The following is a 144179-nucleotide window of genomic DNA, read 5'->3' as shown; positions in this document are numbered from 1 at the left end:
CCACCCTCTGTCTTCGATCTTCAAGCCAGTTTTGTATCCAAATGGCTAGTTCTCCCTGCATTCCATGAGATCTAACCTTGCTAACCAGTCTCCATTGAGGCACCTTGTCGAACACCTTGCTGAAGTCCATACCACTCTGCCATCATCAATTCTCTTTTTGTTATTTCTTCAAACAACTCAATCAAGTCGGTGAGGCATGATTTCCCACGCACAAAGCCATGTTGACTATCCGTAATCAGTCCTTGTCTTTCCAAATCCAAGTACGTCCTGTCCCTCAGGATTCCCTCCAACAACTTGCCCACCACCGATGTCTATTCTCTGGCTTGTCCTTACCACCTTTCTTGAATACTGGCACCAGGTTTGCCAATCTCCAGTCTTCTGGCAACTCACCTGTGACTATTGATGATACAAATATCTCAGCAAGAGGTCCAGCAATCACTTCCCAAGCTTCCCACAGAGTTCTAGGATACACCTGACTAGGTCCTGGGGATTTATCCACTTTTAACCGTTTCAAGACATCCAGCACTTCCTCCTATGTAATATGGACATTTTTCAAGCTGTCACCATCTATTTCCCTACATTCTATATTTTTTATGTCCTTTTCCACAGTAAATACTGACGTAAAATACTTGTTTAGTACCTCCCTCATTTCCTGCTGCTCTACACAAAGGCTACCTTGCTGATCTTTGAGGGGACCTATTCTCTCCCTAGTTATGCTTTTCTCCTTAATTTACCTTTGGATTCTCCTTTTCTCTATCTGCCAAAGCAATCTTATGTCCCCTTTTTGCCTCCTGATTTCCCTCTTAAGTATACTCCTACTGCCTTTATACTCTTCTAAGGATTCACTTGATCTGTCTGTTTATACCTGACATATGTTTCCTTCTTCTTTTTGTACCAGCCTGCAACACTTCCTCTGACAGCTCACTCCACATACACACCACCCTCTGTGTGAAAAAGCTGCCCCCCAGGTTCCCTCTAAATCTTTACAGACTCACCATAAACCTGTAGTTCTGGACTACCCCACACCAGGGAAACGATTTTGACTATCTAGCCTATCTGCGTCCCTCACCTGATTTCACAAACCTCCACAAGGTCAGCCCTCAGCTTCCGACGCTCCAGGGAAAGTACTTGCAACTTATTCAGCCTCTCCAAGTTGGTCAAAACCTCCAACCCTGGCAACATCCCTACAAATCTTCTCTGAACCCTTTCAAAATTTCACTACTTCCTTCCTGGAGACACAATTTGCAGGTGTACAGGCCTGACCAGGCCCAACCCTCTCTGTTGAGACAATTTTAAATATTAAACTATGTATTATCTTTGAAAAATACTCATGTAAAGAAAGATAAACTTATATTTACATTGTATTTTTCAGGATCTCTGGGCATCCCAAAATTGTTTTCCAGCTAATTAGGTATGTTTTGAAATGCAGTCAAGTTTATAATGCAGGAACACCATGAGCAAATCTACAGTCAACAAGACGCTGAAGGAACACTGTGAAGGTGCTCAGATTAGCTGTTTTAGTGATGTTGGGCAAAGGATAACTAGTGACTAGGACAAAGGAAGGTCTCCCTAATTCTTTGAGCAGTGCTGTTAGTCTTCTGTTGCTTCAGTTTAGCCTCACATGCTAAATAGCACACTTCTGCCACTGAATTACTCCTGCAGTAAAGTATTACTTTGGATGAGGTGCTCAGTCTCTGAATGGGACTTATAACAATGAACTTTTGGCTCAGTCGTGAGTATTGGTGCAGCTAAAACTTAGAGTCCAATGCAAGTCCCTTTCCTACATCATGTCATTGGTAACTCACTGACAGGGTGCCTCTTACAATTCTAAAAAAAATAGCGATTTGATTAGATGACTTACAGTGTGGAAACAGGCCCTTCAGCCCAACAAGTCCACACCGACCCTCCAAAGAGCAACTCACCCAGACCCATTCCCCTACATTTAGCCCTTCACCTAACACTACAGGCAATTTAGCATGGCCAATTCACCTAACCTGCATGTTTTTTGGTCAGTGGGAGGAAACCAGAACACCCAGAGGAAACCCACACAGACAGTTACCTGAGGGGGGGAAATTGAACCTGGGTCCCCGGCACTGTGAGGCAGCAGTGCTAACCACTGAGCCACCATGCTGCCCATTTGTACCTAAAATATAATTTCAAGGATGAATTCGACATTCCCTGATCACTTTTTTAAAGCTGCTGACTGTGAACTTCTGATACAGAAAGTAAGACCCAAGACAGTTCTAAAAGTCCCCTAATGTGCTTACAGAATACCAATAATAAACAAGCCTTAATTTATCATCAATCTATTGGAAAGCCAATATGCAATAATGGATGAATGTAATCAACCATCTTACCCAGTCTCCCCTTCTCCAGACTTCAATTTATTTTTTTAAAAAGAGAAACAAGTGGAAAAACTAAGGACTGGGGAACAGTCCATTTCACCTGACATCCAACATGCACCTCTCCACAAAAAATAATTGTTTCCATTACGGGGATAATGTGAGAAAATGTGACATTGACCACTTTGTGGTCAAAATCATGCTATTTAAATGCCAAGAGGTTGCAGAGATCAGAGAAGTAGAGCAAGATGGTGTCCTTGTATATGAATAGACTAGAATATCGTTTATTGTGCATTCAATATAAAATACAGTGAAAAGTGTGCACCATCACTCATACATAAGCACCATTCACAGAATAAAATAAAACAAAAATAACTTTAAGAGAGTCCAAATTATCCTTCTCTTTTGCTATAGCATTCCACCATGAAAGTCCTGTTCCAGGCTTCCCAGACCATGCCATGCTGCAGAGAGTGTCCCACTCTGGGCTTCCCAGTCTCACCATGCAGCAGAGAGAGTCAGATCCAGGTTTCCCAGTCTCACCGTGCTGCAGACACTATCCTGCTCTGGGCTTCACGACATCACCATGCTGCAGAGACTGTCAGACTCTGGGCTACCCAGCCTCACCATGCTGCAGAGAGTGTACCACTTTGGGCTTCCAAGTCTCACCATGCTACAGAGTGTCAGACTCTGGGTTTCCCAGCCTCGCCATACTGCAGAGAGTGAAAATCTCTGGGCTTATCAGCCTCACCATGCTGTGGTGAGTGTCAGACTCTGGGCTTCCTCACCTCATCATGCTTCTGAGAGTGCCCCACTCTGGGTTTCCCGGCCTCACCATGCTGCAGAGAGTGTCAGTCTCTGGGCTTTCCAGCCTCACCATGCTGCAGAGAGTATCAGTCTCTGGGCTTTCCAGTCTCGTCATGCTGCAGAGAATGTCCACCTTTGGGTTTCCCGGCCGCGCTGTGCTGCAGAGAGTGTCCCCCTCTGGGCTTCTTAATCTCATCATGCTGCAGAGAGTATCAGACTCTGGGCTTACCGGCCTCGCCATGCTGCAGAGTGTTAGACTCTGGGGTTCCCAGTCTCACCATGCAGCAGAGTGTGTCCCTCTCGGGGCTTCCCGGCCTCGTCATGCTTCTGAGAGTGTCCTACTCTGGGTTTCCCAGTGTCACCATGCCACAGAGAAGTCCCACTCTGGGTTTCCCAGTGTCACCATGGTGCAGAGATTGTCAGACTCTGTGCTTACCAGCCTCACTATGCTACAAAGAGTGTCCCACTCTGGGCTTCCTGGCCTTACCATGCTGCAGAGAGTGTCCCCTACTGGGTTTCCAGGCCTCGCAAAGAGTGTCGCAGAGAGAGAGAGAGAGAGAGAGAGGGAATCGTTGGACATCGGAGTGCATCTGGGAAAATTAACAAACAGAAAAATTTACAACTATTCTTGGAGGAACTGTTGGGCAAAGTTCCCAGCACATAATCAGATAAGTTAATTGTTGTTTTAAGTCTGTCCAAGAGAGAGGCTGCAGTAGTGAGAATAGCGGATTCTTTCTTGATTATATGTTTTTGGAGATAAGTCTCTTGATTAAGCTTAAAATATAAGCCATACCTATTAATTTAACCTGGGGCAATGTTTGTAGAGGAATAAGACGGTGATATTTTCTGGGTCTGTAGATTGTGAAGGAGCAAAAATGGCCTTTGCAGTGATATGTACTTCTTGTCAGATGTGGGAGTTTAAAGAGACTTTAAGGGTTACTGCGGATTATATCTGCCATAAATGCTGTTGGATGCAAATCTTATCAGATTGAGTGGATCGGTTGGAGAGACAGATAGAAGCGATGAAGAATTTGCAACAGCAACAGTATATGATGGATGGCAGTTATAGGAAGGGGGAAAAGTCTCAGATACAGTCACATTTTTTGGGTTAACTCCAGGAAGGGTAAGAGAGGTAGGCAGCTAGTGCAGGAGTCTTTTGTGGATATACCCATTTCAAACAGTTATGCTGTTTTGGAAGATGTATGGGGTGATGGATTCTCAGGGGAACCTAACACGAAAAGCCAAGTTTCTGGTATTGAGACTGGCTCTAATGCAATGAAGGATATGCCGGCTTCCAAGAGATCAATTGTGTTAGGAGATTCTGTAGTCAGAGTACAGACAGATGTTTCTGTGGCCAGCAGAGAAAAAGCAGAATGGTGTGTTGTTTCTCTGGTGCCAGGATCAAGGATGTCTCAGAGAGGGTGCAGAATGTTCTCAAGGGGGAGAGGGGCCAGTAGGAGGTCATTGTCGACATTGAAACCAATGATATAGGAAGGGAAAAGGTTGAGATTCTGAAGGGAAATTACAGAGAGTTAGGCAGAAATTTAAAAAGGAGGTCCTCAATAATAATATCTGGATTACTCCCAGTGCTACAAGCTAGTGAGGGCAGGAATAGGAGGATAGAGCAGATGAATGCATGGCTGAGGAGCTGGTGTATGGGAGAAGGATTCACATTTTTGGACCATTGAAATCTCTTTTGGGGTAGAAGTGACCTGTACAAGAAGGACGGATTGCACCTAAATTGGAAGGGGACTAATATACTGGCAGGGAAATTTGCTAGAAATGCTTGGGAAGAAAGTGGGGGCGGGGCGGGGACCCAGGGAAATAGTGAGGAAAGAGATCTGAGACGGGTACAGCTGAGAACAGAAGTGAGTCAAACAGTCAGGGCAGGCAGGGACAAGGTAGGACTAAAAAATTAAAACTGCATTTATTTCAATGCAAGGGGCCTAACAGGGAAGGCAGATGAACTCAGGGTATAGTTAGGAACATGGGACTGGGATATCATAACAATTACAAAAACATGGGTCAGGGATGGGCAGGACTGGCAGCTTAATATTCCAGGATACAAATGCTACAGGAAGAATAGAAAGGGAGGCAATAGAGGAGGGGGAGTGGTATTTCTGATAAGGGATAGCATTACAGCTGTGCTGAGGGAGGATATTCCTGGAAATACATCCAGGGAAGTTATTTGGGTGGAACTGAGAAATAAGAAAGTGATGATCACCTTATTGGGATTGTATTATAGACCCCCTAATAGTCAGAGGGAAATTGAGAAACAAACATGTAAGGAGATCTCAGCTATCTGTAAGAATAATAGGGTAGTTATGGTAGGGGATTTTAACTTTCTAAACATCAACCGGGACTGCCATAGTATTAAAGGTTTAGATGGAGAGGAATTTCTTAAGTATGTACAAGACAAGTTTCTGATTGTACCGACTAGAGAAGGTGCAAAACTTGACCTACTCTTGGGAAATAAGGCAGGGCAGGTGACTGAGGTGTCAGTGGGGGAGCACTTTGCGGCCAGCGACCATAATTCTATTCGTTTTAAAATAGTGATGGAAAAGGATAGACCAGATCTAAAAGTTGAAGTTCTAAATTGGAGAAAGGCCAATTTTGACGGTATTAGGCAAGAACTTTCGAAAGCTGATTGGAGGCAGATGTTCACAGGTAAAGGGATGGCTGACAAATGGGAATCCTTCTGAAATGAGATAACAAGAATCCAGAGAAAGTATATTCCTGTCAGGGTGAAAGGGAAGGCTGGTACGTAAATGGAATCTGGATGAATAAAGAAATTGAGGAAGTGAGGACTGCAGATGCTGGAGATCAGAGCTGAAAAATGTGTTGCTGGAAAAGCGCAGCAGGTCAGGCAGCATCCAAGGAGCAGGCGAATTGACGTTTCGGGCATAAGCCCTTCTTCAGGAATGAGGAAGGTATGCCAAGCAGGCTAAGATAAAAGGTAGGGAGGAGGGACTTGGGGGAGGGGCATTGGGAATGCGATAGGTGGAAGAAGGTTAAGGTGAGGGTGATAGACTGAAGAGGGGATGGGGGGGTCGGAGAGGTCAGGAAGAAGATTTCAGGTCAAGAAGGCGGTGCTGAGTCCTAGGGTTGGGACTGAGATAAGGTGGGGGGAGGGGAAATGAGGAAGCTGGAGAAATCTGCATTCATCCCTTGTGGTTGGAGGGTTCCTAGGCGGAAAATGAGGCGCTCTTCCTCCAGGCATCGTGTTGCCATGGTTTGGCGATGGAGGAGGCCAAGGACCTGCATGTCCTTGGCAGAGTGGGAGGGAGAGTTAAAGTGTTTCACCACAGAGTGGTTGGGTTGGTTGGTTGGTGCGGGGTGTCCCAGAGGTATTCTCTGAAACGTTCTGCAAGTAGGTAGCCTGTCTCCTCTACATTGGAACTTGAAAGAGTTCAGAAAAGATTTACAAGGATATTGCCAGGGTTGGAGGATCTGAGCTACAGGGAGAGGCTGAACAGGCTGGGGTTGTTTTCCCTGGAGCATCAGAGGCTGAGGGGTGACATTATAGAGGTTTACAAAATTATTAGGGACATGGATAGGATAAATAGACAAAGTCCTTTCCCTGGGGTCGGGAAGTCCAGAACTAGAGGCCATAAGTTTAGGGTGAGAGGGGAAAGATATCAAGGAGACCTAAGGGGCAACTTTTTCAGATAGAGGGTGGTACGTGTATGGAATGAGCTGCCAGAGAATATGGCGGAGGCTGGTACAATTGCAACATTTAAGAGGCATTTGGATGGGTATATGAATAGGAAGGTTTTGGCGAGATATAGGCTAGGTGCTGGCAGGTGGAACTAGATTGGGTTGGGATATCTGGTCGGCATGGACGGGTTGGACTGAAAGGTCTGTTTCCATGCTGTATATCTCTATGATTCTATGACACTATGACCTACTTGCTCAGGGTTTTTGGTAGATTTTCTACCTCTCATGCAAATCATCAATTTCTTCCGCGATGTCGGTATCATCTCAATCAACCATAATTTTAGCAACTTAATGAACTCAACTAAAGAGCTTTGCTGGAACAAGAACATTTTATGTTTATCCAGTTTCTTTAATAAAATAAACTATCCAAGGTACTTCAAATGAGCCTAACCAGACAGTGATTGTTAGTGAGCCACATAAAGGGACATCAGGTTAAGTGATCAAAAGTTTGGTTAAACAGATCTTAAATGAGAGAAAGTCTCTTATTACTTCAGTATCTTTACTGATGCCAGGGGATCCTTAAAAACAAAAGTCAATAAAGTACTTTATGCTCATCAGTAGTGCAGGAAAGATTCTCACATAGAGATTTGCCAACCACCCATAAAGAGCTAAGAATCACAAAATTTGTGTTTTTTTGTGGTGTTGATAAAGATAAAAATACTGGCTAGGACACTGTAAATAATACTGAAGGCAAGAAAATAAGAAAGAGAAGCAGTAGAAGGTCATTTGGCTCTTCAAGCTTGCTTCGCCGTTCACTAAGATGATGGCAAATCTGATTGTGTCCATAACTTCATTTTCCTGACTGCTTCACGTAACCTTTAACTGTCTTGTAGATCAAAAAAGGGTTGTCAACCTCACTGCTGAATATATTCAATAACCCAAACACTACTGCTTGCTCGAGTAAAAGACTCAGACATTAGTGATCTCTGAGAGAATAAATTTCTCCCAATCTCCCTTTTAAATGGGAAATCTCTTATTCTGAAACTGTGCCTCCTAATTGTAGGTTCCCTGGAAAAATAATATTTTCAACACATTTTCTGTCAAGCCTCTATTTCAATAAGACTGAATCTCATCATTCCAAATGTGCATTGGTGTAATCTGCTCAATTTTTCCTCATCAGCCAGCCTCTTCATCCCAGAAATGAACTTGGTAAACCTTCTCTGACCTGCTTCCAATACAAGAATATCCCTCCTTAAACAATGAAACCAATATTATATGCGTTACTTAAAATGTGGTCTCATAACTACGTGTACAGTCCCACAAAGACTCCTACTTTTAAATTACGTTCTCCTTGAAATTCAGGTAACAATTCCACTTGCCTATCTCATTAAATGCTGTACTGATACTAATCATTTATGGCTCAGTACAAGAATGCTGTATTTCTGTATTCTTCAATCTCTTTCCAATTAAACAATGTTTTTCTCTTTTATTTGTCCTGCCAAAGTGGATTATCTCACATTTTGGCACATGATGCTCCATCTGTCAAACGTTTGACCACTCACTTTATCTATTTGTGTCCTTTTACTATCTCTGCATCCTGCCCACAACTTGTTTTCATAGAATCATAGAATACCTAAAGTGTGGGAACAGGCCATTTGGCCCAACAGGTCCACACTGACCATCCGAAGAGCATCCCACACAGGCCCACTCCCCTACCCTATTACTTTACATTTCCCCTGACTAATGCAACTAATTCACACATTCCTGAACACAATAGGCAATTTAGCATGGCCAATTCACTTAACCTGCACATCTTTGGATTATAGGAGGAGACCGGAGCACCCAGAGAAAACTCACACAGACATGGGGAGAATGTACAAATTCCACACAGACAGTCACTCAAAGTTGGAATTGAGCCTGGGGTCCCTGATACTATGAGGCTGCAATGCTAAACACTGAGCCACCATGCCTCCCAAAATTCTGGACTATTGTTTTCATATTATCTTTGTAATATCTCAAATTTAGCTGTAGTACTGTTGGCCTCCTAATCCAAGTAATTAATATCGATTGTGAATTGTTGAGGCCCCAGCATGAATTTTGCCAATTTCTCCCAGCTCTCAGTTTTCTGCTAGTTAGTCAACCCACTATCCACTTTCATGTGCGACACCCAACATCATGAGCTCTGACATTCTGCGGTAGAAACTTTTTACAGTGCATGGTTTTTATTGAAGGTTTTTTTGGAATTCTAAATAAATTACAATCATTGGCTCCCCTTTTTATCTCCTTGTGTGTCACATCCTCTAAGAACACTCATAAGTATGGCAACATAATTTCCTGTCCATAAAATAGTGTTGATTCTGTCAGAAATAATTATGATTTTTAAATGTTCTGGTGCTATTTACTCAATTATGAATTTTAACATTTTCCAAATGACTGACGATAGGCCAACTGGCTTTCTTGAGTAGAGGTCTTGCAATCCTATGCAACCTGCTGTGTCTTTTTTGGAATCTAAAGAACTTTGGAAGATTACTCCCAAAGGATCCATTATTTCTGCAGCCACTTCTTTTAAGACCCTAGGATGGAGGTCATCAGGTCCAGGGAACCTTTTCAGCTTTTGTCCCATTAGGTCCCTAAGTACTTCTCTGCTTTTAAATAGCCCATTATGATCTAATGTATGCAAACAGAGAGGGGAGAATGTGCAAATTCCAACATTTCATTAAAAAGATGGCACTTTTTAGCACTTCTTCAAGAATGCAAGGGGAGAATCAGCATGATTTTATTGCTCATCTCCTGGAGTAGGACTTGGACCAAACTTCATTGTTCAGAGGAGAAAGAACAAAGCACTGAGCCTTGGCTGTTTAAAGACCACAGAGTAGAAGAGAGGCACAGAGGCTTAACATAAATTGAACATGAATATTTAATTGATTCAAGTTTTAAAGGCAGATTTTTGTTATAATATTTAAGTTTATATTCTTCAGAAGTTCTTTCGCCATGCATAGATCAATTATTTCATAGAGGTGGATATTAGTCAAGTGGGATTATATTGTTTCTCGCAACGGTGATTTTTATCTTGGTAAGTAAATTTGGCTTTACTGCAAAGATAAATAGGTTTGTTTCCTGAAGCCACACTCAATTGTTTTTTTGTCTTGCTTCAGCGTATAACTAAAGTTAAACGTTTGAAGTTCATCACTTCTATTCCTTTCTATTGAAGAGATTCTGAAGGTCCTTGATTGACAATAAATTTAAAACGTGAACAAAGAGATGTATTGAAATTATTGAAAAATGAGAAGCATTTTCTAGAGCAGGATACATTGAGTGTGGATAATGGAAGAATCAAGGTCAGAAGAAGAACTTGAATCTCTGTAGCACTTTCTAATATAAAAGCAAGGAAGCTACTGTGAGTCTTTATAAAACATTAGATAGAATATTGAATTCAATTTATATTGAATTCAGTTCTGGTTGCCATACTTTAAAAATACTGTGAAGACCTTTGAGAGGGTACAGAAAAGCCTTATGAATATATTTCCAAAGATAAAAGATTTCAGTTATATGAATAGATTGACAAAGTTTGGTTGTTCTTTAAAGAACATAAAGTTGAGACGGGATTTGAGAAAGGTATTCAAGATCAGGTTGAATAGGCTAGGGTTATTTTCCTTGGACCATTGGAGGCTAAGAGGTGACCTTATAGAGGTTTATAAAATCATAAGGGGCATGGGATAGGATAAATAGACAACGTCTTTTCCCTGGGGTGGGGGAGTCCAGACATAGAGGGCATAGGTTTAGGGTGAGAGGGGAAAGATATAAAAGAGACCTCAGAGGCAACTTTTTCCTCAGAGGGTGGTACGTGTATGGAATGAGCTGCCAGAAGAAGTGGTGGAGGCTGGTACAATTGCAACATTTAAAAGGCACCTGAATGGGTATATGAATAGGAAAGATTTGGAGTGATATGGGCCAGGTGCTGGTACATGGGACTAGATTGGGTTGGGATATCTGGTCGGCATGGACAAGTTGAATCAGAGGATCTGTTTCCATGCTGTACATCTCTATGACTCTATGAGTCTATTAGGGCTCTGGACAGATTAGAGAGAAACTGTTCATATTGGTTGAAGAGTTGAGAACCAGAAAACATTGATTCAAGGTGATTGACAAAGAAGGAGTAGATATATGAGCCCAAATTTTATAATGCAGTATTTACTCTATAGCCCACTGCCTGAGAATCTGGGAGAGATAACGATCCAACAGTGGCCTTCAAGGGATTTGGATAATTATTCAAAATGATTTGCAGGGCTACATGGAAAGGTGATGACAAAGGAACTAACATACTGACCCTGAGAGAGAGCAGATGTGAGCTGAATTGCCTCCTTCTGTGACACTGCCACTTGACAATTCCATGATATTTTTCATGTCAGGACATCCTGAAGCAACTCACAGATAGTGTACTGTACTCACTTTTGTGAAGTAGATAAATGGGGCAACTATTCTATGAACAAGATGATCCAATAAACAACAAAGGGGTTATACTAGTAGGAAATCTGCTTCAGACAGTTTGATAAGGAGACAAATTACAGAATCACACAAATTCTTACAGAGGCTATTTGGCCCATTGTGCGTGCATGAACAATGATTATAGTACCATCTTCCCATCTTCTTCCTGACACCTTGCATAGTCTTATTTTTAAGATAACCGTCTAATTCCCTTTTGAATGGTTCAGTTAAGATTAGATTAGATTACTTACAGTGTGGAAACAGGCCCTTCGGCCCAACAAGTCCACACCGACCCGCCAAAACACAACCCACCCATACCCCTTACCTAACACTATGGGCAATTTAGCATGGCCAATTCACCTGACCCACACATCTTTGGGAGTGTGGGAGGAAACCGGAGCAAACCCACGCAGACATGGGGAGAAAGTGCAAACTCCACACAGTATGTCGCCTGAGTCGGGAATTGAACCCGGGTCTCAGGCGCTGTGAGGCAGCAGTGCTAACCACTGTGCCACCGTGCCACCCACTGCTTCCAAAACAATTTGCAAGGAGATGGTGGATTATGGTAACAGTAACTAGTCATCCACAACCCAAGGCAAATGTTCTGAAGCCATGGGCTGAAATCCAATCATGATAGGTGAAGAAATTTGAATTCAATAAAAAAAATCTGTAATAAAAGGACGTCTAATGGTAATTATGAAGTCACCGCTGATTGTTGTATAACTCCAACTGGTGAACTAAAATTGATTGGTGAAGGAAATCTGCCATCTTGACCTAGTCTGCCCTCCTTGTAACTCCAGAACCAGCTCAATGTGACTCACAGTTAAGTTCCCTCTGGTTAAGTAATGATGGGCAATAAGTTCTGGCCTAACTAGTGACACGTGGATCCCATGAATAAATATAAAACAAAACTCTCAGGAATACATTCTAGATCTTAATCATTTACTGTGTAAAAATAATGTTTTTTGCTCTCCTACCACATTTGATTCTTTTGCCAAATATTTAAAGTCTGTGTCCTGTTCTCATTCCTTTCTCAACTGGGAACAGTTTTGATCTATCTATTCTGTCCAAGCATTCAGACACCTCGTGATTTTAATACATGTGTCAAATCTCATCCTAGCCTCCTTTACTCTAAGGAAAACAACCTTAAATTGTCCAATCTATCTTCATAACTGAAACTGCTCATTCTTGAAGCTAATCTCATGAATGATTATTTTTATTTTCGCCAATGTCTTCACATCCTTTTTAAAACATGATGCCTAGAACTGGACAAAATACTCCATTTGAGTCTGAAGTAGTGTCTTATACAAATTCAAGATAACCCGCTTGCTGTTGTACTCTGCATTTTATATTAACTGCAATTAATACTGTGTGCTTTATTAACCATTCTACTAACCTGTTCCTCCACCAGCAGTAACTTATTCACATGTGCACCCACATCCCTCTGCTCCTGCACCCTCTTTTTATATTACCCACTTTATATATTTTATCTCTCCTTGTTCTTCATTCAAAAATTAATTACCCAGATCACATAAAATCTCCCTACATTTATGTTTGAACAGAACAGAGAAGGTACAAATGGAAATTTTTAAAAAAGAGCAAGACAAAACATAACAAATATGATTTGAGAACTTGACAGCCGCAACCATAAGTCACTGGGATGTTGTGTCTGAAACTTGCATTTAATTTTCATTTGCGGGTAATATTTGTTGAAGGACTTCCACAAAGTGCCAATTGGGTTATTTAGTTCTGACATGAAAAACCTTGATGATGGAAAAAGATATTAATTATTCCCAAAGGAGAGCATTACTACCTCTGAGTCACAAAGGTACTGGGTTCAAACACTTTCTTGGGCTTGAGCATGAAGATCTATAATGACACTCCAGTTCAGTACTGGGGGAGTGCTGCATCTTTCGGAATGCTGTCTTTTGGATGAAAGGTCAAAATCAGGCCCTATCTGCCTGCTCGGATTAATGCAAACAAAAAAATTCCATAGTATCATTCCAAAGAAGAGCATGAGTGTTATTTTTTGCATCCTGGTTGATATTTATCCCCTAATCAACTTAATAAAAAAATCTTTTAATTATCACATTATTGTCTGTAGGAGCTTGTTGTGCACAATTTGACTGCTGTGCTTCTCACATCACAATAGTGACTACAGTCCAATTACACTTTCAAACATTTGGTGGTCATTTCTTGCAATTGCTGATGGACAGGATAAATTCATCGACTTCTAAGTTCACTGTGGGCAACATGGTGGCACTACTGCCTCACTGTGTCAGGTACCTGGGTTCAAATCCACCCTCTGGCGACTGTCCATGTGGAGTTTATATGCTCTCCCCATGTCTGCGTGGGTTTCCTCCCACAGTCCAGTGCAGGTTAGGTGGATTTGCCCTGCTAAATTGTTCATACTGTTCAGGGATGTGCAGGTAGGTGGATTAAGCTTGGGAAATGCAGTCTTCCAGGGATAGAGTAGGGGGTGGGTTTGGGTGGGATGCTCTTCGGAGCATTGATGTCATCTTGATGTGCTGAATGGCCTGCTTCCACATTGTTGGAATTCTATAATTCTGAAGAGGTAATTGGACAAGAATGTGTTCAAGAGTTATGAGGTTATTTGTGAAATGGAAAAGAATAGGTGTTAAAATTGGCAGAGAAAACTAAAATTTAAATAGGATACAGCTTTAAACTAACTACAAAAAAGGATGAAAATGAAGATATTTTTCACAGTAAATTATTATAAAACATAGCGTCTTATCTGAAAGAAGTAATGATGACTTTTTTTTGATAAAATTCTTGAAAAGAAATATGAGAAAGACTGAAAGTGGAGGGGTTTGGCAGGATAAATTGGATAGCTCTTTCAAGAAGCAAGTACAGGCACAATAGGCCAAATGGTCTTTTTCAGTGTTGTAGCATTCTATAAACATTGTATTTATACGCAGTAAGAAAGTCAAAATAACTAGTGACTGATGAGGGATGTTTTTAACACTTGGTGAATGGTTATAGATTGTGCATAAACACATATTAACGTTGAAAATCATCAGAAAAGAAAATGCCAGATCGTTGCTCTGATGGGGATGTTTGAGGTTTGGAGCCGAGGTGCAGGTAACGGATTATATACTCAAGGAAAATTACCAGAAAAATTCCAGAAATTACCCTTCAGTCTCTTTAGAGAATTGAAACTTCCAAAGCAAAGATCAGAAGATGAAAACTCTGTATTGTAAAACTACATTATGAAAGCAATGAAAATCATGGGAATAGCAATGTGATTGGTGAGATGTGAAATTTACTGTCAAAAAGTTGTTAAGATGAACAACATAAACACATTTAAGTTAGAACTGACAAATATTCCAGGTTTTATTAGCAGTGAGGGAAAAGTCATATGTAGTGCAAAAGAAAACAAAATAACTGGTTGGTTGAATGGCCTAATTTTTGACTGTTAATTCCATACATAAGGATAAAGTTATCTTGATTTTGGGTTCCGAAGAATAACTTGTTTTACCTGAAGGTAGCATAAAGTAACTGTGAGGACCAATGAATCAGATCTGGAGAAGCTGATGGAATCACAAGGTAGTTGAAACATTAGCCCTGGGGGAGGAAGTGACCCTGTCATAGCAAACAGTCAATAACGGGTATGAAATAACTGAGATCAATTCTTGTGCGAAAAATTCACAGCAACTGACTAGTAACAATAGAGCTATCAATCTGACTACAAATCTGATTCTCAACAGCCAGAACTTCTCCTGATTAACCCATTTGGCTGTTGGCTGACTTGAAATACTGTAAACATTTTTAGGAGAGAATTATGCATGAATTTGCATAAATACTTGCAGACTCAGAGTATACACTAATAATTCAACATTTACAGAGAGGGAGTGAGGGGTGGCCAGTTCCTTCTTTTTAATTTAAATTCTACTCTGATTTTCCTCATGAACAGTTCTGTGAATATACTTATACCAATGGATTGAAGAGATCTGGAAAAATATCTCACAACCATTTTCTCAAGAGCAGTTTCAGATGGGCAATAAACGTTGGCCTTTTTGTAATGCTTAAATCCTATGAATGTATATAAAAGTCAGTTGAATCAAACATAACAAGAATTCAGACCTTAGAACATCTCGCCTATGATGTTTGGCTTATCCTTAACTGTTATTAAATTGAGCACTCCCCCATGCCATTTAAGTAATTGGGTGGATCTAGGCAATGTACAACACTTACCATATCTCACTAGTCTCTCCTCTAAAGGACTACCATTAAGGCTGAAAAGTCCAGCACTACTGTTCCAACACTGCCTTCTTCAAGTGCAAGAACTACATTGGTTCAAGAAGGTAGATCACCATTGCTTTCCAAGGGTAACTATGGATGAAGATATGCTGGCCCAGAAAACAACACCCATGTCCCACAAGTGGATAAAAATAAACTATGACAATGTGTCTTTGACAAAATGGACTTCTGCAAGTCAATAGAGATCCTAATCTATGAGGCTTTTGAGCTGTCACCATTTTCCACTACAGCAAAATTGCACTTTCTGCTGATTTCATGCTAAGATGCTTGAGAGCTTCCATCAACGGGTGCCTATATTGAATCTTGCTGGTTAAATGGGAGGTTTGCCAGATAAATACGAGCATTCTCCATGAAGCTATCAGCCTGCTCCTGAAGAATCAGCTATGATAGATGGCCATTGTTTCCAGATGCCCGAAAACTGCCTCAAGCTGCACATTCTCTTCTGTTAACTCTCCTTTGGCCGACACCCAAATGATAGCCATAGGGATAACTATAAAAGATATGGTTGCCTGAAAACAGAAAGGCATTGACACCATTGACTGAGAAGAGAAAGCTGCTGACCATTCAAAAGGTCATGTGTTGGTCTATCGAGGCATGATACAGATGAGGTTCACTGATTTGACTGCATGGTGGAATGGTAGTGGTTGGGAAAGAAGAGAGCCACTACAAGCTTGCAAATGCCATTTCACCACTCAAAAATATCCCTGACTGCAGAAAACTGTGTGGATCCAAGACTGGCTTCCCCAGTCAGCTATATGGCTCATGCAGTCTGACAGATGTCACCCTCTGTTCTGAGGGAGTACTGCTGTCAATGACAATGGAAGACAAAGAAGGAACTGGGAGTAACTTGGAGGTCCAAAACAGAAGGAAAAACAATTCACAGAAATGCTGACTGGGATGACAAAAGTGGAACAGTGATGACATTCTGGTATCATTGGGCCATGGAAGGAGTAGGGATAAGATCACTTCTGTAAGAATTACGTTTCAAAATGTTCCCAAAGCTGGACTTTGGCTCATCATGCCTATAGCAACAATGATCCACGAGTCAAGGAGAGGTTGACCCAACTCTACCAAAATTGTAGAGGCTTTGTGATGCTACATCTGCAATGGAGTTGTCCAGGTCAGAAATGCATGAAGTGGGTTAACTTCCTGCATTCATTGCCCCTGGTCAGTAAAAATTTATGGTACTGCAAATGGAAGTGAAATTGTCTGAATTGGGTTGCACCATCATTTTATATAGCTCTAGAATTTGCCTGATGCCACAAAAATCTGTCCTGAAGCCACACACTATTCTGACTTAAAAATAAATAGTACATTCTTTGATAGTTGCAGCATTGGGCTATTGGATTATTCTCCCTTAAAGCACTGTGAGTTTACTTACCCCATACAGACTGCAAAAGTTCAAGAAGGAGTCAGTGTAACTGCAGTGTTAAAGTCAATTAAAGATGTAGAAAAAGAAAAGGAAGTCTTTCTTCATTAAAAGTTTAATCAAGTATTAATTACTTGATCATTTAAGGTCAGTAGACAGGACTATGTAATTTTTAAATATCTAATTTGGTAACAAATCTATAATAAATGAATGTCATTTAATGCTGACACTTGCAATCAATGTTTTCAATTAACTTGCATGAACGAAAACAGAGGGCAATGGATTTTTTTTTTATCAAGATAGACTTAATGCATAGTGTGACACCTGCCATTAGAGAGGGATGTAGGACTGAGCATACTCAAGGCTTAAACTTTCATTGATTAATGTGTTCATCTTTGCTCTTTAATTCTCCCTGATTATGACTAAACACCGATAGCACTCATCCTGACTATGACCCGTGTATGAAGCAGCCAATTCTCTCAACTTGATTTTGGAAAAGTGATTAATATATACCAGATTCTTGGATCAATGGCTTCTCTTCATCTTCCCACACTGTTACCTCTGCTGGATCTAACTTGAGCTCCCTCCCCTCCGTTTTCTTATTTATAATCTGCCGTTTGTCAATTCACCTGAAACCTATTGGCTTCTACATGTGCACTGATGACCTCTAGCTCTACCTCACCATTATCCGTCTCAACCTCCACCAAAAGTTGCCTCCAATTTATCAGACCATAGATTTGACAGAAAAAGCAGAAATGTCTTCCAACAGAGTATTGACAATATTGAAGCCGTGGTCTTTGCCCTAATGACAAACCCAATCCCTCTCCTTGTGAACTGTCTGAGGCTGCAGCAGGCCATTCACAATCTCCGTATCATTTTTAATGAACATTCAAACAATGACCGGCTGATGAAGGGTAATTGGTCTCCACTCTTTAATCCCCTTGCAGTGGTTACAATAAATACTTTTATTTATTTTTACCAAGAAACTTTACACTTAATTAAAACATAGTACGAATCAAAGTTAAGAAGTCAATTACAAGGTTTTCTGATCAAGGTTTGTGCGAAGATTTGTAGCTCGGGTGCTCGTTGTTGTGGTTCTGTTCGCCGAGCTGGAAGTTTTTGTTGCAAACGTTTCGTCCCCTGGCTGGGCGACATTATCAGTGCTTTGGAGCCTCCTGCGAAGCGCTTCTTTGATGTTTCTTCCGGTATTTATAGTGGTCTGTCCTTGCCGCTTCCGGTTGTCAGTTTCAGCTGTCCGCTGTAGTGGTTGGTATATTGGGTCCAGGTCGATGTGTTTGTTGATGGAGTTTGTGGATGAATGCCATGCCTCTAGGAATTCCCTGGCTGTTCTCTGTCTGGCTTGCCCTATGATAGTAGTGTTGTCCCAGTCAAATTCATGTTGCTTGTTGTCTGTGTGTGTGGCTACTAGGGATAGCTGGTCGTGTCGTTTCGTGGCTAGTTGATGTTCATGTATGCGGATTGTTAGCTGTCTTCCTGTTTGTCCTATATAGTGTTTTGTCCAGTCCTTGCATGGTATTTTGTACACTACATTAGTTTTGCTCATGTTGGGTATCGGGTCCTTCATTCTAGTGAGTTGTTGTCTGAGCGTGGCTGTTGGTTTGTGTGCCGTTATGAGTCCTAAGGGACGCAGTAGTCTGGCTGTCAGTTCAGAAACGCTCCTGATGTATGGTAGTGTGGCTAGTCCTTTGGGATGTGGCATGTCCTCGTTCCGTGCTCTCTCTCTTAGGCATCTGTTGATGAAGTTGCGTGGGTATCCGTTTTTGGTGAATACCTTGTATAGGTGTTCCTCTTCTTCTTTTTGCAGTTCTGGTGTGCTGCAGTGTGTTGTGGCCCTTTTGAATAGTGTCCTGATGCAGCTTCGTTTGTGTGTGTTGGGGTGGTTACTTTCATAGTTTAGGACTTGGTCTGTGTGTGTTGCTTTCCTGTATACCCTTGTGGTGAATTCTCCATTCGGTGTTCTCTGTACTATCACATCTAGGAATGGGAGTTGGCTATCCTTTTCTTCTTCTCTCGTGAATCGGATTCCTGTGAGTGTGGCGTTGATGATCCGGTGTGTTTTTTCTATTTCCGTGTTGTTAATGATTACAAACGTGTCATCGACATATCTGACCCAGAGTTTGGGTTGAATTTGTGGTAGGACTGTTTGTTCTAACCTTTGCATAACTGCCTCTGCTATGAGTCCCGAGATTGGTGATCCCATGGGTGTTCCGTTGATTTGTTCGTATATCTGGTTGTTGAATGTAAAGTCTGTAGTGAGGCACAAGTCCAGTAGTTTAAGTATGCCATCTTTGTTGATAGGTTCCGCGTCCTGTTTTCTGTTTTGTATGTACAATAGGTTGGCTATTGTTTCTCTGGCTAGGGTTTTGTCAATCGAAGAAGTGAACAGTGCCGTCACGTTGAATGAGATCATGGTTTCTTCTTTGTCTATGTGTATATTCCTGATGATGTCCAAGAATTCCTGTGTTGATTGTATGGAGTGTTTGGATCCGCTGACCAGGTGTTTCAGTTTCTGTTGTAGTTCTTTGGCCAGTTTGTATGATGGTGTCCCTGGTAGTGATACTATGGGTCTGAGTGGGATGTCTGGTTTATGTACTTTAGGTAGTCCATAGAATCTGGGGGTGTTGTTGCTTTCCGGTTTCATTCTTTGTAGGTCAGCTTTGGTTATCTGTCCGTTTTTTTGTAGATTCCTTAGTGTGTTATTTATTCTATTGGCGAGTTGTGGTGTGGGGTCAAATTCCTTCATTTGGTAGGTGTTGGTATCTGCGAGTAGTTGTTGTGCTTTTTGGATATAATCTGATTTATCTAGGATGACCGTCATTCTGCCTTTATCTGCTGGTAGTATGATTATGTTCTTATCGTTTCTTAGTGCTTTCAGTGCTTCCCTCTCCTTGGTGTTGAGGTTATGTGTTTGTCTTTTCCTTATCATCATAGGTACGACAGTTTGTCTCACTGTTTGTTGTGTCTCTTCTGTCAGTCCATTGTGTCTGAGTGTGCATTCCAGTGCTGCTAGGAAGTCTGCTGTCTTGGCATCCCTGTGGTTGTAGTGATGGAGGAATCTGACCCCACACCACAACTCACCAATAGAATAAATAACACACTAAGGAATCTACAAAAAAACGGACAGATAACCAAAGCTGACCTACAAAGAATGAAACCGGAAAGCCACAACACCCCCAGATTCTACGGACTACCTAAAGTACACAAACCAGACATCCCACTCAGACCCATAGTATCACTACCAGGGACACCATCATACAAACTGGCCAAAGAACTACAACAGAAACTGAAACACCTGGTCAGCGGATCCAAACACACCATACAATCAACACAGGAATTCTTGGACATCATCAGAAATATACACATAGACAAAGAAGAAACCATGATCTCATTCGACGTGACGGCACTGTTCACTTCTTCGATTGACAAAACCCTAGCCAGAGAAACAATAGCCAACCTACTGGACATACATAACAAAAAACAGGACGCGGAACCTATCAACAAAGACGGCATACTTAAACTACTGGACTTGTGCCTCACTACACACTTTACATTCAACAACCAGATATACGAACAAATCAACGGAACACCCATGGGATCACCAATCTCGGGACTCATAGCAGAGGCAGTTATGCAAAGGTTAGAACAAACAGTCCTACCACAAATTCAACCCAAACTCTGGGTCAGATATGTTGATGACACGTTTGTAATCATTAACAACACGGAAATAGAAAAAACACACCGGATCATCAACGCCACACTCACAGGAATCCGATTCACGAGAGAAGAAGAAAAGGATAGCCAACTTCCATTCCTAGATGTGATAGTACAGAGAACACCAAACAGAGAATTCACCACAAGGGTATACAGGAAAGCAACACACACAGACCAAGTCCTAAACTATGAAAGTAACCACCCCAACACACACAAACGAAGCTGCATCAGGACACTATTCAAAAGGGCCACAACACACTGCAGTGCACCAGAACTGCAAAAAGAAGAAGAGGAACACCTATACAAGGTATTCGCCAAAAATGGATACGTGCGCAACTTCGTCAACAGATGCCTAAGAGAAAGACCACGGAACGAGGACATGCCACAACCAAAAGGATAGCCACACTACCATACATCAGGAGCATTTCAGAACTGACAGCCCGACTACTGCGACCTTTAGGACTCATAACGGCACACAAACCAACAGCCACGCTCAGACGACAACTCACTAGAACGAAGGACCCGATACCCAACATGAGCAAAACTAATGTAGTGTACAAAATACCATGCAAGGACTGGACAAAACACTATATAGGACAAACAGGAAGACAGCTAACAATCCGCATACATGAACATCAACTAGCCACGAAACGACACGACCAGCTATCCCTAGTAGCCACACACACAGACAACAAGCAACATGAATTTGACTGGGACAACACTACTATCATAGGGCAAGCCAGACAGAGAACAGCCAGGGAATTCCTAGAGGCATGGCATTCATCCACAAACTCCATCAACAAACACATCGACCTGGAACCAATATCCCAACCACTACAGCGCACTGCTGAAACTGACAACCGGAAGCGGCAAGGACAGACCACTATAAATACCGGAAGAAACATCAAAGAAGCGCTTCGCAGGAGGCTCCAAAGCACTGATGATGTCGCCCAGCCAGGGGATGAAACGTTTGCAACAAAAACTTCCAGCTCGGCGAACAGAACCACAACATCTTTCCGATAGCCGCAGAGTGTGTCAGATTCTGGGCTTCCCGGCCTCGCCATGCTGCAGAGACTGCCCTGCTCAGGGTTTCCCGGTCTCACCATGCAGCAGAGAGTGTCCCGCTCTGGGCTTTGCAGTCTCACCATGCTACAGAGTGTCAGACTCTGGATTTCCCGGCCTCGCCATGCTGCAATGAGTGTCCCCCATTGGGGTTCCCGACCGCACCATGCAGCAGAGAGTGTCAGTCTCTGGGCTTCCCAGCCTCACCATGCAGCAGAGACTGTCAGACTCTGGGTTTCCCAACCTCACCATGCTGCAGAGAGTGTCAGACTCTGGGCTTCCCAGTCTTGCCATGCTGCAGAGAGTGTCCATCTCTGGGCGTCCCGACCTCGCCATGCCGCAGAGACTGTCCTGCTCAGGGTTTCCCTGTCTCACCATGCGGCAGTGAGTGTCAGACACTGGCCGTCCCGGCCTCACCATGCAGCAGAGAGTGGTCCACTCTGGGGTTCCCAGTCTCGCCATGCTCCAGAGAATGTCCTATTCTGGGCTTCCCAGCCTCACCATGCTGCAAAGAGTGTCAGACTCTGGGCTTCCCAGTCTTGCCATGCTGCAGAGAGTGTCCCTCTCTGGGCGTCCCGGCCTCGCCCTGCCACAGAGACTGTCCTGCTCAGGATTTCCCTGTCTCACCATGCAGCAGAGAGTGTCAGACTCTGTGTTTCCTGGCCTCGCCATGCTGCAGAGAATGTCCTACACTGGATTTCCCAGTATCACCATGGTGAAGAGATTATCAAACTCTGGGCTTCCCGGCCTCGCCATGCCGCAGAGAATGTCCCTCTCTTGGTTTCCCGGCCTCGCCATGCTGCAGAGAGTGCCCCACCCTGAGTTTCCGGCCTCACCATGCCGTTGAGAGTGTCAGACTCTGGGCTTCCTGGCCTCACCAACCTGCAGCGAGTGTCCCCCTCTGGGGTTTCGGCCTCACAATGCTGCTGCGAGTGTTAGACTCTGGGCTTCCCAGTCTCACCATGCTGCAAAAGCGTCCCTTTCTGGGCTTCCTAGTCTTGCCATGCTTCAGAGAGTGTCCCCCTCTGGGCTTCCTGGCCTCACCATGCTGCAGTGAATGTCCGCCTCTGGGCTTCCTGGCCTCGCCATGCTGCAGAGAGTGTCCCTCTCTGGGCTTCCCGGACTCGCCATGCTGCAGGGAATGTCCTACTCTGGATTTCCCAGTGTCACCATGGTGCAGAGATTATCAGACTCTGGGCTTCCTAGCCTCACCATGCTGCAGAGACTGCCCTGCTCAGGGTTTCCCGGTCTCACCATGCAGCAGTGAGTGTCAGACACTGGCCTTCCCGGCCTCACCATGCCGCAGAGAGTGTCAGGCTCAGGGCTTTGTGGCCTCGCCATGCTGCAGCCCTTCCTGAAGAAGGGCTTATGTCTGAAACGTCAAATTTCCTGTTCCTTGGATGCTGCCTGACCTGCTGCGTTTTTCCAGCAACACATTTTCAGCTCAATGCTGCAGAGAGTGTCAGACTGTGTTCCCAGTCTCACCAAGCTGCAGAGAATGTCCTACTCTGGATTTCCCAGTGTCACCTTGGTGCAGAGGTTATCAGACTCTGGGCCTCCCGGCCTCACCATGCTGCAGAGTGTCCCCCCACCCCAGGGCTTCCCGGCCTCGCCATGCTGCAGAGAGTGTCCGCCTCTGGGCTTCCCAGTCTCAACAAACTGCAGAGAGTGCCCCACTCTGGGCTTCCCGGCCTCACCATGCAGCAGAGAGTATCCCACTATGGGATTCCCAGTCTCACCATGCTGCAGAGAATGTCAGTCTCTGGGCTTCCCGGCCTCACCATTCTGCAGAGAGTATCCCCCTTTGGGCTTCCCAGCTTCGCCATGCTGCAGAGTGTGTCCCATTCTGGACATCCCAGCCTTGCCATGCTGCAGAGAATGTCCCACTCTAGTCTTCCCTGTCTCACCATGCTTTAGAGAGTGTCCTACTCTGGATTTCCCAGTGTCACCATGCTGCAGAATGTGTCAGACTCAGGGCTTCCCGGCCTCGCCAAGCTACAGAGTGTCAGACTCTGGGTTTCTCGGCCTCACCATGCTGCAGAGAGTGCCCCACTCTGGGTTTCCCATTCTCACCATGCTGCAGAGAGTGTCAGTCTCTGGGCTTCACAGTCTCACCATGCTGCTGAGGGTGTCAGATTCTGAGCTTCCTGGCCTCACCATGCTGCAGAGAATGTCCCACTCTAGTCTTCCCTGTCTCACCATGCCACAGAGAGTGTCCTACTCTGGATTTCCCAGTGTCACCATGCTGCAGAGCATGTCAGATTCTGGACTTCCCGGCTTCGCCATGATGCAAGAGTATCCCGCTTTGTGCTTCCTGGCCTCGCCATGCTGCAGGGAATGTCCTACTCTGGATTTCCCAGTGTCACCATAGTGCAGAGATTGTCAGACTCTGGGCTTCCCGGCCTCGCCATGCAGCAGAGAGTATCCCGCTATGGGATTCCCAGTCTCACCATGCTGCAGAGAATGTCAGTCTCTGGGCTTCCCAGTCTCACCATGCTGAAGAGACTGTCCTGCTCGGGGTTTCCCAGTCTCACCATGCAGCAGAGAGTGTCCTGCTCTGGGCTTTCCAGTCGCACCATGCTACATACAGAGTGTCCCCCTCTGGACTTCCCGGCCTTGCCACGCAGCAGAGACTGTTACACTCTGGGCTTCCTGCCCTTGTCATGCTTCTGAGAGTGCCCCATTCTGGGTTTCCCAGTCTCACCATGCTGCAAGAGTGTCCCTCTCAGGGCTTCCCAGTCTCATCAAGCAGCAGAGAGTGTCCCCCTCTGGGTTTCCAAGTGTCACCGTGCCGCAGAGATTGTCAGACTCTGTGCTTCCTAGCCTCACCATGCTACAAAGAGTGTCCCACTCTTGGCTTCCAGCCTCACCATGCTGCAGAGTGTGCCCCACTCTGGGTTTCCCATCTCACCATGCTGCAGAGAGTGTCACACACTGGGTTTCCCTGTCTCACCATGCTGCAGAGAGTGTCCTACTCTGGGCTTCCCAGTCTCAGCTTGCTGCAGAGATGTCCCCTTCTGGGCTTCCCGGCCTCAACATGCTGCAGAGACTGTCCTACTCTGGGCTTCCCAGTCACACCTTGCTGCAGAGAGTGTCCTACTCTGGGCTTCCCGGCCTCACCATGCTGCAGAGACTGTCCCCCTCTGGGCTTCCCAGCCCCACCATGCTGCAGAGAGTGTCAGGCTCTGGGCTTCATGGCCTCGCCATGCCGCAGAGTGTGTCCCCCTTGGGGCTTCCCGGCCTCGTCATGCTTCTGAGAGTGTCCTACTCTGGGTTTCCCAGTGTCACCACGCTGCAGAGAATGTCCCACTCTGGGCTTCCAAGTCTCACCATGCCACAGAGATGTCCCACTCTGGGTTTCCCAGTGTCACCATGGTGCAGAGATTGTCAGATTCTGTGCTTACCAGCCTCACCATGCTACAAAGAATGTCCCACTCTGGGTTTCCCAGCCTCACCATGCAGCAGAGAGGGCCAGACTCAGGTTTCCCAGTCTCACCGTGCTGCAGACACTGTCCTGCTCTGGGCTTCACGACGTCACCATGCTGCAGAAACTGTCAGACTCTGGGCTATCCAGCCTCACCATGCAGCAGAGAGTGTCCCACTCTGGGCTTCCCGGCCGCATCATGCTTCTGAGAGTGTCCTACTCTCGGTTTCCCAGTGTCACCATGCTGCAGACAGTTTCACGCTCTGGGCTTCCCAGCCTCATCATGCTGCAGACAGTGTCCCCCTCTCGGCTTCCCAGCCTCACCATGCTGCAGTTAGTGTCAGACTCTGGGTTTCCCAGTCTCAATATGCTGCAGAGAGTGTCCCACACTGGATTTCCCAATCTCACCATGCTGCAGAGAATGTCCCACTCTGGGCTTCCCAGTCTCACCATGCTGCAAAGAGTGTCAGACTCTGGGCTTCCCAGTCTCACCATGCTACAGAGTGTCCCGCTCAGGGCTTTCCAGTCTCACCAAGCAGCAGAGAGTGTTCCCCTCTGGGATTCCCAGCCCCACCATGCCACAGAGAGTGTCAGACTCTGGGCTTCCCAGTCTCACCATGCTGCAGAGAATGTCCCCCTCTGGGCTTTCCAGCCTCACCATGCCACAGAGAGTGTCAGACTCTGGGTTTCCCAGTCTCACCATGCTGCAGAGAGTGTCCCCCTCTGGGTTTCCCAGTCTCGCCATGCTGCAGAGAGTTTCAGTCTCTGGGCTTCCAGGCCTCACCATGCTGTAGAGACCATCCCACTCTGGGCTTCCCGGCCTCACCATGCAGCAGAGAGGGTCCCACTCCAGGCATTCCAGCTCATGCCATCCCACCATGAAAGTGTCCCACTCCAGGCTAAACCAGCCCATGCCATACCGCTGAGAGAATATCCCACTGAGATGTAGCTTTGGATCACAAAAGATTAGTATTCAGGTACAGGAAAAACTAAATTAATGTTATTATTTGTCATGAGGATAATTGAATAGGGAGGTTATTCAGGGCACTGGTGAAACCACATCTGGAGTAGATAAGTTATGGTATTTAAGAAATTAATTGGAGACAGTTCAGAGAAGGTTTTCTAGACTGACACCTGGCAAAGGAGGGTTATCTCATGAGGAAACGCTGGTTAGTTTTGTGTCTGCTGGAGTTTAGAATTATAAGTAATTTGCTTGAAACGTATAAGATGATAAGGAGTCTTGGCAGGGTCGATGTAATGTTTTGCATTGTGGGAGAATCTAGAAATATGGGTCACTGTTTAAAAAGCAGTAATCTCCCATTTAAAACAGAGATTAGGTGGTTTGGTTTGTCTCTGAGTCTTCAAAAATATCTTCCTGAAAAGGTGATTGAAGCAGAATACTTGAATATTTTTAAGGCAGAAGTAGTTGGATTGCTGTGAAGCAAGGAGTCCAAGGGATATTCAGAAATGAAGATTCCAAAAAAAATTGAGCCAAGATCTTATTCCTGTTACCGTATATGAACAGCACACACATAAGAATATTTTGAATCCATTCAGTCATTCAGTTTCATCAAGTCTAATTGCTCACAAATCCCAAAAATCTATCAATTAGCGTCGAGGTTGGTTGCGGGGAAGTTCCTGGTCAATAATCCTCTCGTGGTATGCGGTGTAGACCCGAATAAACGCATTATTTGATCTTGCCTGGTCCAAAGTGATCAGGAGTGTTCCTTTCCTCTCTGTCCTCCCTTTGTTTAATTCCATGCCTTACTGATTGTCATCCCGCTAGGGACGGTCCAGCATTAACATGGAACATACCTCGCCAAACTTCAGTTGTTATTTCCAAGCCAGCAGTTATCTCAATGAAACTGAACACGGCGAGTATTCTCACAGTGTTGTCTAATGAACGTGTCCAACTGCCTAATAATTCCGCTTCATGAAATAGATTGAAACCAAACTGCAATCTATTGTATTGTTACTGCCAATAACTTAACGGGACCGTTCGGGGAGTTCATTATGTCCTTCTGTGGCTTAGATTTTTTTAATTAAAACATCCATCACTAGTTTTCTGTCCAAATGTTAGTGACATGATGTGTGCAGAGTCCCATTTAGTTGTTATTATAGGAGTCGCCTGTTGCTTTAGCCAAGGTAGATTCTAAATTATTCATACATGGCCGTGCGTTAAAAGATTAGTTGAGAGATGACAACAAAAAGAGAGGTTCGCCTCATTTCAAAGTTCAGAGGAGGTTGAGATCTGAAGCAGTGTACACTTGACCGTAATGAGCTCTTTATTGGCCGAACTCGTTTTCTCTACTTTTTTTTAGAGCGTTTGTTTTGAGGCCCTGTTTATTTTGAAACTGTGCTAAATGGGGGAGGGGGGGGGGAACTGTGCCCGTTTGTGGGAGCTTTGTGATGGGGCACTGATTCTGACACGATGCTTTCAACTTCAAGCGTCAGGGGGGCGAACAAGCGGACTGCCAGTTTTATAAGAAAATAAATTTAAAGTTGCATTTCTTGAAAGCGAGCTACCCTGACCGAATAGGAGGAGAAAAGCGGGGGGGAAATTTCGAAATGTTGCGAGAAGCGACCTGCCTTTTAGCCGGCACAACGTTACCAGCCCGATCGATGGAACAAAGCTCTTCTGGTAAGCTGGCTCACTAACTTTTACAGTTTACTTGATTCGTAACATATTGGCCAACTTTCCACACATTTTGATGCTCACGCCGAAGTTGTGCTTTCAGCTGGATTGACAGGTATCTCAAGTTGAGGTCGTTTAGGGAGACAGCCCATTTCATCTTTGAACAAGGGAACGGAGCTAAGTGCTCAAGTTGCAGCACATATGCCCCCGTGTCCCTCTGAAATGGAGTTCCAGTCTTCTCTTCCAGTCCTTCCTAGCAGTTTCACTTTTTTTTTAAGGTCGTTCCAAGTAAACTAGCAGCATCATTGCTTGGTTCACGACTGCGTGCTTTTTAAACGTCTGTCTCAATTAGAAAATAATAGGGTCATTACGTCAAATATGACTGTTGCTGGGCAAACATTTCTCTTCGCGAGAAGGTCAGGTTCAGTCAGTAGAAGAGGTTTTATACTGGCTGCAATTTCTCGACGACTGTGTGCATCCGCATTTTTTAAAGAAAATGTAATTGATAACAATGTAAAATTCCGTCTCCTTGCTGACTGGAGAGAGCCACCTCGCTCCGTAAAACTTAGTGACCGGCTGCAGGTCGCTGTCCAGAGAGATAGTGCTGAACCACGTCGCGCCTGACCCAAAAGCAAAGATACTGCAGGTGTTCGGAATTCGAAACACAGACAGGAGAGGGTGAGAATCCTCGGCATTTCAGGCAGGATGTGTGGAGAAAATGAGTTGTGCTAACGGTTTCGATTTCAGTCAGAAACAATTCTGAAGTGCTCATTCTGAGACTAGCGCTGAGACGAACAGGAGACGGAGACGCGGCGCATCTCCATTTTTCTCATCACTAACCACACCTTGCAGTGAACCTTCGGAGAGTCATGTACTCTTCAGAAAAAATACCCTTCGGCCCCTCGTGCCCGCGGCGGTCAGAAACAACCACATGACTATTCTAATATATTCTAATCTTCAATATGCTTTAAATACATTTTGTGTTCCAGCATTTGGCAACAGGTACATTATCCTTGCGAATTGTATTCCTTTCTCAATTTTACTGACTCCTATTACCCCGTGATACATTTATCGACCCTTCCGAGAGGGTTACCCCTTACAGTAATTGACTTTTGTGAGACCCTGAATTTCCACTGGATCGCTTTGCTTATCTATGAGTGACCAACTTGCGCCTATTAAATTGTATCAAATAAAACCCTTGTTAGACATTGCAGTCCCACTTAAACCTGGATCCTTGACATCACATGACGACTGAGGAGGATGGGATAGGAACGGGACCATTCTTTTTTTAGTTGAAGAGACGCTTGAACAGGAGAAAAGTCCATTGAAATAACTATTGAGAGTATGGTGGACTGGATAAGGAATATAAGCCGCGGCCCCACCCTTTTCTCGCCACTTCCTTGGCGTCTGAGTAAACTTTATTTCGAAGGGCCAAACATTCCTCTGGGATCTGCGGAGGAGGGAACTGCAGATAAACCGCGCCGAGTAATTAGCACGGCGTTTTAAGGCGGAAGCTTTGCAAATCCCCAGTGATCACATCTGCTAAGTGATAGCTCGCAGCCGAGCGGTGGAAGCCATTTATCTCCAATGTACGTGAGCAGCTCCCACCCGGCGCTGATGGACAGGGGCCACTGAGTAGGATTCAGACCTGGGCCGGGTTGGACCTCCCTTGCCGCACTGATCGTATCAACACAATCACTGCCTCCGGCGGCCCGGGGAGACGTTTGGTTGGTGGGGTGGGGGACCAGGTTTGAAAGAAGCACACACACACACACACACAGATACACACACATATTTCCCAGCTTGGCAGGAGTGCGGTTGGAAGCGCTCAGCTTGCCGAGGAGAGAGGGGAGCTGAATCCATGCCGCTGTCCACGGTGCTGAAGCTTTGGCGCTGGGTGTACAGTCGAGAATGAGAAGGAGCTCCTCTTCCTACGTCCTGTGGAGCGGCCGTTGAGCCCCATTCAGAAGGATGTTGATGGGAAATGACTGGAGACAGAGAGGACGAGCTTTGTCAGAAAGCGCTCAATATAGTGACCGAACTCTGCTTTAAAGGGCTGGTGGAACACGAAAGCTGTCTGGATTTTTCTTACTATCTCCGGGATCGAGGCCGACCACGCCACTCAGACTCAGGTACAATGTTGTTTCCTATTTGCCTTAGGCTGGAAGTGAAAGTGGGGCAAATTCTTGTCTTTCTTGCTGCACGTGTGAATGAATGCGTGAACCCTTGATTTTTCTAATATATTCAACTCTTTGGAGTTCCCACTTACACCGCCACCCCCACCCCATGAATTCCCTCAGAGATAAGAAGAGCGAATGACAGGCGATTGTCATTTAGATGATGATTTAGTTCACTGAATCTTGACATTTAGAACCGCAGTCTCCCAAGACTGAAACTGCAGTTCCCATCTCTAGTTAAGCAGCAGACTTAACCGAGTGACTACCAAGTGTTGCTTCATAAACTTCATACGGCAGTGAACGAGAGGACTATTATCGGAGGCTGATAGTTTAGATGAAATTTGGCATAATTATCTGAAGTTGCTTTTCATCGAGGAATGAAATAAACAAAATTAAACAATAAAACAAAACTAGTGTCCTAATTCATTGGGAAAAAGTAACACTTGAAACTCTGCAGGAATGGTGCAAAAATATAGGTCATTCACTGACTCACCACTCCAATCACTAATCGTTTTAAATTTGCCCCATCCTGTCCAGGCTGGGAATGAGAAGGAAGAATTTGTGTATTTTAAATTGGTTATGCTTTCGGATGGAATGGCATGATAATGATACACTGCTGCCAACATTAACCCTGTTTAACTGCGACCAGATTAAACGGGCTTAGCCATACCTGCTGTTGCTTTTTTTTAATCAAACATCCTACGCCAGACTTACAGGCCGCTGTCGAGTCTTCAGACGTAATCGATAGCCGAGCGGTTTAAATAAAATTCCACTAGGCATGTTGCGCTTGTTTTACAAACTAGAAGAGTGGCTGGATCTTTGCCCAGACAAAAGGGACGGTCAACTGCGGGAAATGTAATAAATTTCAGTTTCAAAGTTGGAGCCAAAACTATTCAATGTGTGCATTCATTAGCGTTTTACAGCTGCAGTCAATGATAAACCAGTCTTGACTTATTCGGTACTGTTGAACACGAGACTTAGTATTAATTTAGTTATAGCTTTATATGTGGTCACCACGCCCTGTTATAATTTGATTCTACTAACGTGCATATCACAGAAAAAAATGTTTTTGATATGAATGACAAATCAAGATCATTATTGTGGCTTTATATGATCAACCAATTTATGCATTAAATAGAACTTTCTTTGGAAAGAGGGGTTGGTGCAGTGGGATCTGAGGCTTGTAATTCTTTATGCTGTATATAGAATTGTATTGACAAGGAGTATGCAAAATACGTTCTGCAAGTATAATCAACTGTCCCTTGAAATTAAATTCTTTGTTTTTTTGAGTATAGTTGTCATCTTTTTTAAAAAATCATTTTCTTTTTGGTAAATTGTACGCAGTAAATGCATCATTATAGTGGCAGTAAATTCATCAGCTTTGGGTTGAGAAATTAGATAGTGAGAGTTTTTTTGTCATACTTTCACTCCTGGCATCCAGCTTTCAATCTAGCTCAGAATCTTACATGAAATTAATCTGTGTCATTGGTAATCCAGATCCTGGTTGGTGCTGGTGAAAATCACTTAATTACTTGAGTCAGGATCCACTGGCACTAATTTGTCAGGAATATACCAGGAGGTAATAAGGATAGCTGCCTCATGAAATAAAATAAAACAATCATTGATACAGTAGGGGCTTTTAATGCTTATAATGTATAAGGCATTCAGTGATACTTTGGTGATCTTGAACACTTTGCCTGCAAAAGCATTTGAAGCAGATTCTATGGCTACTTTAAAAAGTAAATGCAAGCTACAATAACAATTTATATTTACATAGCACCTTAGTGTCACAAAATGTTCCACAATGTAATTACAGGAGCAATACACACAATTAATGACACTGAATCACATAAGGAGCTATGAAGTCAGATGATAAAAAGCTATGCCAAAGTGTTAGGTTTTAAATAATGTATTAAAGAAGGATAGTGAGATTAAAAACTAGTAGTCTGTAAAAACTATTTCTTTAGTAATGGTCTCCTATCTGATAATAATGGTATACACCTCTGTAAATCAGGTTTAAAATTAATGAAATCTCCACTAACATAAACTTCTTACAAAAATGCTTGCTTTGAATTCCCTATTTCTGTTAGGAATATCTTTTAGCTCCCTCCTAATGTAGCTGGTCTACGTCATGAACTACTTTGTGTGAGTAGCTATTTGATTTTTTGCTACTATATAATTGTGCCCTACTTTTATACACCTTCACTAAGTGATCTGCAGTTTTATAAATTACGTATTTTCTTTTTAAAGCTGGGCACTGATCATGTATGTGAAGTTTCCTTGCTCAGCAGCATTGACACTGGTTCTTTTTTCCTGCTGTCTGGCTTACTCTTTGTGCTAGCTTCTCACATGTGTCTTTGAGATTTTGTGCCGTAAGAACTGAAAGGATTTTGCTGATCTCTTCTGATCAAGTTAATTTTCTCCTCATTGGACTTCATCAGTGTCACTTTTGGACTTTTGTTCCTTTTAACATCTGCATGGTTTTCTATCAAGTCAAATCATCTTTTGGCAGTAATAAATCAAATTCATCAGCAATTCCAATAACTGTCTCTGTTGAGTTCTGAATTCAAAGCTCCAAAGTCATTTTTCTCCTCTAGATCTGGAGACCTCAGGAAATATATTATGGCATCCCCTAAACTCTTCTGCTATATCCTGCTTCTTCAAGAATTGTATTTCTTCTAAGATTGAAGTAATTGTCAAAAACTTACAGAACTTCATCAAACATTCCATTGTTTATTTTGTGCTTGGTGAAGTATAAAGTAATTAACTATAGTTCCAGTTGAATACTAAAGGATATTTACTTGTTATGTTTCTGTTTGGTATCTGGTTTGAAAGCAATTTTGTACCTTAAGTACTGTTTTCCCCAAGATGTCCAATTCTGTGTTTTACTTGGCCCATCTCTGAAATGAAACTTGACTAACAATATGATTCGTGCTGCCATGTCTTCCAAATTGATCATTTATTCTCCTTATTTGAAGGCTTCTAATTCTAATTATTTTGATGCTGCTATATCTGCTTACTTTAATGGATTCCAATTGTGCAATACAGCAATACTGGCAATGAATGCTGCTGTTATAGGAGATTTTTCCACATTGATGCAGTCAAAATAATGGCTTTGCAGCAGTCCCAATGATGTGACCTTTTTGAAAATTATATTTATAGCCACTGATTTATTTTACCATAATGCTTTGTGGTGCATGGTAGTGTGCATTCTGAGCTGTGCATATTTCACTTACTTCCCAACATTCACACCCTGTATCTGTGCTGTTTTATTTAAGTTTCTCCCTTTGACCACCATGGATTAAAATGTTACTCACAAAGCCTTCAATGTCTGTACTGAAATCTGAATCAGTATAACTACAATCTAGCAGCATGCATTGCAATCTGTAACTGCCAAGTGTGACAAGTCTTCCAGCTCCATGTAGCTTCTAGCTCACACTTGTGTCTGTGTGTCTGTTACCAGGCTTGAAATGCTCATTGCCAATTGCCTGTAGATACTTTCTTGCTGAATTTTACCATCAGTCATTCTTCTTCAGGTTTTTGAATGCTCAGGCTACCCAGCTGTTGACATTCAGCTCAAGGAGCCTTCTTAAAGCTACATCTGAAGATTTCTCTGGGGAGCATTGGAAATAATGTCTAAGCTCACTGTGTCACATGATGGCTGGTTGCCACCATTCTTTTGTGAAAGATATGTCCAGCCAACTTTCTACCACTAGCTGCCTTTAAGATTGGCATACAAAGGATGGCCTTGCTGTAATGTGGTAGAAGAAAACTACTTGACAGTCTACCATGAAGGTGCTGTTGTTTATTGCATGAAAGCAAGCAGATACGTGTTACATTTCTAAAATAGATATTGCTAGTAAGGTAATGAAGGAGACCTATATTAGCTTGCAAGTGCAATAATTAAGAAGGCAAATGGAATTTTGGCCTTTATTGCCAGGGGATTGTAGTTTAAAAATAGGGGAGATTTGTTGCAACTATGCAGGGTGTTGATGAGGCCACACCTGGAGTACCATATACAGTCCTGTATCCAGTATTTTAAAAAATTATATTCCGATATTGGAGGTAGTTCAGTCAAGATTTGCTAGGTGGATTCCTGGGATAAAGGATTATCTTATCAAGAAAAGCTAAACTTTTTAAATTCTACTTAATATTCTGTATGCTCCCTGAAAATCCCACCCATACCATACTGAAAATGAATTCAGGAGCTGTTCTGCATTATCAGAGGTGATTAACTTACATTGTAAGCAGGGCCCACAAAAACACTTAATAGCATGATGAGGTGATTCCATGTTATCATGCACTGATTTGACAATATCACTCAGAACGCTTTTTATTTTATTGATTGCTGTCTTACAATGACTGGATGTGGTCAGCACTGAGTCAAGTTTTACTGTTCCAGTTAGGTGAGTTCCTGACATTAAGCTGTTCATTTTGCTTACATTGATTGGGAAGTGACCAAAAATTACAATATGTAAAGATGGACAAAAAGACATAATGGAGCCAAATCTTTGGCAGAACTAACATTACCTGTTCTTAAATGTGATCTTCAACAGAAATTTGGGCCAATCCTTTTCAACTTCAGTTTTAAAGTTGCATGACAGTGATAGTTAACATTCACTCATAGGAAATGAGATAAACAAAAACCAGGTCAGTGTTGCTGGGAATTTAGGTCAAAATGGGAATTTGGTACAGAGAGGGATAGAGGTGTTTTAGGTAAGGAGGATAACATCACAGACCATACTTGTGATGTAAGTGCAGGGTAAGCTGCTGTTAGTAAATATGATTGATGAACTTTTCTAGTCCTTAATGTAAAATTAAGGTTATAGGTTTATATTTAGGTTTCTAACCTTTTTCTTCCCTCTTTTTTTTACAAGTGTCTTATTAAGAGTAAGATTGATAACATCTCCAGATTAAAAAATGAGAATAAATTGTAAAGATCAGGGAGACTGAAGTAATGAATTTTTAAGTTAAATCCAACATGATAGCCATGGCTTGAAAGGTGATGTGGTGCTGCTGCAATATGTGGAAGCTGATTGACACTCAGATTATTCAGAGAAAAGCCATCCACATTAAGGATTTGCAGCTCAAAGAACTATGGACTTGAGTTGAGGAGCTGGAATCTGACCTGCAGATGTGAGCCATATCGGGGAGGGTGACAGTTACCTAGACACTTTGCTACAAGAGACAAACACACAGACCAATTGAAATTTGGTCTGTGATCAGGAACAGGATAATGGGTTGCGGATGAGACAGATAAGAGGACTCAAGCTGATGTGTTCACAGAGTCTTGAACCCTGCAATTATCCAACCGTCACAAGGTTCTCACAAGCAGTTTGGGTGAAAGTGGGGACGGTGGAGATGAACTGACCATGATAGAGGGAACCATTCGAATTGAGGGAGGAAATAGGAACATAGTCATGGTAGGAAACAGCATAATTAGGGGGATAGATTCTATTCTCTGTAGTCATGAGTGTAAGTCCTAAGGTTATGATTATACCCAGTACCTGAGTTAAGGACATCTCCTCAGGGCTGAAGAGGAACTTGGAATACAATAGCAATAATTTATGTTTGATGGAATATGTAGAATGCATATGGGTGGCATTAAGAAATAAAAAGGGGAAGAAGACACTGGTGGAAGAAGTCTATAAGCCCCAACAGTAGCTATACTGATTTGACAAAAGAAATTAGGAAAAAATGAAGACATGCAAAAAAGGTTACATTAATCATGGGTGATTTTACATTCATGTAGACTGGGAAAATGAGGTTGGCAGGGATAATCACAAGAAAATATTTATTGTCTATTCAGGACCAGTTTCTTAGAATGATGCTTTGCAGATCCAACCAGGGATCAGGCAGTTTTGAAACTGGTAATGTGTAATGAGGTAGATTAAATAAAACTGAACCTTGAAAACAGTGAACATAACAATATTAATTCAATTTGAGATTGAAAAAATTGGGTCAGAAACATCTCTGCTAACCTTAAATAAGGGAATGGGGGAAGAGTTACTTGAGTGGACAAGGAAAGGAGTTGAGCAGCAAAGGCAGTTGAGATAGAGATTTAAGAAAATAGTACATGGCTCACAAAGAAGGAAAATATGGCAAACATTAGTGGTCATCCAGAAGATTGGGAAGTTTACAAATGAACAGAAAATGATCAAAAAAAAGGGCAAGTATAATTTTTGAGGGTAAGCTTGCCAGTAACACCAAGATGGATAGCAAGAGAGTTTTAACTATACAAAATGAAAGGAAGAGGCCAAAGTGAACATGTGTCCCTTAGGGGATAAAACTCAGGAAATACTAATAGGGAAGCAGAAAAGCAGACAGGCTGAATGAATATTTTGCATCAGATAAATACAGTGTCTTTTTATTTTTGTGCTTTTGAAAATCATGGATGGAAATGCAGAACAACTGTTTTAAAAATAACATTTTAAAGGATTTTGTCATGTTTTGAAAAGCAAGTAACCTAGCAAGCATTGTTCTACACACCTGTTCGACCAATCAGTAATTGAGAAGTCTGCAGCTGAATTGGAGCTGAAAAGTTCAGGTGCATCTAGACAGCAATAAGAAGCTCATTGGTCTATGGGTTAATGACCAACTTTCAAGGACAAAAGCCTTTTGCCTGCCAGCAACTGTGAGATTGGTTTTCAGCTAACTGAACAGCTGGGATTGGGAACAGTTTAGTGACAATGGATTGTTTGCCATCAGTGCAGAAGCAGTCTCCCTGTTCTCTGCAGTCAAAACCATTTTAAATCCGAACAAACCAAATTCATTTTTTTCCTTCAGCAGTTATTGTAAGCTGTGACTATTCACTGATAAGTTAGAACTCCTCTATAAACAAATGAACCATTTTATGTTCCTTGCAAACTAGTGAAATCATCCAAAGACAACTGAGAAGCAAATTTCTGAGCAGCAGAGCTATTATAAGGACCATCTCAGCCAATCATGAATAGGGATCCTCTGAATTCCCTTCCAATATTCCTCTACCGATATCTTATCTTTCTCAGTGTCTGTTTGTCTGACTGTTTGTGCATGTAAGGAATTTTTAAGGGATGAGAGTTTAATTAGTGGTGCTATATGTCAATGGTTTATAACTGTTTATCTGTAACTAGAATCCATGTAATTGTAATGAATTGTAATTCTTGGTATGTACAGAAATGTGGCCCATGCTTTCTATCATCCTGGGTCTGTAACTTCAGTAAATTGGGAAGTTTGATTTTTGTGATGACTCCGGAAAGAGCGACATCTGATTTCCACTGCCTGCGGAAATCCAGTGAGTCTTCGCAATCAGTCTTTATGATAGAAGAGCCTAATAGCATTCCAAACATCATAAATAACCAAAGGAAAAATTGGGGGAGAAAAGTAGATGCAATGACTATCACTTCAAAAACAGTATTAGGGAAATTGATGGGGCTAAAAGACAATATGTAGCCTGGACCTGATGGGATGCAAACTAGGTTATTAAAGGAAGTAGCTACAGAGATACTGTCTTCACCGGTAGTAATCTTCAAATAATTCCTTATGCTCTGAAAAAGTCCCAGATGATTAGAAAATTGTCATTGAAGCACCCTTCTTCAAGTACAGTAGGAGATAAAACATGCATGTAGAGAGCAGTTAGCTGAATATCTGTTACTTAAAGTGAGAGAATTGGGATAAGGAGTATATTTTCAGAATAGCAACCTGTAACTAGTGGAATACTACAGGGATGAGTGCTAGACCGCAAATATTTATAATGTACATTGATACTTGGATGAAGGGAGTGAGTGTACTATAGCCTAATCTACTATTGCAGATGACACAAAAACAGGAAGGAAGTTCAGTGGTGGTGATAATGCAGAGTCTGAAAGAAATCTGCAGCACAGTGTTTAGGGTGGTGCCTTTGCATAAGTTACTAAATAATAGAATGAAGTTCAACTGGTAATAGGGAATGCAAATAAGGATTTTGCTGTCTAGATACATCTGTACACTTCAGCTCCAATTCAACTGTAGACTTCTCAATTACTGATTGGTCAAACAGTTGTTCAGAACAAATCTTGCCAAAAATGCTAGGTTATTCTCTAAGTTATTCTCTAAGGCTTTGGAGATAGTCCAGCAATAGTCCAGTGAAGATTCAATAGGTTGACCTCAGTTATGGAGAGATTTTCTGGAGGGGAATTTGAGTAGTTTGAATTTTGCAAATTGAAGGTTAAAAAAAGAGGAAACCTTACTTTATATATATTTATTTATGAATCCCTACAGTGTGGAAACAGGCCATTAGGTCCAACAAGTCCACACCAACCCTCCAAAGAGTATCCCACACAGACCCATTTCCCTACCCTATTACTTTACATTTCCCATGACTAATGCACCTATCCTCCACTTCCCTGAACACAATGGGCAATTTAGCATGGCCAATTCCCCTGACCTGCACATCTTTGGACTGTTCGAGGAAACCAGAGCACCCAGAGGAAACCCACGAAGACACAGGGAGAATGTGCAAACTCCACACAGTCACCCAAGGTTGAAATCAAACCTGGGTCCCTGGCACTGTGAGGCAGCAGTACCAACCACTGTGTCACTGTGCCCGAGAGGGGTGCATATAGTAGACAGAGAGCATTCCCCTTGTGAAAGTGTATAAGACTAGATAATGTGATCAAACATATTAGACAGAGAGGAAGATGTTAAGTGTATATAAGGCTAATATAGACGGGTTTTCAATCAGTAAAGTTATCAAGGGTTCTGGTGAACAGGCAGGTAAGTGGAATTGAAGATTATCAGATCAGCCATGATTTCATTGAGTGGTAGAGCAGACTAGATGGGCTGACTGGCTTACTTCTGCTGCTACATCTTCTTGTCTTGTGGTCCCTATGGTGTCAAACTACCTTCTTGAACAGCTGCAATCCACATGACGTGGGTACACCTAGAATACTGTTCAGGAACGTGCTCTAGGATTCTAATTCAATGATGGTGAAAAAACAATAAATACAGGCCCCTATTAGGATGATGTTAGACTCGGAGGGGAACATCCGGCAGTGCTGTTCCCATCCATCAGTTGGTTTTGATCATCCACCTAATAAATGTTGCAGGTTTAGAAAGTTGTGCTGAAGAACCTTTGGTGAGTTATTGAATTCCATCTTTGGAAATAAATACTTAAGCTGATAGATGGGATGCCAGTCAAACAAACTGCTCAGTCCTAGGTGATGTCAAGTATCTTGACTGTTGTCAATGCTGCAATCATCCAAGAAAATGCAGCATATTCCATCACACTCTTGACTTTCACTTTATACTTGGTGGAAAAAATTTGGATCGAGTGAAGGAGGAATATCAAGGTAATTAGCACCCTTGTAAGTGGGTGAGTCACCAGATATGGATGAAATTTATCACAGCCAGCGAAAGGAAGAAATGGTGGAAGCACTGACCATGATTTTCCATTCCACTCTGACTACAGCGATGGTCACAAAGGATCAGAAGTTTGTTAACACTGCACTGTTTTTTAAAAAGGCAGGAGAGGCTCTTGTCATGCAATAATAATATACCTATATCTGGACCAGGAGGCCTGCATTCTCGTTACACCTGCTCCAGAGGTGTGTAATAACATCTCTAAACAGGTTAATTAGACAATATCTAAAAAGAGGAAAGGACGCGGTCTGAGTGTTTTCAAACCTATCTGCTTAACCTCAGTTACTTGGAGAAGTTCTGACAGAATATATTATCATTTAGAAAGGCAAAGATTCATCATGGATAATCAGTATCAATTATTTTGAAGGTAGTTTGTGTTTTATTGCTTTTTGATGAGCTAACAAGGAAGGTGAGGCATGTTTGCTATAGTCAACATGAATGTTGGCAAAACTTTTTTTAGAGTGGATTGACATGACCTATTTCCCTCAGCAGAAAAGTCTACAATAGGAGCACAAATCTAAAATAGTTCTGCAGGGATTAGAAATTGTTGTGGTAATTTTTTTTTCCTCATCTGGCGAGCGATGGCAGTCTGCAACTCACTGCTTGGAATGGTGCCAAATTTCATCACAATCTGGATATGTATTTAAATGGCTAGTGCAGTGGAGCCAGAGCTGGAAGTTGGGATTTGGCTGGATAGCTCTTCTTGAGCAGGCAGATATATTGGAACTAATGGTCACATGCTGTGCAGTAAATCTTTCTAAGTTTCAGGGAGTTAGGAGATGAATTGCTCACTGCAGATGATCAGTTTTATATAGCTTGCTATATATTTCGCCAGTGGTGACTCCAGGATCTTGTTCATTGTGAAATTCAGTGATGGTAATGCCACTTAGATTGTTAACACCTTGTTCAGCACTCCACCCTTCACCATAATTAAGGCATTGACAGCTAGTTCAGCATATGTCACGATAAAAGCTGTCTAGATTTGGATGTCTGCTCCTAGATTCCTCAACCTCCACACTATAAGCTCATCCTTGGAGATGCTACCTAAAATCTACCTACATACCAATTAGAAGCCAGAGTAGGCCATTCAACCTCTCTAGTTTTCTCTGCTATTCAACACAAAAATCTCTCATTCTTCTGAACTCCACTGGACACAAGTCCAGACTATGTAACACTTCCCCATAAGATAACCCTGTGTTCAGCCCAAACCACAATGCAGGTATCAGATAAGTGAACTTTCTTTGAATTGCTTCTCTTGCATTTATATCCTTTCTTAAATAAGGAAACAAAACCTAAGCAACTCTACAAATGTGGTCTCACCAATGCCCTGTATAACATGAGCAAAATATCCCAATTTTTATATTTGATTCCCCTTGCAATAAATGACAACATTCCATTTGTCTTTCGAACCACTTGCTGTACCTGTAACCTTTCATGTAACAGGACACCAAGAGTTCTCTGTACCTCAATTTCTCTTCATTTAAATAAAGTGCTGCTTTTCTATTCATCTTACCATATGTCTTTGAATATGTATGAAGTATTTAGGTATGTTTTATTCTTTACAGGGTTTCCAAGTTAATGTAAGAATTAGAAGAGATCCTTTGATCATCTAACCAGGGTAACCACAGATGTCAGTTTTGTCATGAGCCTTAGGTGTATCACAAGCCTTTCATATTTGTGGACACCTTTTATATGTTTCAGCTAGTTGACCTGCACCAGTGCACGTCTAATTATGGTACTTAACAAATTATTTCTTTTCAGAAAAGATGGTTTGGATATTGGTTGTTGAACACGTCCTCATGATTCAAATAACTCATTCTCCATGGATTGTTTATAAGGTTCACTGTAACCAGAATTCCCCATGGACTACATTCCCAACCAATTGTCAGTTGTTACATTTTTTTGCAGAAAGAAGGATTATCAAGAAGAAAGAAATTGAATATGTAAAGGATTGTCTCCAATTTTTTCATGACCAATGGATTACTTTTGAAGTGCAGCCATTCTCTTATGCAAACAATGTATTTGTGTATAGCAAGTTCTAACAAAATTATGTCCCATGGGCTACAGCTATTCAAAAATATTGAATAGGCTGAAGTGCTGTACTGAGAAAATAAAACTGAGAGATAAGCTAACTCTTTACAATTATGAAGGGTAGATGTAGAGTAGAGAAGATGCAGGCAAGACTAGAACTAGGCTCTATGATTATTATCACTCATCAACTCAATAGAGAATTCATGAGAAACATATTTGTGTATAGAATGTGAAACCCACTGTTGCAAAATGTACTTATGGTAGTAGGAAGCTCACATGGCATATAAAACTTGGAATAGACATGTATGAATGGCATGTTTCTGTATGGTAAATGTACCCAATGAATCTGTTTTTTAGTATGGCTTGTTGCAGAGAGTATACTGATTCTGGGGGTGCAGGAGTGGAAGGGATTAAGTTGATTTCAGTCAACTAAAGAAACTGAGGTTGCCCTCAAGACAAACTTAAAGAAAGATTTATAAGACCGGTTGCAAATTGAGAGGGCTCAATAGACTTAATTAAGAAAATTTGTAATAATAAGAGGGTCAGTAATTACAGGATACTGATTTAAAATAATTGGCAAAAGTACCAAAGATGAGAGAATTGGCTTTACATAACAAGCTCATTTTATCTGGAATGCATTCCCTGTCAGAATGGCGTAAGCAAATCCACTCATAACATTCAATGAAAGTTGAGTAAATACTTGAGAAGATAATGGGTGGAATCAGGCCCTGAACAACTTAGGCTATGGTGAATAATCTAGGAGAATCACATGAGAAATTGAGTGAGGCCTTTCCCAATACTTGTAAATTACAATTATAGGGAGCAGGTTTCCAAATTTCACCAGATTTCCAAACGTTGAGATGCATTTCTTGCCAGAGAATGGTAAAAGGCCTATTAACAAAGATTATCATTCATTATCACTCTCATAAACACCATTAATATGCAGCTTCCTTTGTACATAAAGTCTGAAGGCAGTCAATTATTTCTTCCACCAATTGCTGTAAGCTATTACCCTTAACCAGTAAGTAAGAAAATTTGCAGTTAATGTATTAATCACCCCATACCTTCATTGAAAAAGTGAAGGAGTCTAGAGAAAAGCAATCAGAGAACAAAATGTCCTGCTGAAATGATCCCTGTAGAGTCAGCTATTGGACTGTTCCTCAGTAATTTTTCTCTCAACTTATAAAACCATTTTTTTTTGTTTGTTTTTGCCTTAGGGTTTTAAAAGGGGATGAAAGTTTTAATTGGTAGGGCAACATGTTGATAGTCGCAAGCTGTTTACTTCTTTCCAATAAAGAGTAGTTCTTGTTCAGTACAGGAGTCTGGTCGACGTTTTCTGTTAGCTTGACTCAAACAGACATGCCACTCCCTTCGTGACTCCCTCGTCAGGTCCACACCCCCCACCAACCCAACCTCTACTCCCGGCACCTTCCCCTGCAACCGCAGGAAATGCAAAACTTGCGCCCACACCTCCTCCCTTACTTCTCTCCAAGGCCCCAAGGGATCCTTCCATATCCGCCACAAATTCACCTGCACCTCCACACACATCATCTATTGCATCCGCTGCACCCGATGTGGCCTCCTCTATATTGGGGAGACGGGCCGCCTACTTGCGGAACGCTTCAGGGAACACCTCTGGGACGCCCAGACCAACCAACCCAACCACCCCGTGGCTCAACACTTTAACTCTCCCTCCCACTCCACCGAAGACATGCAAGTCCTTGGACGCCTCCATCGCCAGAACATAACAACATGACGGTTGGAGGAAGAGCGCCTCATCTTCCGCCTGGGAACCCTCCAACCACAAGGGATGAACTCCGATTTCTCCAGTTTCCTCATTTCCCCTCCCCCCACCTTGTCTCAGTCGATTCCCTTGAACTCAGCACCGCCCTCCTAACCTGCAATCCTCTTCCTGACCTCTCCGCCCCTACCCCACTCCGGCCTATCACCCTCACCTTGACCTCCTTCCACCTATCACATCTCCATCGCCCCTCCCCCAAGTCCCTCCTCCCTAACTTTAATCTTAGCCTGCCTGGCACCCTCTCCTCATTCCTGATGAAGGGCTCTGGCCCTAAACGTCGAATTTCCTGTTCCTTGGATGCTGCCTGACCTGCTGTGCTTTAACCAGCAACACATTTTCAGCTCTGATCTCCAGCATCTGCAGACCTCACTTTTTACTCAAATCATAGACTTTGTCTGCTTTGAATTGATCATTTATGTTTGTGGCAATCCCATGAGTAGCTGGGCATGAGAATCAAACTACTTTATTAAATGGGCCGTAATGCGGGATTTGTACATACTTCAAGTCATGTCACTGCTGGACCATTGGTACCTGAGGGTAGAAGATTTCAGGAAGCCTAGATGAGCTTGCATATTGGCACTGAAGTGTGACCCTGCCAATTAATTGAATTTGTGATCTGTTTAGATTAGATTACTTACAGTGTGGAAACAGGCCCTTCGGCCCAACAAGTCCACACCGACCCGCCGAAGCGAAACCCACCCATACCCCTACCTTTACCCCTTACCTAACACTACGGGCAATTTAGCATGGCCAATTCACCTGACCCGCACATCTTTGGACTGTGGGAGGAAACCGGAGCACCCGGAGGAAACCCACACAGACACGGGGAGAACGTGCAAACTCCACACAGTCAGTCGCCTGAGACAGGAATTGAACCCGGGTCTCAGGTGCTGTGAGACAGCAGTGCTAACCACTGTGCCACCGTGCCGCCCATCATATACACTGTGAAATGTCTCTCGTAGGTTATACCATCAAATGTCACTTGCTGAGGTATATGCATTTCTGGATGGATAGTAGGAAAATGTTGGCACTAGCAAAAACCAAAAGAACTGAAGATGTTGGAAACAAAAACAGGAATTCCAAAATTCAGAAAATCAGAAACAAAAACAAAAAAAAACTTCACTAGTCTGGCAGCATCTATGGAGACATATCAGAGTTAAAGGTTTGGATCCAGTGTGCCTTCTTCAGAGCTGTTCTGAATGACCAGATGAAATTTTCCAGCAATTTCTGTTTTTGTTTATTGTTGCATGTTAGTACCAACCTTTGACTTTAGTTTTCAGATTATGTCACCCTGCCTTTTCAGGATATATTGGTTAATGGTTCTGAAAAACTTTTGACATGGTGTGTGAAGTTAACAAGGTGTAAAAGCCTCAAGTAGTGCATCATTCTTTCTTGTCCAGAAGATTTTTCATAACTTCTCAGCCAATGAAACATGTTATCACGAACTAAATTAGCCTCTTTGAATTCCTCCTTAGAATACTCATGATTAGATTAGATTCCCTACAGTGTGGAAACAGGCCCTTCAGCCCAACCAGTCCACACTGACACTCCAGAGAGTAACACACTCATTTCCCTCTGACTAATCCACCTAACACTATCGGCAATTTAGCATGACCAATTCAACTGACCTGCACATCTTTGGATTGTGGGAGGAAACTGGACATGGGGAGAATATGCAAACTCCACACAGACAGTCGCCCGAGGCTGGAATTGAACCTGGATCTCTGTTGCTGTGCGGCAGCAGTGCTTACCACAGAGCAACCATGCTGCCTAATGCAAGTCATACTTGCATTATGCACTGCAGCACTTTCCAAAAACAAATTGCTGTCCAACAATTTTTGGGGCTTGCAGGCTGTATGACATCAGTTAGAGTACATTTTGTTAATCCTTTAGTTGGACTGGGATGAGTGTGCAGCAAGTCAACATCACTGTGTAGCAGCTTGGAAGAGGAGACCTGAGTGGGACTCAGGACATGAATAAGGATAAGATTTTTCTTGTCTATCATCTACATTGACTTAAAGAGAAAATCTAGGGGTTAATAATGGTGGTAGGACTTCCCAATAAAAATCTGAGGGGCAATCCCAATGTCAAAGTTCAGTTGGAGCAGCAGCTAAACTCCATAGGAACCCCACTGGAATTCAACACCTGTTGAAAGTGACATGCATGCAAGGCAGTGAGCTGATCAGTAGAAAGTAGGTGAATTGTTTTTGTCCCATTTAAAACCACATTAAGGCAAGTTAAGGGCTCTCACTTTCTTTTTGAAAGAAAACTTAATTTATTTTCTACTTGGCGTAAATTACAATGAGAGATTTTTAAACTAAAGATATGGCAGGCAGCTTAAACCCATGTGTTACACAACCTGCAACATGTGAAAAATCCTAGGTACTCTTGGCAGTCCAGATGGCCACATCTGCAGAAAATAACACAATTTCCATCAGTTTGAGAGCTAGGTTCTGAAGTTTGGGAACCTCCTGGATGCATCTCACTCAATAATTCTTTTGTGTTGGAATATGTTGAGAGTGATGGTTTCTCTGGGAAGTTATCCTTCCAATCTTAGCACTCTCCCTCAAAGACCAAGGATACCATATAAGAGTTAACATAACACACTGAAGAACCAGCTGATACATATTCCCAAGTGTTACTTTCTTATCTGAATGCCATTCTAAATAATCTCCGAGCTTGATGTGAATCCAGTATAAATCAATGTTGTTAATATCACCAAAGGAAGACATTAAAATGACATTCCTTTTCTACTGTTTGAGTGGGCATATTAATCCATTTGCAAACCATTTGTGACCAGCAATAAAACAGCTGATAGGCAAGTATTATGTGAACATGTTAAACTTTGCCCATCAATATCAGAGGCAATAAGGTTCCAGCATCTGTTTGCGATAATCTGATCATTGAGAAAATGGACTGACTTGTAAATCATTGAAATCTACTGCATATTTAATTGTTTACTAAATTCCATTCTTCCAACATTTAAAAATTGCATTTCATTGCGAAACATCCTTGTGTTGGATGAGTGGTTTGACAGGATCATATTAATGCAATGCCTCTTCTGGATGAAGATAGATTAACATCTTCATCTGTCAGTAAGCAAGAAACTGACTCTGAATCAGCTGAAATGCACAAGCAAAATGTCAAAGTAGATGAATGAGAGTTTCTGCGGCTTGGTTTACTCCAATCAGATGAAGGTCAAAGATAACACCCAGATGAATGCATGTTATGAAGCAAGAACGTATATGCAATTAAAAACATGTAACTGAACTTTCAATAAAGAAACAAATTAATCTTTGCAGACTACTTAACACATTGTTAAACAAGTTCTGATTTTTATTAATCAATAAGGACTCACGATTAATGGTTTAACCTTGGGAAAACCATTTCTCCTGATGAGAGGAGAATCAACAAAGAGGGGAAATGACCTTCAAATCCGAATAAGATGTCTAGGAGGAAGAAGACACCATCCAAATGGTTTTAAACATCTGAACGTCTTGCCCCAAAAACTGGTCATACAGGTTGTAAGATTAGAGCTTTCAAGATATCAATAGATTTTTCATCACTGAATGGCACGATTCTAATTTTGCAATTCTATCCCCTTGTTCTGGATTGCTCCACTAATGACGATATTTCTTTCTTTCTCCATCCTACTACTCATCTCAAGAGCATTTAATTATTATGTTCTGATCCCAGCTGATGATACTGCTAGTTTCAAATGCCAGAATGAAACTCATCTTGATAGATCATGTGTTTTTTCCCTTTTGTTTAGTTATTTAATATGGTGGTTAGTCATTGTAACATATTCACAAGATTCTCTGTAGCAACAGAGCAGCAATTTGTTGCCTAAAATTAAAAGAAAATACAGAAAACCGGTAGAATGTTTTTAAAATATGCAGCCAAATAATTTTAACCTGTTTCCTGACACTATTGTAAAGAGACTTGGGTCCAAATAAATCACATTTGTATCTCAATTCTTTAGAGTTCTAATTAACTGAATCCATTACAGCCAATGTGGAGAATGGAGACAATTCAATGAATCATTTTGAAGACTGCAGACATGAACATTTCCCAAATCTAAAATCTAAATTTTCTGTTTTGATAACTGCAGATTCCTAATCAAACTCTCTTGGTTTGGAAGATACATTATTAAACCCAATTGCTGAGGTGACTGGTTTCCTGAACTCCATCAATGACAGAAATTAACCTTGTCTCTGAATTCTACCCTAGTATCTTCTGAATTTAATTAGAAATGTTAGCCAGTTCTAGATTCTTCTGAACTAAAAACAAACTTATTGTCCTCAAAGTTGGCTCTACCTATCACAAACTCAACAATATAAACATGGGAGTTTGCAAGAGGGTGTTGTCATCTGTTTTTGGACCTATACTGTATTTAATTCACAGTTCTGGAAGTACTGTCTGACCTTTTGTTAAGTAAGTATTTTCACAGAAGCAATCAACACCCATCAGCCTCTATTTTGAAATTCTAGTTCCCAAATTGAGAATAAAATCGAAAAGTTTATAGACTTTTCCTAGCAATTGGCAAGAATTACTGGTCTTGCTGATGTTGCTCAGATCTCAAGGTTAAAAACAAAATTCTTTAATCATTTAATATACATCAGAGGATGTTCGTCTTGAGTAATATTTCTGTTGCCACAATAGAAGGGCAGTGGCCATCTCCACACTTGCAAAGCTAGATCTTGAGAAGTAATACAAGGGTTTTATTGGGGAACAGTACATATCCATCACAAGTTTAAAACATATTGATTAGTTGAAGCATCGACAAGTTTAGGATTGGGAATATATCAATGGGAATTTTGAGGCAAAAAGACTGACGGTGCATTGAATTCACTGTCTACTTTTCTAGTATTCAGCTGATGTAACTTGAAAGAAAGTGTCAGTAACCAGTCTATGTTGCAAGGTTAGATCAGCACAGATGTTTAGTAATGAGGAGAAAGTGAGGACTGCAGATGCTGGAGGGTCAGAGTCAAAAAGGTGTGGTGCTGGAAAAGCACAATAAGTCAGGCAGCATCTGAGGAGCAGGAGAGTTGACATTTGGGACATAAGGCCTTCATCAGCACTTTCCAATCCCATATGTTTTGACTCGTCTTGACTCAAATGATTAGTAAACACATCATTCTATTGGTGCAGCAATGCCCTGTCCATTGGCTGTAAAGTTTAGGATGACAATGTCTCAACTATTTTTCAAACTTATTGTCATGCAGCTAATGAGCTGCCTTATGGGCTCAGATCCCACCTTAGGTGCTGCCAGATGGATGGCAGCTTTTCAGTTCCAGCAGTGCCATTAGTTATGGTGCTCACTGCTGGGACTGTACCCAGCCCAAAGAAGCAGCAGTGATTTGCCATAAAACCGAAATAAGTGTTTGGAGTTTGTCAGAAACTGTCAAGCAAACTTCAGCAGGAACCTGTTGCCGCAGGGTCAGCCACTGTTGGCAGAGTGCCCAACCACTTGGGCCTCCTCATTGAACCTACAAGATAGCTGCCAGGGTTTACCAGGAACTGTCCTCATGTGGCAGATGAATGCCTTCCACTTTATAAAATGCCAACAGCAGTAGGAAGAAACCATTAATTGGCCTCTAACTCTCTGGATGGGATAGTCATCTATCATCATTTCTACTGTCAGCAAAACTCCTTGGAAAGGCAATGGGCATGTGATCAACTTCCTCTTCATCAGCCTCCCTCCTAATTTATCAGCTCCCCCTGTCCTGTCCCTGTTGATTCCTTCAGATCCCATAACATCCCATCCCTTGGCTCAGAGTCGGAAATCCATGGGTTCAAGTTTCACTCCAGACACTTGCTCATATAATCTGTTCTGACATTCCCGATCTCACACTGTTGGACATGTCATCCTTCAGATGAGACATTAAACAAAGGCCTCATCTGACTTCTCAGGTGCACATTAAAGATCTCAGCTTTATTTTGAGTAAGAGCAGAAGAGTTTCCCTGTTACCCTGGCCCACTCTGACTGAAATACATTATCTGACCATTATCACACAGTTGGTTGTGGGAGTTTGCTCTGCATAATTGCCAGTCACACCTCTTATATGAGGACAGTGACTACACTTCAAAAGTAGTTAATTTACTGTGAAATATGTTGACACATCCAGAGGTCACAATCGAGACTTTGATTCCTTCCTTTTGCTCTTTCATGATTTTTTCTGTCTTTTGTACAGCATGATGTAATATTCGTTTGAGCCACTTCAAAATCTGAACACGTCTCAAGGGGTTTTCATTTTAATACTGCATCACAATAAATGATTAATGTTACATGGATTGAAATTGAAGAGTAACTCAACCTAAATGTGGATGAGAAACACAATCCCTTACAATTTTGAGAAGATGTCTTTTGGATGAAACCATGGCTGTATCTGCCCTTTCAGATGGTTGCAAAAAATCCTGTTGTACAGTTCTATTCAGCCAAATTAGTATTAAGCATTTACGCACTTAATGTTGTCTCAACACTTAGGATTTTGTCTATTTCACCCTATTGTACAATATGCATCTATGCATTGTCAGACTGTGAGTGAGATTCAGTGTGATAAATTATTTAATTATTAATGGTTAGTTTTTAAAATAGAGCCAAAGAGTTGGGGTCTTGTTGTGAACACTAGTGTCTCTATCTCTGGACCAGAAGGTCCAGATTCAAATGTTAGTATTATTTCATCACAGATCAATTAAAACTTTGTTAAAAATGCTTCATATCAGTCCTGCACTTGTTTTAACAAAAGTTTGGTTTTAGCTCAAGGTCATAAGATAAATATTAATAAAGAAAATATTTGTTCCATCTTTGTTCGTCCATCCTTGCATTCTTCTTATATGATTCCAAGATTTCTCCTTCTAATGCTCTTATGAAAGTAGTCAACATTAGAAGGGAATTTTACCAGTCTGAAATTTGATTTTCTTTTTCCTATGTTTCTAATATGATTTGAAGCAACTTAAGATTTGGCATTTCTATAAATCAAGCCATCCTGCATAGCTCTACGGAAACAGTTTCAAAGTCTCTTTTCAATACTGAAAATGAACGTATTTCTTCAATAGTCTCAGAGCTCATCTTTTAATGCTATAAATTAGTCTTACAAGTCTTACGTATCATGATCCAGACTGATTATTTCATGCAATCTTAAGGGGCATTATGAAGGGGCCTGTCCTTCAGATTGCAATTGAAGGGCTGTTCTGGTCAGCTACCTGGCAGAAATCAAACTATTTACAGCAAAGGTAATTCTTGTTTCGTATCAAGGTAATTCCTCTCATCTAACCTGACTAAAGGAAAAATAGTTGGCTGCTAATTCATCTGATCAGTTGGATCTTGCTGAATATAAAATGGCTCTTGTATCGTGTACACAATGATGACTGCACTTCTTAAAAAATGATTCAGTTCTTCTTCCTCAAGGAGGTGACAAGACTGTTGAAATGGAAATCTGTCATCCTATTAAAAGTGTCAAAATTTCATGAAAAAATCAACTGGATGCTAATGTTCTTTTGGGGAGTGAAATTCATCTCTCTAATGTAACTCTAGTCACAGAGTCTGTGGCATTGATACATTCTGAAGTGACCTAGCAAGGGGCTCAATTTTAAAAATACCCCCCATAAGATCTGGAGGTATGTGATAATGTTCCAAAGCAAATTTTGAAAGATTTTAAAAACTAGACATTTGACCTACCTGAGCTTTATTCTTTAATTTACAATTGATTATAAAATCCATAATTTCACACTGGCCTATTCACTGTGTATTATGAGCACTTAGCACTGGCAATGGAATTAGCAAGGGCCCATGCCCATGCAGGTATAATGGAATCATCTTTCTTTAATGGTTCCTACTGCTTAAATACAGCCTTTGGTGTCCAAGGTGCAAAGAGGACCAGATGAACTTGTTTAGGCCTGGCTTTGGTGGGAGAATGCTAAACTCACCAGTCCTAAAGAAGGGGTTACACCCAAAACGTTGACTTATCTGCCTCCTGATTCTGAATATGTTCTTCCAGCCTCCTACTTATCTACCTTGGATTCCAGCATCTTCAGGTTTTTTTTTGTCTCGAGTTCACGCAGTAGGCTACAGCATTTTTTTAAATGCAGATTTGCAAAGGTTGTGAGGAAGAACACTTCCAATGCTGGGATGTGTTAAGCATCAAAGCCACAAACAGCTGGCACATCCCAACGGTAGAAATTCTGTACAGTCATGGAGTCAAGCACATGATAACATTTTTTTAAAAAGCAGTTGACCAAAAATATCTGGTTGTTTTTGTTAGAGGTAGATCTTGAACTCATCCATGCCTTTTGTTACTTCCAGACTTTGCTATTCCAACATTTCCGTTGGCAGCTTTCATTCTCTGTCTTCCTGCTTCTGCATAATTGAGTTCATCCAAAACTCTGCTCCACTCATCCTAACTTTCGATTCCTGATCATCCACAACCCATGTGCTACCTGATATATACTGGCTCCAAGCCAGCAATGCCTCAAATTCAAAATTCTCATCCAGGTATTTAAAACTCTCCAAAGAAGAAGACATAGGAACAGGTGGCCAAACATTTAGTGGTAGAACTAAGTATACGTGTTGTGGTTGCCTTAGAGCAAAGCTCCATTACTGCTAATGATATAGTATAAGTATTTACTATAAGTTTTGCCACAAAAATTAAACTGTGCAATATTGGTTACTTCTTGAGACAGATGTCTTGACACTTATTAACAACACAAACTACATGTACCAATAAGATACCCAGACTCAATTGATCTGGATTTATTCATTACTATTGCATTATACACAAAACTGACTACACTAAATTTAACTGTAAGGCACTGGACTGTTTAACTGATTGCAGCTGCTCAACTAACAAAGTAAGATGGAGACCTTATACACTAGTCCATCACATGTCATGATGTCATCTAGCTGTCTTAAAGGTGTAGTGTCTTTCTGAGATGTGCAATAATATCACGAGCTGTGCCTTAAAAGCCACCAGTTGAAATTGTTTTCAAGTTTTCAAACCCTCCACGCTCTAGACCCTCCCTCTCTCTGTGATTTCCTCCAGCTCCATGATCCTTTTAGATCTCTAAGCACCTGAAATTATGGTCCCTTGAGCATCCCTGACTTTAATTGCTCCATCATTGATGGCCATGCCTTTAGTTGCCTGGACTTTACACTCTGACATTCTCTTTCTAAACCTATCCAGCTCCCTACCTGGCTTCTTCTCTAAGATGCTCCTAACATTCTGGTCATATGCCCTAACATCTGTTTATGTACACCAGTGTCAATTTGTTTTAGTCATTCAGAGGATGTGGGCATTGCTAACTGAGCCATCATTTACCGTCCCTTCCAAGGTTGTCTGATAACACTCCTTTGAGGCAACTTTGGATATTTTAATACCTTAAAGATACTATATTAATGCACATTGGTCTTAACGAAGAGGCTCTAACTTGGTTACACACCAAGCTCTTTGCTTAACTAAGAGAAATATTGCCGAGAAGCATACATCTAAAAAGCAACATTGAGAGGCCACAAAAAGCAAATGTTGCAAAGTATGCTCCAGCAACAATGAGCTGAATTTACTGTACTTTTGCATATGTTTGATAAAGATCAGTGTTAGTTGTCCAAAGGCAAAGAAAAAAAATACATAATATGCAACAAATATTTACAGAAAGCAGTCAGCAGGTCAGTCATTGACAAAATGTTTAAAAGTGAAAATGAAGACTTTTCTCAGATTCTGAAGTGTTTCATGTCTTTACAAACACTTTTAAGGAAATCATTAGCAATTCCAGCCTCCTGAATTGTTTTCCAATCCTTGCATCAACCTTAATGTTTGGACTAGGAAGCCTTGCTCAGTAAACTATAATAGATTTCACTGGTCAATAAAAATATGTTTCCTGTTGGCAGTGGTTGAATTTTTCCTTCATTCTGTACATTAAGCTTCAGCTGCAGCTCACTGCAGTGATGTGTAGACAAATGATTGAGTGTGGATGTCCATAACATGTAGAGTACCTAATTGCTTCAAAATTGCAGACGTAGTTAACAATTGCAGAGTGGTAACCAACATGCTGAGCTTCAGTCTCCTCAGGTATTGTGTCACTATGTCTAAGTAGCTGATATATCACTTTAGCCCAATTATTTTCCTGGCAATTTTGGGTTGTAATTCAGGAGCCTTTGTTACTCCATCGCCTCCATCCCTCTGTACCTTCAATAAGTTCAATAATGGCTACTTTATTTGTGGTATATGGGCCTTGTTGTCAAAGCCAACATGTGTTGCCCATTCTTAACTGCCCTTGAGAAGAACCACAACCAAACCAGTGTTGATGAGAGTTTGCTTGTTCGAACCTCTTTCATCCATACCCTAGCTCCAGCAACAACAACACATTGCTTTTCTATAGCGCCTTTACCTTAGTCAAATGTGCCAAAACACTTCATTCAGTGTGACTCATCTTGCCCCATTGTTGATCTACATTGATTCCTGATCCATCAAATTTATAGTTGTCATTGCGAAGTTTAAATCTTTTTGTAACTTTGTTCTCCATATTGATGCAATCTCCTTTTACTCTACAGTGTTCTTTTCCCTATCTATGTGTTACAACATTGTTTCTGGGTGATCACTATGTAAAAATCGGCCGCTGCTCTTATATTACAATAGTGACTACAATTCAAAAGTACTTCACTGGCTGTCAAGCATTTTGGGAGATATGAACATGCAAATATATGAATTAAGTTTCCTTAATTCTCTCTCGGCGGAGCAGGTAACGGCTGTCTGGTGGTGTTTTTTTTAAGTCGCGGGTATAGTCCAGTTTTTGTTTTTTAACGGCTAAAATTTAAAGTTTTTTTAAGCGCCTAGTGGACCCGGAAGCTGGTGTCGCGCTAGCTTACCTGGGAAGGTTTTTTTCTTATAAAAGCGCGCAGCTCCAAGCCTTCGGCCTCACTCTCTCGGCAGAGCAGTTAACGGCTGTCTGGTGGTGTTTTTTTTAAGTCGCGGGTATAGTCCAGTTTTTGTTTTTTAACGGCTAAAATTTAAAGTTTTAAATAATCTTTAAACCTAACCTAATAATAAGACCTGTTGTGGTAAGCAGGTAAGTGCTGCATTTTGCTTATTTGTTTCTTTAGATCTAGTTTTTAAAGTTTACCTTTTAGAGGGATGGCAGCGAAGGCAGTGCAATGTTCCTCTTGCAACATGTATGAGGTGAGGGAAGCCATTAGCGTCCCTGCTGATTACATTTGCAAGAAGTGCACCCATCTCCAGCACCTCCAAGACCATGTTAGGGAACTGGAGCTGGAGTTGGATGAACTGCGGATCATTCGGGAGGCAGAGGTGGTCATAGATCAGAGCTTTAGGGAAGTAGTTACTCTGAAAGTTATAGAGAGATGGGTGACAGTGAGGGGGAGTGGGAGGAAGCAGCCAGTGCAGGGACTCCCTGCGGTCATTCCCCTCAAGAACAAGTATACCGTTTTGGATACTTGTGGGGGGGATGACTTACCAGGGGGTAAGCAACGAGGTTCAGGCCTCTGGCACGGAGCCTGTCCCCGTTGCTCAGAAGGGAAGGGTGGAGAAAGGTAGAGCGATAGTTATTGGGGACTCAATAGTGAGGGGCAAAGATAGGCGGTTTTGCGGGGGCGACAGAGACTCACGATTGGTATGTTGCCTCCCAGGTGCAAGGGTACGTGATGTCTCTGATCGTGTTTTCCGGGTCCTTAAGGGGGAGGGGGAGCAGCCCCAGATCGTGGTCCACGTTGGCACCAACGACATAGGTAGGAAGAGGGGTGAGGATGTTAGGCAGGTTTTCAGGGAGCTAGGTTGGAAGCTCAGAGCTAGAACGAACAGAGTTGTTGTCTCTGGTTTGTTACCCGTGCCATGTGATAGAGAGTCGAGGAATAGGGAGAGACAACAGTTAAATGCGTGGCTACAGGGATGGTGCAGGAGGGAGGGATTCCGGTTTCTGGACAACTGGGGTTCTTTCTGGGGAAGGTGGGACCTCTATAAACAGGATGGTCTACACCTGAACCTGAGGGGCACCAGTATCCTTGGGGGGAGGTTTGCTAGTGCTCTTTGGGAGGGTTTAAACTAACTCTGCAGGGGAATGGGAACCTGGACTGTAGCTTTAGGGTACAGGACCTTGAGTGTAGGGAGGTTAGGAACATGGCATCGATCTCGAAGGAGGATGCCTGTAAACAGGAAGGTGTCTTGAAATGTGTATACTTCAATGCCAGAAGTATAAGAAATAAGGTAGGTGAACTTGCATCGTGGGTTGGTACCTGGGACTTCGATGTTGTGGCCATTACAGAGACGTGGGTAGAACAGGGACAGGAATGGCTGTTGCAGGTTCCAGGGTTTAAATGTTTTAGTTGGGTCAGAGGTGGGGGTAAAAGAGGGGGAGGTGTGGCATTGCTTGTCAAGGATAGTATTACAGCGGTGGAAAGGACGATGGAGGAAGACTTGCCATCTGAGGTAGTTTGGGCTGAGGTTAGAAATAGGAAAGGTGAGATCACCCTGTTAGGAGCTTTCTACAGGCCTCCTAATAGTCCGAGAGAAGTAGAGGAAAGTATCGCGAGGATGATTCAGGAGAAGAGTGAAAGTAGCAGGGTGGTTATTATGGGGGACTTTAACTTCCCAGATATTGACTGGGAAAGCTATAGCTCGAGTTCGTTAGATGGGTCGGTGTTAGTCCAATGTGTGCAGGAGGGTTTCCTGACACAATATGTAGGGACAGGCCAACAAGAGGTGAGGCTATACTGGATTTGGTTCTAGGTAATGAACCAGGCCAGGTGTTAGACTTGGAGGTAGGTGAGCACTTCGGGGACAGTGACCACAACTCGGTGACTTTTACTCTAGTGATGGAGAGGGATAAGTGTGCACTGCAGGGCAAGAGTTATAGCTGGGGGCAGGGAAATTATGATGCAGTGAGACATGACTTAGGATGCGTGGATTGGAAATATAGGCTTCAAGGGAAGAACACAAATAATATGTGGAGATTGTTCAAGGAACAGCTATTGGGTGTCCTTGATAAGTATGTACCAGTCAGGCAGGGAGGAAAGGGTCTTGTGAGGGAGCCGTGGTTTAATAAGGAATTGGAATCCCTTGTGAAAGGGAAAAGGGCAGCCTATGTAAAGATGAGGCGTGAAGGTTCAGTTGGGGCGATTGAGAGTTATAAGGTAGCCAGGAAGGATCTAAAGAGAGAGCTAAGAACAGCGAGGAGGAGACATGAAAAGTCCTTAGCTGGTAGGATTAGGGAAAACCCAAAGACTTTCTATAGGTATGTCAGGAATAAAAGGATGACTAGGGTAGGTATCGGTCCAGTCAAGGATAGTAGTGGGAAGTTGTGCGTGGAGGCGGAGGAGATTGGAGAGACACTAAATCAATACTTTTCGTCAGTATTCACTCAGGAACAGGACACTGTTGCTGATGTGAATATTGAGTCACAAGTGATTAGAATGGATGGCCTTGAGGTATGTAGGGAAGAGGTCTAGGGAATACTGGAAAGGATGAAAATAGATAAGTCCCCTGGGCCGGATGGCATTTATCCTAGGATCCTCTGAGAAGCTAGGGAGGAGATAGCGGAGCCATTGGCCTTGATTTTTATGTCGTCATTGTCTACGGGAATAGTGGCAAAAGACTGGAGGATAGCGAACGTGGTCCCCTTGTTCAAGAAGGGGAGTAGGGATAGCCCGCGTAACTATAGGCCAGTGAGTCTCACTTCTGTTGTGGGCAAAGTCTTCGAGACAATTGTAAGGGATAGGATTTATGAACATCTGGATAGGAATAATGTGATCAAGGATAGTCAGCATGGTTTTGTGAAGGGCAGGTCGTGCCTCACAAACCTTATTGAGTTCTTTGAGAAGGTGACCAAGGAAGTGGACGAGGGTAAAGCAGTAGATGCGGTGTATATGGATTTTAGCAAGGCGTTCGATAAGGTACCCCTTGGTAGGCTAATGCAAAAACTACAGAGGTATGGCATTGAGGGTGCATTAGAGGTTTGGATTAGGAATTGGCTGGCTGGAAGGAGACAGAGGGTAGTAGTTGATGGTATAGGTTCATCTTGGAGTGCAGTTACTAGCGGTGTTCCACAAGGATCTGTTTTGGGACCATTGCTGTTTGTCATTTTTATAAATGACCTAGAGGAGGGGCTTGAAAGCTGGGTGAGCAAGTTTGCGGATGACACGAAAGTCGGTGGAGTTGTGGACAGCGAAGAAGGATGTGGCAGGTTAAAGCGGGATATAGATAAGTTGCAGAGCTGGGCAGAAAGGTGACAAATGGAGTTCAATGTAGCTAAGTGTGAAGTCATTCACTTTGGTAGGAGTAAAAAGAAGATGGATTACTGGGCTAATGGTAGGCTACTTGGTAGTGTGGATGAGCAGAGGGATCTTGGTGTCCATGTACACAGATCTCTGAAAGTTGCCACCCAGATAAATAGTGCTGTGAAGAAGGCATATGGTATACTGGGCTTTATTGGTAGAGGAATTGAGTTCCGGAGTCCTGAGGTCATGTTGCAGTTGTATAAGACTCTGGTGTGGCCTCATCTGGAGTATTGTGTGCAGTTTTGGTCACCATACTATAGGAAGGATGTGGAGGCATTGGAACGAGTGCAGAGGAGGTTTACCAGGATGTTGCCTGGCATGGTAGGAAGATCGTATGAGGAAAGGCTGAGGCACTTGGGGCTGTTCTCATTGGAGAAAAGAAGGTTTAGGGGAGATTTGATAGAGGTGTACAAGATGATTAGGGGTTTAGATAGGGTTGACAGTGAGAACCTTTTTCCGCTAATGGAGTCAGCTGTTACTAGGGGACACAGCTTTAAATTAAGGGGTGGTAGGTATAGGACAGATGCTAGGGGTAGATTCTTTACTCAGCGGGTTGTGAGTTCATGGAATGCCCTGCCAGTAGCAGTGGTGGACTCTCCCTCTTTATGGTCATTTAAGCGGGCATTGGATAAGCATATGGAGGTTATTGGGCTAGTGTAGGTTAGGTAGGCTTTGGTCGGCGCAACATCAAGAGCCAAAGGGCCTGTACTGCGCTGTATTTTTCTATGTTCTATGTTCTATGTTCTAAGAGCAGGAGTATGTCTCTCAGGTTCTCAAGCCTACTTTGCCATTCACTAAGCTCACAGTTGATCTGATCATTCCTCAGTCCTGCCAATAGCCTTCCACTCTGTTATTTATCAAAACTCTACCAGCCTCTGTCTCAAAGAATTTTGCTTCCAGCATCTATTTGAGGAAGTTCCAAAGATGCATTACTCTATGTGAAGAGAAAAAAAAATGCTCCTTACTTCTGTCATAAATGGGTGACTCATTCAGAGAGATACTGAAGTGGTGAAAGGCACTACTTGGACAACAATAACACCAAACACCAAGGGACATTTATGCAATTTACAAGTTGAAACCTTGTACTGTTCATATGCAACAACATGAGAGAAAGTGAGGACTGATAAAGGGTTTATGCCCAAAACGTTAACTCTCCTGCTCCTTGGATGCTGCCTGACCTGCTGTGCATTCTAAATGAAGGCAGTGGGACAATAAAGTACACCACTGAATACGAAAGACATATAATACATAATATTTTAAAAATTATAATTGTATATACAGTTTAATTTTGATAATCCTATGAAAGTGAATACATTTAAATGGAGATTGTAAAATTACCAATCAAACCACATACTCTTCTGTTTGATGTAAAGATAACAATCTCTCCTTCAACATCAGCAAAACTAAAGAGCTGAGCATCAACTTCAGGAAGCAAGGAGGAAGGCACACCAATGGTGATGAGGCAGAGATGTTTGAGAATGTCAGGTTCCAAGGAGTGATTAGATTAGATTAGATTACTTACAGTGTGGAAACAGGCCCTTCGGCCCAACAAGTCCACACCGACCCGCTGAAGCGAAACCCACCCATACCCCTACATTTACCCCTTACCTGACTCTACGGGCAATTTAGCATGGCCAATTCACCTGACCCGCACATCTTTGGACTGTGGGAGGAAACCGGAGCACCCGGAGGAAACCCACGCAGACACGGGGAGAACGTGCAAACTCCACACAGTCAGTCGCCTGAGTCGGGAATTGAACCCAGGTCTCAGGCGCTGTGAGGCAGCAGTGCTAACCACTGTGCCACCGTACCGCCCACAATCTGTCACCAAAAATCTGTCCTGGACCACCCATGCTGATGTGACGGTCAAGATAGGCACAACAATACCCCTTCTTCCCCAGGAGGCTAGGGAAATTCAGCATGGTTATAAGAACTCTCATCATTTTTATAGAAGCACCATAGACAACATTCTACCTGGATGTATCGCACCTTGAGATGGCAACTACTCTGCAGAACTGTAAGAAACTACAGACAGCTGTGAGCACAGCCCATATAAGCCAACTCCCATCCATTGATTCCAACTACACTTCTCACAACCTCGGAAAGGCAGCCAACACCATCAAAGACCCCTCCCACCCCAGTTATAATCTCTTCCAACCTCTTCTGTCGGGCAGAAGATACAAACACATGTACCAACAGGTTCAAGAACAGCTTCTTCCCCGCTGTTATTAGACTCTTGAATAAACTTCTCAAATTTCAAATCGAATGTTGATCCTGCTTTTTGTGCACCTTCTTTGCAACTGTAACTTTATATCCCTCAGTCTGTTAAATCATTATATGAACTTTGTATCATGTGATGTCCCTGTACTGCATGCAAAATAAAACCTTTCAGTGTACCTAGGTGCATGTGACAATAATAAATCAAATCAAATCAAATTATTTTGAAAGAATATAAAGTTAATCATGCATGAGGTGCTCAGCATTGATAGGAAAAAGTGTCAGGATTAAAAATACTGAAACCAAGACCAATGGAAAGCCTTAAGGGGCTTCACAGGAGAGTTATGAAACAAGATGTAAGTAAACAAGAGGAAAAATGAGCAAATCTTTGGTCAAAAAGGCAGGTTCAAGCACCTTTTTAAAAGAAGTTAGAGGTAGAGATGTGCAGAGGTCTAAGGCAGGAATTCCCAAAGCTTCAGGGCACAGCAGTTGGAGATATAGCCACCAAAGGTGATGTGACTAAAATCGCAAGCTCTCAGAGGTCAGATTTGGATAAGCACATGAGGGGAATAAAGGGATAGAATATAAAACATAGAACAATACAATGCAGTACAAACCATTCAGCCCTTGACTTTTGAAAACAATCTGAAACCTCTATCCTACACTATTCCATTTTCATCCATATGTTTATCCAATGACTATTTAAATGCCCTTAAAGTTGGCAAGTCTACTACTGTTGTAGGCAGTGACATTCCATGCCCCTACTACTCTCTGAGTAAAGAAACTACCTCTGACATCAGTCCCATATCTATCACTCCTGAACTTAAAGCTATGACCCCTTGTGCTAGCCATTGCCATCTGAAGAAACAGGCTCTCAGTGCCCACCCTATCTAACCCTCTGATTAATTTGTATGTCTCAATTAAGTCACCTCTCAACCTTCTTCTCTCTAATGAAAACAGCTTCAAATTCCTCAGCCTTTCCTCATAAGACCTTCCTTCCATACCAGGCAACATCCAAGAAAATCTCCTCTGAACTCTTTCCAAAGTTTCCACGTCATTCCTATTATGGGGTGACCAGAACTACACAATACTCGAAGTGCGGCCGTATCTAAGTTTTGTACAAAATTTGGAAACAAGAACGAGAATTTTTAAAACAGGATGTTGCTGACCCAGAAGTCAATATAAGTCTGTGAGCACAGTTGAGATGCATATGTGGGACATGGTGCAAGTTGGCTCAAGCAGCAGAATTTGGTGCAGTCAACTTTAAGGGTGGAAGGCCAACCAGGAAAATATCAGAACAGTCACACTGACAAGTAACAAATTCAATCTAAACTCTTTAAATTTCTGTTATCAACATCTTTTCATTCTCTCTTCCTTCAAGCAGATCTGAATGCTTTAAATGTATAATCCTGTCGGTGCGGTTCTGTAACTGCAGAATGCAACACCAGCAACTCATTCATGAAATGTAACATGCCTTAACACATTCTATTGTCCTTGTTTCCCAACTGTTCAAGTGTACTTTTAACCTGACACTTTCTGCATCAATGCATCATTAACTTTACATTCTTTCAAATAGAAGACTATGTGGATTGATCTGTAATGATACAATCCCCATTTAAATATATTCACTTTTGGAGGGATGATCAAAATTAAACTTATGCACAATTGTAATTTTAAAAATATTACATATTGTATGTATTTTGTATTTAATAATAAAATTATTTTCATTTAAAGTGGGTGTTGTTGCATATGAACAGTACAGGGTTTCAATTTGTGTACTGATTTTTTGTCTGGAAAAATGTGTCTGAAACTTAATTTTAACTTTAACATTGATTAATAGGGAAATCTATGATTCACTTGAAATTGTTTCTCTTAAAGTTGCAATTTTAAAGAACACAACCATCACTTAAAATAAAGACATATTGTTTTATAAATGCTGAAACAAATTATTTCCCTTTGTGAAAACTCATTCAGCATCAATATTTAAATGTAAGCCATTTTAATATGCATCATGTAAAGCAATCCAATAAAATTCTAATTATAATGCTATCAAAACACAAATAATGTATCATACAACAGCGTGGGATGTGAACTTGTAATCTCTGGAATAATGATCTCAAAATGTCACCACAATGCTGCAACTTCTATGCCTCCAGATTGACCCCCAGTGATCACTGTGCTCATGTCTGAAAACAAAACACACATCTGTACTATTTGCTTTGAACTGTTGTGGTGACATTTGAACTCAGTTGTGTTTGATAGCCCAGATTTTACATTCACCAGTGAAGGAATAGTCATTCCTCTTGCTTTTAGTAATCCAGAGGCTTTGTATGGATACTTGACTGGCAACTTGTCATCATCAGGATTATGATATAGCATTCTAGCATTTACAGGATATCTATTATTTGAGAAACAACATACCTCTTTAACCAATCAATGTTTAAGCCTATTATTTCATGATTCATTTCAAGATCATATACAGAAAGCAGAATAAAGATAGGATTAGCAAAAATGAAATTGAGAGATAAAATAAACAGAAAATTGTAGTTTTAAAATACATAATGTTTTACAACACTGATAAAATTGAATTTTTGTGGTTGCTTAGATTAGATTCCCTATAGTATGGAAACAGGCCCTTCAGCCTAACAAATCCACATCGACCCTCTGAAGAGTAACCCACTCAAACTCCATACCCTATATTTTCCCCTGACTAATGTAGCTAACACTATGGACACTTTAGCATGGCCAATTCACCTAACCTACACATCTTTAGATAGTGGGAGGAAACCAGAGCACCCAGAAGAAACCCACACAGACCACAGGGAGAATATGCAAACTCCACCCTGACAGTTGCCCAAGGCAGGAATCAAACCCAGATTCCTGGCTCTGTGAGGTAGTAGTGCTAACCACTGAGCCACCGTGCCGCTCCAAACTACCTGTGCCAGTTGACAGGTTGTTTGGAAATAATTTAGATTTAGCGTGTCATTTAAAAATGTCTCAACTCATTTTTTTTTCTGGCATGTTTAGCTTGTAAGAGGCCCAGATTCATGCCATTTCATGTTTTTGAATGCTGTCTCTATTGTATGAAGAAAAATTGCAAATACAATTGTGGTTTCTGGAACTGTGTTATATGTACATACATACATACATATATATAATAAAAATACCAGGTGCCTAACATTGTTTTATTCTATAATAATGATGTCTACTAATCACTTTAACATTGCAAAATCTAGGCTTGTTCATTTCACTTTCCAATCCAATTGGATTTATCTTTCTGTTAAACTCATCGCATAATGGTAGTTTTACAGCATTCAGCATTGCAGTACTAGTTAATTTTGACAAGGCACTATAAATTATGTATTTTTGCCAAAGAGACAGACAATAAATAGATGGAAGGAGTCAGTGCTGTGAGATTATTGGTACAGCCCCTGAAAAAGCTTAGCAATTAATTACTTTTTAAATCATCTTACTAGAGCTTCAGTTCCACAATTGATCTGTTGTGATCACTTACATCCTCATGCAAACTGGAGTTCTCAGATGATTTTTTTCAGTCTAGCCTATGTACCACATACAGTAATGGGCATATCCCTCCTGTTGTCCTACAGGGATGGGCTTAAGGTACAAGTTATACTCTCTTGTGCACATTGACTCAAAGCAAATTGAGATCCATGTGGAAACATAAAATGGCAAAGTCCACTGGGAAGGTTGAAGTTTTAAGACACCTCTAAAGTTAATACGTATTTGTACAAAATTTCATTTGATGCTTGCTTTTTAGAGGATGATAAGAAACCAAAAATCAAATCACTCTAAAAGAAGAAAACAGCCAAAGATTGTCAGCTAAATTCTCCTATTGACAGAATACTATATTGCTTGAAGTTCAGGGAAAATTGTTTCTTGTTTCAATTCATCAAAAACTCGCATCTATATAGCACCTTTAACAAAACATCCTTAAGGCACTTCAGAACGCAATTTGACACTGAGCCTCATCAAAACACATTAGGGCAGATGACCAAATTCTATCCAGTATGTTTTAAGGAGTGAACCAAAGGAGGCAAAGAAGGTAGAGGTACAGAGAGTTCCATGGAAGGTTTTCGAGACATAGAGCCCTAATTAGTTCAAGGAATAATTGTTAATGCTGGAGTAATTAAAATAGGGGATGGTTTAAGAAGTCAGAATTTATGTGCTCAAATATATGGTTTGTTTCAATGTGACTTCAAAGATATATAACAAAATTTCAAATGATTAGTTGAATCATTTTCAAATGAATCGTATCATTGAGAAATTGTTGCGAATGGCAGGAGCATTGGTAACTAGGAGATCTCAGAGAACTTGGAGTCTTGTAAGTTTTTAAAGTAGAGAATCCATTTAGGTAAGCAAACATAGAGGTGATAGCTGAACCAAACTCAGTGTAAAAACACAGGTAGTAGCGTTTTGGATGATCTCATAATTTTATAGAGATTAGACATGGAGGTAAGCCAGGAATGCACTAGATAGTCCAGTCCACGAGTTATAAAATATTACATTTCTGGAATCAAATGTCCCTTACTATATTTTCAAATTTTGAAGATGTGTTTATACAGTCCTCTGAAAACATTACAACTCTGGTTTCTTGTCACCACTTCCTTTGCTACAACAATGGGAGTAGTCTCTGCAGCCATCTAATTGTAGAATTTCCTCTGTAAACCTCTCCCATTCTCATTCCCTTTGCTATCAGCTATATTTATATTTTGTCCTTTTTAATGTATGGCACAATGTCAAACAACATTAGGCACTAAGTATAAGGAGATGAAATTACATACTTCTGTAACAAGTTTTCATTGTATGTTTAAAGGAGTGAAAATTAAAGCAGCTGGAGAGGTTTAGGGAGGAATTTTCAAATCTTAGGGCTCAATTATAAAAGCAGCCTTGGTGATGATGTAACTAAACAGGGGATAAGAGAATGGGCCCGAAGTAGAAGACTGCAATGATCTTGAAGTGTTGTGGGTTTAGAGGGGATTACAGGCTTGAGGAGAAGTGAAGCCATGCAGGGGATTGAAAAGCAGAATGAAAATTTGCAAGTGTAGCTCAAAGCCTAAATCTCACCAAACATGTGAGTTACTTGGATATTGGAATAGAGAGTAAAATTTCAAAATTTGTCTATGAAATCAAATCTGGAAGGGCAATGAGGATGATATTAACCCAACTATAACAACGCAGATAGATTCAACAGAATGGAAAGAGAAGTGAGAGATAGAGTTTATTACAAAGAACTGGGAGGTGATGCATTTGGCTGAAGGGACAGAGAGAAGCAACATAGACTCAATGGCAGAATTCAAAACAGTGTGCAGGAATAGAGGGAGCATTCGATGCACTCGCTCGAGTCTTTGAAAAAGATGGCAGAACATATTGAAAGACTGGTTAGTAAAGTATTTGGGATCTGAATTTCATAAAAGACTTTGTTATTTATAGAAAGAAGGGAGGTTATAATTGTTTTTTAAATGTTATGGCGGGTTAGACCAAGTGGCGTATTGTATCCAGTTCTAATCATTTCATATTAGAAATAATATAATGGCCCTTGATGCAAAAGAAATTCAACAGAATGGTTCCATGGGTTCAGGAATTTAGCTCTCAGTTTGCGGTGGAGAAGCTTGGGGTTGTTCTCCTTTGAGCAAAGGAGATTGAGAGGAGATTTAATAGATATGTATGACATTTGTTCACATCAGCTGATGGTATGAGGACAAGGGAACACACATTCTAAGGTTTTCAGCAAGATGTTCAGGGGAATGTGGGGAAGAATATTTTTACCTGGTGATTGGCAATCAACTAGAACTTGTTATCCACAAAGGTGGTAGAAGCAGACTAGCAATGATTTTAAAAGGAAATTGAAAGAGTATTTGTAAGAAATAAACTTACAGGGCAATGATACAGTTTCTGGTTTCTGTGTTAGCCTATGTAATATAGATCTCAGACGGTCTGGTTCTTCTTGCAAGCCAGAACGTACTCGAGGGTCCAAATGGCCTCCTTCTGTGCTAGAAATTGCTCAGTGACTAAGCATTTGTGATCTGCTTCATTATCTCAGCATTTATCTCAGTGTCAACTTTTATCAGATACTGATTTTGCGAAGCACCTTGGGGTGTTCTGCTACATATAAAACACTTTATAAGAGTTCCAAACAGCTGTTATTGTTTTATGTTGCTATTTATATGGTGACACTGTTGAATTCAAAATAAATTATTAAAAGCCCTGTGCTAAAATAGAAGGAGAATGTCAGAGAAATTTAATTGTGTGCTCAGTCACGAATATCAGCAGCAATAATTTCTGGGCGATGGACTTGATTTAGTTCAATAGTAAATTCAAATCTCTATTTCTCAGAATTATTTTCCTTTTGTCTTCCTCATGTATTTTGAGATGTACAATAAAGTTTGGAATCACCAGGAGAATTTAATTGATAAACTGTTACTATTGACAGGAGTGTTGGTAGCCAGAGGCCACAGATATAAAATAATTGGTGAATAAACCAGAGTAGGTGATGAGAAGTTTTGCAATTATGTGGGTGAGTTGTGATCTGCTTGACAGGATGGTGGAAGGAGATTCAATAGTAGTTTCAAAGTAGGATTGCATATATTAGTGTGGTAGCTTCAGCTGCAATTGATCATCCTTGGACAACAAATTCAAAATTATGCCCCTTTTCCAAAGTAAAGTTTCTGTTCAAAATCATTTGCATGTTTCCAATACAAAATCTTCTGAAGCCAGCACGATCAGACAAGACTTAGGAAGGTAACCGTGTATTCACCATACGCTATTGCTTAATATATTCATGAGCTGTAACATGTTTCAGTTTTCAGCTGAAAATGGGGTCACCACCAAATCTAAGCAAAAATAATGTTCATGTTCACTATCTGGGGGTAGCCTGATTTTTAAGTAAATGAAAATGGTTTTAGAAAACCACATACAAATCTTCAGTAGCTGTAGTGTGCATTAGTGTATATGATGAAAATCAGTTTTGGATGGTGTGTTTTGCTTTTGAGAGAATTTGGGCCAATTTCAGGAAATTGGCCAAATCTCCATTTGGTCACTTCTTTTTCAGCAAAATGGGTTTGAAGGAAAAATATTTTCAAGACATTGTGGAAAATGAATCCAGGTAGTTAAGGTTAAGTGGCTACCTGCTGCCAACACAACGTATCAAACAACATTCTACACTGCAGTCAGACCAGATTCTAATTAGGAAATTAACTGGATCAACTTGCTAAATGCTGTGGCTACAAGAGGAAGTCAGAGATTGAGAACTTTGTGCAGAGTAACTCCTTTCTCAAGTCCCCAACATGTATGAGCAGTGCTGCCTTACAGCACTAGGGACTAAGTTCAGTTCCAGCTCTGGGTGACTGTGTGCAGTTTGCACATTCTCCCCTGACCTGCATAGGTTTCCTCTGGGCGCTCTGGTTTCCTCACACACTCCAATGTTGTGCAGGTTAGGTGGATTGGCCATGCTAAATTGGCCTGTAGTGTGCAAGTTAGGTGGATTGGAGTAACCATGGGAAATGCAGAGTTATGGAGATAGGATGTGGGAGCATCTCTGGTTGGGATGCCCTTCAGAGTGTTGGTGCAGACTGGATCAGCCAAATAGCCTCTTTCTCCACTTGTAGGGATTCTATGATCTACAAACCATAAGTCAAGCATGTAGTGGAACATGCTTCACCTGCCTGCACCAACAGCACTCAAGGTTATATTCTATCCAGAACTTTAGACACATCTGGCAATCTTAAGTATTTGCCCCCTCCTCCACTGTGGACAATGACAGCAGTGTGTACCATCTGCAATATGCACTGCAGAAATTCATCAAAGCTCCTTTGACAGGACCTTACAAATCTTATAACCACCATCACCCAGGAGAACAAAGACAGCAGCTATGTGGAAAGACCACAACTCCAGGTTCTTCTCCAAGTCACACACCATCCTGACTTTGGTCCATATCACTGATACAGCAAAAATGCAAGAACAAAAGTTTGGATCATTCTTCCTAACAGATTTGTAAATGTACCCACACAACATGCAGACTTCAAGAATTCAAGGAAGTGGCTCAGTATTGCCTACTCAAGGGAAATTGTGGTAGGCATTAAAAAGAACAAATAAAAATATGATACTAATGAAAAGAATGGTCCAGTTATGACTTGTTTCTTGTTTTCTCAGATATTTCCATTAGTCTATTGTCACTGGTGGTGACTGCCTGTGGTCTGGCCCTTTTTGGAGTCTCACTGTTTGTTTCCTGGAAATTGTGCTGGATCCCGTGGCGAGAACGCAGTGAGTCATCCAACCACAAGGACAGTCAACAGGATCAGCAGCAATACACAGACAATGAGATAGATGGGCATGAGTACAGTGAGGACTTTATGACTGAACCTGCCTCCTACCCAGAGTCAGCGATGAAGATCAGCCACACGTCCCCTGATATTCCTGTGGATGTCCAGTCCAAGAACAAGGAGAATTGTGCTCATAATATGCGGATGCATCGGCAAGTAACGGAGCCCACGTCATCTTCCAGGTCAGTGGTTCTTGAGGTGGGAGAGAGACACCAAAACAGAGTCACTCACTTTGTTTGGATTCTAAGATTGTGGAACACCACAAAGATTTTTAATAGTTGCTTTGCAGATTTATCTTGAAAATATTGACTATGGGGTTCAGTAGGGGGAGACAAGATTCTCTCTGCTGTTTTGTGCAGATCGATAATGAAATATAAAGAGGAAGCACAGTCCACATCCATCCTGCTTCCAGCCCCATGAAACAGCAGCCATATGCAAATAAATCATTCAGGACCAATTTACCTTGTTAAGAACCCAATTAACCCCACCATTGCACTGCCCATATAATAATATGGTTGGCATATTATTGGCAAGAATGAGGTTTGCAATTTTGTTTGGAAGTGCAGAAAATGGCAGCAATAACGGGGTGTGCTATGTCTTGAGAATGTCTTTTGACCTTTGGGGGGAGCATCCTGGGAAGATAGTATCCCATCTTCCTCCCACTTGCAAGTTCATTCGGATCCACCCCCTTCTGTGAATTATCAATAAGCCCCAGCCAAATTCCACTGGACTTCAGTTCCATGAAAGCCGGATCCATGGACCCTCCTTTGCCAGCTTACCTTCAGCCTCATCAGCATACCTTGTTCTTTGGTGCTGATGGTACTGTTGGAGCTGCTGGTGAATCAAGTGGCCTGGTAATTCCAGAGAGTGGCCCTTCCTCCTGCTGAGAGTCAGAAATCCTACTAATGCCTTACTTAGTCTGCTCATGGTGCCTTTGAATGTCTAGTTGGCAGGCCACCAACTTTTCTTGCAGCAATTGAGACATCCACACTCTTACCCCCATGCCCATAATTTTTCACCATTTGATTCGGTCTAGAAACATTGAATGGATCAAGAAAGAAACTATTTACAGTTTTCTTCATTGACTGAGAAAGGACATTGGCTCACCAAAGGCAATAATGTTGAAGCAGGATGGTTCAAAGCAGGAAGTGATACAATAAAGCCTTCATTGGATATGTCCAATCAAATCTGGTAGCATTGGTTCCACCATGCAGATGAATGGGAGTGGTCTAAAGGACACCTAGAAGAATTTATTAATTTTAAAATTTAAACACTAGCATATATAAATATTTAAAATCAAATCGAATAGTTGTACGTTCAGACAACAGAGAAATCTGGTCATCAACATTTTCATTGGCTGAACTTAGACAAATCTCTGGTGAAAGGTTTGATATTTTATGTTCCATTTGTGGATGGGGGGGGCGGTAAAAGGGATTGTGCTGGTAGTGGCCACACTCTACAAACTTGAGGTCATCACAAATTCTACCTGTGTCCTAATTCGCACCAAGTCCTATTCACACCTGTATTCATTGATGTATAGTGGCTCCCTGTTAAGCAGCACCTTAATTTGAAATTCTTGTTGTTATTGTCAAATAGCTCAAGGGTATTGCCCCTCTCTTCCTCCCTCTGCATTCTCTTCCAACCCCACAAATATCTCAGATATCTGCACTTCCCTTATTCTGGTCTCTTGTGTGTTGAGATTGTTTTCATGACCTCTCTTGCCTTGTTTGAGACCCTCCTTAACATTGACTTCTGTCATCGTCACTAATATCTTATCCTATCACTTGGGGTCAAAATTTGTTTGATGATCCTGCGATGCACTTTGGGATGCTTTAAAACATTATGCGTGTTATATAAATGCAAATTGTTGTTGTTCAATGGCAACTATGCTGCAAATTTTTCTCAAGGGCAATTAGGTATGGATAATAAATGCAGGACCTTGCCAGCAAAGATCACATTCTACAAATGAATGGGGAGAAAAAAAGGTTGTGACATGGGCATATGGTAGTTGGCAGAGTCATGGAAAAGCATTCAAGGGACACTAATTAAATGATGGAAGTTACATTTATAATGATCAGAAGCCTCTGCTGTCCTGAGGTAGACTGCAGTTTTCTGAGAGCCCCATGTTACTACTTTGGAGAACTTTAAAGATCACAAGACACTCTTTGAATAAAAGCAGGGTGTCCCCTGGTGATAGTTTGTTTCTAAATCAATGCATTTGATCTTTGATTAACCTTTGAAATGGCCTAGCAAGCCACTTGATCACATCAAAATCCCTCAGTAACATAAAAGGAAGGCACACCGTCACTTTTCAGGGCAATGAAGCGTGGTTGACAAATACTGTTCTTGCCTGCAATGCCCGTACCCTCAGTGATTTTATGTATTTTAAAAATACCGGAACCACTTAAAAAAGCAGGGCATTACTCTTTCCTCTGCTGCAGCTGATAAAATTAGTGTTGCATATTTTGACCTTGTACGAAAAAGGGATAAATACCTGAAAACATTTTCAGAGCTATGCATTTGGTGCATGTGTGGGATTGGGAGACAATAATGGGTAGCATTTTGAAAGAGCTGGCACAGACTTGATGGGTGGAATAGGCGAAAGTGAGGACTGCAAATGCTGGAGATTAGAGAAAAGATTAGAGTGGTGCTGGAAAAGCACAGCAGGTCAGGCAGCATCTGAGAAGCAGGAAAATTGATGTTTCAGGCAGGAGCCCTTCATCATCTCATTCCTGAAGAAGGGCTTCTGCCCGAAATGTCGATTTTCCTGCTCCTTCAATGCTGCCTGACCTGCTGTGCTTTTCCAGCACCACTCTAATCTTGATGGGTGGAATGTTCATCTCTCCTCTAAGATTCTATCCAAGAGAGTTAATTAACCAAGAGAGCATTTCCGATCAGAATGAAAGTAATATGAAATAAAAAATACTGTTATGGACATAAAAACATAAATATGCCATTCAAACTGTCATGAGATATCTATGATATTGATGGGCTGAATGGTCTCCTTATGATTCTGTGACTACGTAAAATATGTAATTTTTCACTGAATAATAATAATAATCTTTGGTTGCAGACACAATTCCATAAGAAGACAGTTAAATCTTTCCAATCCAGACTTTGACATCCAACAGTACCAAAGGCAGGAAAAGCCAATGGACATTGGACGGATTAAACCTGAGTTGTACAAACAGAGGTCGGTGGACACTGATGATGGACGGAGGAACAATCGTACATGTGGCAAACTTAACTTTGTGCTGAAGTACGACTGCGACTTGGAGCAGCTGATTGTCAAAATCCACAAGGCTGTCAACCTGCCTGCCAAGGACTTCTCGGGAACATCCGATCCTTACGTGAAGATATACTTGCTGCCAGACCGTAAAACCAAACACCAGACTAAAGTCCACCGCAAAACTCTCAACCCTGTCTTCGATGAAGCCTTCCTCTTTTCTGTGCCCTACAACGAGCTGGCCAATCGGAAGCTTCACTTCAGTGTCTATGACTTTGACAGGTTTTCCCGCCATGACGTGATTGGCCAAGTGGCTGTTGACAATTTCCTCGACTTGTCTGAGTTTCCTCGAGAGACCACGCTGTGGAGGGATATTCTACATGTCACTTCGGTAAGTGTAACCAAATTCCTGAATTTGGTGCTAAAATTCTAGAGTCGATTACCTAAGTTATGCATCTTTCAAACATACATTTAAACAAGCGCATTGCTTCAAGGCTGTGGAGATCAATGGCATGACCATCTTTGAGACCATATTTTTGCATTGACAGACAATCTCCACATTATGGCAATAATGCCAGAAGTGGTCCAAAAACCATAAGTACCATCATTGTACACTGTACTTCCCAGTTTTGTGGGAAAGAGAATGGGATTAGAGCCATGTAAATCTTCAGCTACCTGCACTAAAAAGTTGGATTTTAGTAGACTTCGAGTGTGACCCCAAAGTGAGCAGACTGGAGCTGTTAAAGAGCATATCTGAACTTTATTGATTTATTTGAATAGTCAATGTACCTTTTTCAAGATACAGGTTAGTTCTTTGGATCTAGTCCCCAGATACATTTGGGAGAGGAAAGGCACCCTTTGCAGCAGGTCAGGTGCCATCTGGGATCATTGAAAATAGTCACAAATGTGCATTAAAAAGTGCATAATCTCAATTCTATCAAATGCATTGGAACTTACAAAAGCCCAGTCAAAATTAACCGTCGGATACCTGTCAAGTGCATAAAGAGAATTTGTCAAAGGACCTGTCATTGGGCATATTAAAAGGAATTGTCAAGAGAACCTGTTAAAGGGAGTTGTCAAGAAGACAAGGAGACTTGTCAAAAGGCACTGTCAGAAGTGCTAAGAAAATGGAGCTGTCTATCTGTCAACACATTTAAATGTCCTGTCCTTTAAATCTTTGTAATGTTAAAGAAAGAGATTGCTTGCTATTTTAAACTATTGACATAAACTGGAGATTAGTTGATTAGGACTGCATGGCTGAGTTCAGAATCACCCAGTAGGGTGCCTGCTATTTCACAGGGATTGTGCACTTAGTCATAGAGTCGTACAACACAGAAACACACGCTCTGAACCAGGTTGTCCATGCTGAACAGATTTCCCAAAACACCATTGTCTCATTTGCCTGTGTTTGGACCATATCCCTCTATATCTTGCCTATTCACATACCTGTCCAAATCCATAGCACAGCAATTAATGCTGAAGCTCCTCTGGGATTATTCTTTAATACCAAATTGAACCTTTCAAAACTAACAAATGAAATGTTGGCTCTTATTTAGTTGAATGAATGTAAAAGTGAGATTTTATTATTCATCACTTTATCAATGTTGTGAAGACAACAGACACAAGTCTTCTCCAAACTCGCTCATACAATAGACAATTAAGCCAATTATTTGCTATGAGAGAGAGGCTCTGTATTATGGAAAATCTGCTGAAAATGGATTAAAATCTCAAGTCCTGGCTCCAAAATGACACTTCCCATTTTCACATGAGACAAATTGGAGGAAGGGTGGCTTTTATAGATTTACATTTTACAGATGGGCATTTAAATTATGTGATACCTCCAATGAAGTGAGGTTTTGGCATCACTGTAGCATCGAAGCCAAATATACACTTTGGACCTGCTAAGAGCATGTCTGAACTTTGTGAGTTTGTTTGAATATTTGGAGTACCCCCTTTCATGATATCATGAAATACTTTGGGATGTGGGGGGTGCAGTGGTAAGGATCATGTTTTTGAGATGTCTGATATCCATAAAAAGGGGTCAGATATAATTTGGGATTGTTCAACAGTAGAAAAGATTTTGCCTAAAAACTCTGTAAAGCTAGAATGAAAATTAGTAATTGCAATATTAATTTAGAGAAAATTATCTTTATCTCAGCTCTAGATGGGGCCTGGGCTTTGCCCAGTGCGAGGTTTGGATGAATTGACATGGTAGTTGTAACAGCAAAGGCTGCTGAGTGGTGGAATAGGCTTTATGGTCATCGCTAGACACACCATTGCACATTAACAGAAGTACGATAAAATGGACCATGGGCATGGGTGAAGGTGCAAAAGCTAGCATGAGTAAATGAAGACCTTGGGGTTACAGTTGGCATACAGTGTCTGAGTGGCTTTGTGGATTGGGTGGAGTACCACTGGCTGTCATTGCCATTGGTTGGCATCAGTGGGAATGTGTGCAGGCATAGGCGAATGATGATGGGTGAGAACTGATGGATGTTTCCTGTTTTATTTTTAATATTTTTGAAGTTTGGATGCAGTGTTGGAACCCTGAGGCTGGCCTTTTATCAGCCCACCTCTGTAGCTGAAAACACCCTCAGTTCTTCCAAGGTGTCCTGCTTCAACTTCCAATAAAGCTCAATCCCACAGACTGAAAAGCTGTCATCCAGGCAGCCATTTTCAAAGGCCAGGTTCATGGACCTGGGGAAGGCTTTCATTTCTGCACACTCCACCCGGGAGCAAACATCCAGGCCCAGGTCCCTAACTTCCCTTGGGATGCATATAGTCTGAAGCTTGGGTGCACTTCAATGCATGAATAACCACAGCTTTATTTGAGGAAATTCAATTTTCCTTCATACTCCATTTTCCTCCAGCCTTTGTTGTGGGTCAGGAATACCTATCCCTTCTGAGGTTGGACACTCCATTTTAAATGGTGTGTAAAAATCACATTTCCTCCTGCACACTATTTTCATCTGGTGGTGTGTGATTTTGGATGCCCATTAAAGTAACATCTAAGAATTTGTGAAAAAAATGAAAACAATGCTGAAGAATCTGGAACATTTTGTAAGGTGAGTGTAAACTGTTTCCATACCTTCAAATTCGCATTGAGATGCTATATTACAATATAGATGTATTTCATGCAATGATTTATGGACTTGACTTTTGAAGATATATTGGCCCTCGTTACATAACTTTTCAATGGAGAAACTGCCACACAGCAGTGAAAAATGGGAGAAAATGTCTTGCTAACCTATATCATCATGTTTTGAACTGTAATTTAAATGATGTGACAGATATAGCTAATGAGAAGAAATCTGCTGTTGATACTTGGAAGAAAAAGAATCATCTACATCCATCCATTGATTGATTGACATTTTGCTTTGAAATTGAAATAGGCACCTTGTATTCTTTTCCACTCAGACAGTTCTCCATTGTTTGGACAGCTGTGGCCATTCTGAATACTTGGTTGGGTTTTAGTATGAATTTGATTCACCACTGTGCGTGTTTCATTCAGTTGAAAATGAATGAAGATTTTACCGTTGATTTAGTTTTTGGTTTGTTGAAATAAGCCATTAGGATTAAGTATACTATAAGCTATTTTTATGCAACTGAATGTGTTTTTTTTTCAATATCCATAATAATGTGCTTGTGGAGGCTATTGTTAGATGATTAAAGGTTTGCATTTTTTACTAAGGAATATGAAATATTTTCCATTCATACTGCATTGATCTCAGGCTTGTCCCAGTGGGACTATATCAGTAGGATACATGTTGTGAATGGAAGTGGGTAAGGGGTGGCAGAATGGACCGGGGTAAGGGGAGGTGGTGAAGTAGATTATGAGATGTGAGGTATTGGGGGCCTTTAAACGATATCGGGATAATTATTGTTCTTGCCAAGTGCAAGATGGACTTTCTCACCAGTACACATTTGCAACCATATTTCCTGCTGCTATGGTTCACAGCTGACAAAGTGCACCATAAAACTACGGCCAAATTGAGCAATCTTACTGAATTTTTTGAGAAGGTAATGAAATAATTATGGAATGGTAATGTAGTGGATGCAATTTACTTATATTTTCAAAAATATTCTAAGAGTGCTCATTATTGGCTAATTAACAAGATCAGAGAGAGCAGAGTCAAGAGATAAGTGACAGAATGGGTTGTTGGTTAACTTCAAGTTTGTAGGCAGAAAGTGGGAGTATGAATTGAGTTAGCACATGGGCCATTGCAGGGCCTATGGATGAATGGGAGGTCATAAGTTGGCACTAAGTTTGAATGGGGCTATCGGGTAGTTATTGAGTGGCACAATGTGGGATGTGTTGTTGGACAAGAATCATAACTATTCCCACTGTTGTTCACAACTTATATAAATAATTTGGGCTTTGAAATAAAAAAAAAGAATTTCTAAATTTACATATGGCCTTAAATTGAATGGTAATGAACAGTTAACATTGAGGAGCGCTGTGCCAATTTACGGGACAATATTAATAGACTAAAAATGGAGAAATGATTGATTTGTAAAATTCAACATAGATAAATGTGAGATGGCACATTTTGTTAGGAAAGAAAGGAAGACTCGATTTATTTTTAAGGCACTATAAGACCATAAGACATCGGAGTGGAAGTAAGGCCATTTGGCCCATCGAGTCCACTCCAGTATTCAATCATGGCTGATGGGCATTTCAATGCCACTTACCCACACTCTCCCCATATCACTTAATTTCTTGCAAGATTAAGAATTTATCAATCTCTGCCTTGAAGACACTTCACATCGCAGCCTCCATTGCGCTCCATGGTAATGAATTCCACAGGCCCACAACTGTCTGGCTGAAGAAATGTTTCCTCATTTCCATTCTAAATTTATCCCTTCTAATTCTAAGGCTGTGCCCATGGGTCCTAGTCTCCCAGCCTAATGGAAACAAATTCCCAGGAAATTCCCAAATTCTACCCTTTCTAAGCCATGCATTATCTTGTAAGTTTCTGTTAGATCTACCCTCAACCTTCTAAATACCATTCAATACAATCCCAGGATCCTCTGCCGTTCATCGTGTGTTAGACCTACCATTCCAGGGATCATCCGTGTGAATCTCCACTGGACATACTCCAGTGCCAGTATGTCCTTCCTGAGGTGTAGGCCCAAAATCGGACACAGTATTCTAAATGGAGCCTAACCAGAGCTTTATAAAGTCTCAGAAACATATCGCTGCTTTTACATTCCAACCCTCTTGAGATAAGTAACAACATTACATTTGCTTTCTTAACCACGGACGCAAGCTGCAAGTCAACCTTTAGAGAATCCTGGACTAACACTCCTAGATCCCTTTGTACTTTGGCCTTATGAATTTGCTCACTGTTTAGAAAATAGTCCATGCCTATATTTTTTTTTGCAAAGTGCAAGACCTCACATTTGCTCGCTTTGAATTTCATCAGGCATTTCTTGGATCACTCTCCTAAACTGTCCAAATCTTTCTGCAGTCTCCCCACCTCCTCAGAACTACCTGCCTGTCTACTTAACTCCGTATCATTGGCGAACTTCACCAGAATGCCCCCAATCCATTCACCCAGATCATTAATATATAAAGTGAACAACTGCGGCCACAACACTGAACTCTGTGGAACACCACTTGTCATTAGCTGACATTCCAAAAAAGAACCTTTTATTCCAACTCTCTGCCTTCTGTCAGACCACCAATCCTCAATCCATGCCAATAGTTCACCTTGAACACCATAGGCCCTCACTTTACTCAACAGCCTCCTGTGAGGCACCTTATCAAAGGCCTTTTGGAAGTCGAGGTAGATAATATCCACTGGGTTTCCTTGGTCTAACTTACTTGCTACCTCTTCAAAGAATTCTAACAGGTTTGTCAGGCATGACCTCCCTTTACTAAATCCATGCTGACTTGTTCTAATCTGACCCTGCACTTTCAAGAATTTAGAAATCTCATCCTTAATAATGGATTCTAGAATTCTACCTACAACCGAGGTTAGGCTAATCAGCCTATAATTTTCCATCTTTTGCCTTGATCCTTTCTTGAGCAAGGGAATGACAATAGCAATTTTCCAATCATCTGAAACTTTCCCTGACTTCAGTGATTTTTGAAAGATTACAACCAATATATCCACTATTTCTTCAGCCACCTCCCTCAGAAATCTAGGATGTAAGGTACAAATCTAGGTAGGTAGAAGAACAAAGGGATTTTGGAGTACAAATGCACCAACCAATATAAGACTCACCGCAGATTAGCAGGATCATAAAGAAAAGCAAATGATCTGATTTCATTTTGAGAGATTTAGAATTTAAGGGAGTCTTAGTTTTGGTAATTTCCAAATTTTCCTATTTCCCTTGCTTTACAAATTCATAATTGTAGTTTTTCTAAAGTGAGCTATCAAAACAGTACAGTCTAATTACTATAGAAAAAAGCCTCAACCATCTTCATCTGAGCACCTTGCAACACATGGTCAGTGTCAGTCTCAGAAGCAACAACCACATCCTGAGAATGGATAAAAGAGAAAGCTGGAATCTAACCAGTATGACAACTTGGTTCATTGAGGCTCTGTACAACTGCATCATGCACCTGTACTACATTCCTTCTGAGAACTGTTAACCCACTTAAAAATAAACAGTACTTAAAAATAGAATTTTGAGCTTTCGTCTGTTAGCTTGATGTCAGATGTTCAGATCTTGCAGATGTCAGTGTTGAAGCATGTGAAACTGGAACTAAGATCCCATCAGTACAAGCCTGACCCATTTTGTAGACTCTTCCTTTTTATCCCTTGGTTTATGTAGCCCAATTACGAGCACTCAACAACTGCTTGTGTGCAGAATCTGCAGTATGTTTGTGAAGTTGCAATTGTGAAAGATTGTTGCCTTCAAAAAAAGCATACTATTAAATCAATGAGCTTTCATGGAAATGATGCATTTCCTGTGAGCCTGGTTCAGTAACTGTATCTGAAAAGCTATTTAGCTTGCGTATCAGTTTCCATCCTGAAATGCTGTACCTAAACTAAATGCAATTTTATGACTGGTTAGGGTAGTAGTTCTGCTACCTTTTGAGCAGAAGATAATGATTTCAAACCCTACACCAAAATTTGAATATTTAATTCAGTCTGATTCTGCAGCCACAAGACCAAAGGCTGCATTGTCAGAGGGATTGGTATTGGCTGAGACATTGATATTGATGCCTTACTGTTACAGGTGAATACTGAAAATGCAGCCAGAAGGACTTAATATTTCAGACTGCATTAACACTAGCAACTTCACTTTAAAAGCAATTAATTGATTATGGCATTGCTTACAGAAATCAGCAGCAGTCACCTCTAAATAAGCAGATCAAACTTTGACAATATTGTATGTTACAGTCTAGACTGACACTCCCAGTGCAGTTTACAATGAGTCCTGCACCATCAGAGACACCATCTCTCAGACAAAATGTTAAACCAAGACCTCATCTGTCTTCTCAGATGGGTGGAAAATACTCCATTGCACTATTTTGAACATCACAGAGATCTCGCCTATTGTCCAGAATCCCAGTATTTACTCTTCAAACAACTTCAATAAAAAAGCTGATTTACCTAAAACTGCACCTCTTTCACCTCCTCCTACCCTGCCTCCTTTAAAAACGCCATCCCTTATTCCCAATTCCTCCACCTCCACCGTATCTATTCCCAGGAGGACCAATTCCACCATAAAACATCCCAGATGCCCTCCTTCTTCCAAGACTGCAATTTCCCCTCCCACATGGCCAATGATGTCCTCCAGCGCATCTCCTCCATTTCCAGCACCATTGCCCTTGAACCTCACCCTCCCAACACAACAAGAACAGAACTCCCCCCCCATGTCCCCATCCTCACCTTCCACCCCACCAACCTCTGCATACATCGCATCATCCTCTGCCACTTCCGCTACCTACAAACAGACCCCACAACTAGGAATATATTTCCCTCCCCATCACTATCAGCATTTCGGAGAGACCATTCCCTCCGCAACTCCCTTGTCAGATTCACACCCACTGCCGCCACCTTCCCTTGCCACTGCAAGAAGTGCAAAACCTGCCCCCACACCTCCGTCCAAGGCCCCAAATGATCCTTCCACATCCGACAGAAATTTACCTATACTTCCACAGATGTCATCTACTCTATCCACTGCACCCGTCGTGGTCTCCTCCACATCAGGGAGACAGGACGCCAATTTGTGTGTCATTTCAGACAATATCTCTGGGACACCCGCAACCACCAACCCTACCGCTTTGTGACTGAACACTTCAGCTCCCCCTCCCACTCTGTCAAGGACAAGCAGGTCCTGGGCCTCCTCCGTCGCCAAATCCTAACCACCCAATGCTTGGAGGAATAACATTCATCTTTTGCCTTGGGACCCTGCAACCACACAGAATTAATGTGGATCTCACCAGTTTCCTCATTTCCCCTCCCCCCACCTTATTCCAGTCCCACACCTCTAACTCAGTTCCACCCTCTTGACCTGTCCATCTTCCTTCCCATCGATCCGCTCCATCCTCCTCTTTGACCTATCACCTTCTCCCCCACTTTCATGTACCTACAGCATTCCCAGCTACCTTCCCCTTAGCCTCACCCCATCACATTTATCTCTCAGCCCCCTTGTGCGACTAGCCTCACTCCTGATGAAGCGCTTAAGCTCAAAATTTCGATTTTCCTGCTCCTGAAATGCTGCCTGACCTGCTGTGCTTTTCCAGCACCACATTCTTAACCCTTTCGCATTGTGGACAGGATTATATATTATTAAAAAACTGACTTACTATAAAGTGCTTTAGGATATCTTTAGTCCATAAAGATGCTATATAAATGTAAGTCTGGTTGCCTTGCTGTCGCAGCCCTGCATCATTTAGAATATTTGCTTTTCAGTATCATTGACAATGTGGTAAGAGATCTTTGTTTCTTACATTAAATTGCTTCCTAGAATTATCTTAATTTGGAAACCAGAAAAACATTTGAAATCTGTGTTTAGCAGCACCACTCCATTAATATTGCTGGTCCTGCCAGATTTTTCACTCCGTGGCTTCAGGGAGAATAAAGACAAATCCAGCTGCAAGCTCATCGCACCTGCCTCTGCAAAAGCATCTTCCTTTTAAAAATGGGGTCAGCTTGCCTTAAGGAGCAGCTGCAGCATTCTGAGCTGCACGCTGTTCAGTACACCATCAGCTCTGAACAGCTTTTTTGTTCTGTCTTGCTGTACTCTCCTATTCTACAATCCCCTGAGATCTGTTCTATTCCAATTCTGGCCTGTCTTACAACCCAATTTCCATATGGCTTCAGCTGCCTTGACCCTCAGCTCTCAAATATCCTTCCTAAACTTCCTTACCTCTCTTCTTCTGCCTCCTGCTGTAGGTCACACCTTAAAACCGACCTGTTGACCAAGCGGTGGTCACCTACTTTAACATCTTGTTATGTTAAAAATCACACAACACCAGGTTATAGACCATCAGGTTTTTTTGGAGCCACTCCAAGTAAACCTGTTGGACCATAAACTGGTGTTGTGTGATTTTTAATTTTGTCCACCCCAGTCCAACACTGGCACCTCCAAATCATCTCTGTATGTGACTCCCTTTCGAAAGTTGTTTGACAATTGCTCCTGGACAGCGCCTTACAATGTTTTACTATAGTAAAAGTGCCTTAACAATGCAAGTTCTTGTTGAGGTGTATTTCCAATGGTTTTTGTTTTGCATTAAGAGCAGGGTATTTTCTTAATGTTATATAATAGACATCACTGCTGTAGATTGTTAGAAAACAAATCCTTATTTATTTAGTGACCATCTTTGATGCGCCACTGAACTTTGTGAACCATCTCACACTTTTCTCCATCTATTTGAGTCAGTACTATGAGCTTTGGAGCGGCTGGAAATACTGATGGATGCCTTATTCCCATTCCTGCAGTTCTCCATACCCCTGTGTTTTGAAGGATACACTTGGAAAGCCAGGATGACCTGAGGGCATTGAGCATGGATGGGGTCTACTAGCTGTGGAAATCAGGATTGGGAATTATGACTATTGTGAAGTAATTATGAAAATTGTGTCCCAGTTTTCCCACTGCATCACTTGGTGAAAGCTTGGAAGAGAAGTAGAAATATTTGCATTTCTGTAGCATCTTCGACAAACACAAAGCATTTTATGGCCAATAAGCACTTTGTGAGTAATGTAGGGAAATAAGCAGTATATTTGTGCACAGCAATCAAATAATCGATCACAGAATCGTGGTAATGTTACAGTACAGAGGGAAGCCTTTCAACCAGGATCCTTCAATGACCATCCCACATTCTCCTGCCATCGCTCATAGCCCGCACATCCTTTCCTTTTAAATTGCCATCCAATTTCCTTGCAGGTTTTTTAATTAGACCAGACTCCATCACATTTTCAGTTAATGCACTCCAACCCTAACCCCTCCTCCTGTGAAAATAAGACCATAAGATCTAGAAACAGTAGTCGGCTATTTGTACCATCAAGTCTGCTCTACTATTCAATGAGATCATGGCAGCCCTGTTAATCCTCAACTACAATTTCCTGCCTTTTCCCTATAACCCATGATACTTTTACAAATTAAAAAGCAGTCTACACAAACAAAAAAAAAGAACTGTGGATGCTTGCAATAAGAAACAAAACAGACATTTTTGGAAATTTTTGAAGATAGGTCATGGGACCCAAAACATTAACTCTACTTTCTCTCCACAGATACTGCTAGACTTGCTGAGATTTTCTAGCAATTTCTGTTTTTCTTTCTAAAAATCTGTCTCTGCCTTGAGTAATCTTAATAACTAGTATTGACTGTCCTCTACAATAAAGGAACTCCATAGATTCACTGCCCTCTGAGAGAAGAAATTTCTCCTCATCTCTGTCTCAAAAATGCCTTCTCCCACCAGTGGAAAACAACTTCTCCATACTTACCCTGTCAAGTCCCTTAAGACTCTCCTATGTTTCAAAAAGGTTGCCTCTCATTCTTGGTCAATGAAATGTGGAGCTGGAAAAAACACAGCAGGACAAGCAGCATCAGAGGAGCAGGAGAGTTGGTGATTCTGATGCTGCTTGACCTGCTGTCTTTTTACCAGCTGCACATTTTATCGACCCTGCAACTCATTCTTCTAAATTCCAATGATTACAGGCCCAAACTACTCAACTTTTCCTCATAAAATATTCCCTCTAAATCCCATCAAACAAGTGAACCTTCTCTGGACTGTCTCTAATACCAGTGTACCTTGCAGTAAAAAAAGGCATCTAAAATGGGGTGGCATGGTGGCTCAGTGGCTCAGTGATTATCACTGTTACCTCACAGCACTGGAGACCTGGGTTCGATTCCCACCTCGGGTGACTGGGTGTGTGGTTTTTGCACATTCTCCCCATGTCTGTGTGGGTTTCCTCCAGGTGCTCTGGTTTCCTCCCACAATCCAACTATGTGCAGGTCAAGTGAATTGGCCATGCTAAATTGCCCATAGTATCAGGGGTGAATATAGGGTACGTGAATGGGACTGGGTAGGTTACTGTTCGGAGGGTTGTTGTGGACGTGTTGGGCCAAAGAGTCAGTTTCCATACAGTAGGGAACCTAATCTGAAACTGTTTACAGTGTTCCAGCTGTGGTCTGACTGGCGCCTCCCAATTTTATGCATCTCAATCATGTCCTCCCTCAGTCTCCTTTGCTCCAAGGTAAGTAACCTCAATCTCTTTACATAACTATATCTCTCCAGCTCAGGGATCTTCCTGGTATGTCTTCTCGGCATCGACTTCAATTACTCATACTTCCATACATCGGATCAACCTAGTGAAGCTGCTTATATTAATACATGAGCCCTGTGTATTTAACACAGAAAGAAGATCTACACGTCCTGCACCTGTTTCAGTGGAACAAAATAGATGACAGTCATTCTCAGGTTTATTGCTCAGGGCAACACTTCAATCAGAGTCAACCTGCCAGACTTAAATTTATACAAACCTTGGCATTTAGCTGTCAGTCTCATCAAGCTAGTGCATTCTCCTTGACAATACCTCGATCAATCAGAGTCAACTTGTCAATCAAACAGGTCATTCTTCTCATACAGGGCAAAGGTGTTGGCCCCCATTATCTTGATATTCTTGCAAATTGCCTCGATGTGTGCAAGGAAAAAACTTTAAGAAAATGGGTCTTTTAACAACATAATTCAAGTTCTGTATTACCACATGACTAAATATATATTGTACTAAGACAACGTGTGCTTTCGTGCAATAGACCATCCATTGTTCAGAACAAGAGGTTCTTGTTTAAACAACGTCAAGTGATTTTCCTTGCCAAATAGACCAAGAAGACCGTATAGATCTCTGCAGAGAAGAGGCAGTCAATCTATCAGCTGGATCTAGTTGTCCAAAGATGTGCAGCTTAGGTGAATTGGCCATACTAAATCTCCCGTAGTGTTCAGGAATATGTAGGTTAGATGCATTAATCAAGGGAAATGTAAAGCCATGGGTTAGGGAAAAGGGTGGGTGGAATGCTCTTCGGAGGGTTGGTGTGGACTTGTTGGGCCAAAAGGCTTGTTTCCACACTGTAAGGATCCTATCTAGTGCCATAGTAAACTATGGCGAGGATCCATCATACAATAGAAACATCTTCTTTGTGTCTATTTAGTCAAACTATTTTAAAAACTTTAAAGGCATCTTTCAGATCATTTCTTAATCTCTTCTTCCTAAAGATAAAAGATCCAGCCTCTTAACTTTTGGACAGCTGTTATTTCTAGTATCATTAGTGTCAATGATTTTGCACCTTTTCCAGTACTTTTATATCCTTTCCATTCCATGGACATCTGCACTAACCACAATACACTTAATCAAGGTTCTCAAAATTTGATACCATGAGCAATTAACCTCTCTAAATATCTAATAGCCCTAAAGAATTTATTTTCTGTTTGGGTGGCAGGCAATATTGTTTCAGTGGTCTGAAATATATTTCTCATAGTTTCATGTCAACTGACATCAATTAACATTCAAAACATACGCCAGGATAATGGGTCAAACAGTAGTTGCCTATTTCAATTATCATCTAAATTAGCTCATGTGAAATGAGGCTAAAAACCTTTCTTAAATGAATAACAATTATATTGTTATTGTCAAAAATATTAATGTAAATAGGGAGCAATTATTGACTATGATATTGCTGTCTTTATTATTTCTACTGGACTTATTGCGTTGCATTATCTTTACAAAAATACATTTTTATCAACTCTGCCTCTTATTCTTCTAAATTCCAATGATTATAGGCCCAAGCTACTCAACTTCTCCTCAAATGCAAAAATCCATTTTCAATGTTGTAATACACTAGATTATAGATTTTGAAAATGCTTTATGTAAGCTTGCTCTTCTGTTGGCTCAAACGAAGCTGTATTTTTGCTAAGAGGACCAGACGCATTTAGTTGTGGATCTTTAACTGTTTGTTTCATGTAAAATGTGAGGCTATAGAATGTCCATCTACAGTGGGATAAAGCATCGATGTTTTGGGCAAAAGCCCTTCATCAGGAATACTGTATTCCTGATCAAGGGCTTTTGTCCGAAACATTGATTTTACTGCTCCTCGGATGCTGCCTGAACTGCTGTGCTTTTCCAGCACCACTAATCCAGAATCTGGTTTCCAGCATCTGCAGTCATTGTTTTTACCTGTTTTTATAACTCTGACATGCATTATTTTTATAGCTCTGACACGCATTGTAAAAGTAACAAGCTTACAATGCTGCCAGCTACCTCACTCAGGACACAGTCAGCAATTCTGAGATGGATTATATACTGAACATATTCTCCCAGCACCTGATATAATCATCAGGGACAAGCATGCCTCTGTTTAACTGCCTCTGCCTGCTTTCATTTTGAAGATGGCAGTCATTTAAGTAGCAATGAGGTGGGACTTTTGAACATCTCCAAATCTACGCTGTTTTCATAGAGTTGCTGGCCAAGCAGAGATGGTTAGTGCTGCATGCCAGCAATGCCAAATGGGAGCAGTGGGTGGACACTGCCATTTGTGTGAATAGACCAAGAAGGTGACATTCAGTGATGGTCCAAAACTTTCAGGAATGTCTGAGATCTCACTGGTGGGCAAACTCAATGTCACTGAGGACATCTTTGACAGAGCAAGGAAGGGAGGGCAGAGTTGTTTGAATCTTCATCTGGTTAGCACTGGAGAATATATGCAGCTTATACACTTTAACTGATCAGCACAAATGCCTTTCTGCACATGGAGTGCAGGCTTATTTCACCACTTGTTAAATTAAAACAGCCATGGATAAGATCCTTAATTAGCCATTAATTGTCCATATGCCCCACTTAGACCAAGGACCAGGCAACGTGATTGACTTCTCTACCCCTTGTAAAACTGCAGTGGCCTGATGGCATGGTATCTTAATTTATGGGTTTACCTGTTTGCTTTCTCACCTGAAGGTAGTCCTTAAAATTCCACCCACTGCTCCTCACCAAAGGCAAATGTGACACTCGAGATGTTGGACAGGAAATAAACTAGACATTTATTAACTTGCAAAAACTCTGATTTCAGCACCTGTTTGATCACAAAAGCCAATTGAATGTTTAGGTTTTGTACGCAGTTTTGTCAGAAATATGGGTCAAAGGGCCTATTGCTATACTTGTGACACTCACTATATTCTTTCTCTGTCAATGCTACTGCACTGGGGCCAAAGAAAGAACCCAACCAGTGACATGGGAAAAGGGAAACAATGTTTAGAGATATTCTAGATTATGCTGTAGGCTGTCCTTCATAATTAAACCCCATCCAAACTCTACAAGCAGCCCTCAATCCCATCCAACTTTCACTAAGTCAAAAACCTCTAAGATTGGTCTCCGATAAAGAGGAAAGTGTTTGGGAGGGTAAGGGTGCTCCAATGGGTAGTGGTTCAGAGTGGAATATCCCAGCAAGGTGAATGCACTTTCTGGGTCCCGGAGAAGCACTTGAAAGACAAAAGGGGATGCATTTGTTCCTTCTTGAGGAACTGATAAATTATTTAGATTCAATCAGTAATAGAGCTGTTACATAGTCCATTTAGAGAAGCTCAACATAATTTATCTTGAATAGAAATCAATGAACAAGGATTGAAGTTGCCAATGATAATGATGAATTGTATAAGTGTCCTTACTTCAGTGTAGGTGTTAACTCATTTAACATTATATGTTTGACATCTGCGTTAAAATAAAAGAGAGAAGAATGCCTTAGGAACACAGTAATCGATGTTGCCAACTGTAATTTCTATACATTACTTCATATCAGGCTGGTTCTTATTCATGTAATATTGAAATAGCTGGAAATTATCGTGGAACTGATGCTATTATTTTAACTTTTACTTTGCCCAGAATTGGCATCTAATTATCAATAAGTGATCGTAATCACACTTAAACAACTTTATCGCAGCTAAACCATAAGGACTAGGAATGGGAGTCAACATATTCTGCTATGAAATAAGATGATGGCTAATCATTTGCCTTAAATCCACATTCCCACTCTCCATACCTCTTTACTCCCTGAGAAATGAATATAAATCAAACCCAGCCTCGAATATATTTAATGGGCGAACATCAAAAACCTCGAGAAGAAAGAGAGTGCCAAAGATTTGCAATGCTCAAAGTAAAGACATTTCGTCTCGTTTCGATCCTATTAATCCCTTACTACGAGACTGTGATGCCATGCTTTATGCTCTAGATTTCCTATCCGGAAGACTAGCCAACCGAAAACTGTATGTGTCATGCATTTCAGTTTCTTTGAAAAGCACCAAATGACCTCTGAGGAATGACCTGGATTCAGAGGGATCATTTATTGGACACGAAGCTGGAATATGGTTTGGATTTTACCCTCCAGCAGGTTTGAAGATGGGATGGTTCATAAAATCCAATGTTGCACTGCTTTTCCAGCCAACTCTGACTTTCCTAACTTTTTTATGGGTATCAGGAGAGATGCACAATGATTTGTTTCTACTTGGGCTGATTTAGCCCTTTAATTGACCAATGCATGGCCACTTCACATGCTTGCCTCACTGTCTCCAGCATTTTGCACAAGTTGATGGGAGGCTGCCAACATGCTGTAACTCCTGCAGTTTTAGCTGCAGGGACAGCTTTCAAGCAGGGTGAATTCTGACCTCATTGAGGGCTTCCTTACTAGTTCACCCTGCCACCCCACTTAACATTCACCTGAGGTCTCTTGATCTCAGCCCATGACCGAGAATTATCTGGGTTGACCATCATGGTGTAACAACTATAGACCAAGTCTTAGCCATGTGTCCATCTGCTGCTGGACTTGAAGTAAAGAAGAGTGTTGTCTAACTGGACTTCCTTCAGAGACCTGTCCTAGTAGCCACTCGATTTACATTGCTTATCCAGTTCAGTTTCTGGTCAATAGTAGTCATCACGATGTTGCTAGTTGGGGATTCAGTTCTGTTAATGCCATTGAATGTCAAAGGATGATAGTTAGATGGTTTCCACTGGAGATGGTCATTGTCTGGCATTTGTATGCCACCGATATTACTTGCCATTTTTCAGTCCAAGCCTGGTAATTGTCCAGATCTTGCTATATTTGAACACGGATTGCTCCAGTATCTGAGTAGTCATGAATAGTGCTGAACACTGTGCAATCGTCAGTGAACATCCCACTTCTGACCTTACAATAGAGGGAAGGTCAAGATGAAGCAGCTGAAGATGGTCCGGTGCATGATACTACCCTGAGGAACTCCTGTAGAGATGTCCTGAAGCTGAGATGACTGAGCTTCAACAATCACAGCTATCTTTATTTGTGCCAAGTCTGACTCCTAACAGAGGAGAGTTTTCCCCTCGATTCCCACTGATGCTGCCTGACCTGCTGTGCTTTTCCAGCACCACTCTAATCTTGGCTCTGATCTCCAGCATCTGCAGTACTCATTTTTGCCTAGGTTAGATTTCTCCTGTTTGTCATGTACAGGAAATACTTGAGCAAGTTTTGATGTTGTCAGGAGGATGCCAGTATTGAGAACTACTGGCAAAAGCTTGGCTAGGGGTGCAGCAAGTTCTGGATCATAAGTTTTCAGCACTAATGCTGGGGTGACATCAGACCCATAGCCTTAACAATATTGAGTACCTCCAATTGTTTCTTGATATCATGTGGAGTCAATGGAAATGGCTGATGACTGGCATCTGTGATGTTGGGCATCTCTGAAGGGGGTTCAAGATGGATCTTCTACTCAGTATTTCACAGATTAGTCATAAAAAGCAGGATAAATCCAACCTCGCCAATTGCCACTCTGTCAGTCTACTGTCAATCATCAATAAAGTGATGGAAAGGGTTAGCAACAATGCTACCAAGCAGCACCTGTTCAGCAACAACCTGCTCGATGATGCCCAGTTTAGGCTCCTCCTTGACCATTCATCTGCTGACCCTATTGCATCCTTGCATTAATGTATGGACAAAAGAACTGAACTGAACTGAAGGTGAGGTTGGATGACAGCTTTTGACATCAAAGGGACAATTCATTTGAGTGTGGCATCAAGGAGCCTCAGAAAAGCAGGAGTCAATGGAAATCAGGGAGAAAACTTACTGCTGGTTGGAGTTACACATTGCCCTAAAGAAAGGGTTTGTGGTTGTTGGTTATCTCAGTTCCAGGACATTTGTGCAGGAGTTCCTCAGGGTAGTAGCCCACACCTTCAGTTGCTTCATCCATGAACTTCCTTTCATCATAAGGTCAGAAGTGTGCATGTTTGCTGATTTTTGCACAATGTTCAGTTCCATTCACAACTCTTCAGACACTGAAGAAGTCTATGTCCAAATGCAGCAAAACCTAGACAATATCCAGGTTTGAGCAGATAAGTGGTAACTCAATTTCATACTACACAAGTACCAAGAAATGATCATCTCTACCAAGAGAGTTTAAAATACATTAACTGCCATTTCCTTTGTTAAATTCTCCAATAGCAGCATGTTGGAGATTATCATTGAGTAGAAACTGAACTTGACTAGTCATGTAAGTGCTCTGCTCAAAGAGCAGGTCAGAGGCTGGGTATCTTGCAGTAAGTATCACACCTCCTGAATCCTCAAACCTGTCCATTGTTTACAATACAGAAGTCAAAACTGCGATCCACTTGCCTGGATCCAAGAATACGAGAGGCTTGACACCATTCTATATCAATCCAGCCCACTTAATTGGCAGCATAACCACAAACCTCCACACACTCTATCACCGACACTCAGTAGAAGCAGTGTGTTCCATCTACAAGATACACTGTAGAAATTCATCAAGGTTCCTTCGCCAACACCTTTCAAGCCCAAAACCACTGTCACTCAGAAGGACATGGGCAACAGATACATGAGAATACCACCATCTGCAAGTTCCCTTCCAGGCCAGTCACCATCCCTTCTTTGAAATTCCCATCATTTTCTCAGTGTTATTGAGGCAAATTCCAGGAACTCCTTCCCAAACAGCAATGTAGATGTACCTACATCAAATAGCTGACAGCAATTCAAGTAGGATATTGATGAGAAAATAAGGAAGAAAAGGAAGGCATTTGGAATAATAATAGCTACAGAAATCAGGAAGAGAAGTTCAAATGCAGGGAAGAGGCTAAGGCTGGAGTAACGAAGGCTAAGGGGAAGCATAAGGAAAGGATAGCAGGCTGAGCTAAAACAAATAGTACAATATTCTTCAAGCTTATTAATATTAAAAGATAAGCAAAAGATAGAGTGGAGCCCCTAAGGAGCAAGCAGGTTAAACTGTTCACTGAAGCAAAGATATGGAAGAGATATAAATGAATACTTTGTTTCTGTCTTTATCAACATAGCAGATGGTGACGATGGACCAACTGAAAATATGGGTTTTGAGCAACTGAGCAGTATAGTGAAAGATAACGAAGTGTTGCTGAAGAGGCTGGCAGCATTCTAAGAAGAGAGATCACCAGGCCTTGGTGGGTTGCATCCTGGATTGATGAGAATCTGACTTGAGGCACAAGCAGATAAGGGGACAACGATGACAATGATGTTGGTCAATGCAGGACTGAGAGTGTTGTACTTAAATGCACAGTGTTCAAAACAAGTGAATGAGCTGGTAGCACAGGTTGAAATTGGCAAGTACAATGTTGTGAGTGTCACCGAGACTTTGCTGCAAGGAATTCCAGGCTGGGAGCTAAATATTAAAGGATATACATCCCATCAATTGTCTTATTAGTAAGAAATTAAATTAAATTAATCTTGTAAAGTGATGTAGAGTTGGAAGGAGTAGAATCTCTGTGACTAGAGTTGATGAACTGCAAAGGAAAAAAAGACCCTGATGGGAGTTTTGTACAGGCCTCCTAACAGTGGTCAGGATGTGGGGCAGAAAATAAGTAAGCAAATAAAACCTTTCTTATATGCTTTTTCTATTGCACTGTACAGGTGGACTGAGCAAATCAGGTTAGTAGCAGATCTCAAGGAAAGGAATTAGTGGAAAAACACAGCAAGTCAGACAGCATCCAGGAGCAGGAGTAGCTTGTGGTAGAGCCCAGTAGGGAACGGGCAATTCTAGATTTGGTGATATATAATGAGGCAGATTTGATTCTCGAAGAAGGCAGTTCATTGTTTCAAGGCAAGGATAATAAATACTGGCCTAGTCAGCAATTCCCATATCCTGTGAATAAATAAGTTAAAAAGTAATTTAACCAACAGCTGAGGAGTAAAAGTCAGTTTAACATTTAAGTTACAAACTTTTATTCTTCACCCTTTGCTTCAAAGGTACTGTCTGCTCCGATGAATATTTCCTACATTTCATGAACTTATGAAGGTTTATCCCACTTGCCACATTTTATCCAACATTTAATTAACATTTTAAGCAACATTTAATGTAGTTACAGTGCTTCTCTGATTCTTAATTAATGCACAGTGTGAAACGACATAATATTTCATAGTTGCCCTTTTCCAAATGCTGAAGAATATTTTCAGCCACTTTTCCCCAGTGAGTGCAATCCACAACTACAGCAATCAAGCACATTAATTTGGAATGTAACTGGAATTCAATCTTTCCACTATCCTGTCAGCTGAAAGAGTTACGTTTCTATAGTTCTATAGAAATTCTTATTCTTTTATGTTCTCAGGATTTCATTAAGTGTTTTAGGGTTAATTGCATATTTTTGAAGTGTAGTTACTGTTTTAACATGAGACATGTAGCAGCCAATTTGAAAACAGCAATAAGATGATAACCAGATTCATTTGAAGTGAGTAATTACTCAGTCAAAATGTAATTCCATATCTTAGTTTTGCAAAAGTATACACTGAAGTACTGAGTTCAAATTTAAGTGGTTTTGAGAGAGTAAATAAGGAGATGCTATTTCTAATAGCAGGAGTTAGTAAAAAAAAATATACTTTTTAAGGCAATTAATAATTAGTAAAAGGACAAAGGGGAAAGGTGAGAAATACCTTTAACTCATTGAGTTGCTGTGATCTGAAATAATGCTGAAAGGGTAGTGGATAAAGATTCAACAATAAAAGAGAATTGAACAAGAAGTCGACAGGGGAAAGATGACGATGCTATGGCAAAATGTAATTGAGAGAAAATAATCAGAAGCTCTTTTGAAAGAGAAGGCACAAATATTATGGGCAGAATGGTATGCCTCTGATGGAATAATGACTCAATTCACAATTTCTCACTTCAGCAACAAACTTTTGCTTAACTTTTTATCTGGCTTGTTTTGGTTGAATATTTAGCATTCTCCCATCTAACTTTGCTTCTTCATTGAATTGGGGACAAGGGGGAATAACATTTAAACTGGAACCTGGGTCATTCTGAGTGATGCCTGGAAACATTGTTTCACACAACGTTTGATGGAGATCTGAAACTTTCTTCTTCAAAAACCTGTTGACTGTTGCAAAATCAAAGGAAAATTTTAAAATAGATATTTCTATCAGGCAAAAGTGAGGCTTGCAGATGCTGGAGATTAGAGTCAAGAGTGTGGTGCTGGAAAAGCACAGCAGGTCAGGCAGCATCCGAGGAACAGAAAAATCGATGTTTCAAGCAAAAGTCCTTTATCAAGAATGAGGACGGGAGCCTAGGACATATAGAGATAAATGGGAGGGGTTGTGGGGGGACAGGTGGGGGGAAGGTAGCTGAGAGTGCGATCGGTGGATGGATGTGGGGGTAATGGTGATAGGTCAGAGGGGAGGGGAGAGCAGATAGCTAGGAAGGAAGATGGTCAGGTAGGACAGATCATGAGGACGGTGCTATGTTGGAAGGTTGGATCTGGGAAACTGGTGAAATCCACATTGATGCCATGGGGTTGGAGGGTCACAGTGTGGAAGATGAGGCCATTGGGGAGTGGTGACGGAGCTCTGAAACACTCTGACAGTAGGCGTCCTGTCTCCCAGTGTAGAGGAGACCGCATTGAGAACAACAGATAAGTCAAGTGGATGAAGGGTTACAGAACCAAACTGGATAGATGGAGTTAAGACATCTATCAGTCATAATCTAATTATGAAACAGGTTTAAAAATCTGAAATACTCTATTCCTGTTCCTATCCATTTTTTTTTATCTTGTCTAAGAAGTGTCATTTTGGAGTTCTCTCTTCTACTTACTTTTAATCAGTTTGTGCGGTTGTCTGAGACATGAACCAAGGCCTTCTATCCTATAGGTGGGACACAACCACCACATGGCAAGAGCCCCTGAAAACTCAGGGCACATATTTGCTTTTTTTAATAAACCTGTTCGGACACATTATGATGTAACACTGGGGCAGGTGGCTCTACAAACCTGGATCTTCTACCCCAGAGGCTGTCAGACTAGCCCTGTGCCACAGGAACGTTAGGATCACTCATATACCATGATACCAATGTAATACAATGATTAGATATTGGCTCATGTACATGTTACATTCTAATTTTACAATTGGTACAAACCAGATGCCAACATCATGACATTGATCAGGTGTCAATACAGTGAAGCCAGTCCCACTGCTAGTATCCAAGGAACAGGAAATTCGACGTTTTGGGCATAAGCCCTTCATCAGGAATGAGGAAAGTGTGTCCAGCAGGCTAAGATAAAAGGTAGGGAGGAGGGACTTGGGGGAGGGGCAATGGAGATGTGATAGGTGGAAGGAGGTCAAGGGTGAGGGTGAGAAATCTGAGTTCATCCCTTGTGGTTGGAGGGTTCCCAGGCGGAAGGTGAGGCGCTCTTCCTCCAACCGTCGTATTGTTATGGTCTGGCGATGGAGGAGTCCAAGGACCTCCTTGGTGGAGTGGGAGGGGAGTTAAAGTGTTGAGCCACGAGGTAGTTGGGTTGGTTGATCTGGGTGTCCCAGAGGTGTTCTCTGAAACGTTCCGCAAGTAGGCGGCCTGTCTCCCCAATATAGAGGTGGCCACATCGGGTGCAGCGGATGCAATAGATGATGTGTGTGGAGGTGCAGGTGAATTTGTGGCGGATATGGAAGGATCCCTTGGGGCCTTGGAGAGAAGTAAGGGAGGAGGTGTGGGCGCAAGTTTTGATGAACTCAAATTTCTCCAGTTTCCTCATTTCCTTATTTCTCCTCCCCCCACCTTGTCTCAGTCGAATCCCTCGAACTCAGCACCACCTTCCTAACCTGCAATCTTCTTCCTGACCTCTCCGCCCCCAACCCACTCCGGCCTATCACCCTCACCTTGACCTCCTTCCACCTATCACATCTCCATCACCCCTCCCCCAAGTCCTTCCTCCCTACCTTTTATCTTAGCCTGCTGGACACACTTTCCTCATTCCTGATGAAGGGCTTATGCCTGAAACGCCGAATTTCCTGTTCCTTGGATCCTGCTGCCTGACCTGCTTTTCCAGCAACACATTTTCAGCTCTGATCTGCAGACCTCACTTTCTCCACTGCTAGTATATTCTGTACCAGTAAAACTTTCTTTTGTACTCACTGGCTGGTCAGCATTTTTGCCCATTCCTAACTGCCCTTGAATTAAATGGTTTGCTAGGCCATTTCAGAGGCAGTTGTGAGTCACTTTACTATGGATCTGGAGCAACATGTAGTTGGACCAGGTGACGATGACAGACTTCTTTCTCCAAGGACATTAGTGAGCCAGATGGGTTTTTTCTGACAATCAACAATGGTTTCATGGTCATCAGTAGATTGTTAATTCTAGATTTTTGGCATAATCTAAAGTTGACTCTCCAATCTCACAACAAATACTTTTAGGAGAAAATGCTTGAGACAGACATTTCAGGATAAAGATAGTGATGATCACAAACACATTTTAATGGGGGAACTTTGACCCGTTTTCAATTGGGAGCAATTAAAAATCATCTCCACCCCCAGCACCTTCTCCAACTTCCATTGTATGTCTTCCACTCAGTCTAATGCTGACCCGTAACTATAAAGCCATGAGGTCAATGGTGGTCCCATTTGGCACCAGTGAGCACCTTTTTGATGGATGTGCATTTGGGGATGTGTACCATACTGGGAACTCCAATAGCATTTATCAACTTCAAATAAACCTGAAGAGGAGATGTGTGTTTTGGACCAAGAGGCAGGTAATCTATGAATTGCTGCTGTCAGGAAGCTGATGAAACCTTATAAGGGTAAACTGAGACAAAGGGCAGAATCTTTAGGGATCTGAGTATGTATGTTCAGGCAAGATTTGTGGCAGAGCCACAATAAGGCTTATCTTACTATTAGGAGCACCTCACTGAATTGTTTATGATTTTGACAAGAACTCTGGTCAGTTTCTCACTAGACAGTGGTGAATTGCCAATTAAGGGGGAGTATTGCTTACCAAACATTTTGTCAACAGCACAGCTTGCCTATTAATATTCTGATTCCTATCTTACCTAAAGAACATTTCAAAAAAGGTGGAAAAGCAAAGAGATCTGGGGAGGAAATTTCATGGGTCAGGACCTACTAAAGGTATTACCACTGTCGGTAGAGCAATTAAAATCAGGGATCTCAATTTAGAGGAATTTGGAGGTCTTGGACGGCTCTGGACCGGAAGAGATCAGGGAAGGAGAAAGGCATGGGGCAATTTGGAAATGAGGAGAATTTGGCTTTGAGATTTTGCAAAATGGGAATCTGATGTAGGTCAATGAGCATGGAGGTGACATACTTGGAGGACCGATCTCTGCACTCTTCCAAAGACCAGCTTGTTGTATGACTGATAGGGTCTGAATAGGTTAATACCGCTGGAGTAGCAATGCAGGTCTTTAATCCTGCCCACCCCCCATACACTTGGCATCCTCCTCATTCATTTTGCATGAAGCTGGCACAACTCCATAAAACTCTAACCTCCCAGCATCCCAAATTAAATCCAAAAAGGAGTTCTTTCTCCCAGGTCCACTATGCAGAACCAAGTATTGTCCCAAATTTGGGTTCTGCGTATGAAAGTTCAGGCCATAATTCTCCAGTTACATCTGAATAATCTCTGCACGATTGAGGGGATTGTCTTTGTCAACAACTGATTAATGTAAAAGTAGTAAAAGCAGAAAGTTTTGGAAACAAAAATCTCTAAAATTACACAAAACTTCAAACTGTAAAGAAAAAGAACAGGTTCATGTTTCTGGTATGGAATCAGCCACTTCTAACACAAGGGTGGAGGGGTTTGCTTTTTAACCAACAACTTGTGGTGCACAGACATTGCAACTCTGGGCAGTCATTGCTCCCAACCTTAAATTCCTCACCATCAATGCCGCCCCTTCTATCTACTACGGGAATTTATCGCTGCTGTACTAACTGCTGTGTACATAACGCCACAAGCAAAGGTTGAGGAAGCTCTGGGTATGCTATACTCCACCTCTAACACCCTGGAGACAGAACACCCCAAGGCCCTGTTTATTGTAACTGCCTACTTCAATCAAGCCAATCTAAGGAAGGTGTTGCCCAAGTACCACCTGAACATTACCTGCCCCACCAGGGGCCTGAACATTTTAGACCACTGCTACACCACTGTAAAAGATGCCTACATCTCCATCCCCCACCCTCATTTTGGGAACTCCGACCACAATGCCATGTTTGTTCTCCCGGCTTACAGGCAAAAGCTCAAGCAGGAGACCCCCTCACGGATATAGGTCCAGTGCTGGTCAGAGGAGGCAGAGGATCAAGTCTGGTGCTGTCTGGAATTCGCTGCTTGGGCTATGTTCAAACAGTCCGCAGGTATCTTGTATGAGTACCCCAACACCATCACAGACTTTATCAGCAAGTGTGTGGAGGGCTGCATACCGAGAAAGTCATTCCACTTGTTCACCAACAGGAAATCCTGGATGAACCAGGACATAGGGAACCTGCTAAAAACAAGGCATGAGGCCTTCAGATCAGGAGACCCACTCAAATATAAGGAATCCAAGTTTGACCTTCACAGAACCATTACCAATTCAAACTAGAGACCCAGACAGACACCCGGCGACAATGACAAAGATTGAATGACATCACATGTTCTAAAAAGACACAGTGCAAGATAGCAGACAATGACACATCCTTCTCGGATCATCTCAATGCCTTCTATGCTCGCTTTGAGCAGAATTTCGGCGGAGAGGTGACACCTATTATGACAAGTCCTGACAAACCTATCCCAACAGTCACTGCATCATAGGTCAGATCAGTTTTCCTTCATGTGAATCCAAGGAAAGCAATGGGACCAGATGGAGTACACAATGGACTGTGCACTCAGACATGTGCAGATCAACTGGCAGAGGTCTTCTCAGACATCTTCAACCTGTCCCTGCAGCAGACCACTGTCCCTGCCTGTTTCAAGAGGTCCAACATCATCCCTGTGCCTCAGAAGGCTCTTGCAGCATGTTTCAATGACTACAGCCTAGTGGCCCTATCTTTGGTGATCATGAAGTGCTTTGAAAGGCTGGTCATGGCATTAATCAACTCCAGCCTCCCCACTACTGTTGACTCACTCCAATTTGTCTATCAGACCAATAGATCCACATCAGATACCATATCATTTGCCCTTCACTCCTCCCTAGAACATCTTGACACCAAGAGCATCTATGTATGAATCCTACTCATTGACTACAATTCAGCCTTCAACACTATTATCCCCTCAAGACTAATTACTAAACTTAGTGATCTCGAACTAAGCCCCACTCCCTGCAACTGGATAGTCAGTTTCATGACCCAAGGCCACAATCAGTGAAGATTGGGGACAATATTTCATCCTCACTAACACTTAACACTGGAGACCCTCAGGGGTGCGTACTTCACCCCCACTGTACTCATTGTATACCCATGACTGTGTTGCTAAATACCAGACTAACAGCATTTACAAGTTTGCTGATGACACCACCATAGTTGGTCAAATCTCAGATTGGAGGTGGGAGACCTGGAAAAATGGTGCACTGAGAACAACCAAGCTCTCAATGCTAGTAAAACAAATGAACTCATTATTGACTTTTGGCGGGATGTTACTCGCGCACCCCCTACACATTAACAGCACAGAGGTGGAACGAATGGAGAGTGTCAACTCCTGGGAGTGATCATCCACAACAAGCTTTCTTGGACTCTTCATGTGGACGTACCGGTTACAAAGGCCCAACAACGTCTCTTCTTCCTCAGGCAGCTGAGGAAATTTGGCATGACGGCAAACACCCTTGTCAACTTTTATAGGTGTACCATCGAGAGCATTCTGTCAGGATGAATCACTGCCTGGTAAGGCAACTGTACCATTCAAGATCAGAGATGGTTACAGAGAGTGGTGAACTCAGCCCAGACAATCACAAAGGCCAGCCTCCCACCTATAAAATCTATCTACCAGGCCCAATGTCAAGGAAAGGCGGCCAGCATTTTCAAAGATCCATCCCACCCAGGCAATGTTTTTCTCCAACCTCTACCATCAGGAAGAAGGTACAGAAGCCTGAACACACACACCAGCTGATTTTGTAACAGTTATTTGAATACTGTATCGCAAATTCTTAACATTCGCCAGTAAATGTGTTTTTGTTTTTGCTGCTGTTTAACTATTATTTACATATTTATGCTATTTAACTCTGTGAGCTGCCTGTATTGCTCGCAAGACAAAAGCTTTTCACTGTGCCTCGGTACACATGACAATAAATTCAATTCGATTGAAGTCAATTCAAGCTTTACCCCTGAAACATGAACCGCTTTTCACTCTTTCAAATTCTGACAGATTGTTGTACGTTTCAGACAGTAGCTGCTTTTAGGATAGATGAAATTGAAAGGATTCCAGTTTTCTGTGCTGTTTATTAACATAGGGTTTACTGTGTCAGCTGTAACTCAGTGGGTGATGCTCTCACCTCTGAGTCAGAAGGTCATGGGATCAAGAAACATGAGCACAAATTTTAGATTGACACTCAAGTGCTGCACTGAGAGAGTGCTGTATTGGTGAAGGTGACAAGATTTTTTTTTAACTACTCCATCTGCTCTCTCAGCTGAATGTAAAGTATCTGCCATCTTGAAGAACAGCAGAGGAATTGCGCTGGTGTCATGGTCAGAACGTCTACTTCAACTAGCATCACTACAAAAAAATGGTCTGATCAATCTGTCACTACCATTTGTAAGAGTTCCTGTACCATTAATCACTGTGACTCTGATATTACGAAGCTAACAGCATTTTAGAAGTGCTTTGTTGGTGGTAAAGCACTTTGAGTCACCTTGAATCTTTTTTTTGAATTTTGTTTGGAGTCAAACTTGTTTAACTAGTTTCTTCTGTGCCTTTTAAATTTCCTTCTCTGTGTTGAAATTTTCTGTGCACCATGTTTGACCTATTAATTTAAAGGGAGATGAATTTTATGACTTTTTTTGGCTAAGTGTGAGTTGTATAAGATTTTTTGGGTGCCTTTCATCATGAGACCTACTGGGGCAGCACAGTGACTCAGTGATTAGCACTACTGCCTCACTGCGCTAAGGACCCAGGTTCGATTCCAGCCTCAGGCAGCAGTCTGTGTGGACTATTTATATTCTCCCCGTGTCTGCGTGTGTTTTCTCCCACAGTCCAAAGGTATGCGGGTTAGTGAATTGGCCATGCTAAATTGCCCATTGTGTTCAGTGATATATAGGTTAGATGCATTAGTCAGGGTAAATATGGGATAAAAGGATAGAGGAATAGGTCTGTGTGGGTTACTCTTTGGAGTGTCAATGTGGACTTAAGGGGCTGAAGGGCCTGTTTCCACACTGTAGGGATTCTATGGGCTTGCTAGGCAAATCTTACCAAGCTTTGCCTCTTTAATCATCTACTTCACGCACTGTCTGGTACAACTTACCTCTGATGGGATATCCCAGAATTGACTGGCATCCCTGGGTAGGAGCCATCTTTAAGGGCTATGGTGCACCGGATGAGCACTGTCAGCTGCCTTACATAGTTCCTGATACTTGCCCCAGACATGACCGAATGATATTTTGTGGACTTGATCCTGGTGTTCCAGCTGGGTAGGGTGGTGCCCAAGCGGGACAACGCTTTCCCCCAGGACTGGCAGTCAGTTCACCCCGCAGCACTAGTTCTGCTTACCAAAAGCATTCCGCACCCAGCTCCAAGCCAACAAGTTGGCCTACTTACCCACATAAAATTTGAGAATGGGTTGAAATCTGACACCAGACCATGCCAACCTCGTCTGAGTTTGCCACCCAGATCAGTCACGTCCCAGTCGTCTGGAGGAATGCACAGCACTGTCAGAAGAAGATCAATGTCCTTATCCCCTCTGCCAGTGTAGGTGCCACCATTCCCCCCTGACATCACTCATCTCCTATTGTACCCACAGTCCACCAAGGCTCATGCTCTACCATTCTCACTATTGCCAAACAACACCGTCCCTCACACATTCTCACCACCCCAATTCCGACAGCACTATCCGTGCATGCCCTCTGTGGTGTCTACTCACTTGCCAGGGAGACCTTCCCAGCTGCACTAACAACTTCTGCAACACCCTCTTTCACTTCCCAGCATACCTGCCTGTTTCTCATTCCAGTGGAAAGCACCTTCAGTTGGACAGAGAGTCAAGACGGGTGGTAGACTGCCTGATATTTGGATCCTCACCCCTTGTGTGGAGAACATTCTGACTCTAACTGTCCAAGCAGCTGACTGACAATGTCCAAGCCCCTGGACTGATATCGGAGACTACCCTTCACCTCCTGTGCTGGGATTCCTGACTAAGCTTAGCTTATCTGAGGCCTTTTGACATCCATGACAAGTTTCTTGGCCTTTGTGTCTGTACTAAACTATACAGCAACTCAGCAGGACTGTGTGCCTGGTATTTCTGGCTGAGGGGGCATAGCACAAAACTTATAGGACTAGTCAATATAAGGTAGAATTGCTATAAGTATCCACATGGGCTGTGTGCTCTGTGACAGCACATAAACACAGCCTGGTCCGATCCATGAGTCACGTCTGTATCCCTGAGCACACAATGTCCTTTCAGCAGCATTACAGTGATAGTAACTGTGCAGCCCTGAAGCACAGAACCACACTGTAGGTGGATCAGAGGTGTGCCATGAGGGTTCTCAGAGGCTGGGACATGTCAGAGCTGAAATTATTGGATACATGCTCTGATTTCCATGTCAAGAATTCTAACTGTCCACTTGTCTGGTGCATTTGGGAAGACAAGATGCTGAATATTATTTCAGTGAGTTGCAGCATTAATGAGGTGAGTAACAAGCCCTTTCATTGGCAATTGGCCACTAGCTCATGAGAAATCACCTCACCACTTGGCAAAAGTATCAATGATGCAGTTGATATTCCTAACATTAAGATTTTTCTGATATTGAGATAAGCATCGCTGGACTTCTTGTCTGGATCTGGCACAAATTTTGGCACAGCCTATATCACTCAGACTCCGATAAGATTCTACAACAGGTATCGGTTTGCTTGAATGGCTGGTTAACAATGCAATGTAACACCAACAGTGTGGGTTCAATTCCTGCACCCATTGCAGTTACTATGAAGTACTCTCCTTCTCAGTGTGTTCCTTTGTCTGAGGCATATTCACCTCATATTGAATCACCACCAGTCACTTTTCTCTAAGGGGAAAGTAGCCCTATGTTTGCTAAGACTATGATGACTTTACCTTCTACTCAGGTCTTCATATGGTCCATAAAAATGTCTCACCTCTTCTCCAGTTCTGACAAGGCTGTTGCTTATACTATTTCCCACTCCATGTGATCTAACCATCTGATTGCCCCATTGAGAAAATAGGTCCTCTTCTGCCACAATTATGACTAATTTCTGAAAAATCAAAATTCTCCAAACTGATTTGTTTTCCTTTTCATATCAAAAGAAAAAACAGTCTGATTTACTTCAGTCTGTCTCCATAACCCACCAAGTTCAGAACACTGTAGACACATGGCACAGAGTCCCAATGATTTACAGTACCTCAGTCCCACTCCAAATATTCAAGCATGTAACCCAGTCTAATGCTCTCAATGCAGCACTGAGGGAATGCTGACATTTCAGACAGCTATCTTTCTGTTTCTGTTTTAGTCATGTCACAGATAATATGTGTATTCTGGCGATATTTATATGAACAGCTCTGGCCGGTTGAAATGGTACTCCTTATAAAGAAGATCTTTAATGAAAATAATCTAAAGATGAAACTTGAAGATCTCCAATTGATGGGTTGTGACAATTTCCCTTGGCAACTTGTTCCATTGTGAGTTTGTCCTTGGGAAGAGAGACTGCTGATGCATTTTCTTGGAAATAAATGGTCTTTAAGTCAGTGTACATGACTACCCTGTGTTTGTCATTACCAGAGAGCAGCAGCTACTTGTTTCACCACTCTATTTCACATGTTATACAACATGATCAATCTAATTTTTTTCTCTTCATTGCTGCGTTGATTCCAATTTCAAATCATAGTCAGGATGTGACACCCTGTGTATTTCCCATATTGATGCATGCAGAATCAGTGCATCCTTAAAGTGTTCCAATCCTGTTTGTATCTTTTGCTGTATAAGGATTTCACATAAGACTTGCAATGGATGGGCAAAAGTTTGGTGAGCTATGTCTTTTATATATTTGCTGCAATGTCAAAGATTCCTCCTCAGACATCCAAAAACCCAAGTTGTTTTGTTTGTATCAGATCACTGTGGAAAACTCCTCCAAGAATTGTCGAATATCTGCATTTTGAGAGAGTTTGATTACAGAACTTAAAATGTACCTGTGCTGTATTTTTTTCTTGTTGAGGTGTGTATGCCAGTATTTGAAACATTGAATGGCATTTTCCATTGGTCTTACCATTTTTGCAATTCCAGAAAATCATCTTGAGAGCATTGATGTGATCTTGAGTTTTTCCTGATTCATAAACTAATATCTGCATCATCAATACAGTCATCTGCAAATAGCTGCACCCTGTTTATTGAGTTTTGAAAAGGGCATTTATATAGTTGAAGAATTGTAAAGGTTCCAACACTGAACCCTGGGGCACTCTGGAGAGGACATAGAGTCATAGAGTCATGGAGATCTACAGCATGGAAACAGACCATTCGGTCCAACCCATCCATGCTGACCAGATATACCAACCCAATCTATTCTCACCTGCCAGCACCCAGCCCTGCAAACCCTTCCTATTCATATACCCAACCAAATGCCTCTTAAATGTTGCAATTGTACCAGCCTCCACCACTTCGTCTGGCAGCTTATTCCAAACACGTACCACCATCTGCGTGAAAAAGTTGTCCCTTAAGTCTCTTTTATATCTTTCCCCTCTCACCCTAAACCTATGTCCTCTAGTTCTGGACTCCCCCACCTCAGGGAAAAGACTTTGTCTATTTATCCTATCTATGCCCCTCATAATTTTGTAAACATCTATAAAGTCATCCCTCAGCTTCCAACGGTCCAGGGAAAACAACCCCAGCCTGTTCAGCATCTCCCTGTAGCTCAGATCCTCCAACCCTGGCAACATCCTTGTAAAGCTTCTCTGAGCCCTTTCAAGTTTCACAACATCTTTCCGATAGGAAGGAGACCAGAATTCTGACATTATTTATTGCAATATTCCAACAGTGGCCTAACCAATGTCCTGTACAGCCGCAACATGACCTCCCAACTCCTGTACTCAATACTCTGACCAATAAAGGAAAGCATACCAAACGCCTTTTTCACTATCCTATCTACCTGCGACTCCACTTTCAAGGAGCTATGAACCTGCACTCCAAGGTCTCTTTGTTCAGCAACGCTCCCTAGAATCGTACCATTAAGTGTATAAGTCCTGCTCAGATCTGCTTTCCCAAAATGCAGCACCTCGCATTTATCTGAATTAAACTCCATGTGCTACTTCTCAGCCCATTGTCCCATCTGGTCAAGATCCTGTTGTAATCTGAGGTAACCTTCTTCGCTGTCCACTACACCTCCAATTTTCGTGTCATCTGCAAACTTACTAACTGTACTTCTTATGTTCGCATCCAAATCATTTATGTAAATGACAAAATGTAGAGGACCCGGCACCGATCCCGAATGATTCCTCAATGCATGTACTTATGGGTAAGCAGGTACCAGCTCCAATTTAACAGTGTCCCCTCGCTTCCATTATAGTGAAGTTTGGACAAGACCTTTCCATGAAGAGCTCTGTCAAATATTTTTCCAGAAATCTGGTATTTCCACAAAAGTAGTTCCATTTCTTTTAAGTCTCAATGCTAGGTCATCAACAGTCTGTAAAAGTTGTGTTTCAATGCATCTTTTAGCCTGAAAAATCATGCAATCTATCAGTGCACAGAGTGTTTCTTGACACGAGAATGAATAATCTGTTCAAACAATTTGCAAATGACGCTGGTGAGAGATATCAATGTGTAGCTTTCCAGCTGAATTTTATCTCTTTTTCCAAACATGCCACAACAGTTGGCTTCTCTCCATTGATCTAGTCGGAAGATACTGTTTATTGACTCTGGAAAGACACAGGCCATTTTTGGAGTTAGTTCATCAGCTGTTAAAGTTCAGGGCAGGGGTGGGGGTGGGGGGGGAGTTGGGGGGGGGGGGGGGGGGGGGGGATGAAATTCTAACCGAACACCCAATCTATCCTCTCAGTTGGATACAAAAGATTCCATGGCACTGTTTTGACAAGAGCTAGGAAATACTCCTTGTTATCTAGCTTAATATTTACCCCTTAACCAACATCACTAACAAATAGGTTACTCATCAATTTCACTGCTATTGTGAAGAGCATGCTGTATGCAAATTGTTAGCTGCAATTTCTATTTTACAATAGGGACGACAGTACTTAATTACCTACTTTGCAGCATCCTGGGTTCATTCTATATAACTACAAGTTTATTTTTCTTTCTTCATAGGTGTTTCTGCCAAATGACAGCAAATTTGAGAATGAGATCTTTTATTTTCACAATTCATTCTGTCTTTCTGTGATGTGGAGTGCAGAAATAAGGTGCCTCTCACAACTTGCAGAGGAGCTTAAAATGATATGTTCCATGATCAGGCACTTAGACTCATAGAATCCTTACAGTTTGGAAGCAGGCTATTCAGCCCATCAAGTCACACCAACCCTCCAAACAACATCCCACCCAGACCCACCACCACCCCAACCCCCATCCCTGTAACCCTGCATTCCCCATCGCTAATCCACATCCTTGGACAGTATGGGGCAATTTTACATAGTTAATCCACTTAACCTGCACATCTTTGGACTGTGGGAGGAAACCAGAGCACCTGGGGGTAACCCACACAGACACAGGGAGAATGTGCAGACACCACACAATCGCTCAAGGATGTAATCGAATTGGGTTCCTTGGCGCTGTGAGATAACAGTGCTAAGTATTAACCCTAATGCAGACTTATGAGTTCAAGCAGTCTTTCAGCCACCCCTTTTCTTCCACTAGTGAAACAGTGGATACTTGTTTATGCATCATCCTTACCCAGTGCTGACTTGGTTTAATGCTGTCTACTCTCTTAGAAAGAGAGCCCAGAGAGTCGAATATAAATCAAAGTCTTGAATCTTTTCATTTATTATTCATGTTTCGATGTACCAGGTCTTTGAGATATGCAAGAGGGTTTTGCATCCAAGCAATATTATAAAATTATTTTTCATATGATTCCTCCATTTGGAGCCAGCATGGGGTGTCAGTGGTTAACACTGCTGCCTCACAGCGCCAGAGACCTAGGTTCAATTCCAGCCTTGGTTGACTGTGTGGAGTTTGTACGTTCTCCTGGTGTCTGCGTGGGTTTCCTCCAGGTGCTCCAGTTTCCTCCCACAACCCAATGATGTGCATAAGGTGAATTGGCCAAGTTAAATTGCCCATAGTGTTCAGGGATGTGTAGTTCAGGTGCATTACTCAGGGATAAATGAAGGGGAGTAGGGTCAGGGAATGGGTCTGGATGGGATACTCTTCGGAGGGTCGGTGTGGACCTGTTGGGCCAAATGGCCTGGTTCCACACATTAGGGATTCTATGATTCTATGCTATCAAAGATTTTTAAAGATTATTTCAATAACTATTTGACCAATGAATGTTTAACAACAATCATGAAATGAGCTCTCCCATTTCCTGCATTATAATGGTGACCTCACTGCAAAAGTATGTTATTGTTTATTGATTGCTTTGGGACATCCTGAGGTTGTGCAAGATATTATATACATGCAAATCTGTCTTTTCTCTTTTTCTTCTTTACTGAAATATGCAAAAGTTGTTTCTATTATCAAAGCTCAGTCTGCATTCAATGCTGCCCTACTTAACCCAATCCCTAGTGACTTCCTGTTACTCAAGTTACACTTCCAATCCTGTCATTTCTGTTTGTGTCTACAGCAGCTACCAGATGATCAAACTATTGTGGAATATTTTTACCACTAGATTAGAATCGGTGGGGGGTCGGCGTGCAGGAAGGTGGGGAGTGTGGCCTGGAGTAGAATATGAAATGCTTGGACTCCCCAAGAACCAGAGGCTAAGGAGCCAGGGTCTTGTTTTGCATGTTCCAACTCTTGCAAATAGCTGACAGAAAGAGTGCTTCACCCTCAGAGGTGGTATGTCCCACAGATGAGATGCCATCAAGATGTGAGACATAAACCCAGCCCCTGGAGTAATTGATGCTCCAATTCGTCAAGCCTGCTAAGTGTTGGAGTAGGAAGTGGGATGGATGGGAGAGGAAGACATTCACAGAAGTCATGAATCTCCTTGACCCTTTCTCTTCACTAAAGTTTCAACAGATCCTCTTTGCTGTAGACTCTCATCCAATGCACAAACTCATTTCACTCATTAAAAACATGCAGTTTGGCATGGCCCTAAATGCTCAAAGAACACATTGATGGTGAGATGCTTCACCCGTGACCAGTCGTATTGGGAAGTCATAAGCACCCTGCCTACATCTGTCTGACCCACAAAGATGTTAAACAAGGTTTCTTAGCACTGACATGTCCTTTGAAATTGTACCCATTTCAGTTCACTAAGTCCTATTCCCATAGAGTAAAAAATGAGGTCTGCAGATGCTGGAGATCACAGCTGCAAATGTGTTGCTGGTCAAAGCACAGCAGGTCAGGCAGCATCTCAGGAATAGAGAATTCGACGTTTCGAGCATAAGCCCTTCATCAGGAATAAGAGAGAGAGAGCCAAGCCGGCTGAGATAAAAGGTAGGGAGGAGGGACTAGGGGGAGGGGCGATGGAGGTGGGATAGGTGGAAGGAGGTCAAGGTGAGGGTGATAGGCCGGAGTGGGGTGGGGGCGGAGAGGTCAGGAAGAGGATTGCAGGTTAGGAGGGCGGTGCTGAGTTGAGGGAACCGACTGAGACAAGGTGGGGGGAGGGGAAATGAGGAAGCTGGAGAAATCTGAATTCATACCTTGTGGTTGGAGGGTTCCCAGGCGGAAGATGAGGCGCTCCTCCTCCAGCCGTCGTGTAGTTGTGTTCTGCCGGTGGAGGAGTCCAAGGACCTGCATGTCCTCGGTGGAGTGGGAGGGGGAGTTAAAGTGTTGAGCCACGGGGTGATTGGGTTGGTTGGTTCGGGCGGCCCAGAGGTGTTCTCTGAAGCGTTCCGCAAGTAAGCGGCCTGTCTCACCAATATAGAGGAGGCCACATCGGGTGCAGCGGATGCAATAGATGATGTGTGTGGAGGTACAGGTGAACTTGTGGCGGATATGGAAGGATCCCTTGGGGCCTTGGAGGGAAGTGAGTGTGGAGGTGTGGGCGCAAGTTTTACATTTCCTGCGGTTGCAGGGGAAGGTGCCAGGGGTGGAGGTTGGGTTGGTGGGGGGTGTGGATCTGACAAGGGAGTCACGAAGGGAGTGGTCCTTGCGGAACGCTGATAGGGGAGGGGAGGGAAATATATCCTTGGTGGTGGGGTCCGTTTGGAGGTGGCGGAAATGGCGGCGGATAATACGTTGTATGCGCAGGTTGGTGGGGTGGTAGGTGAGAACCAGTGGGGTTCTGTCTTGGTGGCGGTTGGAGGAGCGGGGCTCAAGGGCGGAGGAGCGGGAAGTGGAGGAGATGCGGTGGAGGGCATCGTCGATCACGTCTGGGGGGAATCTGCGGTCCTTGAAGAAGGAGGCCATCTGGGTTGTGCGGTGTTGGAATTGGTCCTCCTGGGAGCAGATGCGGCGGAGACGAAGGAATTGGGAATATGGGATGGCGTTTTTACAGGGGGCAGGGTGGGAGGAGGTGTAGTCCAGGTAGCTGTGGGAGTCAGTCGGTTTATAATAGATGTCTGTGTTGAGTCGGTCGCCCGAGATAGAAATGGAAAGGTCTAGGAAGGGGAGGGAGGACCTGAAATCCCATGTTCTTACAAACATGTTCACCGCCATTTGCCTTTTTAATAAATGTAGACATTCCTGTGTATTCTGTTCACCATCTGCTCCAATATTCCCAGCAATGATTTATTCAATATGAGAATTGTGCCAGGCATTATTATATATGAACCATTTATTTTTCCCCCTCATCAAATACAATGCACTATGAAGTCCCAGCTTCATCTAAGACTTGAATATTGTTTCTAAAATTGGGCAGATTCTCCTGCCACCTTCATCAAACGTCTAGGAAAGATATAAAAAAAATTTCTGGCAGCAGATCGGTGACGCTTCCATCACATTGGTCCATCAACTTCTCCCTCAATTCACTCAAATTTTCTTTCTCTGCCTCAGTCTCCCATCTCTATTTCTCTCCTCAATTCTGACCTCCTTGTTTTCTCCTTTCCTCCCACTCATCTCTTTCTTTCTCGCCATCTCTTTCTCTCCCTCCTTTTTCTTTTATCTTTTGCTTTCTCTCCCTTTCTTTCTTTCCCAAACTTATTCACTTATTCTTTCTCTCACTTTCCTTTCCACCTAGAGTCATACTGATGTACAGCATGGAAAAGGACCCTTCGGTCCAACCTGTCCATGCTGACCAGATATCCTAAAATAACCTAGTCCCATTTGCCAGCACATGGCCCATATCCTCTAAACACTTCATATTCACATACGCATCCTGTATGAATCCTAGAAAAGTTTTTTCTCTAGGATCAGAGCATATGGACTTGGCTGGCTTACTTAGTATTTATTGTCTGTCTCTAAATGTTCTTGAAAAGTGATTGAGAGCTGCAGTCCTTTGGTATAGGTACACCCACAGACCTGTTAGGAAGGACTGGAGAGAGAGTTCTTGGACTTTGTCTGTGTAACAGTGAAGTAACAGTGATATATATCCAAGTAGAATGATGTGTAGCTCGAAGTTAAAGAGTAGGTGGTGTTATTCCCATGTATTGCTGCTTTTGTCCTTCTAGATGTTTGTGACTGGGTTTGGAAGGTGCTATCTAAGGAGGATGCGTGAATTTCTGCAGTGCATCTTATAGCTAGTACACACTGCTGCACTGCTTGTGATTAACACCCCATCAGTCTACTCTCAATCATCAGCAAAGTGATAGAATGTGTCGTCAATAGTGCTATCAAGCAGCACTTACTCAACAATGATCTTTTCACTGATGTTCAGTTTGAGTCAGGCTCACTGGCTGCTAACGTCATTATAGTTATGTCTAAACAGGGACAAAAGAGTTGAACTCAAGAGGGTAACTGTCCCTGAAATTAAAATTGCATTCAGTAGAGTCTGCTAGGAAGGAATGCGAAACAAAACCGGACTCAGTGAGAATCAAGGGGGAAACTCTCTGTAGTTGGAATCCTATCTGGCTTAAAGGAAAGAGGTTGTAGCTATTGGAGATAAATTATTTTAAGCACAGAACATCTCTGCAGGTGTTCTCAGAGTAGTGTCCTAGGCCCAACCATCTTCGGCTACTTCATCAATGACCTTCCCTTCAGCATAAAGGCAGAGTTGGAATATTTGTTGATAATTGTACAACATTTGGTGCTATTTGTGACTCCTGAGATATTGTCTATGTCAATATAGAGCAAGACCTGGACAACTTTCAAGTTTGGGTTGATATGTGACAAGTAATATTCACTGCACAAGGGTATCAGGTAATGATCATCACTAAAAATAAAGAATCTAATCATGACCTCTTGACATTCAGTGACACTATCAACACCGAATCCTCCCTTATTAACATCCTGAGAGTTACGAATAACCGTGGCTCAGTGGTTAGCACTGCAGACTCACAGCACCAGGGTCCCAGGTTCAACCCTAGCCTCGGGTGACTGTGTGGAGTTTGCACATTCTCCCCGTGTCTGCATGGGTTTCCTCTGAGTGCTCTGGTTTCCTTCCACAATCCAAAGCTGTGCAGTTCAGGTGAACTGGCCATGCTAAATTGCCCATAGTGTTAGGTGTGTTAGTCAGAGGGAAATGGATCGAGGTGGTTTACTCTTCGGAGGGTTGGCTTGGGCTGAAGGGCCTGTTTCCACGCTGTAGAGAATCTAATCTGAAACCAAACTGGACAAGCCATATAACTACTGTGGCTCCATAAACATGTCAGAGTCGTGGAAATTTGCGGTGAATGACTCACCTCCTGATCAAAGGCATATCCGCCATTTATAAAGCAGAAGTAAAGAGTGATGAAATACTGTGCATTTTGCCCTAATGAGTGCAAGACTGACAACCTTTAAAAATCTCAATACTATCCAGGATAAGCAGCCTACTTGATTGGCAGCCCATGTAACATCGTGAAAGTTCACTCCCTGCACCACTGACACACAGAGGTAGCAGTGTGCATCAGCTACAAGATACCATAAATTCTTCAACAGCACCTTTCGGGCACACAATCTCTACCACCTAGAAGAACAAGGGCAACAGATACATGGGAACACCTGCAACAGCAACATCTGCATTTTCTTTTCCAAGCCACTCACCTCCCTTGACTTGAGTGAATAATAAAAAAAGTTTGCGACAGGTAGGTCATTTATAGTTGTGCAGAGACCATGTTCATGATCCATATATTCTTTCTAATTCTACACCAGTCTAATTATATGACATATTTGCTTTCATGTCATGTAGCCTGTTTGTAGGTTTGCATACTATTATCACCTTGACCTAAATAAACTCAATTTATTTTATTAACATAATCTGTATTCCATCAAAATAGGTAATGAAAAAATATCAGACCAGATGTTCCACATAATTAGATTGATTTAGGTAAGATGCAATCCTGAGAGTATAAGTGAATAGAGTTGATTTGCTAAATAGGGTAGAGGTGTTGAAATGACTGAGTTATGAGAATCTTTCGCAGTTTCTTTGCTCAAAGATTAGTCAATAATAGCATTACATTCATGTGCTTTCACAGATTAGCCAGGAATGAGTAAATCTTATACATATTGGAATTCTGAAATCTGTGACCTACTCAATGCCAGCTTGGAAATAAATTGTCATTCCTTCTTTGTTGCTGGGTGAAAATTCTGGAACATTCTCCCTGTCAGCACTGTATTGCAGTTGCTTGCGACCGTGACTTAGCAACACCTTGTCCTGTGCAATTACAAATAAGAAGGAATTGCTAGCCTTACCAGCATTGTTAAATCAAAAATGGATGAACAACCTTTATTTAAAGAAATCTATTAAGTTGAATTGTCAATCTCACTATTTACTTTCCTAAATATGTTTCTTACTTCAGTGCCATCTATGAAGAAAACTGTTGAGATAAATTGTATGTATGTGAGCCATCCTATATGGCTAGTACCTTGTTTTTAAAAGGTGTTAATGAAAGAATTTATAATTCTACCATATCCTTCATATTCCCAATAGCATTTTGAGCTGATGTTTTTCCTTGATCTTGACTTCACTATTGCAAGCTAGGGTTAACCCTAACCCTCTCATTCCACCACCCCATCCCCAAATATATTCAAAACTCTGTTTCCCATATTCTAACTCACACCAAGTCCTGTCCACTTCCCCTATGCTCACTGCATTGGCCTTCAGCCAAGTTTAAAATTCACACTCTTGTTTCTAAATTCCTCTATGCCTCAAGCCTTTCGATGTCTCTAATGACCTCTGGCATCTTAACCCACTAATTCTGCTGTAAGGTTTGAATTCTGGCCTCTTGAGTATTCCTGACTTTCATCACAATACTATTAAGACCCATGCATTCAGCTGTCCATGTTCTAAACTCTGGAATTTCCTGTCTCTCTACCTTATCTTCCCACTTATAGAATTTTCTTACAATATATATCCTTGAACTAAGTATGGGTCACTTAACTTAGTGTATGCTTATGGTGGCTCAGTGTAACATATGATGCTTTTGGGAAATACCTTGGGATATTTTCTAATGATAATGGTGATATATAATTATGTTATTGCTAATATGAAATTTGTTTTGCTGTCCTGATAGGAAATGCAACAGCTAATTTGTGCAAAACAAGGTTGCACAAACTACCCTGAGCCAAAGGCCCAAGTAATCATTTTTGTTGGTTGAGGATAAATGCAGCTAGGAGATCTGGTCTTCTTGGAAATAGTGTTTTCATACCCATTGAGAGGGCAGATGGGGTGTCTAGGTGAAAGTGAGGACTGCAGATGCTGGAGATCAGAGTCAAGTGTGTGGTGCTGGAAAAGCACAACAGTCAAGCAGCATCGGTGGAGCAGGGAAATCAATGTTTCAGGCAAAAGCCCTTCATCAGGAATGGGATTAATGTCAAGTTAATGTCTTATCTGAGAGGCGGAGCCTAACTCCACCTTGAACAGTGATGCAACATGGACAATAGTAAATCTAAGCTAGTTTCACCCACCACCTGCTTTTCTTGTCTGTAACTGGCAGGAAATGTTTGTCCTTTGCAATAAAATATTATTCTAATTTCAGTGTTTATTGGGAAGCATGAGTAAATACTGTAATTAGTCAAATTGCAGCTGGATGTTTGTAACTTCCTACTACTTTCTGTCAGTAGCTAAAATGCTATCAATATTGTATGAAATAAAAGATAACAATGTAATGCATAATGGACCAAGAATGCTTGTGAATTTCCTGAATCAAAGATAAAATTCAAAATGCTCGAAATATGGCTAATTGGGGTGAAATAACATCAGTTATCACAGCATCATTTCCAAATAACTCAAATGAGGTGAAATTGTTTCCTTAAGAGCTTCTGGGTAGATAATTGCATGAATTAGATTGAGTGTCTCAATTCTCTCCTTGCCAAATCATAGCTCATTGCTTCCACTGAAAAGTGTTTGATGAGATTTATGTGGCCCATTTATATAGCCTTCTGTCAATGATTACATAAAGACCAATGAAAATGCATGTAAATACATGAAGATGCGATTTCCAAGATCAGATAGGGATGTGTGATGACTTTTTTATGAAACTGAAATTGAACACTTCATATAATTTGAGACAAGGAGTTGAATGTGCTCTCTAATTATCCATTAAATGCAATTAAGCTCTGTACTATTTTGTTTTGCATACTTTAGGAAAATGTCGATCTTGGAGACTTGATGTTTTCACTGTGCTATCTCCCCACTGCTGGCCGGCTTACTGTCACCGTCATCAAGGCTCGTAATCTTAAGGCCATGGATATAACGGGAGCTTCAGGTGAGAAGATAACCCTCAGAAAACACTGAATGCAGGATTTTTATCTATTTTCTCACGGGATATGGGTGTTGTTGACTGGGCCAGTAGTTATTGCCCACCTCTAATTGCCCTTGAAAAGGTGGTGATGAGCTACCTTCTTGAATCACTGCAGTCCATTTGCTGTAGGTAGAGCTGCAATTCTGGAGAGAGTTCCAGGATTATTACCTAGTGACACTGAGGGAACAGCAACATATTTCCAAGTCAGGGTAGTGAGTAGCTTGGAAGGGAATTTGCAGTGGAAGTGTTCACAATCACATATGCTCTTGTCCTAATAACTGGTAAAATATTGAATTGACCCAAGGCAATTCAAGGACAATTATAAACTAATATGTTATGGGCAGGCATGGTGACTCAGAGGTTAGTACTGCTGCCTCACAGTACCAGGGATCTGGGTTCGATTCTAGCCTCAGACAACTGTCTATGTGGATTTTGCACATTCTCCCAGTGTCTGTGTGGACTTCCACCAGCTGCTCCAGTTTCCTCCCACAGTCCAAAGATATGCAGGTTAAAAGAATTGGCTGTGCTAAATTGACCAGAGTGTTCAGGGGTGTGAAGGTGAGGTACATTAGTCAGGGGTAAATATAGGATGGGGGAGTGGGTTTGGGTGGGTTACTCTTTGGAGGGTCAGTGTGGACTTGTTGGGCAAAGGGCCTGTTTCCACACTGTAGGGATTCTATGATTCTGTTATAGCAAGACAAACAAGGCAATGTTAAGGTAATAAAAGATATATATTTTTAAGGATTCAGAGGCAGAAGTGGACAGCTTTATGGAGAGAATTTCAGCACTTGGGATCCAGGTACCAATGGCGGGTCAATTAAAATTGGGGATGCTGAGGAGGCAAGAATTTTATGAGCATGAAGATCACAAGGGATTGCGGGGCTGGAACAGATTACAGACAAAGGGAGGGGTGGATCCATGAAGGGAATAGACAGCATGAGCCAAAGTCAGTTGGTGAGTTCATGGATGAAAGAAAATGGACCTTGGTGCCAGTTCAGAGACTGACAATAGAGTGTTGGATAGGCTCAAGTTTATAGAAATTTGAAGACAGGAGGCTCGGCAGGAATATATTGGAATAGTTAAGTGCAGAGGTAATCAAATAGTAAATGATGTTTCAGCAACAGATGAGCTAAAGCAGGCAGAGAAGGATAATGTTATAGAGATGCATGAGAGCAGATGGTTTTCTTGACTATTGTGCTACACTGACAGATCCATACGTGAAGATTTCTCTGATGTGTGATGGAAGGAGGTTGAAAAAGAGGAAAACATCAACAAAGCGAAACACATTAAACCCTGTGTACAATGAAGCCATAGTCTTTGATGTTCCCCCTGAAAATATCGACCAAGTGAGCTTGTTAATAGCCGTCATGGATTATGATCGGTGAGATACCTTTTTAAAAATATAGTATCAATTGCTGCTTAATACGTCAATAAAACAAACCTACCAAACTGAATATGCACAACATGGCAGTTAACTTCAAAAAGAGAAAACAAACCGTTCAAAAGTGAAAATCAAATATTATATGAAAAATGATGCTTTGTTTTTCAGTCCTTCCTCTGATGAAGAGTCATAGAGTCATAGAGATGTACAGTACAGAAACAGACCCTTTGGTCCAACTCATCCATGCCGACCAGATATCCTAACCTAATCTAGTCCCATTTGTCAACACTTGGCCCATATCCCTCTAAACCCATCCAGCTGCCTTTAAAATACTGCAAATATCGCAGCCTCCACTACTTCCCCTAATGTCTCTTTTATATCTTTCCCCTCTCATCCTAAACCTATGCCCTTTAGTTTTGGACTCCCCCACCCCAGGGAAAAGACCTTTGTCTATTTATCCTATCCATGCCCCTCATGATTTTATAAACTCTTAAGGTCACCACTCAGTCCCCAACGCCCCAGTGAAAACAATCCCAGCCTACTCAACCTCTCCCTATAGCTCGAATCCTCCAACACTGGCAAAATCCTTGTAAATCTTCTCTGAACCCTTTCAGTTTTCACAACATCCTTCTGATAGTCCTTGCTGTTTTCCCATTATTGGTGTCAATAGATTGGTCGTGTATTTCCAACACACTTTATTGTTTTTTTAATTACAATTAATTATGGATATAATTTTATAATGGAACAACACAAATTTAATTTTAGTTTTGTCTTCCAAAGGAGAAAACCCATTCTTGATTGAACAGACAATTAATTACAATTACAGCTGGTCCACTCTGGGTACAGCTCCTTCTTTTTGTTGGAATTTCTCCTAAATAATCCATTTCCAATCTTCCTATCCAACTGAAATCCTAAATAAAAGGTCAGCCATATATGACTGAAATGAAGAGAAGTTCCTTAACACAGAAAGTTGTGAATCTTTGGAATTATCTCCTCCAGCTGACTCTGAACGTGGTTATATTAAAAAATGAGACCAGTAGCTATTTGGACTCTTAAAGAAATCAGGATATATGAGAATTATGCAAGAAGGTTAGATTTGAGGCAGACGATTGACTATGACCTTACTGAATAGAGGAAAGGATTCAAGGAACTGTATGACTTTCTTCTATTTTTAATTCCCATATTGTTATGATCTCCCTCTCCAGTGCCCAAGACTAAAAGCTTGACTGAGGACAAGCACTTAACATGCATTCAGGCAGGTACTGTACCCACCTATAGGTAAATAATCTGTTGGTTGACCGAAGAATGGTTTGAGTACAAAGTATAGGACCTGCTTACTACTTTCTGTCTTCTTCTATGAAAGCCTGGAAACATTTTCAAGCTTCTGAGTTATGAATTATCTAAAATATTCCATAGAATAACTGTAACACTTAGATGTGTATGTATATTTTTAGTGATGTCTCCTGTGAAATTAGATGCATAGAAAGCTGGTTTCCAGCATTTAATGAGCCAAGAGCTAAGCTGATTCTGAAACAAGCTTGATGTCCTTCACCAGGGCTTTGAAATCAGTTAAATTTATGCTAAATCTTTCCAATTTTCTCAATGATATTGAACCTAGAACTGTCCTAGTAAAGAGAACTTGGATGTTTTCCAACCTTTTGTAACTTCTGCAAAGTTCTGTGTGCTAGTTTTAAAACAAAACTCATCATCTCATTGGCTGCATATGGCACAACCAACATTTTTCAAAGAAGAATGTGTGATACGTTACCGTCCAGGGCAACTCTGGCAACCTAGCCAAGCTTCACGGGTATCTGCCATCCTGAAACTTCCCCATATTGAATCCCACAAATGGTGCCAGACAACAGTCCATTAACCCCTCATGTCAAATCCCCTTCCATTGGTTTGTTTCAGATCCAAGAAATCTGGAAGGCACACCAACAATAAAATACAAATGATTAATTAAAAGCACAGTCCCAAAATTGTTAGTTTTAAGAGGATGGAGTTTAAGTCCTCAAATACTAAGGAGAAAATGAAAACTAACACATTGTAGACAAAATAAGTTATTTTGTAACAAGTCATCTGGTTACTGATTTTGAAGCCACCTTTGTCTCATATTAAACATTGCTCAAAAGAGATGTGAATCAACGTTTTTTTTTGTTTTATTCACTCGTCCAGATTGAAAAGCAAGAAAATCAGTTTAGATAAAGAGCAACAACTTATTAAGTCCAAAGAAGGTGTGATTCCAGTCAGTGGATGAAAAATATGGCAAATATGGCTAATGATTTAGCTCTTGCTGTTCAAGCAGCAAATGATTGTCCTATTGGGAATCCCTAAACCATACTAATCATGCGACTCCCCTCACCACATCTCCCCATTATTCCCCATCGCCCCCAATAACTTGCCCTTGTCTGGAAAATTGCTCATCTTCTAGAGAAAACCCCAGTGCTGGTGGAAATAAGTCTGATGTCCAAAGCTCTTGCACCTCTTTTAAGGTCATACTTTAGCTGTCTGCATGTGATTTGATATTGCAAAGATTAAAATCAGATGTTTGAAGCATTTTACATGACAATCTTGGAGTTGGTGCAAAATTACCTCACATTATGCATTTTTGCTAAAGTTAAGAATTTGCCCTTTCAGTTGTAAAATCTCACTGAGTGGGAGCACATACCTAGAATGCTTGAACTAAAAAAAAATTTGCTATTAATGTTGGGTGGGCAATCATACAACATCCAATGATTACGATGGCCGAATCCTGATATGTACACTTATGAGTGCAAATATCTGCCCAGGACATTAGTTAGTGGTAAATAACCATTAAAAGACCCTAAGTCCCAGAGTCAGTGGGAGTGATTGAAAAAGGAATGAAACTTCATGTTTCACTCTGAAATCAGTGAAAGACTTGACTCTAATTAGTAGGGTAGCATATCCATTCTTGTTATTGGGCAAGCAGGTCCAAGGTCAAAGGATCAAAACCCACTGAGGATTCTTGTGAAATTATACTCAATGAGGATGACAATTTGGCAGTTGGTACGAGCAGGTAATCCTGCTAAATTGTAGTTATTTTAATACAATAAAGCAAATATTTCAGGGATTGGAATATGCAAATGCTATTACATCTGGCTCATATCTGACTCCAGTCTCAAGCTCAGTAACTAGACCCTCAATAACATGGGGTATCCCAGTGAGGACCAACAGTGCTACATCATCCTCAAGTCACAAACCAAAATGGGGAGAAGGTGCTCGCAACTTGCCAGTTGATGCAACTGTGGAAACATTTTAAATACTGGTGTGTAAATGTGACCCGAGCAAGTTCTTCAGTTCTTAAACCTCATGCCACACTCAATATCTTTCTGAGCTTGTCATTCAAGAAGTGGTTACCGTTTTAACTTTTTAAGGAAAATTATTATGGCAAATTTTTCACAGTGTAGGTCACAACGAGGTCATTGGTGTGTGTCATGTGGGGAATGATGCGGAGAGACTGGGACGTGATCATTGGAATGAGATGCTCACCTACCCTCGCAAACCTATAGCACATTGGCATCAACTGGCAGAGGTAAGTAACTGATGATGTATGCACCAAGTTGCAAAAGATTTATAGTGATGTGAAAGAAATATCTGAGGCCATTATTTGTAATGTGAAATACAGTGGGTTGCGACACTAGAGGTGATATGATTTAGATAGAAATTGAACCTTAAAACAACTTTTTGGATATAAAATGGGCTATTACATCCTGCACACTAACCATACCTGCTAAGTATCTGAGAACAAAAATGACTACTATCAGAAAGTGTCCGTATTAAATTTCCTCTTAACCTTTTTTGCTGTAAGAAGAACAATCCCACCTCCTTAAGTCATGCCACATAGGTGACGTTCCTCATCCTTAGGACAATTCTGGTAACTCTCCCCAACACCCTTTGTAAAAGCTACAGGAACATTTCAGATTTTCTTTGCTCACTTCAACCTCCTACATGAAATTTTTCTTTTGTGTATAACAATTCAATGCAATTAATTATACATGAGTTTTAGACTTCTGCTATGTATTATGTGGCTGGCCTTTCCTCCATTTATGCCTCTGTGGCAGTCACTTAATTTCTCCACTTCCTGTTCACGTTGCAACTACAATCGCAGCCTTGCAATCTAGAATCAGGAGATAATTGAAATCAGAATAAAGAGGAATAGGACCTCGTCTGCATGATGGTCTTGCTGTGGTGTTCAATTCCTGGATTAATTTGAGCCTTCACACTCATTTCATGATCATGTTTGGCATCTTTAAAATGCTGTAGTTGCGAAACTTTTGATACATGAAAGACTAAGACTTTCCACCTCAACATTCAGAGTGATGTACAATGTGCTTTTCAATGATATTTTATTTTGAATTTTAATCTACTGATGTGGAATCTTTTTAAACCAAAGTAATGCAGTATTCACACCAATATTAAAATAGTCTTTTGGTCTGTAAAAAAGAGCATCTGCCAGGCAACATCTAATGGAGCAATAATGGAACCATGTTGAGCTAAATTAATTTTATCCTAGATGATCAAATCCTATGTATTATTGAAAGATGTGATACATAATAAAAGGTTCAGTAACATTGAATAAGGTCTTTACTGGATGGAAATGAGCAAGTTATTGAGATTGAATATCCTCAAGCAATCTGTTTCAAATGACAGTACTTCTCACAGACCTTTTGTATTTTCTAGATTTTCAGTGCAACAAAGCACACCTGAAGTGGTTTTAATTTGTTCTAAGTTCCCTCTATCCTTCAGTATCATGTGCAGTTCAGTAATTGCCAATTCATCTTGAACACTCAACTGTTTATAATACTTAACTTGTTATAATGATATGCAAATAACTAAAAAATCTTCTGGTGCACAGTTGTGATCCCCTTACTGCAAAAAGATTATGGACGGATAAGAGAAAGCACAAAAAAGATTTCCAAGAAAGAAAGCAGAACTTAGAGGTTAAATCTATTAGGTAATATTCAGCAGGTTGGGACTGTATTTGCTTGTAAAGAGAAGACTGGAGGATGATTTGACAGAGAGTAGTGGAAAGGTTTGACAAGATAACTGTAAAGATGTTTCTATTTGATGACCAAAACAAGGAGTCACGAGGATCCAAGAGAAAATTTAGGAGGAACTCTTTTACCAAAGAAGAGGTGAGAATGTGGAACTCATTATCACATGAAGCACTTGTGGTAATTAACATTGATACATTAAAGGTAAGGCTAGATAATGGCATGGGGAAGGAGAAAATAAATAGATGATTTGGTTCATGTGATGAAATGAAGACTAGTGGAAGAAGGCCTATGGGGAATATAAATGCCTCAATGGATTGTTTGACCTGAATGGTCTGAATTTCAGCTGTACAATTTTGCATTAAGGACTGAATTAGAATCACAGAGACATAGAGATGTACAGCATGGATACAGACGCTTCCGTCTAACTCGTCCATGCCGAACAGATGTCCCAACCCAATCTAGTCCCACCTGCCAGCACCCAGCCCATATCCCTTCAAGCTCTTCCTAACCATGAACCCATCCAGATGCCTTTTAAATATTGCAATTGTACAAGCCTCCACCACTTCCTCTGGCAGCCCATTCCATACACGTATTACCCTTTCTGTGAAAAGGTTGCCCCTTAGGTCTCTTTCATATTTTCCCTTCTCATCCTAAACCTAAACCCTCTAGTTCTGGACTCCCTGACCCCAGGGAAAAGACTTTGTCTATTTATCCTATCCATGCCCCTCATAATTTTATAAACCTCTATAAGGTCACCCCTCAGCCTCCAATGCTCCAGGGAAAACAGCCCCAGCCTTTTTAGTCTCTCCCTGTAGCTCAAATCCTTCAACCTTGGCAACATCCTTGTAAATCTTTTCTGAACCCTTTCAAATTTCACAACATCCTTCCAATAGGAAGAAGACCAGAATTGCACACAATATTCCAGGAGTGGCCTACCCAATGTTCTGTACAGCCACAACATCACTTCCCAACTCCTGTACTCAATACTCTGACTAATAAAGGTTGCTAAATTCTATAATTACTTTCTGTGGTTTCTTTAAGATAAACACTAACTAAATTATTGTGGTTAACAGGAACAAACATCTAACGTGTTCTTACAATTTTCCAGATATTGAAAGATTTGCCTTTGATCTGTACAAGAGAGCAAGAGAAGGGCAAAGAGAATTCTGAGGCTTTAACATAATACATTGTATTTGAAACAAAAAAATTATGTTGAATTGATTATTTATTATTGTCACGTGTACCAAGATACAGTGTAAAGTGTTGTTTCACATGCTATACAGACAGATTGTACCATACGAGGTGCGCCAGGGTAACAGAACAGAGTGGAGAATACAGTGTTATAGCTGCAGAGAAGGTGGAGAGAGAGAGCAGAGAGATAGAGAGAGAGAGATAGAGAGAGAGAGATCAGAATTAACATTTGAGAGGCATGTTAAAAAATCTGATAATAGCGGAAAGAAGAACTGTTCTTGAATCAATTCATACTTTTAAAACTTGCAAAGTTTCAAAACTTTCAACCAGAATTTTAAAACTTTTATATCATTCATTATGTTGGTGCTTTCCTGAGGCAGTAGGAAGTAGAGATGGAGTCAAACGATGAAAGGCTGGTTTGCGTGACGGAGTGAGTTGTGTTAATGACTCTCTGTAGCTTCTTACTATCGATGACAGTTAGAGTAATATGAATGACTCTGGGCACTTGATTTGAGCCATGGTTAGGGGACTGTGAGAAGTCACCAAGACAACAGCAACTTGTAAGTGATGAATCAATATTGGGGCTTTCTTCAGCAGGGCTCTAATGTCACTGCTGTGACTCGGTCAGTAGCACTCTTGCTTCTAAGTTGCAACATTCTGGATTCAAGTGCCACTCCAAGACATCAACATCAAAAACATCAACTCTAACACTTCACTACTGAATTGAGAAATCACTACACTAACAGATGTGCTGTTTAGAAATCAACTCAGGTAGCATATACCTTCTTAAATGAGTGTAAAAAATTATTTTAAATAGGGGCAGTTGCCTTATCCAGGTTGTCCTCTCAATACTGATTTTTGGATCAACATCGCTGCAACATATTATCTCATACAATCACACAACCGTTTGGCAGAGTTTGTTGTGTGCACATTGGTTGCCATTTTGTTATATTCCAGCAGTAACTATGCATAATTAGCTACTATAAAATGCTTTGAAATGTCTGGTAGTTACTACAATTGCTATTGAAATGCAAATCTTGCTTTGTTTTGCTTTTAATGGAAGACTTCAAAATTATGAAAGTTTTGAGAAGGTAACTGGTGAATTATTAATCACACTAGTGAGTGGATTTGTAACAATAAGTACCATTTGCAGGAATTCCGCAACAACTTACTAAGAGTCCATCAGTGGTACCTTCTGTACTCTGCCCACTAGAAGAGAAAAGACAGTAGATATATGAGAATGTCACCACCTGCAAGTTCCCCTCCAAGTCACACATCATTCTAAGTTTGACATTTAGATTAAATTACTTACAGTGTGGAAACAGGCCCTTCGGCCCAACAAGTCCATACCGACTCACCAAAGCACAACCCACCCATTCCCCTACATTTACCCCTTTATCGAACACTACAGGCAATTTAGCATTGCCAATTCACCTGACCTGCACATCTTTGGACTGTGGAAGGAAACCGGAACACCTGGAGGAAACCCACGCAGACACGGGGAGAATGTGCAAACTCCACACAGTTAGTCGCCTGAGTCGGGAATTTAATCCGGATCGCTGGCGCTGTGAGGCAGCAGTGCTAACCACTGTGCCACCATCCCACTCACTGTATTGCTGTTCTTTGGGGGGCACAAAAATTTAGTGGTTAGCACTGCCTCACTGCTGCCAGGTTTAATCCCAGCCTTGAGAGTGGCTATCTGTGTGGAGTTTGCACGTTGGCACGTTCACTCAGAGTCTGCATAAGTTTCCACTGGATGCTGTAGTTTCCTCTCACAGTCCAAAGATGTGTAGGTTAGGTGGATTAGCCCATGTTAAATTATTCTATAGTGACCAGGCCAGGTAGGTTAGCTATGGCAAATATAGGGTTTTGGGGATGAGGTAGGATTTGGTCTGATGCTGTGCGAAGGGTTGATTTGGAATTGATGAGCTAAGTAGCCTCTTTCAACACTGCAGGGATTCACTGTTTGTAGGTCAAAATACTGGAACTCCTTCCCTCAGTACTATGAGTATGCATGAACTGTAGCAGTTCAAGGAAGCAGTTCGCTGTCTCATTCTGAAGGGCAATTAGGAATGGACAATAGATTCTGACTTTGCCAATAACGCTCAAATTCTAACAATGACTTTTTGTTAAAAACCATGAAGTATCAGAGACTTAAACTTACCAATACCATTCATATACTAAGGAGGAAAATTAGAATATTTCTTTCCTTCACATAGACATGGAATGCTTTACAATCAGTGTCCAGTAAGAGACAGATGACAGATTTGAATTAGCTGAAAAAATAAGGAACTCTAAAGGTGTTCACTATTATTAATGGATGAATTACCCAACAACTTATAGTGAGGATTAAATAAGCTATGCATTCTGAATTATAACAAGTCAGGGGACTTGTCTTGCTCTGCCACTAACCCACTCTCAAACTCCCTCTGCATTTCAAGATATTGATCCATTTACAAATTCAATGCCATTTAACTCATCCCAGTACATTAAGGTGGTTTCTCCACAGTGTGAATGAGGAGTTTGTATTCTTCAACCTAACAATGAAATGATGTAATATATGATGTTTTATTCCCATAGGTAAAAAATTGTTAGAGATTTTTAAAATTTATAATTCACATTTATTAAATTATTTTCTTTTTTTTTTCCTTGTGTCCCTGTTGTTTTCCTGTCTCAATTAATTCCCTTGTCCCATTGCATTTTATTTTTCATTTTGAGTTGATGACTCTCACACAATCAGTTCCTTTTCTGCCATTCATCATTTATTAACGGGAAAAGCTGTTAGTCCTGTTGTTGAGAGTTCCCAAACATTCTGCTGTTCTTGCTGCAAGGTTATCAGCTCCCATTTCCAATACGAGACAGCAAAAGAATTTTGAGCTGTCATTCAAGGGGAAAAGTCTTAATATCTAGGTACATTATACCATTCCTCAAAACAACAAATTTTGTGTTATTCAAATAAATTTACAGGGAATTGGGTGATACATGAAAAACAATACAAAAGGTCATCGGGAAAGGACTGGTAAATGAGATTAGACAAGACAACGCAATCTGAGGAACTACCAGCAGCACAGGGCTCATGAACAGAACGGCCTCCTTCAGGGTTTATAGTGTCCATGACTCCTCCTTTGATAATGGAGCCATTAATCAATAAATAATGTCAGAATTCTGGTCTCCTTCCTATCGGAAAGTTGTGAAACCTGAAAAGGTTCAGAAAAGATTTACAAGGATGTTGCCAGGGTTGGAGGATTTGAGCTATCAGGAGAGGTTGAATAAGCAAGGGCTGTTTTCCCTGGAGCGTTGGAGGCTGAGGGGTGACCCTACAGACGTTTATAAAATCATGAGGGGCTTGGATAGGATAAATAGACAAAATCTTTTCCCTGGGGTGGGGGAGTCTAGAACTAGAGGGTAGAGGTTTAGGTGAGAGGGGAAGGATATAAAAGAGACCTAAGGGGCAACCTTTTCACTCAGAGGGTGGTATATGTATGGAATGAGCTGCCAGTGGAAGTGGTGGAGGCTAGTACAATTGCAACATTTAAAAGGCATCTGGATGGGTATATGAATAGGAAGAGTTTAGAAGGATATGGGCCAAGTGCTGGCAGTGGGACTAGATTGGGTTGGGATATCTGTTCGGCATGGACGAGTTGGACCAACAAGTCTGTTTCTGTGCTTTACATTTCTATGACTTTATAAGTCACATGACAACAGGTTTTGGTCCAACAGGTTTATTTGAAATCACAAGCTTTCAGAGCACTGCTCCTTTGTCAGATAATGAAGGAGCAGCATTCTGAAAGCTTGTGATTTTAAACAAACCTGTTGGCCTATAACCTGGTATCATGTGATTTCTGACCTTGTCCACCCAGTCCAACACCAGCACCTCCACATCAATAAACGATGTAACAACTGCTTTAAAATGACAGATGTGAATGTGAGTTGAGTGTTGATAATGTACTAGAAACCCCCGTATGTGTCAACATTTGTATGTCTACTTTTCGCACCTAGTTTTAACAAACAAAGGCAAAATAGTGGAGGTACTAAAAATCTGAATCAAACACAGAGAATGCTGGATAAACTCAACAAGTCTGGCAATGTCTGAGAAGTGAAAGAGAGATGCTCCTCAGCTGGATAAAGCCAGTCTACTTGTGCAGAAGTTCAAAAGTACTGAACTAAATAATATGTTCATCTCCCCCAAACTTGTCAAACCTGTTGAATGATTGAAAAAATAGAGGATCATCTCTGATCATCTTAATGGAAGCTAAATAATGTTTTTCATAAATTGCAATGTGCATGAAGCAACCAACTTAAATTCATGACATCTTATTTCCTACAAGGAGTCTATTCAGCCTATTCTTCCTACTAAAGTGCTATCCAATTAGTCCCACTGCCCCACTTTTTCTTCATACAGATTATTTTCTTTCAAATATTTCTGTCTCTTTTGAACACTATTAATGATTTTGCTTCCACCACTCTTTCAGGTTATGCATTCTATGTCATCATAATGTTTATGTCAAAAACCTCTCTTCAAATTGTCTTTGGTTCTTTTGTTAATTACATTATTCTGTGTCCCTTTGATTACTCATGCAGCTACCAATGAAAACTTGAATACTGTAAAGCTTGAATATTATTCACTGATGCAAATCATAAAATATACACATTTTCAATCATTTGAGAATGATTGCAAACCAAGTGATTTTCTGTAAGCGTCATGAGGCTGATTGGTTTCCACAATAAAGTTAATGAATTATGGGGTCAGTTCCAACCCAGATGGCATGAATATATTGGTGACTGTAAAGGTTCGAATGTGTGATGGTTCAATTAGATGCCTCACAGATCTTTGGCTTCACTAAATCTGCTCAATGTCTACAGAATCTGCGCTAATTAGACAATCTGGCCCCAGGCCATTCAGAAAATATAACTTGTTATGCAAGAGCATAAGAAATGGGAGTAGGAGTAAATTCTAACCCTGCTCCCCCAATCAATATGATCAAGGCTGAATTTTGACATCAACTCAATGTTCCCCTTCATTTTACCCATATCACTTGACTCCTTTAATGCACAGAGATCTATCGATCTCAGTTTTGAATTGACTGAACATTCATTACCCTTTAAGGGGAAGATATGGCACTGTCTGAATCAACAAATTGATACTGACCTCAGTTTTAAATAGGTGGCTCGATTTTTTTCTCTTCCCTTGTCCAGCTCCTTATGTCCGCAATTCATCTTATGCGTTACATCATTCTCAAAATGTCCAGTTTGCGGGCACCAGTGCCTGCCTTTCACCAGGAATAAGCAGTCCCTCTACACATCCATCCTCAATCAAGATGGTCTGAGGACTTTCTGCTTCTTCCTTGAGAGAAGGCCTGAACTGTGCCCATCCATCACGCTCCCCCCCATTCAATCTTGTCTATACTTCACCTTCAATTCCTCTCACTCTCTTCAGGCCAAAGATGTGGCCATGGGTACAATTGGACCTACTTAAGCCTGTCTCTTTGTGGCTTATATGGAACATTCCTTGTTCCAGTCATAGCGTCATAGATCTACACTGCATGGAAACAGACCCTTCGAACCAACTCATCCATGCCAACTTGATATCCAAAACTGATCGAGTCCCATTTGCCAGCATTTGGCACATACCCCTCTAAACCATTCCTATTCATTTACCCATCCAGATGCGTTTTAAATTATACCAGCCTCCACCCTTCCTCTGGCAGCTTGTTTTATGCAGGCATCACTCTGTGTGAAAAATTTGCCCCTTGGGTGTCTTTTAAATCTTTTTGCCTTCCACCTGAAACCTATGCCCTCTCATTCTGGACTCCTCTGGAAAAAGACCTTTTCTCTTTACTCTATCCATGACCCTCATGGTTTTATAGACCTCTATAAGGACACCCCTCAACCTCTGATGCTCCAGGGAAAAAGTAGCCCCAGCTGATTCAGCCTCTCCCTGTAACTCAAACCCTCCAACCTTAGCAGCATTCTTGAAATTTTTTTCTGAATTCTTTCAAGTTTAACAACATCTTTCCCATAGCAGGTGAACCGGAATTGAATGCTGTATTCTAAAAGTAACCTCACCAATGTCCTGTACAGCTGCAACATGACGTCCCAACTCCTATATTCAATGCACTGATCAATGAAAGCAAGCATATCAAACACCTTCTTCATCACCCTGTCTTCCTGCAACTCCACTGTCAAGGAACAATGCACTTGCACCTTTCAGTACCTTTGTTCAGTAACACTCCCTGGGGCCCTACTATTAACTATATAATTCCTGCCCTGATTTGCCTTACCAAAAGCAAAACCTCATACTTATGTAAAGCAAACTCCATCTGCCATTCCTTGGCCCATTGGCTCATCTGATCAAGGTCCCATTGTACTATGAGATAACCTTCTTCCCTGTCTACAACACCACCAATTTCAGTGTCATCTGAAAACTTACTAACCGTATCTCCTATATTCACATCCAAATCATTTATATAAATGATGAAAAGCAGCATCGATCCTTGTGGCATCCCGCTGGTCTCAGGCTTCCAATCTGAAAAATAATGCTCTACCATCACCCTCTGTCTTCTACCTTCAAGTCAATTTTGAATCCAATTGGCTAGCTCCCCTGCATTCCATCTGATCTAACTTTGCTAACAAGCATAGCATATGGAACCTTGTTGAACACCTTGCTAAAGTCCATATTGTCCTACTTGGAATCTTCCCCCCCCCCCATAGCTCTTTCTTAAGTCCCTCTCAATTTGAACTAGAAGAATTTTGCTTCCAATTTCCACCCTGCTCTCACCTCCACTTGATCTGTCTCTGGCTTCTCTCTTATCTGAAAACAACAAATGCTGGAGGTCACAGTGGTTCAGGCAGCATGCATGGAGCGAGAACAAGCTAACATTTTGAAACTAGATGATTCTTCATCAGGGCTGATATGAATTGTGGAGCATCTGTGCTCTAACTCTCTTCCCTTCTTCAGCACCTTGTTTCCGTTTGCGGGGTTAGGTAGCCGCCGATATCCATTACAAGTCCATTGACTCCCACAGTTACCTTGACTATATATCTTCGCACTATGCTTCACCCAGTTTCCTTGTCCCCCTCACATCTGTTCTGATTAAACATCTTCCATCAGGTTACCTCAGAAATGTCCACCTTTTTCCCCAGCTGAGGATTCCCAATGCCATGATTGACATGGCCCTCAGCTAATTCTGATCAATTCCCTGCTTTCCAAGCTCACTGTCCTTCCATTCACTTTCAACCCCACTAGTATCTATTCAAAGGATCAGAAGCTACCCTTTCCATTGCTTTGAGACAAATAACATCATCAGACACATATTCGTCCCCTCTCCCTTGACAGGGATCGTTCCTTCCAGGATACCCTTGTCCACTCCTCCTTCACCCCCAACAAGTCCCCACATCCCATGGCAACTTCTGCCTAATCTGGGGAAGGTGCAACAAAGTCTCTCCTCACCATCCAAGGCCTTGGATACACCTGCCAAGTGAAGTAGTGAGTCACCTGCACTTCATTCAATCTAGTCTACTGTATTCACTACTCGCAATGTGGTTTCCTGTAGACTAGGGAGGCAAGATACAGACTGGGTGACTGCTTTGTCACACATCATCTGTAAAATGACCTTAAGCTTTCAGTTGCCTGCCACTTCAACACAACATCATGTGTCCCTGTCAACATTTCTGTCTCAGACTTCTGCTGCAGTGCTCCAGTGAGGATCAGTGCAAGATGGAGGAACAAAGCCTCATCTTCCACCTAGGCATATTATACCCTTATTATGAATTTATCAATTTTAGAACATGATCGTCCTCCTCCATTTGGTTACCCTACCTTTAACTCACTAGGTCCTATCTTGTAGGGTTGCTCCCTGCACAGCCAACCCATTTTCAACTATTCACCCTTCTCATTAGCACCCTACACAACTTTTTTAGATTAGATTACTTACAATGAGGAAACAGGCTCTTCGGCCCAACAAGTCCACACTGACCCTCCGAAGAGTAATCCACCCAGACCCATTCCCCTATATTTACCCCTTCACCTAACACTACAGGCAATTTAGCATGGCCAATTCACCTAACCTGCACATTTTTGGACTGTGGGAGGAAGCCGGAGCACCCGGAGGAAACCCACCTAGACACGGGGAGAATGTGCAAACTCTACTCAGAGAGTTGCCTGAGGCGGGAATTGAACCCAGGTCTTTGGCGCTGCAAGGCAGCAGTGCTGACCACTGTGCCACCGTGCTGCCCTAACTTTCATTCTTGGTTTATCATCAGTCAGCCGTTTGCCTATCCCCTTTTCTCTCTCTGTCTCTTGTCTCCATCTCCATGTGCGGTAGTCACTTAATACCCATTCTACCTTCCCCATCACCATTCCCCACCCCACTCCGACCCTGTCATCAGCAGAATTACTAGCTATTGTCAGATCTAATTAAAGGTCACTGAATTTGAATGTTAATTTTGTTTTTCTCTCCACAGATTCTGCCAGACTTAATGGATTTCTCCAGCAATTTCTATGTTTGTAAATTTCACCTATCTCTAAACTTTGGTTTGACCTGAGCCTGTGTTGGTGGAGAAAATGGCAAATGCTCAATTATTTATTTTTAGTAGTTTATTCTAATGTGAAAATTTACAAATATTGGTAACTTACTTCCCTTTTAAGCTGAGTCAATGCTTCCAAATGAACTTACGACAAATGCCAGAACCCAGCACCTTTCCTTAAATTATCACACCAACAAATCCCAGCGAACTTCTGCTGTGCAGTTAACTCCTGCTTTCTTGTTCATTTTTGCTGCTCTGAACTGAAAAGTGCATTTCATAAAAACCCAACCATCATGGTGACAAAGATTTTCACAAAATACCTCATCCTGGTTTTAATGCTTTCTCAAGTAAAACTTCCATGAATAGTCCACTAAAACATGAAAGGATTTTCAAAGAGGAAGATCCTGGCTATGTGAAGTTAGTTTTATTTAAGTTAAAAATAGGATTCTCTGGGATTAACATCCACAAGGAATGTGGGACATAGTGGCTCAACTCTGTAGGCATATTAACATTTCTAGTCTGTAGACAAGTACTTATTATATGGTGTATTGTCAGTGTATTGAAGATGTTGCTTGATGCATGCACATCAAGGTTCATATGTTCAGTGGAATGCTGTGAAGCAACGTTTGGCCAATTTCTAAGTATTATCCACCACGAGCAATTTTTGCTTCTAAATGTTGACTTATTTTTTAAACATGCGTGTATTCCTGCTGGTGGACTGGCTATGTGCAAGAGGATGCTCATATGGCACATAAATAGCAGCATAAACAGGCTTGATTTTATGCTTTAGATTCTATTCAGTTCTACATAACTTCTCTTTTCCATGTTCTGTACACTGAAATGCTGCAGATGAGTAATGGGACACTTTTTTTTCCCCTTTTTTCCTCCTCATCATCAGTTGTTTTCACTGTGAATATGTGGTGTCCTATTGGGACTTAGGTGACAGAAGTTTCATGCTTCCACTTCACAGGGTTCTGATGTGATAAAAGCAATAGGTAACAGTCAGGGTATTATTCATCCATTAACCCTTTAATTTTTGTAATGTGTTTCCACTGGATTTGATTTGACCTATATTTACACCTCTGGCTGATTCAGAGTCCCAAGGTGAGATGCCTTTTGTACATCTAAAGGATTTGTTTCTTATTGACGTTCTAATTGATATCGATCAAAGGTACACATATTGGCAAAGTCCCTCATAAGCGAATGTTGTTCTAAAAGTGAAATCAAAATAACTGAAGGCAAAGTATTGATCCGGTTAGAAAGTTGGTTGAGCAGCAGAAGACAGAGAGCAGCAATAAAGGGCAGCTACACTAATTGGTGTGATGTGAATAGTATTATTCTACCAGAAGGGGCCTCAATAATTCAACACATTTATCAACAACTTAGACATGTACAAATTTGCCCATGCCACAAAGATAAGTGGCATTATAAGCAGTGAAGATGGTAAAGTAAAATTATACACAAATTGATAGATTAAACTGCTATAGAAAGAATATTGTGAAACCTGAAAGGGTTCTGAAGATATTTATAAGGATGATGTGAGGGTTGGAGGGTTTGAGCTACAGTGAGAGGCTGAATAGGCTGGGGTTGTTTTCCCTAGATCATCAGAGGCTGAAGGCTGACCTTATAGAGGTTTCTAAAATCATGAGGGACATGGATAGGATGAATAATCAAGATCTTTTTCCCAGGGTAGGGAAGTCCAGAATGAGAGGATATATGTTTAAGGTGAAAGGGGAGAGATTTAGTAAAGACCTGAGAAGCAAATATTTCACACAGAGGATTGTGCCTGTATAGTATGAGCTGTCAGAGGAGGAGGTGGAGGCGGGTATAAATACAACAATTAAAGGCATCTAGATGGGTAAATGAGTAGGAAGGGTTTCAAGGGGTATGGGCCAAAAGCTGGCAAATACAGTTAGACTTATTTAGGATATCTGGTTGGCATGGACGAGCTGGACCAAAGGGTCTGTTTCCATGCTGTACAGCGCTATGACTCTAAGCGAATGGGCAAAAATGTGGCAAATGAATTTCAAATGTAGGCAAATGTGATGTTAACCACATTAAAAATACAGAAAAAGTTTCATTTGTATACCAGCTCATGACTATGAGACATCTTGACCAATGAAGAACTTTTGAAATGCAGTGACTATTGTAATGTTTTGGAATATTGAATTATCTGTTTTTGTGATGCTGACAGTCTGCTGTTAGTGGAAGCTCATGGTGTACAAATCAGCTGCTATGTTTCCCACTTTACAAAGGTGCAAGTGTTATCTGCAAAGTTCTAAGTTCCCTAGATTAGATTAGATTACTTACAGTGTGGAAACAGGCCTTTCAGCCCAACAAGTCCACATCGACCCGCCGAAGCGCAACCCACCCATACCCCTACATTTACCCCTTACCTAACACTACGGGCAATTTAGCATGGCCAATTCACCTGACCCGCACATCTTTGGACTGTGGCAGGAAACCAGAGCACCCGGAGGAAACCCACGCAGATACGGGGAGAATGTGCAAACTCCACACAGTCAGTCACTGTGGCGGGAATTGAACCCGGGTCTCAGGCGCTGTGAGACAGCAGTGCTAACCACTGTGCCACCGTGCCGCCCACACGGTTCTGAAAGATGCTACGGAAATACCAAGCATTTATTTCCTTTTTATATAACTTGTAAATTGAAAAAGAAAATGAGAAAACATGAATGACAGTAGCATGGCTACAAAATTGTTAAGCGAGAGAAACTAGAGAGCGTTGCATGCGTGTTTTTCAGACTGGATGGATGTAACCAGGGAAATTCCCTATAGTACAGCACAGGCTGTTTTTGATAGATATTAATGTCTTGGACTTGGAGATACAGAGCATAATTTCTAAATTTGCAGATGACAATTTTGGAAATGTGGACAGCAAGGAAGCGTTTATTGAGTTCAAGAGGACATATTCAGGCTAGAAAAAGTGGACAATTATGGAGCAGATGAAACTCAATTCAAAAGTGTTAGATGATTTTTTTTGCAGGATGAATGAAAGGAAACAATGCATGCCAAACGGTACAACTTTGGGAGTTGGTAAGCTCAGTTGGCTGGACAGCTAGTCTGTAATATAAAATAATAACAGCAATATGAAATTAATTAATTGGGAGGCACAGTGGTTAGCGCTGTTGCCTCACAATGCTAGGGATCTGGGCTCCATTCCAGTTTTGGGTGACTATCTGTGTGGAGTTTGCACGTTCTGTGTCTGCATGGGTCTGCACAGATGCTCTGGTTTCCTCTCACAATCCAAAGATTGCAGGCTAAATGATTGGGATAAATGGCCTCTGTCCTTACTGTAAGGAGTCTATCAATCTAACTTTAAAGGAGGTGTAGGAAATGGGGATTTTTCCACATATTTTTGAATGTGGCAAGATTGATTAATAATGCAGCAAAAATGCGTTATGGGGTTTATAAATAGTGCCATAAGGCCGGATTCTTAAGAAGTCTTTTTGTCTCCATGAACCTTTAAAACTAGCAGGCAGGACCAAGTGTGAAAAAACCGACTTACATTTAAAGCAGACTCTTTATTTCCCCCAGCAGCAGGAAGAGGAAGGGACATAATTCATACAGGAGAGTAATCTGTACTCAGCAGGGCCGTTAGAAATCAGTGTTGAGTTCAAACAGACTTAGTTTTGGCCTTTGCAAGACCTTATATCATGTTATGGGAGTCATGCATTGTTGTAATAGATATAAATACGCTTGAAGGGATATAGAGTGTATATAACTATCAAGATCTTGAAGGTTTTTAAAAAGCCAACTTTGCACTGTTTGTAGTCACTCCTACCCATCCTTTACCTCCAGTACCCTATTCTGACCTTATCAATAGTGCCCTAAGTAGATCACCTGTACCATGCTTCTTTACATCCCAGTGGTCTCCTGCAAGTAATCTCAATCTTAAGCTATTATTCTTAATTGTAGTTTGTTTACTGAGTCTCGTTAGCACGGGCCTTGGCTCAGACCATTGAGACATTTCACCTCACTGCTAGCCCCTCACATTGTTGCTGTTTGCCTGGAAAGTTTTTGATTTGCAATACACAACCGACCATTCACAAAATCTACAGATAGTGGGGACAGGAATTGAGTCAATTCATACCACCTGGTACAATACCCTCTCTGGTACAATACCCTGTTCATGGTACAATACCCTCTCTGGAGACAGGGGTAAATGACTATGTCCTTGTTATATACGTCAGATTATAAGCATAGAAATTGTACTGAGGAAACAATAGAGTCATCCGTTTATGTCCTGGTGTTTGTCTTCCATACCTTTGACCTCCAATCTCACCTCTAGGTATCAATGAGGAGCACACTCTTGTCTTTGAGTGGGGATGTACTGGATTTACGTCCCTCTCCAAAGACTTGATATGTAATCCAAGCTAATACACCCGATACAGTACTTAGGGAGCACTGCATGAGGCACAGTGAACTCTTACAATCCGAAACAATACTGAAGCAAATTCAAATGAAACTTTCAAGAGGGAATTGGATAAATTAAAGGGTTATGGGAAAACAGTTGGGGGAAGTGGGATGAAAATGGGCTGAATGGGTTCTTTCTATAATTTAGGATTCAAGAAGCATTGACGCAATGATTTTTATAGAAATGTAAGTTACTGCTATCTTTAGACCACTTATATCCATGTTATTAGAAACAGCAACCACAAATGAGCTAGAGGTGGAAACAACAATGAAGAGTTAGAAGAACTTGACATTTTCTATTCACCGCATCTGGATGCATGTTTTCTTTCTTAATTAATTTGATGTTAATGTTTGTGAGTTTTTTTTTGCCTATGTGTGTTTATAATGCAGTGGCAAAGACAAGCTTGTGTTGGCAGCCAAGGGTCCTACCACTCTCTAAAAGCGCCACCATCTCCTTGAGAAGAAGGAAAACTGCCACGCCTCCAGCCCAACATGCCGAGGAGCCTAACAGGATCCCAATCACAACCATTCCTGAAGATTCGGAATCAGGAAAGACTTGAAAAACTGGGACAAATACCTAATTTAAAAATTGGTTTCTCTCTCTCTTTCTCTCTCTATCTCTCTTGCTGTTTTAATTTTCCATGCATGGAGACATTGTATTCAGTTGCATGCTGGTTGGGCATTCATTTTATTGAATATATATATTATTTTGTGTGACACCAGATCACTCCCTGAGCAATCTGTGAGCCCTGTGGTTTTGACAAGTTCTAGGTTCACCAGGACCAGAATGAGTTCTGACACCAGTGTTTATTTTAATTGGTCCTAATATGTGACTGTATTATTTGGTCTGTCTCTTAATTATAGCAACATCAAACACACGTCTGATGAAATGAAGCCAAAATTATTTTAATACAGGATATGCATGTTTTATTTATAGTAACAAGAGGTGCAATTTCTACTCCTGAGACAAATGTGGCATCACGTTATTGCATTCATCCAGGTTTTGGTGATATTCATTTTTAGGGAGATGGGGGATTCTGTTTTCTTAATATTAACACAAATGGCAATTTAAATGTACTGTGATTTATCCTTTATAAACATGCGATATGTAAAAAGAAACTCAGTTCCTAATAAAAGAGACAGTTTTGACACAAACTTAATTGGCTTCTCGTCTTTACAGGTGGTTGTACTAAGCTCTTCAGTTTTATTCATTAGCTTGCAAATTATTTACAGCATAGAAACAGGCCATTCAGCTCAACTGGTCCATGTTGTTGCTTTTGCTGTACAGCAGCCTGCTCTCTCTGTGCTTCATCCCATCATTACAATATGTTTTGTACATATTGTACAAAAGCAATATAAGGTGGGTAATCAAAATCTGATCTGAAAAGGGCAAATGCTCAGAAAATTCAGCAAATTCAGCAAATTGGCGGCACAAATTGAGAAAGAGAGAAAGAGAGAAAAAAGATTTAATTGTGACCTTTCATTAGAACACCTTCCAGTCCTTTCACCTTGCATTTTTTGGCTCAACCTTAAATGCATCCACACCATTCACCTCAATGACTCAGCTGTAGCACTTTGCACATTCTCATGAATTCCTTGATAAAGAAGTTTCAAATGAATTTCCTTGTTTAATTTATTGGTGACGGCAGGCAGGTTCCCTGGTCCAGTTGTAGGGCCAGCAGCAGTGTTGGACTAGTAGCCCCATCACTACAGGTTGGCACTACCCAGGCAGACAATTGGAATGGCACCATGACAGGGAGGAACATTCACCTATACACATGCATGCAGCTGCACAGTTGAGGTGGAATGTTGCCTCTGACTGACTTCTGGGCAGCTCCCAATTGTTGCCAGTAATCATCTGCCTGGTTGCACGTGGCACACAACCTCTGGACTGAAATTGAATGATGCCCTTGACTGATTATGGTGGCATTCCCTGACTGATCGAAGGAGAGTAGCCTGGCAGCAACTCTGCAATATGAAATGCCAGTGAGGTCCAAAGTGCAGTTATGAACCAAACACAGGTTAGTCTGAGACAGGCCACAATGAGCTGGCAAGGCTGGTGCTGTGGCAGTGCTGACATTCATGGATGGAGGGTGCAAGTTGTTCCTGCCCACACAGCATCCCTGAGATGTTGAGGAATGCTAGCCATCATGGATGCCAGGGGAAGGTGCCAGTGAGCTGCCGCTGTCAGCTGAAACTTAACGAAACCAACATCTCACCAAAGAGATATAAGTTTCAGCTCACTTTGATGACATGAGCCGATCAGATTCTGTGAACTCTGAGGTGAATAACTCATCTCCTGTCTCCTCAAAGCAATACAAGACACAAGTCAGGAGAGTGATGGCATTCTCCCCACTTGACTGGACGAATGCAGCTTCAACACCACGAAGGTCAACACCACGTAGGACAAAGAAACCTGTGTGATTGACCCATTCACCAGTTTAAACGTTCATTGCTTCTTTCTCTGATGCACAGTGGCAGCAGTGTATTCCATCTCCAAGATGCATTGCATTAAATCACCAAGGATCCTTTGCCTGTAACTTTTAAATAAGCAACATCTGCCACCTTGAAGAGCAAGGGCAAAAGATGCATGGGAATGCTACCAGCTGCAAGTTATGCTCCACATCACTCACCAGTCTGACTATTATTTTAGCGTTCCTTCACTATTGCTGAGTTAAATTCCAAGAACTCCCTCCCTGGTAGCACAGCGTGTGCCCCCACACCTCAAGGATATGCTGTTAGAGATATTAGCTCACCATTATCTTCTCAATAGCAATTAGGAATGGGCAATAGTGATGCCTACCTCCCATGAATAAATAAAAAATGGACAGCAAGACTAAAACAAAGAGATACAAATTAAAATAGTTTGCAAAATGACCAAAGGTAGACAAAAAGAATTTTTATGCTGGGAGTTATGATTTAGAATGCTCTGACTAAAAGATTGATGGAAGTGGTTCAATAGTATCAATCTACATGAGAATTAGATAAGTGCTTCAAAGGGAAACATTTGCTGGGACGTAGCAATATAGCAGAGCAGTGGAGAACCAATTGGATGCCTCTTTAAGTGAATAGCACAGATCAATCTTAAATATCTGTATGATAATAGAAACCCTACAGTGACACCATCTTAACCCCATGCAATAAATCTACCAGGAGATGCTTTGCATATTGACTTAAAGTAACATGTCCCAAAATTCAGTACATAAGTAAAAGAGCAAACCAATCAAAAAACTCTCACCGTGCTTTTTTTTAAACTTTCCATTTTACCAACAAATAGACCAATGCAATGTATACAAATGAGTTTTGAGAAAATATGATCAAGCACAATGTCTACTACTCATTTGCCAATCAGAAATCATAGTGATGCAACTGGATGAAAGGCTTCTGGGTGTGCTGCATTTTTTGGATGAAATACAGTATGTCACACAAATTACCCACACGTGGCTACTTTATGAGATAATACTGATTCAGCTTAATTTTGCTTTAAATTCTAACATCTTCACTGGCACTAAACCAAACACTAGCTGAAAATGTGTTGCTGGAAAAGCGCAGCAGGTCAGGCAGCATCCAAGGAACAGGAGAATCGACGTTTTGGGCATAAGCCCTTCTTCAGGAATTCCTGAAGAAGGGCTTATGCCCAAAACGTCGAATCTCCTGTTCCTTGGATGCTGCCTGACCTGCTGCGCTTTTCCAGCAACACATTTTCAGCTCTGATCTCCAGCATCTGCAGACCTCACTTTCTCCTAAGCCAAACACTACCCAGTTCTGAAATTGTATGAAGTGCACTCATACCAAATAAGCTTTTTTTAAAAAAATTCTTTTGTAGGATGTGCCCATTCCTAATTGCCCTCAAAATTGAACGGTTTCAGAGATTCAGTTGAGTCAACCACATTGCTGTGGATCTGGAGTCACAGTTCAGCAGATTTCATTGCCTGCAGGGCATCAATGATCCGGGTGGGTTTTTGCAACAATCACTGATATTTGTTAAAGTCACCATCACTGACATAAATTTTATACTCCAGAATGATTAACTGAATTAACTTCCACTGGCGTCTATGGTTGGATAGGAGTCCGTGTCGCAGTGCATTAGTTTGAGTCTCTAGCTGGCTAGGCCAGTGCTGTTATCATTACATGACAATCTCCCCATTACTATGTGTGCATTTCTCCAGGAGAGTAATGAGCCTCTGGAATGAAAGATAGATGGTGAGTGCTGACTCTCTGTCTCATTCCAAGAGTCAAAAGAGCTTCTTCCTGTCTGGGGAAGTGATAACCTCAAATTGAAGGTAAGTGTCTTTATAGATAACACTTGGCCCTTCGGATATGCTGGGCTAGTTTCAATTGTCTGAGTGGGGAGGAGGGGTGGGGAAAAAGTTTCAGGGCACATTTCCCCATATTAATGTTTTTCTCTGACATTCTGCCTTTCCTAGAATATTCCACAGCTGTGGAATGATGGAAGGGTGGCAAGTACTTAGGCACAATCGTTTACCCATCATAGTGAGGTGAAATCATAATGGACCATCTGTTTTTATCCAAACAAGCAAGGTTGCATGTTCATATATTTAGGCGAGATAAAAGCAGCAAATGATGTTCTAGATACCATGTGATTATTCTGGTGGGTGCATGAAAGGATAGAGAGCCCACTGTGCAATATAGCATGAGGATTCAAAATGCAGGAACATTCAGCTGTCAGTGAGCAGAATAAACAGGGCTTTTCTAAACTAAAGAAAACAAAAGGCTCAGTACACATGATAAGAAGTTTGGAGAAATTAAACTTTAATACAACAATCATCTGTTTCTGCATCATCATGTAATTTTCTTACCAAGCGAGGAATAATTACTGATCAACAGGAAGAGTTGACAATCAAATCAGTTAAGCAATGCAGGATTCCAGGATCAATCAGCTGGTTTGCGATAATGTTTAATGTACATGCAGCCAATAATCCATTGTACTGTATGAGCTTTCAATGGAGGAAGTGCTAATGGCCCATTACTGCTAATCCAGTGAAAAGAAAATCATCATCAAAGTGAGATTGATGGATTTCTGGGGATTGAACTGTATTATTGGATATTCTTTGGCACTGGGTGTGGTTACTGTCAGTGTGATGAATTGGTGTCTGCAACTTTAAGTGAAACCTGTACTGTTCTAACTCGGCAGATCCAGGTAACTATAGTTCCAGGAAATTTTACAGATCAATGTGTTGTTTTAGATGCCAGTAAATTTCAGGCAATGAATCAATGTATTCAGCTGTGGCACAGTTCACAGTATCTTCCCCTTGAGTCACAACTCTCTGGGTTTAAGTTTCATACTAGGACATGAGCAAAAAAACACCTAGGTTGGCATTTCAGGATACAACTACAAAACAGCTAAAATGTAGGGATTATAATCTCTGGGATGAAATGTTAACTGTGACCCTGTCTATCCTCTCAAGTGGATATAGAAGAAGCCTTGGCACTATTTCAAAGAAGAGCAGAAATACTATCCCTAGTACCCTGGTTATAGAAAAGAAACTGCAGATGCTGCAATCCAAGGTAGATGAGCAGAAGGCTGGAAGAACACAATAAACCAGGCAACATCAGGCGGTGGAGAAGTTGACATTTCAGATGTAACCATTCTTCAGGACTGGGGTGGGTGCAAGGAGAGCTGCAGATCGTGACAGGGTAGTGAAGTTGGGATAGGTAAAAACAGGTAGAAGTTACAACTTGTTGGTCAGTGGGAGGAATGAATCCAGTTTGGAGGAGTGGATGGGGCTGGGAAGAGATTCAGGGGAAGGGAAGAGAAGCTATTTGAAATTGGAGAACTCAATGTTGAGTCCTCTGGTCTGTAGGCTGCCCAAATGGAAGGTGAGGTGTTGTTCCTCCAATTTGTGGTTTGGTTCATTGTGGCAATGGAGGAGGCCAAGGATGGTCATGTCGGAAAGGAAGTGGGAAAGGGAATTAAAATGGGCAGTGACTGGGAGGTCTGGTCGGCTTCTGTGGGTCCAGCTGAGATCCTCAGTGAACTGTTCTCTAAGTTTACATTTAGTCTCCCTGATGTAGAGAAGACCATATCGGAAGCTCCTGATGCAGTAAACTAGGTTGGAAGAGAGGCAGGTGAACCTCTATCTCATCTCGAAGTGTTGGGCCTCTGGATGGAGGTGAAGGGAGTGGCGTACCAGCAGGGTTTGCATCCTTTCTGGTTGCAGGGGAAGGTACCTGGTTGTTCAGGGAGGTTGGTGGGGAGAGTGGTGCAAACCAAGGACTGTAAAAGGGAATGGTCCTTGCAGAAGGCAGAGAGGGGCGGGGAGGGGAAGATGTTCCTGGTGGTAGGGTCTAGTTGAGTTGGCAGGAGTGTTTAAGGATGATACGTTGCATACTGAAACTGGTGGGGTGGTAGATGAGGACAAAGGGACTCTGTCTTTATTGTATTTGGGGACGGAATTTAGAGCAGTGGAATGGGGAATGGAGTTGGTGCAGTGGAGGGCTGTCTGGATGACAGAAGGGGTGAAAAAATACATTGTTCAAAATAGGTGGACATCTTGGGATGTTTGAGAGTAGAATGTCTCCTCATCCGAGCAGATGCAGAGGAATTGAGAGAATGGGATGGAGTTTTTTTTAGATTACATACAGTGTGGAAACAGGCCCTTCAGCCCAACAAGTCCACACCGGCCCTCCGAAGGCCAACCCACCCAGAATCATTCCCCTACATTTACCCCTGACTAATGCACCCAACACTACAGGCAATTTAACATGGCTAATTCACCTAACCTGCACACCTTTGGATTGTGGGAGGAAACCGGAGCACCCGAAGGAAACCCATGCAGACACGGGGAGAACGTGCAAACTCCACACAGACAGTTGTCCGAGGTGGGAATTGAACCTGGGTCCCTGGCACTGTGAGGCTGCAGTGCAAACCACTGTGCCACCGTTCTTGCAGGATGCTGACTGGGAGAAGGTATAGTCCAGGCAGTTGGGAGAGTCTGTGTGTTTGTAGTAAACGTCCATCTGGAAACTGTCTAAAGACTTCTACCAAGGACTATTCCATTCGACAGCCCTTGGTTTGCACCACTCTCCCCACCAAACTCCGCGACCCCAAGGTAGCTTTCCCTGCATGCAGAAAAGATACAAAACCTGCCAGTACATCACCTCCCTCACCTCCATCCAGGGCCACAAACAGTCCTTCTAGGTGAGACAGAGGTTCACCTGCCTCTCTCCTAAGCTAGTTTACTGCATTAGGTGCTCCCGATGTGGTCTTCTCTACTTTGGGAGATGGAATGTAAACCTAGGGAACAGTTCACTGAAGCTCTCATCCGAGCCCACAGGGGCTGACTGAAACTCCCAGTCACCATCCATTTTAATTCCACTAACTACTCCTTTCCAACATGACCATCCTTGGCCTCGTCCATTGCCACAATGAACCAAACTGCAAATTGGAGGAACAACACCTCATCTTCCACCTGGGCAGCCTACAGCCCAGAGGACTTAACATTGAGTTCTCCAATTTCAAATAACCTCCCTTCCCCTCCCCCGACTCCCAGCCCCTCCCCCTCCCTTCCACTCCTCCATGCCACCTATCGGATTCATTCGTCCCATTGACCAACCAGGTCATATCCTCTACTTGGCTTCATCTATCCCCACATCACCACCTTTCCCCCACCAGCACCTTCCCCTACACCCACAACTCCCCCCCCCAGTCCTGAAGAAGGGTAACACCCGACTTCTGCACTTCTGATGCTGCCTGGCTTGCTGTGTTCTTCCAGCCTCCTGCTTATCCCTAGTATCCTGGCAAATATTTACCTCTCAAAAACTCCACAAACAATAGATTATCTGATTATTACCACATGGTTGCTTGTGGCAGCTTGCTGTGACAGACGGTGCAGCTGCATTTCTGTCATTACAACAATGACTATTGTTCGAAAATTATTCCATTGGCTGTAAAATGCCTTGAGATGTCCTGTGGTTGTGAAATTCAAATACAAGTCTAATGCACTTTTTAAATGTTTTAAAACCTTATAACAAAATTATGACTGCTTCTGCATAATATCAGCTCAGTATTACATTCTGATTGATGGATACCAGACTTTACCGAGATAATATTTCCATACTCTGTGATAAATTGAGTTAACAGAATTAAAGTTTTATCTTTGACTCACATTCACATTCTACAATGCTCCATCTGCATAGGATCTTGGAACATAACTGCATCTATAGCTGGACAGTCAGGGTTATGGTTGTACAGTTTATGTCTGATTGGGCAGAGGATTAGACTATGAAGTCAATGAATCAAAATTCAATACGCACTATGGCAGCTTTACAAATAGCTGGAAATAAAAAAAACTCATATCGATACTGGCAATGGAACTGCCAGATTGTCATAAATGCCAAATGAGATCACTGCTGCCTTTCCTTCTGGTTTATAGAGGTCATGGATTTGGACAGTTCTGTCAAATTGCTGTAATGTATCTTGTAGATGGTACATGCTGGGCTGAATCTTACCAAAAATCAGCTAAATATCAATTTAAGGGAGTTGAAGAGTTTATCTCACGAGCTTTAGTAGGTTATCTCACACAATTTTACACTGCTGTCATCATTATGCATCCACCATGCCTCTACCATGCTGCTCTTGCATTATCTTTTTTTGTCTATAAGGACAAGGATAGCAGATACCTAGGAACCTCACCTGCAAGTCCTGCTCCAAGCTACTCATCATCCTGACTTGGAAATTATTGTTCTTTCAATGTCACTGGATCAAAGTCCCAGAATTCCCTCCCTAATGGTATTGTAGGTCAACTATGGCAAATAGATTGCAGCAGTTCAAGAAAGCAGCATTACCTTCTTAAGGGCAACTAGGGACAGACAATAAATTCTTGCCCAGCCAGTGATGCCCATGTCCCATGAGTGAGTAATAAAATCTTCCATTCATCAATGGTGGAAACACTGACCACGGACGAAACCTTCAAGGATCCCTGTCACATTCACCATATTTAACTCCAGGTGAGCACCAGCTCAATGGTGGCCTCCTCCGTTGCCACAACGAATCAATGGTGGCCCATCATGAAATATGGGTAAGAAATGCACCAGAGATGGCTGGCAGTGGCAGGCTTGCATTCCAGTTTGCTGACAAGGATTTGGAGATGGACAGTATGCTGGAGAGGAGGGTTGTCTTCTTTCCTCAGGATCCTCAGAGGAGAGCATGGCAATAGACCTGAGGCTGCCACTCAACTCAGCACAGTGTCCATGAGCCAGAGGAATGCCCTGCAAGACAGGAAGAAGATTAATGACCTTCTGTGCCCCACAAGGTAGATGTCACCATTTTGTCTTTGCTACCTCAAACCTGCTCCAACTCTGTGTACAAAATCTCAACGTCTACATATTACACCTTCCCTCACTCACTCCTACTGAAATAGATTACTAACTCTGCACTATCTACTCACTCATGTGGGACACTTCACCACCATTCCTCAACTTCATCAGCTGTTGCTGCTACTTCTGTTTCATTCAATCCCTCCATTTGTCTCTTTGTAGGAGAAAACATTTCACAAGACAGGTGGCGGATGCCTGACATTCAGCTCCATCTAAATGGAGGAAGCAATCCTTGCCCAATCAGAAGATGACCTTGCCTGCTCTTGTGGTGATGCTGAGATGTGCATGTCCCAACAATTGAATAAGATTCATTGTCAAGTGCGGCATTGCTCTGTCATTACCAGCACTGTGAATGTATTCTTTACATTCCCAAACTTCTGCCTTATTCTGTAACTCATCTGAACTCTTAGCTCCTGCAGAAACCACTGACATCTGCAAAGTCACCAATGCAAAGAGAGCAGTCCCTCAAGAGATCACCTCTGCCAACTCTGAGGAAGAAGCCACAGAACCCTCAGAGAAAACACCAGCAAGGCCACCTCCTGCACCCTCTACCAGCCCAGATACCGACACATAGCTAGAATTGAGTGAGGAGCATATTACTGCCACATCTCTGTAGCTGGTCTCTGGCACTCAGAGGACAATCACTTGCCAGTTATCTGCTCAGCCCTAGTCTGGAGCAGATCCCATGGTGTTGGCCATCAACACCTTCATTCAAACACACAATCAGACTTGGGGTAAGTAGGCAGGTTTGTCAAAGGCATTAGGCAAATTGATTGAAGGTTGGAGGAGTCCACCAATGTAATCTGTACCATGCTCTCTCCAGCCTGTGAGCATTTGGTTGCTTGCATCGGCAGGCTGATGACTGCCATGGAGAATCAGGTTAAGTACACTCTGTGTCTCTTGGTTATGTGTATAGACCTGTACCCCCTTGCTCCAGATGGCACGGGGATGAGGGACATTGACCTCACTCCAGGTGCCTCTTCCTCTCAAAGAGACAAGCACCCAGCCAGAGGAGGAACCACATACACATCTCCCCAGCACTCTAGAGGTACTCAGCCCTTCCAACTTCAGCCTGCCTGCAATCCCCAATCCGGTGGGAGATGGAGCCAAGAAGGCTGATCCTGCATTTAGGATGCATACTGTCCGTATGTCTGGCTCCTCTAGTCCACAAGTGTCTTTGAGTTCACGTGGCCAAAACCCAAGACCAACAATGTTGGCTCCATTGTAAGACCAGTGTCCCGCATCCCAGTGGTGCATCTGGGACTGCACCTAGACATGGTAGGAAGA

The 144179-nt window shown here is 41.7% G+C and overlaps 1 protein-coding gene across 1 annotated transcript; it reads left to right on the top strand.

Annotated features, from left to right (window-relative positions):
- The first annotated feature begins 29775 nt into the window (after positions 1–29775).
- syt9b (synaptotagmin IXb) lies at positions 29776–120585 on the top strand. The gene is made up of 7 exons (XM_060838655.1): positions 29776–29923; positions 67846–68197; positions 71089–71632; positions 112847–112967; positions 114213–114384; positions 117808–117937; positions 120511–120585. Exons 1-7 carry the CDS (start codon positions 29776–29778, stop codon positions 120583–120585), a joined length of 1542 nt encoding a protein of 513 aa, XP_060694638.1.
- Positions 120586–144179: the final 23594 nt, after the last annotated feature.

The sequence above is a fragment of the Hemiscyllium ocellatum genome, chromosome 18 (assembly GCF_020745735.1).
Source record: "Hemiscyllium ocellatum isolate sHemOce1 chromosome 18, sHemOce1.pat.X.cur, whole genome shotgun sequence".
Taxonomy (NCBI): Eukaryota; Metazoa; Chordata; class Chondrichthyes; order Orectolobiformes; family Hemiscylliidae; genus Hemiscyllium; species Hemiscyllium ocellatum.
Note: the sequence above shows the minus strand (reverse complement) of the source record. Positions and strands in the feature narration are given on the sequence as shown.

Coding starts and splice junctions, on each gene's coding strand:
- syt9b (XM_060838655.1), top strand. CDS start 29,776: ATGACTGGAGACAGAGAGGACGAGCTTTGTCAGAAAGCGCTCAATATA. Junction 29,924..67,845: donor ACCACGCCACTCAGACTCAG/GTACAATGTTGT, acceptor TTGTTTTCTCAG/ATATTTCCATTAGTCTATTG. Junction 117,938..120,510: donor ATTGGCATCAACTGGCAGAG/GTAAGTAACTGA, acceptor ACAATTTTCCAG/ATATTGAAAGATTTGCCTTT.